The sequence below is a fragment of the Aphelocoma coerulescens genome, chromosome 1A (genome assembly GCF_041296385.1).
Source record: "Aphelocoma coerulescens isolate FSJ_1873_10779 chromosome 1A, UR_Acoe_1.0, whole genome shotgun sequence".
Classification (NCBI taxonomy): Eukaryota; Metazoa; Chordata; class Aves; order Passeriformes; family Corvidae; genus Aphelocoma; species Aphelocoma coerulescens.
In genome coordinates, this window is record NC_091014.1 from 1789337 (window position 1) to 1908446 (window position 119110).

Below are 119110 nucleotides of genomic sequence, written 5' to 3' on the forward strand. Positions count from 1 at the left end.
CTTGGCAGGGGCTGCCCAGGGAGGTTTGGAGTGCCCATCCCTGGGGGTGTCCAAGGAATTCCTGGACGTGGCACTGAGGGCTCTGGGCTGGGGACGAGGTGGGGATCGGGCACAGCTTGGATTCGATCATCTTGAAGGTCTTTTCCAACCTCAGTGATGCTGCGATTCTGTGTCCGGCGGCTGAAACACTGAAAATTCACCAAAACGTGAAAAAAGAACCCAACGCCTTCACGGAGTGGGCGTTCAGCCGCCGCCGGCAGCCCCGCGGGGACTACAACTCCCGCCAACCCCCGCGCGGCCCCGCGAGGAGGCGGGGCGCGGTGTCGCGCCGCGGGGGATGACGGGAGCTGTAGTCGCGACGGGGCGGAGCGCGGGCGGGAGGACTGCGTATCCCGGCGTGCAGCGCGGCCGCCAGGGCGGCGGGGCGGGACGGCGCGGGGCGGGGCCGGCGGCCCTGAGGGAACCGGAGCCGGAGCAGTCGGCGGCGATGTCGGTGCAGGTGGCGGTGGCCGCGCCCGCCGTGGAGCTGAAGGAGCTCGGCGGCCCCATGGACAAGGCGGCGGGGCCGCCGTGCGACCCTGTGGGCGCTCACGCGGCAGGGCACAGCGTGGCGGCGGCCGCGGCCGCGGCCGCCTGCCCCGTGCCGGGCGCCGAGCGTGAGGCGGCCCCGGCCCCCTCCGCCGAGCGGCCTCCGGGGAGCGGCTGCCCCGGGCTGTCCTCGGCCGCCGGGCTGTCCTCGGCCGCCGCCAAGGTGCCGCAGGCTTCGGCCATGAAGAGGAGCGACCCGCACCACCCCCAGCACCGGCACCGCGACGGCGGCGAGAGCAGCGGCGCCGCGGCCGAGGCGCTCGTGAGCCCCGACGGCACCGTCACCGAGGCGCCGCGCACCGTCAAGAAGGTAACGGGGCCGACACCGGGAACCCCCCGGCGGGGCGGGGCGGGGCAGCGGCGAGGGGGAGCCGGCCCGGGGCTCGGGGACGCGGCGCTGCCTCCGCCGGGCAGGGGCCGGCCCGCTGTGGGGGTCCCGGTGCGCGGGGGCTGTCGGTGACCCCGAGGTGCTGCCGTGGCCGCGGGGGTGCCCCAGGGCCGTGGCTGCATTTTGGGGGCGCGTTCTGCCGTGTCTGGGGGTCCGTCTGCGCCGTGTCCCCCCCCCGTGTCTGCCCTGTGGGGTGACGCTGGGTGCGTTCACACCCCATTCCCGCAGCCCCAGGTGTGGGGGTGCCTGCGGGAAACGCGGTGCGTGAGCTCCGGGGTGCGTGTGGGTTCACATCGGGTTCGCGCTCCCAGGGTTATCTTGGAAATATGGATAAGCTGCAGATAAAAATGTACCGGGAGCCGCTGGTGACGTTGGCATGCGAGGCACGGCCAGGTGTGTCCATACCTGGATGCGGGATGTCCCTGTGCCTTGGGGTGAGTCGGGGTGGGTTTTGGGGTGCCCCATCCCGGCTGTGAACTTCCAGCTTCACCCCAGGAGCGTGTGGAGCTCCTGGTGAATCCATCATCGTGTGTGCAGCTCCTCAGGTGGATGCAGCCGTGGGCACGGATACTCCCTGGAGTAGGGGGTTGTGTGTGCTTTGCTGTGGGTGCATCCTCCGTGCGTGGATGGAGGGAAATGCACGTTTTCCTGGTTTTTTAGTGCCTGGCATCCTTCCCGTTGGAAAGCTCAGGAGGAGGAGTTGTCCCCCGTGAAACTTTTGAGGGGTGTAGGAAAAGAAGTGTCCCTGTCCTAAGGGAGCCTCCCACCTCATGAAACTTTGGGGTGAAGACTTCACCTCCCTACTCATGGACTTCCACCCCCTTTTGGGGTTGCTCTAATATATCCTCTCCCTTTGGAAGACCCAGGGTGAGGGAATTTGTCTCCATAACCGTGATTTCCTTCTGCGTGGCTTCCCTGAAATTCCAGTTTCTCCTTGGAAGGAGAGCACATCCCTGCAGGGCAAGGTCTGCCCGTGAGGAGAGTCTGGATGAAGGTTTCTTCATCCCCCTAAAATTCCCTGCTGGGGGGTTCAGCTCCTCGATAAAGGACATTTCTCCTCTAAGATGATGACTCCCATCCCCAGTGTCTGGAGCCCTCTCTGTCTGATATCCTAATCCCATCTCTATTTTTAGAGACCCTCAGGGCATCCATATTTCTCCTCAGCTGTGCTCAGTACTTCTCAACTCTTTATCCCATCCCTCTCCCGTTCTTTCCTGGGTTAAACCACAAAAAGGGATTTGTCCTTGCACTTCCCCTCCTGAATTCCATGGCACTGAATTCCCACTAAGCCTGGGAGGGAAGGGTGGGCTGGGATGGGGTCGTTACCAGGAACGGCTTCAAACCTGCGGCGCTCCCTGGGTGCTGGTGCCTCGAAGGAGCAGAGCAGAGGATCCAGGAGAAGGCTGGAATTCCACGTGAGGAGCAGCCCAGCTCCCAGCTGGCTCCGGGGAGGGGTTTCTTTGGAGCTGCCGATCCGTCTGGTTGCTAAAGGCAGCGGGAGGTGCTGCTGGAAGGGGATCTGGGAGCACAAACTGTTCCTTCTCCTCCTTTTCCCAGTGGCTCCAGCGGGTTCCAGCCACTCAAACCAGGCTTTGCATTTACCACATCTACACATCCAGGCTCCTCTCCTCCTCAGGAAGTCGTGGTATTGGAATAAAACCAGATTTGGGAGCCATCAAATTGTCCCCGGGTCTGTGGCTGTAAAATTGGGCACGTGGAGCTGAAGCATCTGGTGAAAGGAGGTTTAGAAACAAAAATAAGCAAAATATTTTTTTTTTTTTACTCAGATCCAACAGAACTTTGCTGAAACAGAGGTAAAAGTCTAATTAAAATGGATGAAATTTGTAGTGAAACTGATTCTAAACAGCGTTTGGAAGAAAAAACATCTCAGTAGCTTTTTATTGACTGGGTTATAGATTGTACAAATGTATTTTTCTTGGGGTTTTTTTCCCTTTCCTTGAAATCTTAACACCCGTCCTTGAAACACCACGCCACTAAATTGGGATTTTGTAGTCCTGAGACAGAACCAGAGTTCCCAGAGAATTCCAGTGACTCTTTTCCTCTGATACCGCTCTCATTTGAAATCTTCTTCTCTGTCAGTTCAGTATTTGATTCATCTGTCTGCTTTTGGATGTTCTGATTTGTATTTTACCTTGGTAGGCTATAAAATAGGAAGTAATAGATGGGGTAAAATTATATTTTTAGGTATATAAATATTTTTATTATTATTATTTTATATTTTTATATATATTTATATGCACACATAGATGGTGCTGAGTTTTTCTCTGCCACCTGCAGAGAACCGATCTTGGGGAAAAGACCCCTGGAATCACGTTGTTGTTCCCTTTGGATTCTTGCTGGAAATGCTGCAATTCCTCATTCCTGAGGTGACAGTGGACTTTTGCAGGTGGCTCTGTGCCCGAGGTGTGGGATAATGGTTCCAAACCTTCTCCTTGCCCTGCTCTCCTTGCCCTGCTCTCCTTGCCCTGCTCTCCTTGCCCTGCTCTCCTTGCCCTGCTCTCCTTGCCCTGCTCTCCTTGCCCTCCTCTCCTTGCCCTCCTCTCCTTGCCCTCCTCTCCTTGCCCTCCTCTCCTTGCCCTCCTCTCCTTGCCCTCCTCCAGCTTTTCCCGTGGCAAACTGGGTGAAATTCCCCCCTGTAGGTTGAGTGAATTTCCTGGTGGATGAATCTCTCCAGCGTGCGGGGTCGAGGAGGAGCTGGGAATGGAGTGGGCGATGGAAAAGCCTCTCCAGGAGCAGCTGGAGGCTGCCCTGGCTCAGCCGTGGGGTGGATTTGGGGTGAGTCAGGGGCGCGTGGGGAGCGCGGCCCCGTTCCCACAGCGAGGTAAAGCCAGGGGCTGAGTAACAGCTTCAGGTGTCCTGGGCTAAACTTATCCGTGGCTGTGAGTCAGGGCCTGAGTCACCTGGGCTGGTTTTGGGGTTTTAGTGGTGTTTTGATGAGGAGCTGATCGCTCATCGGCTCTGGGGGGGTGGTGGATGCTCGTGCTGTGTTAATTCTTGGAGCGTTCCCAGATCCAAGGGCTGAGAGTCACAGAACTTCTGGAAATCTGTTATTAAGTGAGGGGGGAGCTGTAATTAAGACTCCCAAACTGATTAACTGGGCGATCTTAGCCTTGTCATGGCAACTCTGTGTCCCCTTCCTTCAGCTGAGAGAAGAATCGTGGAATCACGGGATGGGATGGGGTGGGGAGGGACCTTAAAGCCCATCCAGTTCCAACCCTCTTCCACAAGAAAAACTTGGATTTAAACAGATTCAGGTCTTGGTTTAATGGTTGTGAAGTGCTTGGCACGTCAGGGAGTGCCTGCACCCCACACTGGGAGGGTTAAACGGCAGCCACTGGGAGGTTTTATATTAAGCAAACACCAACCCACAAAGCAAAAGGTGATTTTTTTGTTCCCCCCCCGTCCCAGCAGAAAGCCCAGCTGCCTGCTCGGATCTCCAGCCGTGTTCTTGTGCTCTTCCCATCGTTGCAGCCGAGGTTTTGGGCTGGGAAGGGATTGATTTGCTGGGGCTGTTGATTCATTTCGTGGGCACGGTTTGCTCTTTGCAGACGCCTCCGCAGCGCCGGGGGCTGTGGGAAGAAGCGATGGCTTTTGTCACCGTGTCACCGTGCACCGGTAACGAGGTGCCACGTCCTCCTGTCGTGTCCCTGCTCCGCTCTAACCCTCCTGAAACTCCTCACTGTGAAATCCCCCGGTGCAGGGATTACATCCCAGAAAATGCCTGCTGCTCACTGGGCTGGCACATCACCTGACTGGGGAGCTGCCACGGGAGGTTTTGTTCTTCTCAGACTATAAATGACTCTCATGTGGCTCCTCTAAACGATGCCTCTGACCTTGGTTCCCAGCAGATTTCGCTGGGATGAGAGCCTCGCTTTTCCCGTGTAAATTCCCACCTTTGGTGGGGCACACGGATGGGGGGGATTTTTTGGCTCCATTAAGGATTTTACATCCATGCTTGCGTTTCTCCTCTCTTTTTCCCTTCTAACCCCGAGCCGTCACTTGTGCCAGGTGATAAATGCTTCTCCCGGGGGCTGACTTCCCAGGAAATGCACGGAAGGAGCGTGGCTGGAATGCTCTTTAGGAAAACCTTCTCGGGGGAGGCCGTGTTCTTTAATTTGGTGCGATAATCGCCGATGGATCCGGGTTAATTTTAGAAGGTGCCTGTGAGGAACCGAGCGCACACGGATCAATCCATCAGCCTTTGGGAAGGGAAGGTGAAGGGAGCTCGGGGAAGAAGGGAGAGGGAAATAATGGCTGTAAAATGAGCTGGTGAGGGAACAGCAGCCGGGGAGAGCTGCAGGGAACCTTGGAACTGGGAATGGCAAAGCTGCCCTTTGCCTGGGGGCCGTGGCACTGGAATCTGTTCCCGTGGCAGGTCAGAATCACTGAAATACATCGAGGTCTTTGTGTTGTGGCTTTCCTGGAGGGACAGAACGCTGGCAGTTGAATTTCCAGGCAGTTAAAAGGCGTAGCTGGAGCTTTGGCCCCGAGTTGGGGTGTGAACAACAAGGCAGGGGAAGGAATTACAGCTCTGGGCGCTGCCTTTGACCATCCAGGCTTTGCTTTTACCTCTGTCTGGTGAATTGTGAAGCAATGGGATTGACTGAAGTGCAGCAAGGAGGAGCTGGAGCTGAAAAGAAAGGAAGGAGCCAGGTAGCTCAGGTGGAACAGGAAGATTGCTCCGTTTTGGTTAAATTAAGGAATGCTGAAAACTGAAGGAATGCAGTTCTCAAGATGTTGAGCTGCCTCGGTGGTAGGCTACGAAACCGAAACATTTTCTTCTCCAGTATTTAGAATAAATGGATATTTAGGGCGAGTTTGGAGATGATCTTGAAGGTCTCCTCCAGCCCAAACCGTTCTGTGATTCAATGATTTATTTTCCATTTCAGTTTTGCTGGTTCAAAGCCAAAGGTCCAAGAGTAGAACCTCAGTCATGGGAGGGGAACCTCCTCCTCCTTGGGGTGGGATGGCTGATGTCCTCTCCTGTGGGGAGGGGAGCTGTGGGTCTCAAAATGGGAGTGATGGGTGGAAGAGAGACAGACAGCCTGAGAAATAAGGTCCAGCCTCGAAATAAAAATCCTGGAGGCTGTTTGTTTGAGTCCCAGCAGAAGTGTTAGACTCCAGGGCTTGGAATGAGCAGCAAACTGACTGGGAGGAAAAGAGGGAGTTAAGGCTAAAATAAGCTTTAAATATTTCTTGTGTGAAATCCTCCGTGCTCAGGTCTGCAGTTAAAGGCACTTCCAGCAAAAAAAAAAAAAAAAAATCCCTCTGAAACGCCTCAATTTCAGCCTGGAGAAGGCATCAATCACTGAATTTCTTCCTTTGGTGTATCCAGAGGCTGCTGGTGTCAGCTCAGGGTGTTTCTTGATGGAAAGTTTGGAAATAGGAGCAGAAGGTGGGGAGCTTTCCAGCCAGGAGCAGCTGACGCAGGTGGCACCGGCACGGGGAGAAAATGGTTCGTATTTTTAGTTGCAGCATCAGCACTGGCAGAATCAGCTGTTCCCAGCAACATTCTCGGGCTTGAGGTGAGATGTTGGGAGGAGGTAAAAAAGGAGGGAAGGTTTTAGGCAGCTCTGTTTGCTCCTTTTGGTCGTGCAGCTGTGAGGGACTCATTTCCAGAGGCAGAGGCGGTTGCAGGACCCAAAATTCAGTGTGTGTGTGTGTCCTGGATTAAGCAGAGGCTTTGTGCAGTTAATCCCAGCTCCGCAGCAGGAGAAGTCAGTGCAGGAGGGAAGGGGCCTGAGGAACGTGGAATTCTTCAGGGAGCTTGGAGGTCAAAGATTTTTAAAGATTAAGGGGTTTTTGGAGAGCTTTTCTCATCTGACGCTGTGTTTAAAGCCTCAAAGCCGTGTTCAATGCCCTTAAGGAGTGTGGATTTCTTGTTTCCAGTTAGATTTGGGAAGGTCAGTGTTCTCAAAGGATGTTGGCTTGGCGTTTTTTTTGCACCCAAAGCCTGTCCAGCTTTTCCCAGAGCAGGAATTCAGCCTGATGGAGCTGCTAAGGAAACTTTCAAACTTCAAATATTCCATAGGTGCAGCTCCTGGCATCAGCGCTCACTCCCAAAATACCTCCTGAATTCCCATAAAATCCTGGAATGCTTTGGGGTGGGAAGGCTCCTTAAAGATCCCCCAGCGCCGCTTGGGTGACACCTTCCACTATCCCAGGTTGTTCCAAGAATGGACCAGAATCTGTCATCCCTCAAAACCACGGGTGCAGCTGATGCAATTGGCGTCTTTGGCAAGGCTTCTTTTTGGATCCGAGCTGTGGCACAGTCTGTGCTGCTGGGAGAACCTCGGGTTGCTTTTTAGTTCTTGGAATGTCTTTTGTTGTCGTTGCTGGGAAATGCACTTGTGTAATTCTGTAGGTACACGTTGAGATGTCTTTTATTTCTGCTACGCTGGAGCCACGCACGGATGTCTTGGCTGGAACGGTTGTCGGAGAGAGCCGAGGGCTCCGTGTGGCTTTCCAGAAGATTCCGGGGCCAACAGAAATGAAAATAAATGGCATTTGCAGGGACTTCCAGAGGATTTGGGGTGACGTCGCCCAGCTCCTGTCCCAGGTGAAAGGAAATGTGACTTTGGAGCACTCTGGGATAAGCAAGGATGGGGCAGAGCCTGGAATTAACATTCCAAAAAGTGCTGGGACGCTCTGTGTTCTCCAGCTTTTCCAGGGTTCTCCATCTCGGGTTTGTAACTGGATTTTCCATCCCTGGCAGTGTCCAAGGCCAGGCTGGACAGGGCTTAGAGCACCCTGGGAGGGTGCAAACTGAACCTGTTCCATCCACTGATGGCTACAGCTTCTTCCCAAAGCTCTGAGTGTTTATTAATTCTGGGGGGTTTTATTTCTCCGCAGTTCCCAGCTTTAATATTCCCCTAATTTCCAGCTTTATCCTAAGAGTTGGAATGCTGCAGGGCTGGGACTGTTGGAACTCCAGGTATTTATATATATATTATTTTTTTTAATTTTTTTTCCCTTGTCCTGACAGAGCCTTAAATAGGCAGCCAGTTGCATTTTTCATGAGAAGCAGAAAGAAGAGATAAAATCAGCTCAAAAATTAGGTACTTGCAAAAAAATTGCTGAACCACCCCGTGGCAGATTAGATCCCAAAGGCAAGTATTTAAAAAACAGGAGGAGTGAGGAAGTTCTGCTCCTTATTTACCCCCCCCAGAGGTGAACCTGATGGATGTTTCATCCTGGGAAAAGCCAGGGAATGGATCATTCCCATAAAAATGACTCAAGGACCAGTCTGGGCAAACAGCTCCCTGCAGTTCCTGCTGCTGTCTGTTCCCAGGGATGTTCCCAAAGCCGCTGACTCAGACCTGGAGTTCTCCAGGACTTTCTGGAGCTGGGGAATTCAGCCTGGATCCTTTTCAGTCTGGCCCGAGGTGGTTTTTGTTGTTTGCAGGATGCACTGATGTGTTTGATGTGGCATTTTTTGGTTAAGAACAAGGCAACAACCCCAACCTTGGCCGTTCTGGGCTGTAATTTCCAGCATTTCACATCGAGTTTGGTGTTAATTGAAGTGGTTTTCTGTAAAATAAACTGCAGGTTTTCTACTCTCCACTGGCATTGAATCCCTCTCCAGTCTTTCTGCTGTTGCTGGGAGGTTTCAAAAGCTGATAACAAAATCCTTTTTGTCTTCAGCTAACTCAGAAAATCGTGGGTTCTCCCGAGGGTTTGATTCAGGTGCAGGAGGTGTTATTGCTTGTCTGTGCTTTTAGCAAGTCCACTGAGGCCGAGACTCGGCTTCCCCTGCCGAAAATGAAAATATTTCTGTGCTCCCTGCGTTTGTTCAGCTTCCCTCGGCTGCTTTGGAGGCCAGGGTGGGTTGTAGAGGTGCTGAACCGGGGCAAAGACCAGAAAACATTATTATTTTTGTTTCGTTCTTTATTTTTGGGCTCTGCTAAGCCAAGTTGAGGCCCCGGGAAGCCACAGGTGGATCAGTGAAGTCCCTTTATTTCATGCTGAGGAGGTGACAAGTGACAGCACCCAGGGACATCGGCTGTACCTGCCGGGACAATGACTCCTCTGCTGCATCCTCTGGGGAATCAGAATGTGCAGAGGTGACAGTGTTAGCACAGCAGGAAACGGCCCCAGGTTGTGCCAGGGGAGGTTCGGGTTGGAGATGGGGAAAAGTTCCTTCACGGGAAGGCTTGTCCAGCCCTGGGCGGGGGTGGAACCCCCATTCCCGGAGGGGTTTCCAAGGCGTGCGCTTGTGGCCCTCGGGGACAGGGGCAGCGCTGGCCTGGCCAGGGCTGAGGGTGCTCGGACTCCCTGGGCTCCGAGGTGACTTCCAACCTCAGCGATTCCATGATTTGGTGGAAATGTAAGGCCTTGGCTTGGACAGGAGCAGCGTGGCGATGGAATTGATGTCCCGGCCCGGCCGGAGTGGAGGATTTGGTGGGAGGATGAGCCGTGCCGGCTGTTGGGTCAGCACGCAGCTCCCAGGGGCTGGAATGTCACCTCATTCCCGATTTCCTCTGGCAGCTTTTATGGAGCTCTTTCCCTCAGGCAGCATCGCTGCTCGCTGGGCTGCTGGGAAGGTCAGGCAGGCAGCCCTTGTGCTCTGGTGGATTTTAGACTGAGCTCTAAAATCTTATTTCACAGAAGACTCAGGGCGTGGGTTTATTCCCACCTTGCTGTAATCCCAATTTCCCAACATCAGCATCCACTGTAGCTGGTGGGGAAAAAAAACAACCTCTGGAGAGGAGAATGACCAAGGAACAAAATAAACAGTGCTGAATCCCAGACTCTCTGATTTTTAATGCCTTTAAACAATGCCAGGATGAGCACGAAACAAGCAGAACAAATTGGGCTTCAGCGAAGGATTGAAGGAGGGGAAGTGATTAAAGTCTTGTTGTATCTCCTGTGGAACCTCCCTGCTGCTCCTGGTATTCCCAGTAAATTAATGGGGACAATCAATTTCTTCTTCTGGAAATGGTTTTGAATTTCTTCCTGGAGGTTTGCTGACTGAAATCTTGATGTTGCACCCATGGTTTTTCACCTCAGCCCTTCGTTTATCAAACCCTGAGGGTGTTTTTCTCAGTCCTCTTTGCAGTTTTGGATCTGTGGGATTCATCCCTAGCCCTGGATTTAGAGGATGTGGTAGAAAATGGGAAGAAAGCTTTTTGAAAGCCTTTGTTGTGCAGGAAATATAAAATCTTCGATGGTTTCCCAGAGTTAGGAATGGAGCCTCACCCTGTGGTACCCAGGAGTGTCCACAGGAACATTGGAACTGAAAGTCCAGGTGAAATTCCAGACAGCAGAGGGCAGGAAGGAGAAAATAATTGAGTGAAGCTTAAAATAATTCGTATTTTAATAGGGAGAAAAATGATATTTGGCTTTACTGTCCTAATAATTGACCACTGGGTGGATGCCTGTGGAAAACTTTGGGCTCGAGGAGTTTTGCTTTCAGAATTCCTGGAGAGAGGATTCAGCTTGGGGAAGAGCCCATCTCATTCCAACCCCCCAAAAAAAAGCCTGGAATCGATGTCAGGGAGTTTTTGTCTTGATTAGTGTCAGCTCTGCTCATTCCTGCTGTGCTGGAATTACAGGAATATTTTCCAAGCAGCTTTGCCAGCCACACTATGGGCAGAGAAGAAACTTGGAAATCTCTTCCTCACAGACCAATTTTCCATGTTTCGTTCTCCCAGGAGCAATTCTTCCAGCACCTTTGACTTGATAGGATGTCATATTTTTCCTTGATAAGAAAATTGAGGAGACCACGTTTGACTAAGCAAAATGAATATTTAATTGTGCTTGTGCTCAGCCTCATCCAGCACTTCCACGTGGATAAAAACGGGAGAGTTTCCCAGAGACAGACACAGTCTGGGGGGTTTTCCCCCCCTTTTCTCGAAATTTTGGCTCACCATCCTTTGGGCTTTAAATTGGTTTAAATGGGGTTCTCCAGTGCTAATGTTCTGCCAGATTCCTGATCTGTGGTGTGGAGTCGGGGTTTGGGACACTCCTGGTGCAGCTGATGGAATTAAAGTCACCGTGGCAACCACTCTGATTAACATGGGCTTCCCTGGGAATCTTCCTTGGGGTTAACATGGGCTTCCCTGGGAATCTTCCTTGGGGTTAAAATGGGCTTCCCTGGGAATCTTCCTTGGGGTTAAAATGGGCTTCCCTGGGAATCTTCCTTGGGGTTAAAATGGGCTTCCCTGGGAATCTTCCTTGGGGTTAAAATGGGCTTCCTTGGGAATCTTCCTCGGGGTTAACATGGGTTTCCCTGGGAATCTTCCTCGGGATTAACATGGGCTTCCCTGGGAATCTTCCTCGGGATTAACATGGGCTTCCCTGGGAATCTTCCTTGGGATTAACATGGGCTTCCCTGGGAATCTTCCTCGGGATTAACATGGGCTTCCCTGGGAGTCTTCCTCAGGAATCTTCCTCGGGAATCTTCCTTGGGAATCCAGGCTCTGTGTGTGTGTCCTGTGTGCTCCTGGCTGCATCCATCCCCTCCCTCCTGCCCTGGGAGTGGGAAGGGGTGGCAGTGCCACTCTCTGAGTGCATCCTTTGGGAGCCGTTCCCACCCTGCTGCTTTTTCCTGGGAAAGCAACAGCCCTGGGCTGGCTCCAGGTCAGCCTGGGGTGTTTCCTCCCTGCTGTGACATTCCAGAGTCTCCAGGTGCTGCTGGAGTGACGTGGTGGGGACAGTGTCACACAGCCACCTCTGGGCTGGTTCATGGTACCGATCCCGGGAATTCCAGCTCATTTTCCTAACTTCTGGCTCTTGGGAAAACTCCAGAGGAGCGGTGTGGCTCGGGGTTGTTATCCTGGGGAGTTTGGCAGTGGCTGCTTTGGAAGTCTGTGTGGCTGGAGAGCAGAGGGGGCACACAGAATCCCAGAATCCTAGAATTAATGAGGTTGGAAAAGCCTCCAAGGTCACCGAGTCCAACCTGTGACCTTGGCACTGAGTGCCACCTTCAGGAATTCCTTGGATACCTCCCGGGATGGGCGCTCCAAACCTCCCTGGGCAGCCCCTTCCGAGGCCTGAGCACCTTTTCCATGGGGAAATTCCTGCTGATTCCAGCCTGAGGCCGTTCCCTCTTGTCCTGTGCTACAAAGCCCTATAAAGACAAACTGACAGAGCTTTAATGTCCCTTTCAACCCAAAGCATTCCCTGATTCTGTAACGATTCCGTGATTCACAGAGGAATAATGGGGGAGAAATCCTTAAATGTCACAGCTGGGTGGAAAAATTTGTCATATGAATTTTCAGGGAAAACCTTGGAAGTATCAAAGCTGCTGTCACGCGTTGGGGCACTTTCAAAACCCAAAGCTTTTTGCTATATATATATGTTGGTTTTTTTTTAAATTTAACCTGTTATTTATGTGCATCTTGTGTTAGTTTTGAGTGAAAAAAGATCAGATTTCATGCATTCAGCAGTTCTGTGTTCAGTTGCTCATTCTTCCTTTCTCTTCTGACCGATATTCCCGGCAGCAGGTGCATTTTGAGATGCCCTCCCGTGCGTGGGACAGCTGCTTTGCAGATGATTTTCGAACATCCCAAACAAGATCAGTTGTTTTGGTCAACATCTGGAGGAAAGGAAAAAGGGGAGAGACAAAAGAGAGGAGGGAGAAAGGTTTGGGGTTTGTGTTTTTTTTTTTTTCTAATTGTCAAATAGGATGGGAATATTTTGGAGATGTCTCTCCTGGTTTCAGAGGAGTTGTTGCAGGCCTCATGGAATCATGGAATATTTTGGGTTGGAAGGGGCTTTAAGGATCTCATTCCACCCTCTGCCATGGGCAGGGACACCTTCCATGATCCCAGGCTGCTCCAAGCTCCATCCAGCCTGGCCTTGGTCACTCCCAGGTGTCCAGGGGCAGCCACAGCTGCTCTGGGAATTCCATTCCAGCCAGGAGTTCCTTCCCAACACCCAATCCAAATCCATCCTCTGTCAGTTTAAAAAGGTTGTTTACTGGGGCCCTGCCGTGTCCAGGTCCGTGTGTTTCTCTTGGAGTTTCTGTTCCCCACGGACATAAGGAATCCATAAGGACACGGTAACAAAACCTCCAGCTCTGGGAAAGGCTTCACACCCTTTGTTTTGTAAATACCTTTCCTGCAGACTGGAGCCCAGAATGTTTAAGCTGAACCTGGTCCAAATTGCTGCAGAGTGGGAGGGAAAAGAAAAGGAGAGGGGAAAAAAAAAATTGAAACCAGTTTCAAGTCTGGTTTGAAATTCTCACGTTGGGTCTCCACAAGAGGTAGAGGAGAAGTCCAGGGAAGCCATCTGGGAAGGGGAAGCTGTTCCCAGAGTGGTGTTGGGGTTGTGTGATGAGGAAGAGGGATGGGGCTGGGCCCCTGGGGAGCCCTCAGCAGCGAGAAGGGTTTGGAACAGAGCACAGGAGGAGTGAGGGATGTGTTTGTTTTATACAATCAAGGGATGGTTTGGGCTGGAAGGGACCTGAAGATCTCCAGTTCCCGCCCCTGCTGCGGGCAGGGATGCCAGCCACGGTGCCAGGCTGCCAGAAGAGCTCGGTTCCGGGGGGGTTGGATTAGAGCAGAATTCTCCATTCGATCATTCGTGGCATTTCCCATGGCAGGTGCCGCAACCTTCCCCTTCCACCTTTGCTCCCGTGGCACCCCAGTGGCCTCCGGCGACAGATGCTGCTGGAACACAGCGTGAGGTTGTGTCTGAGGGGCAGGAATCCCTCAGCAGGGAGCTGGGACAGCACTTCCCTCGGAGCAGGGCTGTGGAAGGAGCCCAGGAGAAGGATGTGGAGGGGTGAGCACGTCCCTCACCTGCAGCACCCCCAGAGAGGAGCTAAAAGGCTCCTTGGAAAGGCAGACAGATCCCGGAGCTTCAAAGGGTGGAGTGTCTGCTCCCAGGTTTGGGGAGCTGCTCCTCGAACAGGAGCCGACAAAGGCAGGGCAGGAAGGGAGCCTGGAGGGCTCTGGTGCTGAGCCTGGGGACAAGGCCTGGCTGCAGATCCGGGCTTGCACGAGCGCTCGGGTTTGGAGAGCTCCAGGTGCCTTCAGATGGGCAGATAGGGAGGCGCTGGGAGCTGGGGGTGGCTGCTGATCCCAGGAAAAGGAGCAAACCTTTGGTGGCTGTGGGAAGGGAGCGGCTTCCAGGGAGTCGCTCGGGATGGTTCGTTCTTCATCAGCAGCAGGGACAGAAGGGCTGAGTGTCAGCTCCTGGCAGAAGGAGGGTTTGGGGAAAAACCACTTCAGTTTCTGCTTTCCTGCCTCATTGCTGGGCCTCAAACACAGCACTGAAGGGTTTTTGTTGCTGTTTGATGGGCTCGTGGGGAGCTGGAGCTGTGAGCTGAGCTTCACCATGGGTGTGCCAGCCCAGATCTCACCCGAATGGCAGAGGGAGAATCCCAGAGATCCCAACTCTCGTTGTTCGGGGAGGGTCTGGAGTCCGCTCCTCAGGAGGGAAACCTCCCTCTGGTTGGGTTGCCCAGAGAGGTTCTGGACTCTCCATCCCTGGCAGTGCCCAAGGCCAGGTTGGGCGGGACTTGGAGCACCCTGGGACAGTGGGAGGTGTCCCTGCCCATTGCTGGGTGGCACTGGAGGGGCTCTGAGGTCCCTTCCAGCCCAGGGATCCACTCAGCTGTGGGGCAGGAAGAGGCGTTGAGGAACAGGGAAGTGAGGAAGAGAAAATGCTCCCGTGACTGGACGTGGCTGCGGGTGGTTTTCAGATGACCTCGGGCAAATCCCCCCGGCGCTGTCTGGGCCTTCCTCTTGTTGCCAAGCCGAGGCCGTGTTTGTGCTGTGCTGTTTGAAGATCATTTGCAATTACAAGAGAGATGAAATCACCATCCACTCGATGTTCCAGGAGAGCTTTTCGTCTGGCATCTCACTCTGAGCTCCTGAAACGCTCCCTGCTGAATTATTCCCTGCTCCAGATTGTTTCCTGCCTGCTTTCTGAGCCAGCCATTCCCACACCCAAACTCTTCCGGCATCCCCTACAAACCCTGGTCCAGTGCGATCCTAAGGATTCGTTTCCGGACATCTGAAGAGTTCAGGGGAAGGGGGAATGGATCCTGAGAGGATGGGAAGAGGTTGGGTGTGGAGAGAGTTTTGCTCCCAGCTGTGCTCACGCTGTTCCAGGATATCTTTTGAGCTTTTCAAAGGGAACAGCCCCCAGATGAAAAAAGGGTTTGGAGTTAGTTCTGAACCAGTTACTTTTTAAAATCTAAAATAAAATCGCTGATGACTCAAACACCCATAAAAGTGTCTGGCAGAACCCTCCAGCTCTGAAGTTCTGCAGTGCACTGCTTGTAAATGTCATTTTTGTGGGAGTCTCTTCGAGTGGAGCCGGGCTCTTTGAGACAGGGCACAGCCTCTGAGATCCCCTTTGCAGCACTGACTGAAGAATTATTTTGGGTTTCCTGCCCTTGGACGATTCCAGGAAGGCTTGGGTTATCTGGTCACCACAGCAAAGGAGCTGTTGGGTAACTCCGAGTGCCAAGAACTTGCTGTGCTTTGCTTTTCATTCTTCTCCGACTTTTTTTTTTTTTTTTTTTTAAATTTTATTTTTAATACAAATAAGCTGAAACATTTTCTGGTTTCTCTGCAGCAGGATGACCACAGATGAGTCACGGGGCTGCCCGAACATGTGAAGCATTTTCAGTGTTCTTTGCGATGCCGCTTCCATGATGCATCTTCGGGTGTCTGCTCCGCCTCTGGACACAAGGGAGCTGCTAAGACACCCATTCCAGAGCGTGAGGAAGCTGCTGCTTGGGTCAGCCCTGTGAAAAGCCCCACTAAATCCTGGCTGGGAGCTGGAGATTGGATTGTGATGCTCTGGCTGATTCATCAAGTGATTTTTGGGTGGGATTTTTAGATTCTCTTGCTTGGGTTACTTAAGGAAAGCTGAGTAGGTGTGTGCAGACCTGCGGAGCTTCCTGGCCAAAACCCAGCCCAGACAAAGCTGCCGTTGTTCTTCGGGGCCTCTGAGCTGCTTTTTCTCTTGTTTATTTGTTCTTTGTTTCCTGCTCTCTGTTGTTGGTGTGCAGCAGCAGGGAATTAGCGCTGCTGGCCGTGGTTAAGGGGATGCTCTGCTCCCGGGGCCGGGCTGCGGGGAGGCAGCTCTGCCCCAGCCTGCAGGGTGGGCAGCTCAGCTGCTCCCCAGCAAGGTCAAAACTCCAGGACCCTTGGAAACATCGGGAAATGTGGCCTTCATCCAGCAGGTGAAAGGTGTCAGGGATGATCTCAATCAGGCAATCGTGGAATGACCTCAAAGCCCATCCAGTGCCATGGGCAGGGACACCTCCCACTGTCCCAGGGTGCTCCCAGCTCCAATGTCCAGCCTGGCCTTGGGCATTCCAGGGATCCAGAGGCAGCCACAGCTGCTCTGGGAATTCTATTCCAGGGCCTCCTCACCCTCACAGGGAAGAATTTCTGCCCAAAATATCATAAATAACCTAATCTTTGGGATCAGATGAATTCAGCTCTCTTGGTGATTTCTCTGGACTTCCTTAACTGGGTTTGGGAGGAAGTTGGGGATTTTTGAAGTTTACTTTCAAAATCTTTTAGATTTTAGTATTATTTTAGTAGATTTTAGTATTATTTTTATTTAGATTTTAGTATTATTTATTTTTAAGTTTTCATAGGCATGACAACAGCTCAGCCCCCATTCTCTGTTAGAGAAGTTTTCCCTTTCTTCCTTCCCCCCCTTCCCTTTTCCCCCCCTTCCCTTTTCCCCCCCTTCCCTTTTCCCCCCCTTCCCTTTTCCCCCCCTTCCCTTTTCCCCCCCTTTCCTTCCCTCCCTCTGCCCCTTGGGCAAGAGCCTGGAGTCGTCCCTGGGAGCTCTCAGTGGTCCTTGTGTGGTTCCACACCCTCCCTCCTTACGGGATCCCACAACTAATGAGGTTTGGGAAAGCCCTCCCAGCCCGTTGTGCCCAATCCCACCGGAGCTCTGAGTGCCACCTCCAGGAATTCCTGGGGCACCTCCAGGGATGGGCACTCCAAACCTCCCTTCCCACCTTTAGCAACCCTTTCCATGAGGGAATTCCTGCTGCTCTCCAGCCTGAGCCTCCCCTGGCACAGCTGGAGGCCGTGGCCTTGTTGCTCCTTGATTTTCCTGGGTATCCTTGGGAAAGAAAAGCCTTGGAGGCTTGGTGTGGGGATGGTGCAAGTTCTGGGATCTGCTGGGTGCAGAGCTACGAAATTCCTTTTCCTCCTCTTCCCCTGACCTTTCCCTTCTTCTGGTGCCACACAACTGCCAGATTGGCTCGAGCAGCCCCACAGCTTCATCCACGCTCTGGGTTTGCTGCTGTCCCTGGCACTGGTTGACGCCAACCCTCGTGGTTTCCTCGTCAGGACTGTCAGTGAATTAAAAACCCAACTCTCTGTGAAATCAGGATGGCAGATCCTGGACAAATCTGGCTTTGGGCTGTGTCAGCAGCAGAAAAACCTCGTGGCCAAGGTCAGTTCTGCAGCACCTTCGCTTTGTCAAGTTCAGCCTTGCCTCAGTTCTGAGATGGTTTTTAGTCCACAAAGTTCTTGCTCTGTCAGACTTCACTGTCTTCGTTCGGTCCCTGAGGAATTTCAGAGCAGAGGAAAAGAAATGGGATGGAATCGATTCCAGAGCCAAATAAAGCAGAGAGAACACGAGCAAACCCCACCTTTAAGGGGTGAAATGCCTTGGGAGGGAGTTACAGCAGGGCCCAGGGGGACTCCCTCGGTCACTGAGGGTTCTGACCCCGTTCCTCTTGAACTTCCCCTGCCTTCATCCCTTTTCCCCCTGTGAAACGTGTTCAGATTGTCCGATACCCCCCTCTGCCACACCCGCCCCGTGCCCAGCAGAGCTGCCCCATCCTGCTCTGGCAGCCAGGAAAATTCCAAAGTTGAGCTTGTTTTAGTGCCACGAAGCTTTGCCTCCTCGGTTCCCAGCGCTTGCATTCAACCATTTCTTGTGTGGAGAACACTTCAGAGCTGCCCCCGTGGGTCTGGTGCTTGGGGTTTACAGTCATTCCCAGCTGATTTAAGGCAGTGACTTGAATTTCCCTGAGGTTTTTGGCAATTTAGGGCTGGGTGTGCAGAGCTTTGGCTGCTCTGGGGCCCTGACTTTGCTGGGAACGTGGAAGAACGGGGTCGAGGTGTCCAAAGCCAAAGGTCTGGGTTGTTTTCCCTGATTTTCATGGGAATGTTTCAGTGAGCTGCTGCTGCTGCTGCAGCACAGATAATAAGCTTTATCTTTAATTATTTATCTTTATTTATTTATCTTTATTTATTTACCTTTATTTGGACTCCTGAGTTGGAGTCCATTTCTCTCATGTTTATGAGACACCTCCCACTGTGCCAGGCTGCTCCAGCCCCAATGTCCAGCCTTTCCTTGGGCACTGCCAGGGATCCAGGGGCAGCCACAGCTGCTCTGGGAATTCCATTCCAGCCCCTCCCCACCCTCCCAGCCAGCAATTCCTTCCCAAGATCCCCCCCAAATCCCTTTTCCTCTCTGAAGCCATTCCCTGTGTCCTATCCCTCCATGCCTTGTCCAAAATCCCTCTCCAGCTCTCCTGGAATTTTTTGGATCCAGTGTAGCTCTCCTGCTGCCTTGAGCGATTTGGCTTGGCTTTAATTTCAACTTAATTAAAAAATCTGCTCAACTTTTGGGTTTATTTGGAGCAAAAGGCTTCCCGAGTGTGTCTGTGGGATGGGGCTGCAGCAGCTGGATAGAGAATTCCTTAATAACTGACTTAAAGGTGATATTTTTGTCTTGTTCCTGTTTATTCCATCCCAAATTTCCACTATTTTTTAGGGCACTAGTGGAGCCCTAAGGAAAACATGGATGGAATTTTGGGATCCCAGACTCTGAATCCTCCTGCTCCCCTCAGCCTCCATTCCCCACCCTTGGTTTTGTTGGTTTTTTTTTTTTTTTTTTATTATTATTAACTCTCCACATCAAAATTCCGCAAGAAATCTCATTCCTTGCTCAGTAATTTGTGTGGGGTTGGGTTTTCTTTTCTTCCCGTTTTTTGATTCTTGGCCAATTCATGGCAAATATCAACCAAATCATTCTCCAGCAAATTAATCATCCTCGTCAGGCGTGTCCTTGTTTTCCCTCGGTGAGCACGGAGCAGCACAAGAGTTGGTTTTGCTTTTTAATTACTTTTTCTTTCCCCCCTGGCCTCTTTAGTTTTGGCCTTGTCAGGAAGGGCCACAGAAGTGGAGTTTTGGGGGTGGAAGGTGGAATTTTGGGGGTGGAAGGTGGAATTTTGGGGTGGAAGGTGGAGTTTTGGGGGTGGAAGGTGGAGTTTTGGGGGTGGAAGGTAGAATTTTGGGGGTGGAAGGTGGAGTTTTGGGGGTGGAAGGTGGAGTTTTGGGGATGGAAGGTAGAATTTTGGGGATGGAAGGTAGAATTTTGGGGTGGAAGGTAGAATTTTGGGGATGGAAGGTAGAATTTTGGGGGTGGAAGGTAGAATTTTGGGGGTGGAAGGTGGAGTTTTGGGGTGGAAGGTGGAATTTTGGGGTGGAAGATGGAGTTTTGGGGGTGGAAGGTAGAATTTTGGGATGGAAGGTAGAATTTTGGGGTGGAAGGTAGAATTTTGGGGATGGAAGGTAGAATTTTGGGGTGGAAGGTAGAATTTCGGGGGTGGAAGGCGGAGTTTTGGGGGTGGAAGGCGGAGTTTTGGGGGTGGAAGGTGGAATTTTGGGGGTGGAAGATGGAGTTTTGGGGTGGAAGGTAGAATTTTGGGGGTGGAAGGTGGAGTTTTGGGGGTGGAAGGTGGAGTTTTGGGGATGGAAGGTAGAATTTTGGGATGGAAGGTGGAGTTTTGGGGGTGGAAGGTGGAGTTTTGGGGGTGGAAGGTGGAATTTTGGGGTGGAAGGTGGAATTTTGGGGTGGAAGGTGGAATTTTGGGGTGGAAGGTGGAGTTTTGGGGGTGGAAGGTGGAATTTTGGGGGTGGAAGGTGGAGTTTTGGGGGTGGAAGGTGGAGTTTTGGGGGTGGAAGGTGGAGTTTTGGGGGTGGAAGGTAGAATTTTGGGGTGGAAGGTAGAATTTTGGGGTGGAAGGTGGAGTTTTGGGGTGGAAGGTAGAATTTTGGGGTGGAAGGTAGAATTTTGGGGTGGAAGGTGGAGTTTTGGGGTGGAAGGTGGAGTTTTGGGGGTGGAAGGTGGAGTTTTGGGGGTGGAAGGTGGAGTTTTGGGATGGAAGGTAGAATTTTGGGATGGAAGGTGGAATTTGGGGGTGGAAGGTGGAGTTTTGGGGGTGGAAGGTGGAGTTTTGGGGTGGAAGGTGGAGTTTTGGGGGTGGAAGGTGGAGTTTTGGGGGTGGAAGGTGGAGTTTTGGGGATGGAAGGTAGAATTTTGGGGTGGAAGGTGGAGTTTTGGGGATGGAAGGTGGAGTTTTGGGGATGGAAGGTAGAATTTTGGGGTGGAAGGTAGAATTTTGGGGTGGAAGGTGGAATTTTGGGGTGGAAGGTGGAGTTTTGGGGGTGGAAGGTGGAGTTTTGGGGGTGGAAGGTGGAGTTTTGGGGTGGAAGGTAGAATTTTGGGATGGAAGGTGGAATTTTGGGGGTGGAAGGTGGAGTTTTGGGGGTGGAAGATAGAATTTTGGGATGGAAGGTGGAATTTTGGGGTGGAAGGTGGAATTTTGGGGTGGAAGGTAGAATTTTGGGGTGGAAGGTGGAGTTTTGGGGGTGGAAGGTGGAATTTTGGGGTGGAAAATGGAATTTTGCACAACTCCCTCATCCAGAGGCTCCAAATGAAAATTGCCACCAAGCCAGGCTCGAAACAAAATTATGATTTAAATACCGAAAGCGCCGAAAATTCCCCATTTTCTGCGATCCCACCCCTCCTTCCCCACCTCATTTTATTCGCCCGCTGGATCCCCACAGCTCCTGCTCGGACTCATTTGCAAATCTGGGTTCTGGTCATCAACTGCTCCTGGATTTTGGCAGCGTGGAGAGGCAGGAATGCCGTTCCTTGCCCTTGGAGGTGACTGCAACCCGCACATAAATAATTTTCCCATGAGGAAAGGAGCCTGGCCCTGTGTCCCATGGGATTTGCCGGGCTCAGAAACGCTCCTGCTGCTCCACACTTTGAAGATCATAAACCATAAAAACGTGGCTGCCAAAGGATTTTGCCGGATTGGATGTTTTTAGCCTTAAAAAAACCCATGGTGAGGCAGCAGCCCTGGTGTGGTGTTGTGGTAATTGAAGCCTCCGGGGTAATTAAGATTTTATTAAAGAAACGAGGAGGAGGAAGGGGAATATTTTATTTGGAGTTTTCAGGATGCTGCAGGAGGCGTGGAGATTGCACAAACTGTGCTTCCTCCTTGATTTATTGTGTTTATCCCAACTTGGAGTGGCAAATCCTGGGAATTGCCATCCCTGTGCAAAGCAGAGGGAGTCTGGAAATAACCACGTTTCCCAAAAAAATCCCGCCTCAGCTGTGGTTTGTGCTCCTCAGGAAAGGGAAATGGATTTTCCAGAGCCAACTTCAGGCTGGAATCAGCGAGGGGATGGAGGGAATGGTTGGTGTTAGAGATGGACACGGAGGAGATGGGGTTTGGGAAGGAATTCCTGGCTGGCCTGGAATTCCCAGAGAAGCTGTGGCTGCTCCTGGATCCCTGGGAATGTCCAAGGATGAGCTGGAAAAGGCTTGGAGCAGCCTGGGACAGTGGAAGGTGTCCCTGCCCAGGGCAGGGCTGGCACTGGGTGGCCTCGGAGGTCATTCCCACCCAAACCATTCCATGATTTTCCCTCTTCCCTGAGCCTTCACACAGATGTTGGGAACAGCCACCTAAAACAGCCGTTGTCCCCCCAAAATCTCCCATCCCAAGCTGGCAGTGAGGAAACCATGAAATCCATGGAGAATTCCCTCCCAGCAGCCCGGATCCGATGAGAAAAGCAGGATTTCCCCAGAACTGCCCTGCTGCTCTTGCATTTTTAGGTGATGAGATCCAAGCAGAGCAAAGCCGTGCCCTGGATTTCACATCCTGGAGCCTGGAAATTGCTTTTCTTTTCCTCTTTCACCCTCCCAGCTGATGACTTGGCAAAATCCTGAAATGTTCGACCCGAGGGGAAAGCAGGGAGGGGAAAAACCCCTCCAGCCTCTGCTCTCAGCAGCTTTCTGTGCTCATGCACACCTGGAGGGAAGCAGATCTTCCCTGTAGCTACCTCAGCCTCATCTTTTTGGCAGAAAAAACCCGATTTTTGTGAGGTTTGCAGCTTCGTTAGAGCGGCAGCTGCTGCCTCCATCAGCATTTCCAACGTGCCCCGCACCTTGAGCGTGCCAGGAGCGTTCTCCCGGTGCCGAGGAGCCGTTTTTAGGCTGGGCAATTACGCAGCTCTCCTCCAAGGTTTCTATTCAAGCAGCAGTTGCTATTTACACGCTGAATTTCTGCGTTATTAGAGCTGAAACCCTCCTTAAACTCAGCTTTACGAAAGCCGGTGCGTCAGCAGGTGCCTGCGGCGGGGGCAGGAACCCAAAAGCGCCTCCGGTTCGTGTTCCCCTCAGCAACAAGAAAACTTTTAAACCAAAGCATCCCCTCAGAAAGAGCCTGGAAAGGTTTTGTGGGATTCAGAAAGTGGCGGGGGGAAGGTGTGGTTTGGGCTGGGCAGCTGGGGCCCAGCACCAGCGGAGTGAAACACTGAAACTCAGCAAAGATACAGCACAAACCTCGGGTTAATTAGGCAGGAATCCCTTTTTTTAATGGGTTTTGCCCTTTTCTTTACCTTTTTTCCTCGAAAGCCTCGAAAGCCAAAACCTTTGGTTGCCCAAGGGAGTGAGAAGTCAACGTGGGGAGAGGGTGGGGATGAGACAGGAAGGTCAGCGTGGACTTTGAGTTTATCTTTTTGCTTTTTTCTGCACTTTAACTCTCTAAGTCCATCTCATGTGAAGCTCTGGGTGCTTCTCAGACGTTCTTTTCTCTTCCCTGTATTTCCAGGAACCTCTTTACCCGGAGAAGTTGTGGATTCTCCATCCCTGGCACTGTCCAAGGCCAGGCTTGGAGCACCCTGGGATGGTGGGAAATGTCCCTGCCCATGGCAGGAGTGGACAAAAATCAATTTCCAGGTCCCTTCCCACCAAAACCATTCCGTGATTCTCTGATGGGACAAAAAGTTTGTCTTGGAACGGGGAAAATTCAGAAAAGGACAGAAACTTGTTGGTCTGTACAAGAGGAATTACTGAACCCGCCTGCTCTGAGAGCTCTCAGCCCTACGATGGAAGTGGTCATGGTGTGAGGGTGTTGCTGCAAGGGTTGGAATTGTCCAAGGAATGTCCAAGTTTTGCTTGGAAAAGCTCGGGAACGGGATCATTTCCGTTCCACAGCACCTGTATTTAGGTTGGAGAAATCAGGGGAGGAGAGGCTTAAGCTGTGCTTTTGTATTGTGAGAAAAGCTCCCGCTTGGAATCCTTTAAATAAACCAAATAATCCCTAAACACACACTGGCACCGTGGCCAGGGCTCAGCCAGGCAGGAAATCCTGGGAAGATTCGGCGTCACCGTGAGCCGTGCCCCTGCAGCTGGGGGTACAGCACGGGAGTGAGAAACCTTCAAGAATCATTTTGATTTTGATAATTTTGGGGTATTTTGAGATGTTTTCTGTGTGTTTTAAAGGCTGTAATTCCACATTTTCAAAGGCAGCGTGCACGAGGGCTGCTGTGGGCAGGGGAGAGAGGTGAGGCTGCTTCAGGAGAGCAGGGAGGAGGTTGGAAAATATTCCCGAGGTTTGGTGGTGAAGGAAATGTCCTCAGGGAGGCTGGGAAAGAGCCAGGGGTGGGATGGAGACTCGGAGACCTTCAGCAGGTGACAGCAGAGTCTTCTTAAAATCATGGAATCACTGAAGTTGGAAAAACCCTCGGAGCCCAGGGAGCCCAACCATTCCCAGCACTGCCAAGGCCACCACTGCCCCACGTCCCCAGGTGCCACATCCACAGGGATTTGAAATCCAAACAGGGATGGGGACTCCACCCCTGCCCATTCCAATGTTTACAACCCTTTCCATGAAGGAATTATCCCAAATCTCGCCCTGCCCCTCCCCCGGCGCAGCCCGAGGCCGTTCCCTCTTTTCCCGGGCTCATTCCCACAGCAGATCCCGATCCCCGCTGCCTCCGGGCAGGAGCTGTGCGGAGCCACGAGGCCATTCCCGATCCCTGCCCGGCTCCCAGCAAAGCTCCCCCGGCCCCGATCCCGGGGCAGATCCCGCTTTTCCCGGGCTCTCCCTGCACGGATCCCTGGCAGCCCCTGCCCAGCCCGGGGGGGCTCGCGGGCCCTTCCCGAGGCACTGCCAGCATTCCGTGGGCAAGGATTCCCGAATTCCAGGATCCCGGGGTGCTGTGGCTGGGAAGGACCTCAAAGCCCATCCCGAAGGTGCCCCCGGAGCCTCCTTTGCTCCAGGCTGAGCCCCTTCCCGGCCCCCCCAGGAGTTTTCCAGGACTTTTCCAGCCCCTTCCCGGCCCCCCCAGGAGTTTTCCAGCCCTTTCCCAGCTCCGCTCCCTTCCCTGGCCACATTCCAGCCCCTCCAGGGCTCTCCAGAGCTGCCCCCAGCATTCCAGGGGGTCCCTCAGCAGGGCCAGCACAGGGATGGGCACTGCCGGATGCTGTCCCTGGCACGAGCCAGGGTGTGACGGTGGCACCTTGGGTGGGTCCTCTCCAACCTCATCCTCTCTTCCCACGGGAATTTGCCCTCCTTGTTTATCCCTATAGAACACCCCAATGCAGGGATCAGAGGTGATTTTCCAGCTCTGTCCCATGCACATCCCGTGGGAATTGGCATTTCCTTACCATTTCTTGGACTTTTTATTAGGAGATCAGGGCGTGTTCCTGTTCAGCGGCACGTTCCGTGTGGGATCCATGTGCCCTGGAATTTGAGAGGGAGGATGAGCTGTGATGGTGTAGAATTACTTCCTTTCTATCACCATTCACATTTCTGTAAATCTTTGACCTTTTGCTGGCTTGAAAATGGGAGAAAAATCCTCATTTTTGGTGCACTGAGCAAATGGAATCTGCTGGAGCACTTGGAGCAGTCAGGAATAGGAGCACAGAATCTCCCAGCGCTAGCTGAGCTCGACAGCAGCGTTGGGTTTCCCTGAACTCCGTCAGCTCTGGTTTCATCCTCTTCCCAAGGATGGGAATTTCGCCTTTGGCACCAGGGCTGCCTCCCAGAGTGGGTCTGGGATTGTGGAGTGTGGGAGCAGGGCTGCGACAGCGACAGCACGAAGCCCAACGACGGTGTCCCCATCCTGCTGGATTCAACAGGAGAGTTCAGGATCATTCAGCCACGTTGGCCTTGGAGGAAAGGACCAAGATCTCTGCTCAGTGCTCTGCTGATCTTGGCTGCTCAGAGCCTGGCTCCAGGATATTCCCAAATTTTGGAAGGTCCAAGGTGCAGGGAATGGTGCAGGGAGCAGCCCTTGGGTTGGGTTGGATTGGGTTGGATTGGGTTGAGTTGTTTTGGTTTGGATTGGGGTGGGTCAAGTTGGGTTGAGTTGAGTTGGGTTGAGTTGGATTAGGTCGGGTTCGATTGGATTGGGTTGAGTTGGGTTGGGTTGAGTTGGGTTGGGTTGAGTTGAGTTGGGTTGAGGTGGATTAGGTTGGATTCAATTGGATTGGGGTGATTTGGGTTGGGTTGGGTTGAGGTGGATTAGGTTGGATTCAATTGGATTGGGGTGATTTGGGTTGGGTTGGGTTGAGGTGGATTAGGTTGGATTCAATTGGATTGGGTTGAGTTGGGTTGAGTTGAGTTGGGTTGAGTTGGATTAGGTTGGGTTTGATTGGATTGGGTTGAGTTGGGTTGGGTTGGATTAGGTTGGGTTGGGTTGAGTTGGGTTGGGTTGGGTTGGATTAGGTTGGGTTGGGTTGGATTAGGTTGGGTTGGGTTGGGTTGAGTTGGGTTGGGTTGAGTTGGGTTGGGTTGAGTTGGATTAGGTTGGGTTTGATTGGATTGGGTTGAGTTGGGTTGGGTTGGATTAGGTTGGGTTGGGTTGAGTTGGGTTGGGTTGGGTTGGATTAGGTTGGGTTGGGTTGGGTTGAGTTGGGTTGGGTTGGCCTTCCAGCCTGGTTTTCCTCTATTCCCACTCTATCCATCCATGACTTTATTCTTAGAACCCTTTCCTGCCCAAGCAGTCAGGAGGGCGAATTTTGGGATGCTTCCCTCACGGCATTCCCTGTTTCCTGTGGCATTCCCTGATTTCTGTGTCATTCCCTGTTTCCTGTGTCATTCCCTGATTTCTGTGTCATTCCCTGATTTCTGTGTCACTCGAGGGACATTTTGTGAAATCCTCTTCAGTTCAATATCTGCACAACCCCTGTTGCACCAGTAAAACCCACCTTCTTTCTCTAAAACCAGGTCGGTTTTAACTTCAATATCAACTTTATTAAACTCACACCAGCGGCTGAACAATTTCAGCTGCCACCACCAAGCCCATGGAGCCCTTCCCAGATCTCACTGGGATTGCTGCTGGCACAGGAAGGGAGCAGGAATGAGCCTGCTCTAATCTCATTAACTGGAATATTTCCTGACCCACCAGTGACTCTCAGGGCAGGAGGAAAACAAAAGTCGAAGCCTTGGATGGCTGGGAACGAAAAAATTGCCATTAATGGGATTTCAGTGCCTTGACCTTTCTCTCTTCCCCCAGATTAGTTTGGGAACGTGGATGCAGAGCCAACGCTGTGCTTTAAAACCAGCTCCCACTTTTTGCCAGGAGAAGAGTGAGGAATGAACTTTTTCCTTTGCTCCCTTGCCTTTGGCAGAGGCTTTGTTGGAATTTTAGATGGATTTATTTAGGCTGGTGCTCGTGCGTCGTGTAGGGATGGCTTGGAGCGAGTCCCCAGGGAAATGGGAACTGTTCCCCAGCTCCCCCTCTGGAATTCTGAACAGCTTGGGCAGGAATTCCAGAGGGAGGATACGGATTAAAGCAATCCAGGCTTGCTTGGCAGCTCTTGGATTAAAATGGATACAATTCCACCTCAGTGCTCCAAGGTGTGGAGTCTCCCCGATAAATCCAATTCCAGGCATGGCCGAGCAGCCCATGGATGCCTGATCCATAAAAACTGCCCTTTGCTCCGAAATTCCTCCAGGTTTTAGTGGTGTTTGGGGCATTTTCAATGTGGCACCGAAGAGAATCTTCAAAGGGTTGATGGAGCTGAGAGCAGCACGGCGAGATCGTTATCCAGAGGATCATTAAATGGAATTAGGGAGTTATGGAATTATTATGGAATTATGGAATGGAATTTTTTCCTTGCTCATTGGTTTTCCAGTCTGCTCATACTCCTTCCTGCTTTTCCAAAACCACCAGCCTTGGGAGGTTGGACTTGTTCTGCTGCACTTTGCCCCAAATTCAGCTAAAATTAACAAAAAAAAAATCAAAAATCCATAAATTTGATTTTTTTTTTTTTTTTTTTAATATCTGGTAGAGCAAACATCTGTGAGAGAGAGACAGAGAGGGGGATATTAATTTAATGGGATATTGGGAAGGGATTCCTGGCTGGGAGGGTGGGGAGGGGCTGGAATGGAATTCCCAGAGCAGCTGTGGCTGCCCCTGGATCCCTGGCAGTGGCCAAGGCCAGGCTGGACATTGGGGCTGGAGCAGCCTGGGACAGTGGGAGGTGTCCCTGCCATGGCAGGGCTGGCACTGGAGGGGCTCTCAGGTCCCTTCCAACCCAAACCATCCTGGAATCCTGGGATCCAAAATTTCAAGTGGTGTTGGTACAACTTTTGTGAAACCTTTCCGAGCTTTTTCTTTGTCTGAAGGACCCGCCGAGGCATCCAAACAAGAAATAAAAAGGAGTTTCTTGGTGAAGACTTTAAGGAATCGTTCAGGTTCTGGAAAGATGAGGCAGCTGCTAAATGCAGTGGTTTGGCAAAAAAAAAGGGTTTGTATCAAAAAAAACCAGGCTCGGGGGGATCTTCTGGCTCTGCTCCCAGGGAACAGGGACAGGAGAGAGGGAACGGCCTCAGGCTGGGCCAGGGGAGGGGCAGGGTGGATTTTAGGGAAAATTCCTGCATGGAAAGGGTGGTCAGGCACTGGCAGAGCTGCCCAGGGCAGGGCTGGAGTCCCCATCCCTGCAGGGATTTCAAATCCCTGTGGATGTGGCACCTGGGGATGTGGGCAGTGGTGGCCTTGGCAGTGCTGGGAACGGTTGGGCTCAGTGGTCTCCAAGGGCTTTTCCATCCTCAGCATTCCCAAGATTCCCTGAAGTGTGTGAAACCATTGGATATTTTGGTTCCAAAAGTGCATTATTGGGGCTGATGCTGCCCCGTCCCTGTCAGTGAGCGGTGCCTCAGGTCAGCATTCCCAGACTTTCACTGCTTCTCCTGTTCTTTTTCCAGCCAAACCATTCCAGCTGTGATCCAGGGTAACGGGGATTTCCCTGCTGTCCCAGCAGCTCTGGGGAAATGCTGATGAGCAGAAAAGCCCTAAAAGGTGTAACCAATAGAGACAGCAAGGAGCTTTTCTTTCCTTGGAATGAATGTGGGATTTTTGAGCTTTTGTGGAGCTTTGGAATAACGGAGAGGAGAGGAAAACACTTGGGCATTTCCTTTAATTTCCATTTTCAGAAAGCACTTGAGACAATGGTCCTCATGAGGAGAGATTGGGAAGGAGCATTTGGGTGAAGGAGTCATTTTTTAATCACTCTGGCACAGCTGCTTTGTTTCTGGGAGCCTTTTTAATGATGCACTCAGAAAATCTTCACTGAGAATTGATATTTGTGTCCATCCCCGTGGCAACGCGTGGGGTTGGGCTCTGTCCTGGCTCTCCCATCGCTGTGATGTGCCCAAAATAAAAGGGTTTCGTGCCTCAGGAAAGGGATTAAAATCAATATCTGACCAAGGTTTGGAGCAGAGTTGAATTTCTCTGCCGTCCCATCATCAGCCAGGCCGTTCCCTCACAAACATCCCCCGTGCAGGTGGTGTTGGATGCAGACAGTGGTGGGAAGCTCCACGAACCAAAGCTGGGATCCTGAACGGGGGAGCAGCAGCTCTGGAATGTTCCCAACCCTTTGGAGCAGCTGAAGGATTCACCCAACAGGCTCAGAAATCTGGGAATGGTTCAGGGTCTGATTTGGGGTGACTCAGTGCTGATGGCTTCGATCAGAGCTCGGCTCCAGGTGTTCAGCCCGGGGGCAGGGAGGGCACTGAGCTCTGGGATTGGGGAATCCTGCAATGGGTTGGGTGGGAATGACCTCCAAGCCCATCCAGTGCCATGGGCCACTGTCCCAGGCTGCTCCCAGCCCCAGTGTGCAGCCTGGCCTTGGGCACTGCCAGGGATCCAGGGGCAGCCACAGCTGCTCTGGGAATTCCATCCCAGCCCCTCCCCACCCTCCCAGCCAGCAATTCCCAATTCCCAATCTCCCATCCAGCCCTGCCCTCTGGCACTGGGAAGCCATTCCCTGGCTCCTGGCCCTCCAGCCCTTGGCCCCAGTCCCTCTGCAGCTCTCCTGGAGCCCCTTTAGGCCCTGCAAGGGGCTCTCAGCTCTCCCTGGATCCTTCCCTTCTCCAGGGGAACATTCCCAGCTCTCCCAGCCAGAGGACACTCTTTGTTTTTTACTCATTGCTGCAAACCACCGAAATTGGGTGGATTGGTTTCGTTTTGTTGCTTTTTGACGTGCCCGGAGTTGGTTTCTCCCTCTGCCTGCAGCACACGAGCTCCACCCCAGGGGAAGCTCCCCAAACCCGGCGGCTTTTGTGCGAAGCTCACCCGAAATAGCTGCGGGCGGGCAGAGCCGCGCCGCGCCCCCGGCACAACGAGGCCGTCCCTGCCGGCCCCGCGCCCGGGCTGCCACACAAAGCCCAGCTCCCATTCCCCTCCTCCAGCAGAGCCCTGACTTCATCCAACCTCTGCCGTGGAGGTGCCGTCTCTGCGGGGCCCGGGGGAGCCGTGTCTCCGTTCCTGTTGATGGCATCTCCTCCTGGGGTGTCACCGCCCCAGGAGCTGCGCCTTCGGTGGTGTCTCTGTGCCCGCAGTTAAATTTAGCTCCCAAATCCTATGGTTGGAACCTCTCTCGCCTTGGGGCTGGTGCTGCCCCAGGTGATTTTCTCCGGGTGCTCGCAGAGAGCTCTGCTGGGATCTCGGCTGAGCTCGAAACTCTCATTTTACCCTTCTTGGCAGAAATCTCCCAGCTCCTGGTGCCGCTCCCAGTGCACAGCTGAGCCCCTGAGAGCATCGTGCCGGGGTGGGATGGAGGATCCCTGTGCCGAGAGCTTCCTGCTGGAGGTAGAACAACGTGCAGGGAGCCACGAGCTGTGTTTAAGCCAGATTTCATCTGATATAAAACATAAAAGTGTCCCAGGCCAGGTTGGACGGGGCTGGGAGCAACCTGGGATGGTGGGAATTGTCCCTGTGTGTGGCAGAGGGGTGGGACTGGATCCCTTTAAGGTCCCTTCCAACCCAAACCCGTCCGTGCTTCCACGAAAATGGGTTTGTGGCGCTGTTATTTGTGTGTCTTACAAATCCTTCTCCCCCTTTTCACACTCGAACACCCTCATCCAGCCTGCAGGTCTTTATCTCGAACGCAAACATCACTCAGCTGAATAAATACCAGCAATTTTCTCTTCCAGCTGGAAAATTATGCTGTGCTCCCACCTGCTTCAGCCTTTTCCCTTCCTGTGCAGAGGCAGCCCTGATTGCCTCCCTTCCCACACCCTCCATCAGCCCGGGCTTTCCACCAGGCTTTCCCTTCTTCGCAAAGCCCACACACGTTTGATTTTTCAGCCTTTTGCTGCCATTATCTCCGTGGGTTTCGTTGAAATGCGAGGACGTTCTTTATTAGATCTGCTGTTCCTTACAAATGTGGGGCTCTCAAATTGCTCCTTTCAATTGCTGCTCCTGCCGTACTCATTAAATCCCATTTTCCCAGCTCTTGGGAATGCTGCTGAGGACGGTCCCGGCTCTGCAGGGAGAGGAGCTGCAGCACAACCTCTTGTGAAGGGCTCGGATTCTCCTGCAAATTCCAAAGGCTCCAGCTTTTCACTTCCTTGGGAATTATTATTTTATTGCCACTACATGGGGAAGCTGGAATGAGGAGAACCGAGTGACTCTGGCAGGGACCTGGGGGAAGTGATGCTGATGTCCTGGGAGCCAAAAAACCCTCAAATCCTGGATTTATTTGGGTTAGAAGGACCTTTACGATCATCCAATTCCACCCCATTTCAAGGGCAGGGACACCTCCCATTGTCCCAGGCTGCTCCCAGCCCTAATGTCCAGCCTGGCCTTGGGCACTGCCAGGGATCCAGGGGCAGCCAAAGCTGCTCTGGCAATTCCAGCCCAGCCCCTCCCCACCCTCCCAGCCAGCAATTCCTTCCCAATACCCCAATGGTGGAACCCATTTGGATTCCTGAAGGAAAAACCATTAGCATTTTAAAAGGAAAACTCTGAAACTGCCACAAGCACTGGAATGAAAACGAACTCGGCTGGGAGGGAGGATTCTGTGCAAACCCGGTGAAGTCAGGGGCAAATCCTGCACCTGGCTCGGGCAATTCCAGCCACAAATCCAGGTTGGGGGATGAAGGGATGCAGAGCAGCCCTGGGAGAAGGATTTGGGGTCTTGGGGGGTGAGAGCTGGACCTGCCCCAGCCCAGAACCCCCCCAGTCCTGGGCTGGTCCCAGCAGGGGAGGGGGGATCCTGCCCCTGTGCCCCTCAGGTGAGACCCCACCTGCAGAGCTGCCCCAGCCCTGGGGACACAGCAGCAGGACCTGGAGCTGCTGGAGAGAGTCCAGAGAGGCCCTGGAGCTGCTCCAGGGCTGGAACCCCTCTGGAGCCAGGCTGGGAGAGCTGGGGGTGCTCACCTGGAGAGGAGAAGCTCCAGGGAGAGCTGAGAGCCCCTTGCAGGGCCTAAAGGGGCTCCAGGAGAGCTGCAGAGGGACTGGGGCCAAGGCATGGAGGGCCAGGAGCCAGGGAATGGCTTCCCAGTGCCAGAGGGCAGGGCTGGATGGGAGATTGGGAATTGGGAATTGCTGGCTGGGAGGGTGGGCAGGCCCTGGCACAGGGTGCCCAGAGCAGCTGGGGCTGCCCCTGGATCCCTGGCAGTGCCCAAGGAAAGGCTGGACATTGGGGCTGGAGCAGCCTGGCACAGTGGGAGGTGTGGAATGAGATGATCCTTGAGATCCCTTCCCTCCCAAACCATTCCATGTTCCCTCCCCCTGTGAAATATCCCCATTTATCACAAGCAGATCCTTTGAATTATTCCACGAATCCTGAGTCACCCATTTAATGGATGACAAATCCCTGACTTCTGAAAGCCTTCAAATAATGCAGGTTTGGGAAACGTGTGAGTCCATGAAACACTTCTATTTTTAAAGACAAGAACCCAGACGCTTCTGTCCGGATGAAACAGGAGCTGTGTAGGATTTTTCCAAGATATTCCAGCTATCAGCCCCTTCTCCAGCAGAACGTGACTAATGCTGCGTTAATTAGTGCGTGTTAATTATCCGTGTTCATGTGTGCTGTTCCCAATCCTGGCTCTTTATAAACCCTGCCCATTCCAATGGGGGCTGAGGTTGTCTCCCAGAACTTGTCAGGGATCTCGGGATTTCTTCTGCCCCTGCTGAGACGTTCAGGACCAGCCTGGTCACCAATAACCCACCCTGGAAATCCATCTAGGTGAATTTTAACTAAATCAGGTTGGGAAACACCCAAAAATTCTTCACTGGAGGAGCTGGGAACTTTCCCTGGAGAACTTGGAGTGCTTCGAGGCGGTGGCATCAGCACTCCTGGCTGTTTGCATCCCCAAATCTGCCCCAAACCGTAAGGAAAAGGAAAATCTTCCATAAATCCACGGAAATCGTGCATGAGTCCAGTGCGTTGCGGTGAAAAGAAAAGGGCTGAGTTTAGCTCTGAGCAGGAATTTCTCGGTGCAGAGCTGAACGTGGAGCACCTGCTGGGTTTTCAGAGCGGGTTTTTTCCCCCTCATTATCTCTGTATTAGTGCACAAAGGGGGGGATGGGTTCCCAGAGCAGATGGGAGGAAACCAGATTGGAGGGGGACCGCGGGATCCGGCAAAGCTGGGAAAGGGACACGGAGTACTGCAGAGCCTTTCCTATTTATCCCTGGAACTCCTGCTCCTGGCTCGCAGCGGGCAGCAAAGCTGGGAACGGTTTCTGCCTGAAAGAATTCCAAATGCTCCACGTGCTGCTGTTTAATCCTTGCATTTTGCCCGTTCCCAGGTGTGGGAGCAGCTCCCCAGCACAGAACCCGGGGCTGGGCACACCAGGGATGGTCCCTGGAGCCTGCGGCCGGTCCCACAACATTCCTGGTTCTGTGGAGCTTTGAGGGAATTATCTCCAAGGACTGGAAGGGATCTGGGGGTGTTTCCAGGGCTGTAATTGGGAAAATTCCCAAAGTGTTGGCGTGGGAATGGATCCCCCGGGTCGTGGAGCCACGTGGACGTTGTGAGGTGTTCAGAGAGCTCAGTGCTGATGTTCTGGGAGCCAAAAATCCCTCAAATCCTGGAATTACTGGGGTTGGAAGGACCTCAAAGATCATCCCGTTCCACCCCATTCCAAGGGCAAGGACACCTTCCACTGTGCCAGGCTGCTCCAGCCTGGCCTTGGGCACTGCCAGGGATCCAGGGGCAGCCACAGCTGCTCTGGGAATTCCAGCCCAGCCACAAATTCCCAATTCCCAATCTCCCATCCATCCCTGCCCTCTGGCACTGGGAAGCCATTCCCTGGCTCCTGTCCCTACTCCAAAGCCTGTCCCACTTTTCCTGTCAGCCTCCATCAAGGATCAGAAGTGCCCTGCAGGGCTTTTCCCACTTCCTCAGATTGAGCAAATGGGGAAAAAGGATCAAAACCACGAAAAACTGGGAGGTGGCTGCCAAAGGTCTCCGTGTGGGGATGGTGGGGTGAGAATGATCCACGGCAGAGCGTCCTCATCCAGTGCTTTCCATTGGAATCTTGGCTGGAATTTCGTGCACTGGCCTAAAAATGGGGGAATTCCCCAGGATCCCTGGCAGTGCCCAAGGCCAGGCTGGCCACTGGGGCTGGGAGCAGCCTGGCACAGTGGGAGGTGTCCAGGGGATGGCACTGGGTGACCTTTATGGTCCCTCCCAGCACTCCGTGATTCCGAGGGATGCCGAAGGATCGGGAATCACAGCCTCTCTCTGGGATTAGCTTTTCCCAGTGATTAATCCGCCCGTGTAACCCATTCAGGGAAATATTCACTTGTCAAACCCCAGTGCTCGCCTCCTCGCCTTGGCAGCAGCAATTTTCCATGAAAAACCCGGAGCAATCCCATCCCATGGCACCAGCCCTGCCTTGGAGGCAGGGAATGTTGGGTTGGGGAATTCCCAATTCCAGAATGCTCCCTGTTCCCCCTGGGAAGCAGCAGCTCCGATGGCATTTATTGGGAAAACCTCGGCAGACACAGCCGTGGTTTTCCTGCTGGGAAAAGCTTTTCCTGATGCCGGAATCCGGGAGGTTGTGTGGGATGGAGGGAAGGTGGGGATCGCTGCTCTGCTCTGCTCCTTGCAGCACCAGGGCTTTGCCTGGATAACAGTGGAGATGGGAGAGCAGAGGGAGGGAATCCATCCCAGTTTTCCTGGCAATGCAAGCTCTGGTTTTCCTTAGGTGTGCAGTGCTGCTGGTCCGTGTTTTTAACCAGAATCCACGGAATCCTGGAATGGTTTGGGTTGGAAAGGACCTCAAAGCCCATCCAGGGACACCTCCCAGTATCCCAGGGTGTTCCAGCCCCAATGTCCAGCCTGGCCTTGGGCACTGCCAGGGATCCAGGGGCAGCCCCAGCTGCTCTGGGAATTCCATCCCAGCCCCTCCCCACCCTCCCAGCCAGCAATTCCCAATTCCCAATCTCCCATCCAGCCCTGCCCTCTGGCACTGGGAAGCCATTCCCTGGCTCCTGGCCCTCCAGCCCTTGGCCCCAGTCCCTCTGCAGCTCTCCTGGAGCCCCTTTAGGCCCTGCAAGGGGCTCTCAGCTCTCCCTGGAGCCTTCCCTTCTCCAGGGGAACATTCCCAGCTCTCCCAGCCAGTCCTGATCCTTGCTTTATTTCCAGATGAAAACCATTGGAGGCAGAGCTCGGACAGAGCCACAACTCCTGGAATTACAACTTCCACGCCTCCTTTGCCATGGCAGGGCTGGGGCCGGATGGGATTTCACGTCCCTTCCCACCCAAAGCATTGCGGAATCCCGGGATTCTCCAGCAGGGAATTCCTGGCTCTGGGGTCACGCTGGGCCAGGGCCCTCGTGCTGGGGCAGCCGAAGTTTCCTGCTGCACTCACAGGATTCCTCTGGGCCCCAGCGTTCATTCTGTGAAAAACGAGGTTCCCTCTCCTGTGAGAATTTAAAGGGTTTAATATAAAGACAATAAGAGACACATCAAATAAAGCAAAGGGATAATGGCCGGGTGCCTTGGCGCTCTGCCAAGAGCACACCTGATGCCAGAGGTGAGTCCTTTTTATACCATTTTTACTGTCTGTTCTTTATTCAAATTAAAACTTTTCCAGGAGCTGTTGTGCATGGCCACTCCTTGGTTCCGCCTTTTTAGAGCATGTGTACTCTTCTGCCTTGTGGTTTCATTTCTCCTGATTCTTGGGGTTGGGCCCGCTAGGCAAGAGTCGATGGTAGGGTGGATCTCTTAATTCTCCAGACAGTCAGGGCTGATGGCAGCTTTGGGCCTCTTCGTCTCTCCGGGCAGAGCGGCGATAGCGGCTCTGGGCTCTCCTGGCCGCCCGTTCTCCGGCGGAGCAGCCCTTGGGCCCTGTTGTTCCCTGGACAGTGGAGCAGCTCTTGGGCCCTGTTGTTCCCTGGACAGTGGAGCAGCTCTTGGGCCCTGTTGTTCTCTGGACAGTGGAGCAGCCCTTGGGCCCTGTTGTTCCCTGGACAGCGGAGCAGCCTTTGGGCCCTGTTGTTCTCTGGACAGCAGAGCAGCCCTTGGGCCCTGTTGTTCTCTGGACAGCAGAGCAGCCCTTGGGCCCTGTTGTTCCCTGGACAGTGGAGCAGCCTTTGGGCCCTGTTGTTCCCTGGACAGTGGAGCAGCCCTTGGGCCCTGTTGTTCTCTGGACAGCAGAGCAGCCCTTGGGCCCTGTTGTTCTCTGGACAGTGGAGCAGCCCTTGGGCCCTGTTGTTCCCTGGACAGTGGAGCAGCCCTTGGGCCCTGTTGTTCCCTGGACAGCGGAGCAGCCTTTGGGCCCTGTTGTTCCCTGGACAGTGGAGCAGCCCTTGGGCCCTGTTGTTCCCTGGACAGTGGAGCAGCCCTTGGGCCCTGTTGTTCCCTGGACAGCGGAGCAGCCTTTGGGCCCTGTTGTTCCCTGGACAGCGGAGCAGCCCTTGGGCCCTGTTGTTCCCTGGACAGCAGAGCAGCCCTTGGGCCCTGTTGTTCTTTGGACAGCGGAGCAGCCCTTGGGCCCTGTTGTTCCCTGGACAGCAGAGCAGCTCTTGGGCCCTGTTGTTCTCTGGACAAAGTGTTGATCAGCAGCTCCTCGGGCCTCATCCTCTGTTCCATTGGAGGTTATCTTACCTGCTCACCCTTGCTAACATTCTTGCTAAAAGAGAGAAAACTCCCCCCCCACAGCAAAAGCATTTCTACCGTTCTATAGTACGTACCTTAGCTTTGCCAGACGCCGGTGTCCCCCGTTTGTAGCAGTTCCCAGGCAGAAGCGGCAGGAGGCGCTGCGGCAGCGAGGGACCAGCGAGGGCCCGGCTGCCGCCCGGAGCCGCCCGGAGCCTCCCGGAGCCTCCCGGAGCCGCCCGGAGCCTCCCGGAGCCGCCCGGAGCCTCCCGGAGCCTCCCGGAGCCGCCCGGAGCCTCCCGGAGCCTCCCGGAGCCGCCCGGAGCCTCCCGGAGCCGCCCGGAGCCGCCCGGAGCCTCCCGGAGCCTCCCGTCCGCTGCGATCCGCTCCCGAATTCCCCGGGACGGGTTCGCTCCCCGCAGCCACCCCGGCCTGGAGCTGAGGCGGTTCCTGCAGGAATTGTCTTCTCTGCGGGTCTGCAGAAAGCAAATCCGGCCCGGGTCAGGGCAGAGGTCCCTGCTCGTGGCTGATTCATCTTCGTCTTGGATTGGATTTTGGTTTGGTTCGTTTCATTTCATTTCATTTCATTTCATTTCATTTCATTTCATTTCATTTCAATTCTTTTTTAAAATTTAATTTAATTTAATTTAATTTTATTTCATTTTATTTCATTTTATTTCATTTTATTTTATTTTTTATTCTTTTATTTTATTTCTTTTCTTTTTTCTTTCATTTCATTTTTTATTTTATTTTTAACTTTTTTTATTCCATTTTATTTTTTTGTTAGTGTATTTTACTTAATTTAATTTAATTTTTTTTCTTTTTTTCTTTCATTTCATTTCATTTTTTATTATTTTATTTTATTTTTTTATTTTTATTTTATTTTATTTTTATTTCATTTCATTTCATTTCATTTCATTTTTTATTCTTTTATTTCTTTTCTTTTTTCTTTCATTTCATTTTTTATTTTACTATTTTATTTTTATTTTATTTTATTTTTAACTATTTTATTTTATTTTATTGTATTTTACTTTATTTCATTTAATTTAATTTTTTTCTTTTTCATTTCATTTCATTTCATTTCATTTCATTTTTATTATTTTATTTTTTTATTTTTATTATTTTACTTTATTTTATTTTATTTTATTTTTCATTATTGTATTTTATTTTATTTCATTTCATTTTTTATCATTTTATTTTATTTTATTTTTTATTATTTTATTTTATTTCATTTGATTTTATTTACTTTTTTATTATTTTATTTCGTTTGTTTTCTTTTCTCCTTCATTTCATTTCATTTCATTTCATTTCATTTTTTATTTTATTTTATTTTATTTTGTTTTATTTTATTCCACTTAATTTCATTTCCTTTTGTTTTTTGTTATTTTATTTCATTTCATTTTTAAAATTTTATTTGACTTTTAATTGTTTCTATTTTATTTTGCTTTACTTTATTTTATTTTATTTTATTTTATTTTATTTTATTTTATTTTATTTTATTTTATTTTATTTTATTTTATTTTATTCCGTTCCATTCCGTTCTGTTCCGTTCCGTTCTGTTCTATTCCATTCCATTCCATTCCATTTTCTTTTATTTAATTTCATTTTCTTTTATTTCACTTTTTTTCCTCTTATTTTCCTTTTTTATTTTATTTTAATTTATTATAGAGGATGATCCCCAAGCTTCATCCCATCCCAAACCGATCCCATGAGGCTGTGAAAAATCCCCAGATAGAAAAACCAATTTCTCCTTCTCCAGCCACCAGTGAAGGATGCCTTTTCCTTGGATTCAGTGCCTCTCTTGGAATTCTCAGCCCATCAGCAGCAGATTCCAGGTGTTCCACACTCCCATCCCCTCCCGGGTCCATTCCCGTGGGAGGGAATAACGAAGCTGCCGGAGCCTTGCAGAGGGAGGGCTCGTTAGTAACCCCTCGTTAGTCCCATTTGAAGGCTCTCCCGTGGATCTTGATGCTCGCCTCCATCTCTTCCCACCCATGCAAGAGCCTTGATTGCTTTCCCTGCTGCCCCCGTTCCTCCCGGCCTCCTCAGGCTGGGGCTGTGGATCCCCTCGGAGCTCCCCGGAGCCCTCGTTGGCTTCCGGAGGCCTCCAGCGCTCCTGGAGGGGCGCGGCCCCGCCAGTGCAGGAGCTTGGGCTGGGATGGACGGTCGGGATGGGTGGAGAGGAGAGATCTCGGAGGTCAGATCTGGGAACTCGCGGTTCATTGCAAAGGGCCTGGGTACAGGGCACTGCTTGGCACTGCCAGCTGCAGCTCGGAGCAGGCCCGAGGTGAGAGCGGGGTAAGGGAGAGGGAGAGGGAGAGGGAGAGGGCAAGAGTAAAAAGAGCAAGAGTAAAAAGAGCAAGAGTAAAAAGAGCAAGAGCAAGAGTAAAAAGAGCAAGAGTAAAAAGAGTAAGAGTAAAAAGAGCAAGAGTAAAAAGAGCAAGAGTAAAAAGAGTAAGAGTAAAAAGAGCAAGAGTAAAAAGAGTAAGAGTAAAAAGAGTAAGAGTAAAAAGAATAAGAGTAAAAAGAGTAAGAGTAAAAAGAGCAAGAGTAAGAGTAAAAAGAGCAAGAGCAAGAGTAAAAAGAGCAAGAGTAAAAAGAGCAAGAGTAAAAAAGAGCAAGAGCAAGAGTCCGAAGTCCTCGTTACAATACAATCAATCCTCTTCTGTACTGAATATTCTAATTCTCACTAGCCAATCTAATACAAGGTACAAATCCTGTAGCATTTACATACAGCCTATAAGAGTTCTTACATTACCATAGAGTGTTACATTTTAACTTCTAAAAACTACTCCTTGGACCCCTTCTGCTGAGCTGGTAGGGTCTGCTCTGACCCTTGGACCTGTCTGCAAGCAGAGGGGATTGTTCAATCAAGAGGGGATTACCTTCAGCCGGCTATACCATTGTTTTCCAGTTGTTCAGTAACTAAGACTTGTAATCTCAAAGGTGGCTTTCATTTCGATGTCGCTCACAGTTTTCATATTCCCAAAATCCTTTGTCAGGCAATCAGATTTATAAGGCTTTCCTGTTTCATCTTCCCCAACAGCCAGGACAGCTCCTGGCTAATTCAGGGATCAGTTCCTCGGGGTTCACTCTGTCCCTGCCTCGGTGTGGGTTGCTCCGTGTTTTCCTGGCTGGGCAGGAGAGGGGGTTGGAATGGAGACAAATCCCGGCTGTGGTTGTATCCCAGACTTCGCTGCCGCCGCTGGGAAAGGGAACAAGGAGAGGGAACAGAAGCGGGATGGGAAATCCCTGTAAATCCCGATAAATTTATGGCCCTGTGCTGTGGGGTTTGTGTCCCAGAGCAATCCAGCTGTCTCAAAAAGAAGAGAGGTCGTGGATTTTCCATCCCTGGAAGTGTCCAAGGTCAGGCTGGAATGGGTTTGGAGCACCCTGGGATGGGGGAAGTTCCCTGCCCACAGCAGGGGTGCGATGGGATGAGCTTTGGTCCCTTCCCACCCCAACCACTCTGGGATTTGCTGATCAAAATGGGAAAATCGCTCTAAATTGGGGTGAAACCTGGGCCAGATCTGTCCTCCAGAGCAATCCAGCTGTTTGCAAAAGACGAGGAGAAATCAAATAATTCCCTTTTTCCGGGTAAACTCATGAGGATCTGTAAAACCCCGCTGGGGGCTCCTGGTGCTGATTCCCATGCTGGAATATTTTCTCCAGCCAGCCTGGGTTGGGTTTGAGCTTTGCTGCAGCACAGGAAGGGTGAGATAATTCGAATTATTTGAGGTAATTTGAATTATTTGAGGTAATTTGACTGATTTGAGGTAATTTGATTTCCACAAGAACCCAGTGATGGCCCCGTTGGGATCTTAAAAAGCGGGATTTGTGTAAGTCACAAACGACGGGGAAGGATCCAAGCCTGGTTTAAATTTGTGTAAAATACAAAAATAAACTTTAAAACAGTGCATAAATTTCAGAGCAGTCCTGATGACACGGGCCTGGAGGGACAGGACACAGGGAACGGGATTTGGGAAGGAATTCCTGGCTGGGAGGGTGGGGCGGGGCTGGGCTGGAATTCCCAGAGCAGCTGGGGCTGCCCCTGGATCTCTGGCAGTGCTGGAGCACCCTGGGATCGTGGGCTCCATGTCAGGGGGATGAAACTTCTGAAATTTGGGGTTGAAGACCCAAAATAATTGGGGATGGTGGAGTCACTCACGGAGGATCAGAAGGGTTGAGATGGTTCCCGTTCAGAGCTTCGGCCCTGGGAAAGCGACGACCTCACGTCCCTCAGCTGGGAGCATCCATGGAAATCTCCGGCATTCGGGAACTCCTTTAAGGGCTGGGGAAGCCTCTGGAGCTGGGGTGGGGGCTGGAGGTCCAGTGGAGTAAAACTGGTGAGGAATTCTTCCGGGATTTGCCTGGAAAAAGTTGCTCGGAGACCTCCGGGATCGGCAGGGGCTGAGCGAGGGCAGCGGGATAAACCCTTGGGATTTGTGGTGGGTTTGTTTTTATCTTCCATGCACTGGAATTAAACCTGGCTTAGCAAGACCCGGCCTTATGCAGATTTATGAGCACTATTAACAAGGGAATGAGTTTCTTCTCTGTATTCCAGCTGTTCTGATCCTCTCCCTGGATCTTCTCTGCTCCAGTTGTTTCCTGAATGGTGCCAAACCCGGGGAGAAGGCTGGATTTGCGTCCCCAATCCTTAATCTCGGATTTGCAGGGTTTTTCTTTCCCCTCAGAGACCCCATAACTTCATTCCCATGGGAAAGAGGTGGCTCAGGGAGCCCCGGGCTGTCATTCCCTGTTCCAGGGGCGCTCATTACACGGAGCTCCGCTGATTAAAGCTTTGCTCATTAACTTCATCTGCCCGTCCCCGCTGACAGCCCTGGCATGGCCGGGCAGTGGGATTGCCCGGGAATGCTGGAAGCAGGATCCAACCCGTTCCGTCTGGCTGTGGGGAGCGAGCTGCTCAGGGAGAGGTTTTGATTCCCCTGGAAAACGGGAATTAATGGGAGCTCTTCGGGAAGCTTTTCCATCCCACACACCCAGTTCCGGGTTGGTGTTGGAGCAGGGCGAGGTTTTCCCATCAGCTTTTAGGTTTTTCCCACTTGGAGAACTTGGGGTTTAGAGAGGTTCCCCAGGATTGGAACTGTGGAGTCATGGAATGGTTTGGGTGGGAAGGGACCTTAAAGCCCGTCCCATTCCAGTTCCTGCTGACGCCTTCCAGCTTCCAAACCCCGTCCAGCCTGGCCTTGCCATGGCAGGGGTGGCACTGGATGGACTTTAAGGTCCTTTCCCACCCAAACCATTCCAGGATTCTGTGGGCTTCCACCAGAAATTCCACCTCCCACCCAAAATTCCATCTCCCACCAGGAATTCCATTTCCCACCAGAAATTCTACCTCCCACCAGGAATTCCATCTCCCACCAAAATTCCATCTCCCACCAGGAATTCCATCTCCCACCCAAAATTCCACCTCCCACCAGGAGTTCCACCTCCCACCAGGAATTCCACCTTCCACTAGGAATTCCATCTCCCACCCAAAATTCCGTCTCCCACCCAAAATTCCACCTCCCACTGGGAATTCCACCTCCCACAGAAATTCCACCTCCCACCCGAAATTCCACCTCCCACCAGCCCAGGCCGCTCAGCTGCACTTGGTGAGCTCTGTGTGTCCAGTATTTTTTCCAGGAATTCACCATTCCTGGCCACGGTCTCCAGCTCAACTCCTTCTCCTTTTCCAAGGATGCTCAACCCAAAGGTCTCGATTTAGAACTGAATTTCATTTCTTCTTTCTTCTCTTCCCACCACACATCAAAGCCTGGAGAAAACTCCCAGCTCTCTCCCAAACTTCCATCTCTGGCTCTTGTCCCCGTGATACAATTCCATGGCTCTCTCCGAAGTTCTCCAGACCCTTCTCCTGGTGCTCCAGCCTTGTTCTCAGCCCCAGACACGCTCTAGGCCCACCAGGTCTTGTGAGGGCCCCAGAACTGCCCCCAGGATTTGAGATGGGGCCTCACCAGTGCTGCATCTGCTGGAATTCCAAGCCAAGGGGAGAGCTGGAGATGGGATGAGCTGTTCCAGAAGCACTTTTGGGGACGGCAGCAGCTGGGGAGCACCCGGGAACCTCAGGGGGACAACTCCCTTCACCTTCCATCCCGGGAAAAGCTCTGAGTCCCTTCCCGACCCGCTTTCATTGCCTGTTTGCATTGGAAGAAGTCCCTACAAACGCCTGACGGTGGAGCTGGATGCTCCTCAAAACCTCTCCGGTTTTTGCCGTTTTCCTCCGCGGATGGAAACGTTGGGATTTTTCCGCAGGCTCTCGCTCCCCCTCGTGCATGCACGGGGCTCTTGCAGCCTCTCGGCTGGAATTCATCCCATTCCCTCTTTCTTCCAAGAGCCCAGCTTTGGTCCCATCCTTCTGCTGCTGAATCGTGCCTGGCTTTTCAGCAGGAATGGCAATCCCTGGATTTTTGGGGATGTGGACAATAATTCCTAATTCTTGCTCTCCGCTCAGGCCTTCGGTTATGGAAGTTTCATGTTCACTGAGGGTTGAGCTGTTCTTGGCTCTGAAACTCATCCCTAAGTGATTTATTAATCAAAGCAGCCTTTAAAAGCTTTTCCTAATTGTTATCCCTTTTCCTGGAGCCAGGACTTGGAGCAGCTTTCCGAGCCCATCACTGCTGGTATTGCCTGGACTTTTTAATTCTAAACCTTGGTTTGAGTCAGGGATGTTGGAAACCACCACCCACAGGTCAGGGAGCATCTGGGAGGTTTTGTTCCGGTGTTTCCACCTCTGACACGGAGGGGTTGTGGGAGGGAAGGAGGAAAACCCTGATTTCCTCATTCTGACCTAAAGCTGGACCTCTAAAACTTAAAAAATAACTTCAATATTTTTTTAGTTTGTTTTTTTCCCTAAATTAAGGCTGTCGGGCCCAGATGGGAAGTGATGGGAACTCGCCTCTTGTGCTGAAACTCCTGATCCCAGAGATGATCCCAGACTTGAAAGGTTTGCCGTGGCAAATGGAAACAACTCAGGGTTTAATAGTTTGGAATGTTTGGTTGGATCAAACTTCCCAGGAGGGTCTCAGGGGATCAAGTCCAGCAGGGCCACCTGGAGCAGGTTGGCCAGGAGCAGATCCCTCCTCAGGTGCTGGGTTTCTCCAAGGACGGAGCCTCCACGGTGTCGCTGTCCCAGAGCAGCGTCACCCTCCCAGGAAAACAGGGAATTTTTTAGTGGTGCACTGGAATTCCTCCTGTTCCTGTTAGTCCCTGGTGGCTCCTGCCCACTCAGGGGTCACCACGGAGGAGATCCTGACTTTGTCCTCTCCTCCCCTCAGGTGTTGGCACTGTCCAGGTCCTCTTGTGCCGAGATCTCCTGGCTCCAGGCTGAGCATTCCCAGCTCTTGGCGTCTCCAAGGGACGCTCCCCTCCCGTGCCCATCACCCTGCTCCTGCCCTGGGCTCGCTCCGGGGTGTTCCTCTCCTGTCCCGCGATGCCCAGCACTGGACACAGCGGTGGGGACGGGGAGAGGGGACAGGGGGGCTTCTGTGAGAACCTTCCAGAAGCTCCATGTTGGACCCACCACTGGCCAGAGCTGGACCCATCAGGGATGGTTGGGAGCACCGTGGGATAAAACGTTGCACAAGGGAAAACAAAACCAACAGCAGGGGAGAGAGGATGGGAAGATGTGGGAGGAGCAGCTCCCCAGCGATGGAGGAGGGGCAGGAGCTGCTCCAGGTGCTGGAGCAGAGATTCCCACATTCCCAGCCTGTGGAGAGGCAGCAGAGCCCTGGAGCCCAGGGAGCTCCGTGGTGGAGCAGAGATCCACCTGCAGCCCCTGGAGGAGCCCACAGTGGAGCAGGGAATGCCTGAGGGAAGCTGTGATCCCGTGGGAATCCCTGCTGGAGCAGGGTCCTGGCAGGAGCTGGGGATCCATGGAGAGAGGAGGGATCCAGGCTGGAGCCGATTCCTGGTGGGATCTGTGACCCCACAGGGACCCCAGGCTGGAGCATTCCTGAGGAACTGAGCCCATGGCAAAGGGATCCAGGCTGGAGCAGTTCCTGAGGAACTGAGCCCATGGCAAAGGGATCCAGGCTGGAGCAGTTCCTGAGGGACTGAGCCCATGGCAAAGGGATCCAGGCTGGAGCATTCCTGAAGGACTGAGCCCATGGCAAAGGGATCCAGGCTGGAGCAGTTCCTGAGGGACTGAGCCCATGGCAAAGGGATCCAGGCTGGAGCAGTTCCTGAAGGACTGAGCCCATGGCAAAGGGATTCAGGCTGGAGCATTCCTGAGGGACTGAGCCCATGGCAAAGGGATCCAGGCTGGAGCATTCCTGAAGGACTGAGCCCATGGCAAAGGGATCCAGGCTGGAGCAGTTCCTGAAGGACTGAGCCCATGGCAAAGGGATCCAGGCTGGAGCAGTTCCTGAGGAACTGAGCCCATGGCAAAGGGATCCAGGCTGGAGCAGTTCCTGAGGGACTGAGCCCATGGCAAAGGGATCCAGGCTGGAGCATTCCTGAGGGACTGAGCCCATGGCAAAGGGATCCAGGCTGGAGCAGTTCCTGAAGGACTGAGCCCATGGCAAAGGGATCCAGGCTGGAGCAGTTCCTGAGGGACTGAGCCCATGGCAAAGGGATCCAGGCTGGAGCATTCCTGAAGGACTGAGCCCATGGGAGAGACCCCACAGGGGAGGAGCGTGCGGAGGAAGGAGCAGCAGAGGCCGCGTGTGATGAGGTGACCACAGGTCCCATTCCCTGTCCCCATGTGCTGATCTGGAGGTAAAGGAAACAGGCTCCTGTCGTGCCAGGGAGGGCTCAGGTTGGATATTGGGAGAATTCCTTCCTGGAAAAGGTTGTCCAGCCCTGGCACAGGGGTGGAGTGCCCATCCCTGCCGGGGTTGCCAAGCCGTGTGGATGTGGCACCTGGGGACGTGGGCAGCGCTGGCCTGGGCAGTGCTGGGAATGGTTGGAACTCCGTGGGCTCCGGGGGCTTTTCCAACCTCAATGATTCCATGTTTTCCATGGAAGAGGGAATGCCCCGTGTGCAGGACAGCGAGCGCTCTGGGAAGCCCTTCAGCTCCCTGGGAATATCGGTGCTGTGCAAATCCCACACTCCGGCTTTTTCCTGGCCCCAGCTTAATGTTCTTGGAGACGGGAATGGGATGGGCTCAAGGCAGCAGCGACCGGAAGCTTCTTTCAGTCAGGAAGGGGGAATTTGCCACCAGTGGGAAAACATCGCCCCAGATACAGCCAACTCCAGGACATTCCCTGCAGAGAACGGGAATTCCAAGGGAGGAAAAGAAGGTGGATGCTCCCAGCCCCACCTGCACCCCGGCGCTGATGGCATTCCAAAGAGGGCTCCAAAAGCTCATGGAAGCGTGGAATTTTGAGCGGAGCAGCGAGTTTCGGTTAAACTGAAGCCACAACTGAATTCTCGTCTCTGCGAAGGGTCAGGATTGTGTTCGGATCCCAGTCTGGATGTGGGATTGTGCCGCTGCAGGAGCGGGAGATCCCTTTCCAAATGTTCCTTCTGCTCAGCAGAGGGAGCTGCAGCCCTTCCAGCGGCTCCATGCCCGCTCTTCCCGGGATTGCGCTGAACGCCGGTCCTTTAAAAGCATCCACCTTGGAATGTGGAGCTCATTTGGAACCGGATCGAGTTGGAGCTGAGCTTCGGTCAGGATTTGAGGCGTCCCTGCGCTCTTCGAGTTGAGGTTGCAGGAACTTTTGGTGGTGCCAAGTGAAATCCTTGTTGCTGGACACATCCAGGTCTAAATCCAGGTGGGACATCGCTGCCGGATCCGTGGGGATATCAGAATTCTGGGGACGGGACCATCGGCAGGTGATGGATGGACGCATCCTCCACGCCGCGGCCAGGTTGGTCCTGACTCAAACCCTGAGCAGAGCTGAGGTCAGTGGGAAATCAGGGCTGTGAAACTGGGCTGGATCTGAGCCCTTCCCTGGTGCGGGACTCGGAGCAGGAATGAGGAACCCATCGCTGCCCCGAGCGCGAGGCCGGATCCTGAGGGACGCCTCCGCTGGGGGATCTGTCCCTGGAGGTTCTGTGAGCTGGGGGGCTGGGCTGGTGCATCCCACGGCATTCCCAGGTGTGAGCAAGGAGGGATCCACACTGGGGCATCCCTGTGCATCCCACAGCATCCCACGGCATTCCCAGGTGTGAGCATGGAGGGATCCACACTGGGGCATCCCTGTGCATCCCACAGCATCCCACAGCATTCCCAGGTGTGAGCATGGAGGGATCCACACTGGGGCATCCCTGTGCATCCCACAGCATTCCCAGGTGTGAGCATGGAGGGATCCACACTGGGGCATCCCTGTGCATCCCATGGCATTCCCAGGTGTGAGTCTGGAAGGATTTGTACTGGGACATCCCTGTGCATCCCTGTGCATCCCACAGCATTCCCAGATGTGAGCGTGGAGGGATCCACACTGGTGCATCCCTGTGCATTCCACAGCATTCCCAGGTGTGAGTCTGGAAGGACTTGTACTGGGGCATCCCTGTGCATCCCTGTGCATCCCACGGCATTCCCAGGTGTGAGTCTGGAAGGATTTGTACTGGGGCATCCCTGTGCATCCCTGTGCATCCCACAGCATTCCCAGGTTTGAGCCTGGAAGGATTTGTACTGGTGCATCCCTGTGCATCCCTGTGCATCCCACGGCATTCCCAGGTGTGAGCCTGGAAAGATTTGTACTGGTGCATCCCTGTGCATCCCTGTGCATTCCCAGGTGTGAGCCTGGAACAATTCACCGGCAGAGATGTGGGACGGCGGCGCCGGCGCCTTCCAGCTGCCCGAGTGGATGGTGAGTTACCGACCTGCTCCTTTTAGCCAGCTGAATTCCTGGAGGGAACTTCAGGACACGGAGGCATTTAGCTGGAACGAGGCTCGTTAAGGTGGGGAATTAACGAGCCCCGTCCTTTGGCAGCACTTCTTGCCTCGTAATTAACAACCAAGGCACGGGGGATGATTTGGTCACCCCAAATCCGTGGTATTAGCAACTAATTTTTATAGGAATTTGGGACTGGCGGGGAGGAGAGTTGGGGCAGAATCCACAGCGTGTTCCTGGAGATTGGGAATTTCATCTCAGATCCATCTTTTCACCGTAACTTTTACCATCAGTTTACATTGGGAATTTCATCTCAGATCCATCTTTTCACCGTAACTTTTACCATCAGTTTACATTGGGAATTTCATCTCAGATCCATCTTTTCACCGTAATTTTTACCGTCAATTTACATTCTGTTGTCGGAATAAAACCTCTACAACTTCGAGCAGCGAGCGCTCCTCACTGGGGTGGTTAAAGAGTTTAGAATGGATACCAGGTACTAAAATATGTTTTTCTCTGCTTCTCCGGCGGGAAGAATTCCCAAAGCAGCTGAAAATAAAATGACATTGCTCCAAAAACCTGGCAGGGCTCGGGAGGCAGAAGGTTCCGTGCCTGGGATTGGCTCCGCGTGTCCCCCGGGGCTTTGTCGGTGTCGTGTGGCCCGAAAATGGACCAATATTTGTTATTTCTTCCTGTATTCCTGCTCACATCTCCAGTTCCTGGATTTGAAGTTGTCCTTCCTGGGAGTTCTAAAAATACTTGGATCGATGCATGATAAAAAGTTGGGATTCTGGTGCTCCTACAAAAGGATTCGATATTTGTTTACAGATAATATCCGTGCACTGCATTCAGGTATCATTATTCCAGCTTTATGTTCCCTGCTATCCCTTTCTTAATTCTTCGGATTTTACTGTAAAATTCTGGTTTATTCTGCCTCTCGCTCGTTTTTTTTTGTTTGCAGCACGATTCTTTCAGCCTTCCCCAAAATTGTATCACATTTACACATCAACAACCAGGGAAGGAGCTTTGCATTTAAGGGTTTGTCCGTGACAAACTCAGCATCGCTCACAGCTTCTTGTACTGCTTCAACAATTCCGCCCGTTTATTCATTTCTAATGTGGATTTTTCCTTGGGAAAAGCCCGGAGTTCGTGGAGTTCTCCTTGAAAACAAAACCTCTCCCTGTGCCTCTATCCCCTCCTCTGATTTTCCCGTGATGGATTCGGTGCCGCTGGGATCAGGGTCAGGTGGCAAAAACTTGATTTAAATAGACTTTGTTTTTTTTTTTACCTTACGGCCTCAGTAATTTCCTTTTCCAGCGTGGTTTTATGATTTTATGGATGCTTTAAAGCTGCTGTGGCATGGAATTCATCTCCAGAGGGCTCGGGGTCGTGTCCTGCAGCGATGTTTTTAATCAGGATTTTAACTCGGCTCGTTCACATTTTATGTGGCTCCTCGGGTCAGCGTGGGAGGGAGCAGCCACATTGCAAGAAATAATTAGCCTGAGCTCTAAATTGCTCATTATCTTTAAGGTCATTATTCCAAACAGTCTTTTAGGTCTTCATGTTCTTGCCGAGTCCCTGCTTTTACCTCAGCCCACCTCTTATGATTAACCAAATATTGGAAAATCATATTAGCAACGAATAATAATAATAATAATAATAATAATAATAGTAATGATAATAATAGTAATAATAATAATTCCTTTGGATTGCTTCTTGGGAAAATGGGTTAAAATGTGGGTTCTTCCACGTTTTGGGACTCTGATGGAATCACAGAATCCCAGAGGTTGGAAAATCCCTCGGAGCCCGTGGGGTCCCAGCACTGCCAAGGCCACCACTGCTTCGTGTCCCCCAGGTGCCCCATCCATGTGGATTTGAAATCCCTCCAGGGATGTGGACTCCAAACCTCCCTGGGCAGCCCCTTCCAGGGCTGGATAACCTTTTCCATGAAGGAATTTTCCCTAAAATCCCACCTGGACCTCCTGAACACCCTCAGCAGTCATGGAAGGATTTCCTGTGTGTGCGGCTGTGGGATCCCAGGGGATGCTGCCTTGGGATGGGGGCTGCAGCAGATGCCCTGGCAGGTGGTGGCTCCACAGGGGTTTTCCAGCTCCAGCTGCTGAGATCCCACATTTTTTAACTGATGAACCACCCGTGACCTGTTCATCACAAGTCAAGGCAGTGTGGAAATATCCATTTCCTCTTTTTCCTGCTTTTTGTGGGATGGTGACCAGCAGAGCTGGGATGGCCCAGGGGACCCATTCCGCTGCTGAGGGAGGAGGTTTCCCTATTCCTTGGCCTTCCTGTTGTCCCCACTGGAAGTGCCTGGCTTAGGGGTTTGTTCTTTTCTTCTTTGAAGGATTTCTCCTCCCTGCTCCCACTGATTCCGAGGGATTCTCTGGGAGATGGCCCATCCCTGGCAGGCTGGACATTGGGGCTGGAGCAGCCTGGCACAGTGGGAGGTGTCCCTGCCATGGCAGGGCTGGCACTGGAGGGGCTCTGAGGTCCCTTCCCACCCAACCGTTCCATCATTCCATGATCCAGCCCTGGGGTGATGCCTTCAAGCATCGATGGTTGGAATGTCCATCCCCCTTGGAAACCTCTTCACCCCTCTCCTCATTCTTCCACGTTTTGGGACTCTGATGGAATCACAGAATCCCGGAGGTTGGAAAATCCCTCGGAGCCCGTGGAATCCAACCATTCCCCACGGCTGCCCCTGTCCCCAGGTGCCACCTCCACACGGCTCTGAAACCCCTGCTGGGATGGGCACTCCAAACCTCCCTGGACAGCTGTGCCTGGGCTGGACAACCTTCCTTTCCCAAATCCTGTGGCTAAAACCAGCTTGGACCTGCACATTCCCGGAGTGCTTTCCCAGAAGGAAGATGCCAAAGGGTTAAGCCTGTTCGTTAATCCTGGAGCCGAGCTCCGTGTGACCTCTGGAGAAGCAGAATTGGAAACGCTTTGAGCTCTGGTGAAATTCCCAGCTCAGCCAGGATCCCACATCGATTTAACCCATGTGAAACTCTGGAATGAGCGGGTTTGGACAGTCCCTTTCTTGGAATGATATGATCGGTGAGTGGATGAGGAGAGCAGAGCTGAGGGCTGGAGCTCCTTCCCAGCACGGAGAGGGTCCGGCATCACCGGTGCCGCGGGAGGAGCCGGGCTCCTGCCCACACCCGCTGCCCCCAGCGCCTCTCAGGTGTCACGGGGAGAAGGGAGCAGGAGGTGAAGGATCCGCCTTGGCAGCTCCAGTGCTGCGGGAAGCAAACTTTTCCTTCATGAATAGGGATGGGAGGGAAGCGGGAGGAGGTTTGGAGCGGGAGCCAGGCTCTGGTGGGACATCAGGACAGGGACTTTGGTCCCCTCAGTGCTGGTCCCACAAAATCGCTTCTCCTCCAGCCTTCGCCTTTCTCCATCCAAAAAAAGGTAAATTGATTTTATCTCTTTGCATCATCACTGGATGAGGCGTTTTTCCACTGGGAAAAGACTTCCCAGGATGTTTGTCACCGAGCGGTGGCACTTCTCCAAGGCCACCACCTCATCCTGCTGTTCCATCCACAAAACACTGGGTTTTCACTCACTCCATGCGGAAATTTACCTTCCCAAGTTCTTTGCAGGTGGATTTGGAAGTTGATAGCAATGCTGGTGCCACTTAATCCCACAAAAAAAATCATTGCTTTCTCCCTTTGTTCCCTAGAAAAAAATAAATATCTGTGGCCAGGGATCAATTAAAGACGTTCTCACTACAGAACAATTCACTGGGATGGAGCGTCGTTCTCCCTGGTTTTATCTGACTGACCCACGATTTACAGAAGATTCCTGAGCTCTGGGGTGGAGATGAAGCAAAAAACTCTGATTTTGGCATTTTTGTGGAATATTGGTTCTTCATTTTAGTGTGTCAGACTCGACCTTCGCTGAGGGAAAAACAAAGGCTTAATTTTTCCCCAGGAAAAGCCTTTGGGTTTAGGTATCTTGATGTGAAAACCTGCTGGAAAAGGAGTCTGTGCTTTGGTGTTCCCATAAAATGGGGTTTTTCCCCCCTTTGAAGGCTTTGAGTTGATTTACACTGAGCTGAAGTCGTGTCTCCTGGAGGATTTTGCAGGAAAAGGTTCACGGATAATGTGGAAAATGAAAAATCCTCCTGGAAAACACAACTTTGGCCGTGGTGTCAATTGAGAAAAATAGTGCTGATCCCAGATTCTTATTCCCTGACATATTTCCACATTGGAAATACTCCATATTTCCATTTCCCAGTTGTTCTACAACTCTGGAATTCTGGGGAGGTTTTTCCCTCCTTTTTTTTTTTCCTCCCATCCATTCCTCCAGGAGTTGCTTTCATTTAGCTCAGGAATTCGTACTCTTTTAGTGGATTCCTTGAAATTTTCCCTGGAGATGGAAAACACCATCGAGGGCTGTGTCTGGCAGGAAAATTGGAAGGAATTTTCCCTGGCAGCGTTTTCCATCCTCGGGACGAGTGTTGGGGAGCAGGATCCGATCCGATCCGTGGTGAATCCGGGCTAAATCAGGTGTAAATCAGGTGTACAAAATCAGGGCTTGGGGAGCTTTTTGTTCCATATTTAGTCAGAAATGGTGCTGAGGACAATTGTGGTGCCCTGTTGCTTCCCAGATCCCTTTTCTTTGGAATCACAGAATGGAATCACGGGATGGGGGGGGGTTGGAGGAGACCACAGCAACCTCTGCCAGAGCCTCACCACCCTCGTTTTCCCCATTATTTCTTCCCTGGATCATCTCTTCCCACCTGAAAGGCTGTGGAATGAGCAGACCCCGTGCAGGGCGATCATTTTAATTCTCATTTAGCAGCTGCCGTTGTTACCCAAGGAGTTTTATCCCTGGCCCTGTATCACCCGGGATAATTCCCATAAAAACCCCTCAGCATCCTGCCCGGAGCAGCTGTGGCTGCTCCATCCCTGGAAGTGTCTGAAGCCAGGTTGGATCACCCTGGGACAGTGGAAAGCATCCCGTGGGGGTGGAACTGGATGGGATTTAAGGACCCTTCCAACCCAACCCATTCCGTGATTGCATAATTCCAAAGGGATGAATGTCCGAGTCCGGACCCTTCCAAGGACAAACTCTGCCCTGGCTGCCCTGGGGGACACGGCCAGGGCCGGGATAATTAAAAACCACTTTGCCGTCCGACAACCGCCTCCGCTGTTTTAGTTGCTCATTAGTTAATTTCCTTCTAATGAGGCTCCTGAACACAATCATCTGACATTGGGGGGAAAGAGGGAGTGGGGAGGGGAGGAACCCGAGTTAAAAGAGCTTAATTAGCAAGTTAATTACAGCGAGCAGGGGAGCTTGTTCTGGTTACATAAATAAGCCATTGTTATGCACACACAAGCCGGGCCACGTTCAAAACTGCCGCGAAGCGTCCGAGGTCAGGGAACGCTGTAATTCCACACGAAACACAGGCAGGAATTGTTTGTCGGGACGCCTCATTAAGTCCTGGGGTCCTTCCCTGCCAAAAAGGAGAAAAAAAAAAAAATAAGAGTCCGAAAATCCAACTGGTTCCCTCTCCTTCCCTCCCTCCCTGCCTGCCTGCCTCCGCCTCCGGTGAAACCAGAGCGGGCAGGAGCGGCGGGCAGGAGCGGGATGGGGCTGGCGGCTATAAATGGGGGGGCATTCCCTGCTCCAGAGGGAGCGGCGCCCAGGGGCAGCCGGCGAGGCCGTCATGCCCAACAAGAAGAAGTACAACGTCAACGGGGACTCGGGGATGAAAGCCCAGGTGAGGGCACTCTGTAGGACCATAATCATCGTTTTTCTCCTCAAAAACGCGTTCGTTTCTGTCTTATCTCTATTTTCTTCCTCTTTTCCTTGCTGTTTCCACCCAATCACTTTTTCCTGGAGGCCCCCAGCTGGAGAAATTCCCGGAAGAAGCTCCGGAGAGCTTCTCTTCGTTTTCTCTCGGGAGTGACGAAGGCTGAGCCAAGCACGTTGCTCCGGGGTTGTTCTTCAGAGCACAGCGACGGAGGAGTCGCTGGGGTCGGTGCGGGGAGGTTTTCCAGGAAAACCTCGGATAACGGGACCTTTTCTGCATGGAGAAGTAGCTCAAGGTGGCTCTTGGTGATAGAAAGCCCAGGCCAGAGAGAGCCGAGGCTCATTTGGAATGTAACGAGCGCACACCTGCATGTAGCACTCATTAACCCCTTGTGCCCCTGCAGGGGAGGTTTTCCAGCTGGAATCGGTGGTTCCTGCTGGGAGTTGAAGGCAGCAGCTCTTGTGTCACCCCAGAGCGGGTCGGGCACCTAAATCCGAGGAATCCAAGGCTCCACAGCTTCTCCTTGGAGCGTTACCCCGTGCAGGGTTGGCCGTTGCCTTCAGAGGTGTTTTGGTGGGAGCTGAACGAGCTCAGCCTGGAGCCAAATCTCTGTTTCCACCCCCATCTTGAACGTCCCCACCTTCCCAGTGGGGCTGGAACGCGGCTGGCGTGCGTTTGGCAGGGATTGGAGCACCCTGGGATAGGGGAAGCTGTCCCGTGGCAGGGGGTGGGATGGGATGATCTTTAAGGTCCCTTCCAACCCAAACCGTTCCGGGGTTCCGTGAAATTCCCTTTTTGGCCGCTCTCTCTCTTCCCCAAAGGATTGAGCCAAAGGACGTTGCTCAACGCAAGCCAAAAGCAGATCTGAGCCTTGACCTGGCCCTTTCCCAAAATTTCCCTTTCCTGGTGCTTCCCTCCACCTCTTGGCAGTCTCCGCTAAAGCTGGACCCGGCTTGTGGTGGCCTTAAAAAGGTTTAAACCTTCAAAAGGTTGAGGGTAGGGTTTATTTTAAAGGCTGGGCCTAATTCTGCCTGATTCGCTCCAGGACTTCTTTTGCTTCGTCATTTATGTGGTTTTGGATGTGGGAGGGCTCCGAGAGCTCTGGATTATCCGTATCGCTGTGTCCCGTGAGGTGGTTGTGTTCCATGTCCTTGAGGAGGTGATGTGGGGAGGGAAAATGGGAATAGAGCACAAATGATTCCCCTTTGTTACAATTCCTGCCTGTCTCCAGCTCCGCTTCACACCAATAACTGCTCCTCTGATGGAGCCGCTCAGCCGTGCAGGGATTTGTTTTAAATTAAGGGAAGAAAAAGGGAAAAAAAAGGGAAGTTATTTCAGGCCAGCAGCTTAGAGGAGGAACAGAAACCCCGGTGTGTGCAAAGCCCCCGTCCCGCCGGGATCAGGGCGTTAATCCCAGCGCGGCCCTGGCTCTAACACGAGTTCGCTGTGGATTTTCCCCTCCCGCGGGTGCTCCTGATCCAGCGTTCTGTTGTTTGGGTTAAGATTAGCAGGGAAAAACCTCCCAGGTGCAGCTGCAAATCCTCTCCCAGGTCCTTCCCTCCTCTCCTGGGTCTTGTTCTCCTCTCCCACGTCCTTCCCTCCTCTCCCAGATCTTTCCCTCCTTTCCCAGGTCCTTCCCTCCTCTCCCAGGTCCTTCTTTCCTCTCCCAGATCTTTCCCTCCTTTCCCACGTCCTTCCCTCCTCTCTCAGGTCCTTCTTTCCTCTCCCAAGTCCTTCCCTCCTCTCCCAGGTCCCTCCCTCCTCTCCTGGGTCTTGTTCTCCTCTCCCATGTCCTTCCCTCCTCTCCCACGTCCTTCCCTCCTCTCCCAGATCTTTCTCTCCTTTCCCAGATCTTTCCCTCCTCTCCCAGGTCTTTCCCTCCTTTCCCAGATCTTTCCCTCCTCTCCCAGATCTTTCCCTCCTTTCTCAGGTCCTTCCTTCCTCTCCCAGATCTTTCCCTCCTTTCCCACATCCTTCCTTCCTCTCCCAGATCTTTCCCTCCTCTCCCAGGTCCTTCCCTCCTCCCTGGCACTGTGGCCTGGCCATCCCCCATCCCAACACAAACTTGGGCTCACAGGGGACTCTGAATTGTCCCTTTTCCTTCACTTTCTGGCCCAAAACACAGGGCTGCACCTCTGTAGCATCACCCACCCATCTCAGCGGCACCCCTTAAACCACTGGGCTCGAATCTGAATTCCCAGAACGGGATCCGTCTCTTCCTGGTTAAATCTTCCTGAAAAAACACCGAACTTCTCTGAATACCCCCGGGGGTTCATTAACAACCTCAATTAATGGCTCTGAGTATTTTGGAGATGTCAGTATTTAACCCCGTTGTCCCAGAGTGAGTCAGGGTACGCTCAGAGTCCAAGCAATTGGAATTGTGATTCCGATTTCCCTCAGATTTGAGAGGAATCGTGAACACAACGGGAACATCGAGGGTTGGCTCGATGAGCACTGGGAGCTGAAATATTTCCTGGAACTGTAATTCTGTCCTCCTGAATTCTTAAATACGGCCCAGTAGCCTCGTAAAGAGAATTGAAAAAATGTGGGTTTAGGTTGGGTCTGGGGAAGGAATTCCTGACTGGGAGGGTGGGGAGGGGCTGGGATGGAATTCCCAGAGAAGCTGTGGCTGCCCCTGGATCCCTGGCAGTGCCCAAGACCAGGCTGGACATTGGGGTTTGGAGCAGCCTGGGATAGTGGAAGGTGTTGGGGTTGGAACAGGAGGGATGAACTTCTGTGAAACCCGAATTTAGGGAGTAAGAAAATTCTGATTCTTTGTTCCTCTTGCTGTTGACAACCAACGGCAGGAGTACAGCGATGCTTAGAGAAAGATTCCTCCTCCATTACCAACTTTAAATGTCATTTTCCTGGTAAAAATGGAAAAATTTGCTTATCCCTTCTTGCATGCTTTGGAGCAGATCGGCTTCGTTGGCCGAAATCTCTCTCAGCTTGGCCGTGGCACAGGCGGGGCTGAGCCTGGTGCTGCTCAGGGCCGTGGGGGAGTCTGAAATCTCCATTCCTTGCTGATGGGATGGGAACGGCCTTGGGGCTCTTCATGCCCCAAAATATTGGTGTTCCACCCACTGCTGCAGCGTTACTGGGAAATGCAGTCTCTCCCACCGGGATTCTCGCTTTGGGTTAATGGCTTATCCTTCATTTCTGGATTTGTTGGATAGAACTGTGTGCTCTTAAAAACTTGTGTTCTCCAGCCATCCGTGCTCCCAAAATCCAGCAGCCTGCGCTGACATCTCTTCATCTGCCGGCGGGTCTGAAATGGAACAAAATCCGCCGTTAAAAAACGGGAATTGTGCTCCAGCCCATAACGGAGCCGGTGCCGGTGTCTGCGCAAGGCTTTGAGTTCTGGGGATTGATCTGCTGGGTGTTCTACAGAAAATCCCCGATTTCTTTCTGCAGATCCAGTTCGCTGACCAAAAGCAGGAGTTCAACAAGCGCCCGACCAAGATCGGCCGCCGGTCGCTGTCCCGCTCCATCTCGCAGTCCTCGACGGACAGCTACAGCTCAGGTGAGTCCGGGGTCTCCCGGATCTGCTCTGGCCTTGTCGAGAAGTCATGCAACGAGGGCTGTTGCTTTTTTTCCCCGTTGTCTTGTATAGTTGGATCTAAAATTAAATTTTTCTGGTGCTCTTCACACTTCTGCTCTCTCCTCATAACTCTGGTGGGCAGCTGCTGCTGCCTTTCCTTCCAATCCCTCTTCTCCTCCCCTTCCCGTTCCTCCCACGCTCAGGGAAATGGTTTTTCTGCATTGTGTCCGTGCTTGAGCATCACCTTCCCTCCTGCTCCTGAACAAATCCACGGGGATCCCACTGCAGGTTTGTTGCACGTGAGGTTGGAGTCTTTGGGGACCTTCGAAGGGCTCCTGGAAGGGGTTTCTCCTGCTGGAATCTGGCTGGATGTATTTTTTGGATACTTGGCAGCTCATGGTGTATTTGAGGAGAATCTGGGTGGTTTCAGGGACCTTAAAGCTCATCTCACTCCACCCCCTGCTGTGGTCAAGGACATCCTCCACAAGTCCAAGTTGCTCCGAGCCTCGTCCAGCGCAGCCTGAGAGGTTCAAAGCTCTGACTCAGCTCTGTGGAGTGTGGAAAACCTCCGGGAGCTCCGGCTCCAGCTGCTCCTGATGGTTCATGGTGCTGGCTGCACACAGACCTGGCTGGTGGCCAGAAGTCCTCCAAACTGGGGACCTTCCTTGGTGTTTCTCCACTCATTCCTGCGATTCCGAGGATGTCGGAGATGAGCTGGGACAGGGCCGGGCTGGGAGGAGCTCTTGGCGTTTCCCGGCAGATTTGGAAGAGCAGAGGTGGCAGAGCCGTGGTCATCTGGTCACTCAGCTCCCGGCAGAGGTGCTCCTCTCCAGAAGATGCAGCTGCTGGAGGTCCTGATCTGATCCTGGGCACCACAGTCCAGTGGCTTCATCCCGGTTTTGGTGGAAAAGTCGACTGTTCCTCGTCTCCTTTCCCAGCTCCCGGGTTGCTGCTTCCTTTGTGCTGCCCTGCAGGCTTGGAGGGACCTCCAAAGCCTTTTCCAGAGGCTGGGAGGAGCCCCCCAAAGGTTGGGGACAGCCTGGGTGACCCACGCTGCTGGCACTGACTGCGTTGCCATGGAAAAGGCTTTCAGGAGAAATTGAGGAATGCTCGTGCCATGTTCTCCCCAGAGGGACATCAGCCCCAGTTCAGCTTGGAATCTGTAATTCCATCCAATCCCTGAGCACCTGGGAATATTTTGGGACTGTTTTTGCAGACTCTGAGTCCGCTCAGCCTGGCTGATGTCACCGTGTTCGCTCCCGAGTCACAGCTGGAAGAACTTGGAGCACCTTTGGGGAATTCTCCTCCTCTCCTTGCACCAAACATCTCCTGAAGCATCAGCAAATCCAGTTCATGATCTCATGGAAGTGTGACATTCCCTGCTAATGAAAGGAGCCAGGCTGGCAGTCCTGATGGAAGAGTTCAGCTCCCACAACAGCAGCTGGATGGATGGATGGATGGATGGATGGATGGATGGATGGATGGATGGATGGATGGATGGATGGATGGATGGAGGGATGGATGGATGGAGGGAGGGATGGATGGATGGATGGGTGGATGGATGGATGGAGGGATGGAGGGATGGATGGAGGGATGGATGGATGAAGGGAGGGATGGATGGGTGGATGGATGGATGGATGGGTGGATGGATGGATGGATGGATGGAGGGATGGATGGATGGATGGATGGATGGATGGATGGATGGATGGATGGATGGATGGATGGAGGGATGGAGGGAGGGATGGATGGATGGATGGAGGGAGGGATGGATGGGTGGATGGATGGATGGATGGATGGATGGATGGATGGATGGATGGATGGATGGAGGGATGGATGGATGATGGATGGATGGATGGATGGATGGATGGATGGATGGATGGATGGATGGATGGAGGGATGGATGGATGGATGGATGGATGGATGGATGGATGGATGGATGGAGGGGTGGAGGGATGGAGGGGTCGGTGGATGGATGGATGGATGGATGGATGGATGGATGGATGGAGGGATGGAGGGATGGATGGATGGATGATGGATGGATGGAGGGAGGGAGGGATGGATGGATGGATGGGTGGATGGGTGGATGGATGGATGGATGGATGGATGGATGGATGGAGGGATGGAGGGATGGATGGATGGATGATGGATGGATGGAGGGAGGGATGGATGGATGGATGGATGGGTGGATGGGTGGATGGATGGATGGATGGATGGATGGATGGAGGGATGGATGGATGGATGGAGGGATGGAGAGATGGATGGATGGATGATGGATGGATGGATGGATGGATGGATGGATGGATGGATGGATGGATGGATGGAGGGGTGGAGGGATGGAGGGGTCGGTGGATGGATGGATGGATGGATGGATGGATGGATGGATGGATGGATGGATGGATGGATAAATGCCATGAGGACATCCTCGAGGGGATCTTTGTCATTCTCCTCCCCAGACTGAGCAGCAGCACAGTCTAAACAGCCCATTAGAGCCTTCCTGGGATGGGAAAAGGCTGGAAAAGAGGAAGTGTGAGGAGCAGAGAGATGGCAGTGGCGGGGAGGAATCACAGAATCACTGAGGTTGGAAAAGCCCTCGGAGCCCAACCATTCCCAGTCACAGAACTGGGAGCTCCCTTCGGAATCGAGGCGGTGTTTGACTCGATTTTAACTTAAATTTCACCGACTTCCCTTTCTGCAAATCTCAGATCATTGTTTTCTGCTCCAGGAAAGATTCCTGGGGATCAGCTGGGCATTTTGGGGGATCTTTTAGGTCAGCCCAGCCTGGATGACCCAAGTGCTCAGTGCTGTGCGTTACCCACCACGGGCACGTTCTGTGGGTGGGATGAGGACAGGAAGAGCTGGAATTCAAGGAACACCTGGAATTCATCCTCGTGCGGTTTTGGAAGGTTTCACAGGGAGCAAACCAGGTTTGTCCTTCCCTGGGGCGTGTGACAGGGTCAGGCTGCCCTTTCTTGCCCTTAGCAATGCCAGTTTCGGCAGCCAGGAGTGGATCCTCACCTCAGGCATCAGCAAAGCCAAACTTGGCTGAGTTTAGGCTCCGACCTGGGCTTTGCTGGGTTTGGGCGTGGGCGGAGGTCACCTGAGAGCCGCTGCTGCTTTTGTGTCGTTCTCTTGGAAACCACGGGATTGTGGAATACCCTGAGGTGGGAAGAACCCACGTGGATCGTGGAGTCCAACAATCTGCAAATAATGCATCAGTAATGGAAATGGTGGATTCAGGGAATCCTGGAATGGTTTGGGGGGAAGGGACCTCAGAGCCCCTCCAGTGCCAGCCCTGCCATGGCAGGGACACCTCCCACTGTGCCAGGTTCTTCCAAGCCTTGTCCATCCTTGGATACTTCCAGGGATGTGGAATCCTCGACCTCTCTGGACGGAGACACAAACTCGTAACGCAAATAATCCCATTTGTGCTCAAATTTTCCACACATCACAGAATGCCAAGCCCGGGGAGGAAGTTTTCATTAATCAACTTTGGAGAATATTTTTAGGAAGCTGTCCCATCAATTAATGACTGGAATCCTTTCCTTTCGCTCCTTGTTTTTCATTTTACAGAAAAGCGAAGGCAAAATGGACTTTTAGAGATTTATTTTGCTGTTAACTTCACTAACAGCGTTGCTTTAATTGCCAGAATTCTATAAACAGAATTCTATATCAGGTTTGCTTTTATATTCTATTCTTTTATATTATCTTACATTCTATTTCTTAATTTATATAAAATAAATATCATACAAAATAATATTTTACACTGGTTCCTATTATATTTATTTCAGATGTATTTTACATTAAAGAACCTCCTGCTTATGAAAATCTGGCTACTCCAGGCAGGATTCTTTTTGAGGGGGGAGTGTTTTTAAAAATTGCTTTTAGCCCCCAGAACCAAAACTTGCTGGTTTTAAAGCAACCTCTGCACAGATTAACCGTCTTCAAGGACTAATCCTCCTCCAGCTAATTAATCCTTCCCCCTGGAGCCCTTGGCACGCCGAGTTTGGTGTGATACAAGGTGCCCTTTGTGGTTAATGCGGCCTCGCCGTGCCTCGGGAGCCGCCGTGGGATCGGGAACAGCAGCGGGAGCCCCGCGGCCCTCAGGGGCTGTTGGCAGGGTGGGATTTGCCCCTCACACCCTGCTGAGGATGGGGAGAGATTCCGGCAGTGCCTAATTCCTTCCTGATTGCCTCGGATCAGGAGCCGGGTGGCTCTGGGGGAGCCTGGCACACCCGCGGCGCCCGGGCTGAGCTTTGGTTCCTTGGAGTCGTGGAAACCCTTCCCGTGAGCCAGGAGGGAAAGTGGGGAGCCTGCGGGAAACACACACCCGTGGCCAGGTTGGGGTGGGGGTTGAACTCCTTTTTGGGGCTTTTTTGGGGTGGAAGTGTCACTGGAGCCGATCAGGGCAGAAGATGGTTTGATTGAATAAATGAAGGAGCTGTTGGAATCCGTCCTCGCTCGAGGCCTGGATGCCTCTGGAATGCTGCAGCTCTCCGGGAGCGCTGGTGGGTGGTGATGGGATCAGCCCTGGAAGAACCTCCCACCCTTGTGCTGCCTCATTCCCCTGGCGCAGGTTTGGGGTGGAAACTGGGAATCTTGACCGTTGGCTGGAGCAGCTCCCGTGGGATCCGGAGCTTTCCCTGTGGGAGCTGGGCCTGTGGGGGTGTGGAAGGCGGAGAGCTCTTCGTCACATCCGTCATTCCCAGCGATCCATGATATCGGCCAGCTCATGGACGGAGCTGTTCCAGCACGGAATTCCTCTGGGCTGGAACACACCGCTGGGTGCCAGGCCCAGGATGGTTTTGCAAGCACCACGTGAGCTGGAGAGGAAGGACTTGGAGCAGAACAGTTCCGTGAGGAACGAGGGAATGGCCAGCTGGGTCCTGGAAGGGTCATCTGGAGAGGAAAGAGGAGCCGTGAGCTGGAGCTGATTGCGTTGCTCTGGCTGCTGGTGCCAGTCCTGAAAGATGGAAGAGGTTTGGTTTCCCTCTGTGGGGGCAGATTCCAGAGGAAAACGTGGCACGAGGGATTCCTTTGGCTGATCCGCAGTGGGAGCGGTGGTTAGTCCAGCGTGACTGGGATCAAAAATGGATGCGATTCTATTGAAACACGGGTGATTTTAGGAACCAGAATGAGTGGGAAAGGGGATTTGTGACTCCATGAAGGCTCTCCCATGTGTCTGCCACGGTCAGTTCCGTAACCCAAAGTCTGGAGGACGCTGAGAGGAAAGGAAGACAGTTATTGACAGCTCCTGGAATTCACTCAGCACATCCACACCCCCTCCTAGGGCAGAGGCTTCATCTGATCCCGTGGGGCTCAGGAAAGGATCCGGTGATCCCCAGCTCTCCAAACAATTCCTGAAGTCCCCCGAGGACAGGGAGCCAGCAGCTCCCTGGAGCATCCATGCCAGGCTTGTGTTATCCTCCCCATGGAGAAGCTCCTTCCAAGCATCCGTTCAGAGCCTCCCAAGCAGCAACTCCTCGGCAGTGGAGCAGATCCAAGGATTGGGAATCCCACGGTGTCCGGATAATCATCAGCTCACGCCCTGCACCGCGGCTGTCGGGGGTGAAACGGGGTCCTCTGTGAGTCCCGCCTGAAGCCACAGCTCCTGGTGGGTCTGGAGTGCTCTGAACATTGACAGGCCTTTTGTGGGGTGTCTGGGAGCTGCACTCGGGAATTCTGGGAAGAGAGGGGGGAGAACTTCGGGAAGAGAGGTGGGAAAACTTCTGGGAAGAGAGGTGGGAGAATTTTGGGAAGAGAGGCGGGAGAACTGGGAAGAGAGATGGGAAAACTTTGGGAAGAGAGGTGGGAGAACTTTGGGAAGAGTGGTGGGAAAACTTCTGGGAAGAGAGATGTGAAAACTTCTGGGAAGAGAGGTGGGAGAACTTTGGGAAGAGAGGTGGGTGAATTTTGGGAAGAGAGGTGGGAAAACTTCGGGAAGAGAGGTGGGAGAACTTTGGGAAGAGAGGTGGGAAAACTTCGGGAAGAGAGGTGGGAGAACTTTGGGAAGAGAGGTGGGAAAACTTCGGGAAGAGAGGTGGGAGAACTTTGGGAAGAGAGGTGGGAAAACTTCGGGAAGAGAGGTGGGAGAACTTTGGGAAGAGAGGTGGGAAAACTTTGGGAAGAGAGGTGGGTGAATTTTGGGAAGAGAGATGGGAGAACTTCTGGGAAGAGAGATGGGAGAATTCTGGGAAGAGATCTGGGAGAACTTTGGGAAGGAGGTGGGAGAATTTTGGGAAGAGAGCTGGGAGAATTTTGGGAAGAGAGGTGAGAGAATTTTGGGAAGAGAGCTGGGAGAATTTTGGGAAGAGAGCTGGGAGAAGGCCATGGAGATGAGCCCGTGTGGGAACCCAGCAGTGCTCAAGCTGATCACCTCTGGTGTGGTGCTGAAGCAGAGGGAGATGAGAATTAAAAACTCATCCCAGGTAAATCCAGCGGGGAAAACAGTCCCTGTGAGGAGAAGGAGAGATCCCAGCTGAGGCGGGAAGAGCTGGGATGGAGGGACACACCCAGGCCCCTCCCCTGCGGGCCGTGGGGCTTTAGGGGATGTTCCCTCCCGGTGCTGAGCTCCGCTCCTCCCGCAGCCGCCTCCTACACGGACAGCTCCGACGACGAGACCTCGCCGCGGGACAAGCAGCAGAAGAACTCCAAGGGCAGCAGCGATTTCTGCGTGAAGAACATCAAACAGGCCGAGTTCGGGCGCCGCGAGATCGAGATCGCCGAGCAGGGTAAGCGGGGCGCCCGAACCCAGCTCCGGCGCGCTTCCTCCTCCTCCCCAGTCCTCCTCTGCTGGGAGTGCCGGGGACTTCTTCACCCCCTTCCTGTCGGGATGGGAAAGCTCCTGCGGGGTTGTGTGGGCTTAGAGGTGCTCTGCAGTCAAAGCTGTTCCGCTGGATCAGCAGAACAGATGAAATCACCGCGTGAACTGGACAGTTTTCGTTTGGCTTGATTACCTCCAGAAGGTAAATAACAAAGGCCAGGCAGGGCTTGGGTGTTGGAGGGATGTTGGAGTGGAGCAGCAAATCCCAAATCCTCACTCCGAAGCAGATTTTCCTCCAGCCTCACCTGGAGGAGGCAGAAATTTGAACGTAGCAGGGAAAAATCCAGAGGGATTTGGGGTCGTTTTGACTCCTTCGGGGTTTGCTCTCGAGGCTTTGGCTGTTTCGAAGCTGCCACAGCCGTGCAAGTTCGTGGGAGCGCCGGGCAGGGGCTGGGAAGAGCTGCTGCCTCTTCCTCCTGCGCTCATCCCTCTTCCCATCCCATCCATGGCCTCCTTTTCCCTTTTTCCTTCCAGAAATGCCGGCGCTCATGGCTTTGAGGAAGAGAGCTCAGGGGGAGAAGCCTCTGGCGGGGGCCAAGATCGTGGGCTGCACACACATCACGGCACAGACGGCTGTAAGAGCCCCACAACCCCGACGGGGATTTCCCGCTGCTCGGGCCCCAAAACGGAGCCCAGACAGAGCGAGGAGGGGCTGCCCTTCTCCCCAGAACACGGCTCAGGAGGGATTTCTCCTGCCAGCCTTGGGATTTTGCCGAGTTCTTGGTTTGCCATCCGTTTAAAGGGTTGCAAAGATGCTTCCATTCCAAAATCGCTTCCTGTGCCCTTTCCTGATGACCCCGATGCTGCCTGAAAAGAGATTCAGAGGCCCCTGGGCCTGGGAATGATCCAGTCCTGGAATGGTTTGGGTTGGAAAAGGCCTGAAAAATACCCAGTTCCAACGGGCAGGGACACCTTCTGCTAGACCAGGTCGCTCCAACCTGACTCTGAAGCTTAAACCCAACTTAAGAGACCCTCCAGAAGCTTAAACCAAATTTCATAGACTCCCCCCCAGAAGCTTAAAACAACTTCAGAATCTTAAAACAAATTTCAGAGACCCTTCAGAAACTTAAACCCAACCTAAGAGACCCTTCCAGAAGCTTAAACCAAATTTCATAGACCCTTTAGAAGCTTAAACCCAACTTAAGAGACCCCCCAGAAGCTTAAACCCAACTTAAGAGGCCCTTCAGAAACTTAAACCCAAGTTAAGAGACCCCCCAGAAGCTTAAACCAAATTTTATAGACTCCTTCAGAATCTTAAAACAAATTTCAGAGACCCCCCAGCAGCTTAAACCCAACTTAAGAGACCCTTCAGAAGGCTAAACCAAGTTTCAGAGACCCTTTAGAAGCTTAAACCCAACTTCAGAGACCCCCAGAAGCCTAAACCAAGTTTCAGAGACCACCCAGAAACTTAAACCCAACTTAAGAGACCCTCCAGAAGCTTAAACCAAATTTCATAGACCCTTTAGAAGCTTAAACCCAACTTCAGAGACCCTTCAGAAGCTTATACCCAACTTCAGAGACCTTTCAGAAACTTAAACCCAACTTGAGGCCCCTCCAGAAGCTTAAACCAAATTTCATAGACCCTTTAGAAGCTTAAACCTGACTTCAGAGACCCCTCCAGAAGCCTAAACCAAGTTTCAGAGACCCCCCAGAAGCTCAAACCCAACTTCAGAGACCCCCTCAGGGTTTAACCCAACCTCAGAGCCGCGCCTTTCTCACAAGCAGCACCCCAAATCCCCGCGTTTGTGCCGCTCCCTGAGGGGGTTTTTCCCGTTTTTTTGGGGGTGCAGGTGCTGATGGAGACCCTGGGAGCGCTGGGAGCTCAGTGCCGATGGGCTGCCTGCAACATCTACTCCACCCTCAACGAAGTGGCTGCTGCCCTGGCTGAGAGCGGTAGGGAACGACTTCTCCCTCTTTGCTCCTCCGGGGTTTTCCAGGGAATTTTTGCTGCTCCATCAGTTTCAGCTCATTTTTCACCTCTTTGGGGTTTTTCTTCCCCTGCGTTCGCTTTGGAATAAACCCAAAGCACGAAATCGATCCTTTCCGGTGCTCTGGAACTCTTGGAATGGGGTTTTTTTTCCCCATTCCCCTGGAGTATAAAGGGATGTGGTGAAGGTGGTGTGTGATGAGCTGAGGCTGGAAGTTGTTTTGCTCAGGGAAACGGAGAGAAACTGGATTGAAATGCCACAATTTGGGGCAGAACTTGGGTGGAAGAGAGAATTTGGGGGGAAGAAGGTAATTCACAGCCCAGGAATTGAGCGTGTGGCTGCTCACCTGGGAAATCCTGGGTACGCCCAGGGGTTCTACCTGGGTAAATCCAGGGATTTTCCCTAAAAACAGGGATTTTATCTGGGTAAATCCAGGGGTTCTACCTGGATAAGGCCAGGGGTTTGCCCTACAAACAGGGATTTTACCTGGCTAAATCCAGGTATTTTACCTGGATAAGGCCAGGGATTTTCCCTAAAAACAGGGATTTTACCTGGGTAAATCCAGGGGTTCTACCTCGATAAGGCCAGGGGTTTGCCCTACAAACAGGGATTTTACCTGGCTAAATCCAGGGATTTTCCCTGGATAAAACCAGGGATTTTACCTTGGCAAATTTAGGAGCTTTACCTGGGTGAGGCCAGAGGTTTTACCTGGATAAAGTCAGGGATTTGCCCTAAAACCAGGGGTTTTACCTGAGTAAGGCCAAGGATTTAACCTGGATAAGACATGGGATTTTACCTGAGTCAATCCAAGGATTTTATCTGGGTAAGACCAGGGATTTCACCTGGATAAGTCCAGGGGTTTTACCTGGGTGAATCCAGGGATTGTACCTGGGTGAATCCAGGGAGTTCACCTGGCTGAGGCCACAGCTTTGACCACGAGCTCTTGGAGAGCCAGAAGAAGCCAAACGCACGGCGTTGCTCGTGGGTCCTGCTCACCAAAGCTGAGTAACAGCTGCTCATGATCAGAATGCATTCAAATCAATTAACACATCAATTAATAAATTGGGGTCCAGCCCACCCGACAATCCGATCTGCAGGGAAATCCTGATTTGGCAAATCAATCTGGTATTGCTGAGAGCCTGGGGCCTCTTTCCTGGGCGAGAGGAAGAGGTGAGGGAGGTTCAAAGCCAACTCCCCGTGCGTGCTTTCCACGAGTATCCCCCCAGAGCCGATTCCCAAGGGATTTGCCTGGGCTAACACCCTCTCCCTCCGTGCCCAGGGTTCCCTGTGTTTGCCTGGAAGGGCGAATCCGAGGACGATTTCTGGTGGTGCATCGACCGCTGCGTCAACGTCGAGGGTTGGCAGCCCAACATGGTGAGTTGGGAAGCACCTGGGAAGCACCTGGGAAGCTCCCAGCTGGAGAGGAGCAGCAGGGAAGGGCACTTAAAGTCTCCTGGGTCTTGCCAAGCAAGGCTTTGTTTCACCACCTCACTGCGGGTTTTTGGGAGTTGCCGTTGATTTCTGAGTGTCGTGCTGCAGTTCCAGCTCAGTTTAACCCCCCTGCTAAAAACGGCCCCAAATCTGTGTTTTTCGAGAAGAGATTCCAATTCCATCCTTTTCACCCTTCAGTTCTCACCTTTGGCTGATGGGATTTCTCAGAACAAAGCCCAGATTTTTTCCGTGATTCCCACACTTTAAACCCCCCCAAACCTCAGGTAACCCAACCCCTCCTGCGCCGCTCCATCCCGCCCTTGTTTCCAGGGAAAACAGAGAACCTGGAACTGGGTGAGCAGAATAATTTTCAGCTGTCAGCTGTGCTGTCTCCATCACATTTCCCCAAAGCCTTCGAGCCCTGATCTAAATGAGATGAGGAGCAGTCAAAGGTGGGAGATAAACGTGGATCTCAGCTGGGTTTTTGCCAATCTTGGCTTGTTTGAGGTGGGATTTTGTCCCTTCCAGTCGCTGTCACCTTTAAAAAGAACCAGGAATGTCACAAAATTCCACCCCCGAGGTACCAGACTGAGTCTAGACACGAGAGCAGCTTTTTTCCTGCTCTTTGAGGAATAATTTCCCATCCCAAATGTCACTGTTGGAACAAGCCAGCGTTCCAGAAAATGCGGATTTTGCTTTCCCGGGATCTCTTCAGACCTCTTCGTTCTGGGATTGATTTTCACACCTGCTCCTGGAGCACAGAAATCATTGGGGAGAGCACCAGGATCTCTGTTCCCAGAGATTTTGCTGGATTTTGGAGATCCGTGTTTTTAGAGATGAGAAATGGGACGCTGGGTTAAGGGCAGGTGTGAGAAGGATCTTAAAATCATGGAATCATGGAATGGTTTGGGTTGGAAGGGACCTTAAAGGCCATCCCATTCCACACAGACACCTTCCACCATCCCAGGGAATGTCCAACCTGGCCTTGGGCACTTCCAGGGATCCAGGGGCAGCCACAGCTCCTCTGGGAATTCCATTCCAGCCCCTCCCCATCTTCATTTTTCCCATAATTGCTCCTTGTTCCTTGGAAATGGGGCCAGTTCATGGCCATTCCCATTCTGGGAATCCTTCATGGGAGGGTTCTGGGAATTCTGACCTTCAGGGGAGGGCTCTGCCTGGGCAGGGATGGATCAGAAAGGGGTTTTTTTCTGAAAAAGATGGAATCTGAGAGGTTTCCTTCATGGAAGAGCCTCTCCAGGGATTTTCTCCTGGAGAAAAGATGACTCGGAAGGGCTGAGGGAGAGAGGAGGGAGTTGGTGACCTGGAGAGAAGCTCACGCCTGAAACAGCTGCTTTTCTCTAGGAAAAATGATTTCCAGCTCAAATAAGGCGGTTTTTCCCAAAAAAAACAGCAAAAAAAAAAACCCCACCAAAACTAGCTGGAAGAACAGGAATGAGCCCAAAGAGCCTGCACGAAGCTGGGAAAGCTGCAGGAATGTGGGACAGGCTGTGCCCTTGGATGTCTGGAGCTGCCACACCAAGGTGACCTCCCCACAAAACCCGGCCCTGCAGGGCTCTGCTCAGGGGGTTCCATCCCCTGCTCTCCCAGGAAAGGGGAAGCTGCCAGGGGCCGGGATTCTCTCTGGGGAGGAGGATGAAGTGCTCCATTAAACGGGGATTAATGGAATGAAGGCGTCCTGGGAGCCAGGCAGGCGGATTCCAAATTCCTCCTCCCTGGCTGGCCCAGGAGAGCTCCCAGTCCCACTTAACCCTTCCCTGCCTGGGCTTCCCAGCCCGTGGATGGGATGTGGAGCTGGGAATGGATTCCCTGGAGCCTCCAGGGCCGGCTGCTGAGCTCTGGCAGGACAGCCTGTGCTTCCCAGGCGTTGGGGAGGAGCAGCTGCTCCCTGGCGTCGGCAGCAGCGGAACATCCGGCAGTTCCGAGAGGAGGAGGTGGGAGTGGAACACGGCGTTTCCAAGGAGCTCTGTGCCCGTGGATGGCTCCACAAAGGCCCAGGCAGAGCTCGGGAATGTCACCTGTGCCAGGAGTGGGAGTGGTCCCTTCTCCTGGGAAAGCTCCAGAGGGTCCCTGCCGAGCTCCGCCCACGGCAAATGAACGGAGACGCTTCTGCCCAGGGTTGGGATTTTGGGACACCCAAAATTCCCAGAAGCCCTGTGAGCCACGTCCTTAAACTCTTGGCTGCTGTGGGATGGGGATAATGTGGGAGACGCTTCAGGGCAGGGCCCCTTTGTGGGCCTTAGCACAGAGCTGTGGCTGCAGGGAATCCCTGAACCCTCCCCAGCACCCCCTCGGGAAGGGATCGCGGCTGAACGGCTCTGGCCGGGGATGAGGGGGATGAGGGGATGATGGAGGGAGGAGTCCTTGACCTCGGTGTGTGGGATATGGAAAGAGGAGGAGGAGGAGGAGGAGGAAGAGGAAGAGGAGGAGGAGGAGAAGGAGGAAGAGGAAAAAGAAGAGGAGGGGGAGAAGGAGGAAAAGGAGGAGGAAGCAGTGAGAAGTCTTTGGTGTAGGGAACATGGAAGGAGTGGAATGATGAGGATGAGGATGAGGATGAGGATGAGGATGAGGATGAGGATGAGGATGAGGATGAGGATGATGCAGTGAGAAGTCTTCGATGTCAGTGTATGGAATATGCAAGGATGAGGGGGATGGTGGTGGTGACTCTGAGGATGATGATGATGGTGGGGAAGAAGATGATGATGATGATGATGGTGACTCTGAGGATGATGATGATGATGGTGATGATGATGGTGACTGAGGATGATGATGATGATGGTGATGATGGGGAGGATGGTGACTCTGAGGATGATGGTGGCCATTGTGCTCTCACCCTGTGCAGGCCCTGGGCTCCTCCCCTGCCCTGGGTGACATCTGCTCCCTGTTTTCTCTGGATTCCATCGGGGTTCCCACACTTCCCGCCCTGCCCAGGCCCTCCTGAGGGCAGGAGCACTTGGCAAAACCCACGTTTGGGCTTCTCCCTTTCCTTCTGTCTTGTCTCCTTCAGGGGCTCCCTCTGAGCCCAGCCCCTTCCTTGGGTGCCATTCCAGGTGTTCCCATACACATAAGGCTGGACAAGCTCTTGGACACCTCTTTTCCCTGGAATTTGGAGGTTTCTGGGCTGTTTTCCTGCCTGCCCTTCCCAGGGCCGTTTTCCAGAGGGCCTCTCCTTGCTCACCCCCAAGGTTTTTATTCCAGCAGTGGCTCCGTGGCTTCCTGCCCGGCCCTGGGTGACTCCGTGGTGGTTTTCATTGCAGATCCTGGATGATGGGGGAGATCTCACCCACTGGATCTACAAGAAATACCCCAACATGTTCAAGAAGATCAAGGGGATTGTGGAGGAGAGTGTCACCGGGGTCCACAGGTAACGGGGCAGGCTGCAGGAATTTGGGACAAAAGCTGGGTCCCCACAGCTCAGCCCAGTGTTGGACCTCCAGCACCTCATTTTCCCCATGGAAACTGCTTTAAATCCTGAGCAGGAGACCTGGAGCTGCTGCTCGGAGCTCCCAGTGAGGAGCAGGAGCCCCTCCCGAGCGTTCTGTGGGTGGGAGGGTGCTCCAGGTGTTGTTCTGCCCCTGTGGGGTGGGAGGAGAGGCTCTCACCTCGTGTGGGAGATGGAAGAGGAAGGGCTGAGGAGGGGAGGGCTGTGGAGGAAGCCGAGAGCACAGCCCTGACCAAAATCCGTGGGAAGAAGTGAGATTTGGGAAGAGGAACTGAGTCACTTTCTGGGGAAGGGAGAACCTGAGAGATGAGTGAGTGAAATCCCTCGGGCCCTGGCAGGAGCAGCGCTGGGACGGGAGCGGCGGCGCTGAGGGTTGGGAGGTGTCGGAGGTGCTTTTCCATGGAATGAATCCTGTCCCAGGTGCCAGAAAACGGGGAACTGAGGAGAGCAGCAGCTCTTTGCTGTGTTTTTGTGGGGGGAAAGAGCTGGATGAGAGCGTGGCCAGAGGCTCAGGCAGCTCCTGAAACAGGGAAATGAAAGATTTGAAACAGGGAAGTGGCTCCAGGTCTGCAGCCGCTGGGGTCGGGAGAAGGACTGGTGATATTTTTAGGATCTGAAATCCCAGTGTGGGCAGAAGGGATTTCTAAAAGCGGCTTCTCCTTCCCAAGGACTCGAGCAGGGACAGGATTTTCAGACTCTCACAGCCGCAGTGGGGTGTTTAAATTCCTTTTCTGTGGTTTTCCTGCTGTGGGGAGCTGAGTCCATGCCCAGGAGCTGAGAGCAGGGGGATGTTGGAGAGCTGGAGAGGAGAAGCTCCAGGGAGAGCTGAGAGCCCCTTGCAGGGCCTAAAGGGGCTCCAGGAGAGCTGCAGAGGGACTGGGGCCAAGGGCTGGAGGGACAGGAGCCAGGGAATGGCTTCCCAGTGCCAGAGGGCAGGGCTGGATGGGAGATTGGGAATTGGGAATTTGTGGGCTGGAGTTCCCAGAGCAGCTGTGGCTGCCCCTGGATCCCTGGCAGTGCCCAAGGCCAGGCTGGACACTGGGACAGTGGGAGGTGTCCCTGCCCACGGCCAGGATGATCTTTAAGGCCCTTTCCAGCCCAAACCCTGCAGCCGAGTGCAGGGAAACATTCCCCATGGATCACCTGCTTGTTCCACGCCCGTGCCAGGCTGTACCAGCTGTCCAAGGCGGGGAAGCTCTGCGTGCCAGCCATGAACGTGAACGACTCCGTGACCAAGCAGAAGTTTGACAACCTCTACTGCTGCCGGGAGTCCATCCTGGACGGGTGCGTGCGGGGAAGGGGGGAGGAATTCCCGCAGGGATCAGCATCCAGGGCTCTGCTCTGCTGCCACCAGGATCATTTCGGCTCAGTTTGGGTCAGAGGAGAACAAATCCCTGTCCTGTCCCTGTCCCCTCTGTGGCGCCGGGACAGAAGCCGCCTGTGTCCGTGGTGTGGCTCAAGAGCTGCTCCAGCACAGCATTCCTGCCCTGTCTCCTTCCCCGTCGGATCCCCAGCGCTCCTCCCTTGGCTCTCTCCAGCTCTTCATTCCCTTTATTTGGCTGGAATTGGGGTCGGTGTCCGTGTCCTTCCGCCCCCAAACCCCGTCAGGGCCGAGTGAGGCTGGGACAGGTTCTGTCCCTGTTGTGACACGATCCATGACAATCCATGAATTTGGGATGGGCGGCAGCATCTTCCGAGGAACGGGGAGCAACGATGGGAGTAAAGAGGGGGGTGGAACATGGGAACAGAATTCCCAGAGAAGCCCTGGCTGCTCCATCCCTGGAAGTGTCCAAGGCCAGGCTGGAGCAGCCTGGGATAGTGGAAGGTGTCCCTGCCCATGGATGGGATGGGATGGGATGGGATGGGATGGGATGGGATGGGATGGGATGGGATGGGACGGGATGGGATGGGGTGGGATGGGGTGGGATGGGATGGGATGGGATGGGATGGGATGGGATGGGATGGGATGGGATGGGATGGGATGGGGTGGGGTGGGGTGGGATGGGATGGGATGGGATGGGATGGGATGGGATGGGATGGGATGGGATGGGGATGGGATGGGATGGGATGGGATGGGATGGGATGGGATGGGATGGGATGGGATGGGATGGGATGGGATGGGATGGGATGGGATCCATGGGATGGGATCCATGGGATGGGATCCATGGGATGGGATGGGATGGGGTGGGATGGGATGGGATGGCATTCAAGGCCCTTTCCAACCCAAACCATCCTGGGATTCCGTGGAAACGCCTTGGGGGTAAATTGGGATTCAGGTTCAGTCTGGCCCAGGAATTGAGAACGGGGTCGAGGGAGATGAGAGCAGAGGTGCCTTCAACCTGCCGTGGGTTGGAGCTGAATTCCTTGGAAAAGTGTGGGAATTTCACCTTCCCTGCACTGCTAACCTATTTACTCCAGAGCTAAAAATAGCCTGGAATGTAGGACAGTCTGAGGGAGAGAGCAGAAGGAAACCCAGAGGAAGGGGGAGCTTCATTTGGGGGAAGCTCTGGGATTCTGGCAAGGAATTCCCACTGCCCTGCTGCCCCCGGGGCTCCTCCTTGGGGGCATCTGGAGCTGACAACAAAAATCCAGATAAAAGCAATTTTGGAGAGGTTTTTCAATATTTTGGGAGTGTCAAAACAAAAGTAAATGAATAAAAATCAACAAAAAAAGAAGGCTCCAAACCCAAATTCCACCCTTTTTGTTGGAAGGACAAAAGAACCCCCACCCTTCCAAAAAGAAAAGGGAAATTTTTAGGAGCTTTTTGGGTTTTCTCTCCCCCTGGAATTTCTGTGTGTGCTCAGGGGTGCAGGATCCAGCTGTGGATCCATCCTTGGAGCAGCTCTTGGTGCTGGGCTTTAATTCTGGGTGTTAATTGTGGATTTTTTCCTTTTTCTCAGCCTCAAGAGGACCACGGACATGATGTTCGGGGGGAAGCAGGTGGTGGTGTGTGGCTATGGGGAGGTAAGGGGCCCAATTTGCCCAATTTTCCCACTTTTCCCATTGGGAATTCCTTGGCACAGCTTCATCCACCCTCAGGCCTTTGCTCTCCACCTGCAGGAGCTTCCAGACCTCAGGGGTTTGCCAAAAACTGGAAGTTTTCTTCATTTTCGGGCTATTTCTTTATTATTAAAGAGATGCCAAAGCTGAATCTTTTAAAAAAACCTGCATTAAATATTCTGAGCATCTCGAATATTTGGGTATTGGCGTGCCCAGATACTGATACAACACCGATTTGTGTCCTTTTAATGCCATATTTAATCTGACATCACTGAAATCAGAGGTTCTGCAGAAGTTCTGGGCATTGCAGTGAGGTCAAGAGAGAATTAATCCGGGTTCCTCCCTTCACCCACCCTCTCTCCACACGAGAATATTCCCAGTTCCCAGTTTTTCTCACACCAGTTGCAGTGGGCTGCGCTGTGGGTGCTCTGCTGGGATTGTTTTAATGTCCAAACAGCTGGAATGGGTCCGTTTTTCCTGCTGTAATCCCATTTTTGGGAACTTTTGCTCATGTAACCTGGGTCCTCTGCACTGCCCGTGCCAGGCAAAGGTTAAAGCTCGTTAACCCTCCGCAGTTAATTACCCTTAAAGCTTCCTGAGTGGAGCAAAGGTTACACGAGTCTGAAACTTTCCCTGGGATTATTGGAATCTCTTGTGGTGGTGCATTCCAGACCCAGGGGTGCTTTGGAGGAAAAATAATCCCTGGGACCAAAACCATTGGGAGTTTTAGTGCCTCTCTTCCCTAAACCAGGCCTGAGTCTCAGATGGCTCCAAATCCAGGAATTCCACGCACAGAAGTGGAGTTTAATCGCCCCCAGAGGGCTCCCGGGGCTGGGAGGAGTCTCCTGGAGCTGGGAGGAGTCTCCCGGAGCTGGGAGGAGTCTCCCGGAGCTGGGAGGAGTCTCCTGGAGCTGGGAGGAGTCTCCCGGAGCTGGGAGGAGTCTCCTGGAGCTGGGAGGAGTCTCCCGGGGCTGGGAGGGGTCTCCCGGGGCTGGGAGGAGTCTCCCGGGGCTGGGAGGAGTCTCCTGGACCTGGGAGGAGTCTCCCGGGGCTGGGAGGAGTCTCCCGGAGCTGGGAGGAGTCTCCTGGAGCTGGGAGGAGTCTCCCGGGGCTGGGAGGAGTCTCCCGGCGCTGGGAGGAGTCTCCCGGGGCTGGGAGGAGTCTCCCGGGGCTGGGAGGAGTCTCCCGGAGCTGGGAGGAGTCTCCTGGAGCTGGGAGGAGTCTCCCGGGGCTGGGAGGAGTCTCCCGGGGCTGGGAGGAGTCTCCCGGGGCTGGGAGGAGTCTCCTGGAGCTGGGAGGAGTCTCCCGGGGCTGGGAGGAGTCTCCCGGAGCTGGGAGGGGTCTCCCGGGGCTGGGAGGAGTCTCCCGGGGCTGGGAGGAGTCTCCCGGGGCTGGGAGGAGTCTCCTGGAGCTGGGAGGAGTCTCCTGGAGCTGGGAGGAGTCTCCTGGAGCTGGGAGGAGTCTCCTGGAGCTGGGAGGGGTCTCCCGGGGCTGGGAGGAGTCTCCTGGAGCTGGGAGGAGTCTCCCGGGGCTGGGAGGAGTCTCCCGGAGCTGGGAGGAGTCTCCCGGAGCTGGGAGGAGTCTCCCGGCGCTGGGAGGAGTCTCCCGGGGCTGGGAGGAGTCTCCCGGCGCTGTGCATCCCTCGGGAGCTCCGAGGCCGGCCGTGTCTCCTGCTGGGCTTTCCCCTTGCAGGTTGGGAAGGGCTGCTGTGCCGCCCTCAAGGCCATGGGCTCCATCGTCTACGTGACCGAGATCGACCCCATCTGCGCCCTCCAGGCCTGGTAAGGGCTCACCCAGCGCCCAATTCTCCTGTTTCCTGGGAAAGCCACGGCCAGAACCCGCTCGGTTCCCAAAGGGATTCCCTGCACCCGCTGCTCTGTCCTTAGGCCAGCAAAGGGGCCCTGCCCTGAAGCATTTCCCAGATGACCCCATCCCACGGCGGCCGGGATTTTGGGAAGGAGCTGCTCCCTTGGAGTCGGAGCCGGCTCTCCCAGGGCTGTGCCCACACCTCACCCCTCGCAGAGCCCTCCCTGGCGCCCGGGCCCCGCAGGCTGAGCCCCCCCTCACAAACCCTCCAGGCACAGCCGGCTTTGGATGCTGCTTCTGCATCCCAAGGGGATCCCAAAACCTCCCAGAGCCTCCCTAAACCCTCAGCCTGCTCCTCCCCAGCTCCTTCAAAGGTTATTGTGGTGAGAGGACTAACGAGCCCTGTTCAATTAGCAGAGCTGATGAACTTTTGGGGTTGCTCTGTGACCTTCATCCATCCTTATCTGGGAATTTGGTGCTTTCCAGCACCAGATCCCTCCCCTGACTCTGCACGAGGCAGCAGCACGTGGCCCCTCTCAGAAGGAGTTTGCAGTGGGGAAAAAGCTCAGGAAATGGGGACATGCAGCAGGAAAAAAAAAAAAAAAAGACTTTTTTTTATAGTAACTCCGATTTTGCAGCTTGTGAGAGCCACGGGAAGGAGCTCTGGGGAGGATTGACAACAAATCCCAAAAAAACACACCCTGCCCTTGTTATCCCTGAGCTCACCTCGCTGGGGAAGGCAGGGCTGAGTGCTCAGCACCTCTTAGGGCTCTGCAGGTGCCTAAATATGGATGTCGGGGTTGATGAGAGGCATCTGCAGCTTTGGGGTGTTTTTTAGGATGCTCTAAATCCATCCCAACCTGGATTCCACAGCTCCTGGAGGTTCCTTACAGCAGGAACAGCTCTAAAAACCCCTCTGGGTTGAGAATTGGAGATTGCAGATGAGAAGGCCTTGACAGGACACGGGAAACCCCCAAAACCCCTTTTCACTTCTCCTCACAACAGTCCCAGACCCTCCAGGTTGACCCCAGACTCTCCCAGGGCTCGGTGACCCTTCAGGAAGTTAAAATTGGGGTCTGGGGATCACTTTTTCCCCATTTTTCCTCCAGCATGGACGGATTCCGGCTGGTGAAGCTCAACGAAGTCATCAGACAGGTCGACATCGTCATCACCTGCACGGGTACGGGGCAGCAGGGTGGGAAATGGGGGTTCCCACCCCAAAATGGGCCCCATCCCCAGCCTTGTCCTGAGGGAAAGCCCCAAAGGTGGGAGGGGGGTGTTCATTGGGGATTTTGGTGCCGGCAGGGAACAAGAACGTGGTGACCAGGGAACATCTGGACAGGATGAAGAACAGCTGCATCGTCTGCAACATGGGGCACTCCAACACCGAGATCGATGTGGTGAGCACGGGGAGCGGGGTTTGGGGTGATGGGTTTGGGGTGATGGGGTTTGGGGTGACGGGGTTTGGGGTGACGGGGTTTGGGGTGACAGGGTTCGGGGTCATGGGGTTTGGGGTGACGGGGTTTGGGGTGATGGGGTTTGGGGTGATGGGTTTGGGGTGACGGGGTTTGGGGTGATGGGGTTTGGGGTGATGGGTTTGGGGTGACGGGGTTTGGGGTGACAGTGTTTGAAGTGACGGGGTTTGGGGTAATCCTGTTTTGAGGTGATGGTGCTTTGGGGTTACAGTGTTTGGGATGATGGTGCTTTGGAGCAGCTCTTGTAGGGTCGCAGTGATTTGGGATAATGGTGCTTTGGGCTTTGGGGCAATGGTGTTTGGGGTGATGGTGCTTTGGGGTGACCATTCTGGGGGTGATGGTGCTTTGAGTGACAATGTTTGAGGTGATGGGGTTTTGGGGTGCTGCTGTTTTGGGGTGATGCTGCTCTGTCTGTCCTGAGGAAGCCCCTGGAGGAGATAAAATCCACCACTCCCCATGGCTTAGATGTGTTCCAGTCCCTTGTTGATCCCAAGGGATCCGAGGAGTGGGATGGGCTGGTCCAGCATCCCGAGTAGGGCCTGCTGCCCCCAGCCTCAGCCTTCCCTCGGGAGCTGGGAATCCCTCTCCAGCCCAGTTTGGTGTCACTGCACCGTCAGGCCCAGCCAGGAGTCCCAAAAGCTGAGCAGAAATCCAGGAGAGCCTTGCCTGGAGAATTCCAGAGAATTCCCATGGGTTTGAAGGCATTTTCTGGGCTGGAAGGAGTTGCTGCAGCCCTGCAGGGTTCAGCTGGTGGCCATGAATCCTCCCCACCAGATCCTGAACAATCATTTCTGGGGCTTTGATGTGTTGCGGTCACAAAACCAGTCCAGGTTATGATTATTCACAAAGGTCTCCCTGGTCTGGGATTGGGATGGGAACCAGGGGAGACGACAATCCCAGGACACTGGCAGGGTTGGTGCCTCCTTTCCTCCCCTTTCTGTGGTTCTGGGGTGGGTCTGGTGCTGCTGTAAGGTTTTGACCCCATTTCCAGGCCAGCCTGCGCACGCCCGAGCTCACCTGGGAGCGGGTGAGGTCCCAGGTGGATCACGTCATCTGGCCCGACGGGAAGAGAATCGTGCTGCTGGCAGAGGTGAGCGGCTGGAGCAGCAGGAACTGCAGCTCAGGGGTCCCTCTGGCTGGAATTTGGCTCCTGGAATGATGGAATCACAGAATTGTTGAGGTTGGAAAAGGACTCTTGAGTCCATGGAGTCCAACCGTTCCCAGCACTGCCAAGGCCACCACTGCCCATGTCCCCAAGTGCCACATCCACACCTTTTAAATCCCTCCAGGGATGGGCACTCCAAACCTCCCTGGGCAGCTGTGCCAATGCCTGAGCACCCTTTCCATGAAGGAATTTTCCCAATGCCCACCCTGCCCCTCCCCTGGCCCAGCCTGAGGCCGTTCCCTCTCTCCTGTCCCTGTTCCCTGGGAGCAGAGCCCGACCCCCCCGGCTGCCCCCTCCTGTCAGGGACTTGTGCAGAGCCACAAGGTCCCCGCTGAGTTCCTGGGACAAAGAAAAGCTCCCATTTTTAGTTTATCCCACTCCAGGGTATCTCCCACAGGGAGATTTCCACTTCCTAAGGGCGGCCACACCTTGGGGCTCAGTGCAGGTGACAAACAGCTGGGACACGTTCCTGTCCCTCCTGTGGGGTCACAGACTGGGTGTGGTGCCGTGTTAACAACCAGCTCTTGCTTCCCAGGGCCGCCTGCTGAACCTGAGCTGCTCCACCGTCCCCACCTTCGTCCTGTCCATCACGGCCACCACACAGGTGAGGAGGCCTTGGGCTGGGCCGGAGCAGGACCTGCTCTGAGGGACAGCAGTGACTGACCGAGTGTCCTCTCCCCAGGCCTTGGCTCTGATAGAGCTGTACAACGCTCCCGAGGGCCGCTACAAGCAGGACGTGTACTTGCTGCCTAAGAAAATGGGTAACGACCTTCCCGCTGTGGGTTTGGGGATGGAACAGCTGGGAGGTGGCACTGGGCCAGGCTGTGGCACTGTCACAGCTGGGAGGTGGCACTGGGCCAGGCTGTGGCACTGTCACAGCTGGGAGGTGGCACTGGGCCGAGCTCAGGGGCTTCCAGCAGCTCCTTCCCGCTGGCTCTGGGCTCGCCGCTGCTTTCCTGTCCCACCTGTGGGAAGCGGGGATGCCTCCCAGTGCAGGGGGCTTCCCATGGGGCTGCTGGTGCCTCAGCCCCGGCCAGCAGCTCCCCCAGCAGAGCCCCCTCCTGAGGGCACAGCCACACTGAGCACGCTTTGGCTGCAGAATGGGCTCTTTGGTGGCAGTGGGGTTTCTTGAGGCGGGGGTGGCTTGTCCTGATCTCAGGGGCGAGGTGTCACCTGCCAGAGATGTCAGGTGGGGTCTGCCTCAGCCCGGGGGACTCGCTGTTGTGGCCTCCCCCGTTGTGACGAGGTCTGGACTCCTTTCCCACCCCAGACGAGTACGTGGCCAGCCTGCACCTGCCGACGTTCGACGCGCACCTGACGGAGCTGACGGACGAGCAGGCCAAGTACCTGGGGCTCAACAAGAACGGACCCTTCAAACCCAACTACTACAGGTGCCTGCCCAGCCCTCTGCTCGTCCTGGTGCCCTCCCAGCCCTCTGCTCGTCCTGGTGCTCTCCCAGCCCTCTGCTCGTCCTGGTGCCCTCCCAGCCCTCTGCTCGTCCTGGTGCTCTCCCAGCCCTCTGCTCATCCTGGTGCCCTCCCAGCCCTCTGCTCGTCCTGGTGCTCTCCCAGCCCTCTGCTCGTCCTGGTGCTCTCCCAGCCCTCTGCTCGTCCTGGTGCCCTCCCAGCCCTCTGCTCCTGCCCCGACCTGGGGGACACCTGTGGCAGCAGAGGGGACAGAGTTTAACCCCGCCGGTGCCCTGAGAAGATTCCAGGGGCTCTGCTCAGTCCCACTGCAGACAGCAGGAAGGGGATGGTGCAGTTGGAGCCGTGACAGGAGCGTTTGGCAGGACAGGAGCCCTTTGTGCGTGGCAGCAGCTGTCACCCAGACGTGGCAGATGCCAGCGCGATGCCACCGGCTCAGCAGCAGCTTTATTTTTAAAGTTTGGCGGAGGATGAGGTGGCACAGAGCGGCCTCAGCCCCGGGGCTGCTCCCACAGGCTCAGCTCTGCGGCTCCTTCCTGAGCACGGGCTGGGCAGATCCCCAAAAATAGTTGCAAGCTTCAGTAGGAGCCCCAGGATCCCTTCCCTTCCCACATTTTTAGCCAGCACTGCCATGAATTTACAGCGTGAAAATGAAATGGTTTTGCACAAACGTGGATCAGCCTGGGAGGGTGAAGCCCAGATCGTTTTCCTGCAGGAAGAGGGATTTTCTTGGCAGGCAGAGAGAGCAGCGCTGCACCAGAACACTCCCAGTTTAGGGATTACTGGGTTTCCCCAGATCCTGAGCTTTCTTCCCTGCACAATCCTGGTGCTTCCCCATGGCCATGGAGGAATTCCCTCTGGTTCAGTTCTCTCTGCCTGGTTTTGGGGTCTGGCGTGGCCCAGCCTTGTGGGGAGCGAGGTTTGTCCCATGCACGGAGAGGTCGGGATCCGTTGAGGGTCACAGGGAATTCCCTGCACTGAGGGGCAGCCACGACCCCTCAGACTTCCCGTGGGCACCTCAGAGGCGACGAGGACCGAGTCCCTTCCTCAGCCAGTTCTGTCCTTGGCATCTCCCCCTCCCAAAATCCTCCGTGGTGATGCCGGGGCAGCTTCTCATCCCTTCCCCAGCCACGCACCAAACCCCATTTTTCCTTCTTCTCCCAGATACTGAGTTCTTGCCGCTGCATCCCGGAGAATCGCGAGGAACAGCAACAACCACCCGAGTCTTTCTCAACTACTGTACAGGATGAAACCGCGCAAGCTTCCCACGCTAGAGCCGGGCTTGCTGCCATAGTCGACAGTGTGTTTTAGGTTATTTATTTATTAAATTAGAATACTGTTCATGTGGCCTCTGCCACTGGTGTTCGTCCTGCCGCGGGACTGGGAGACGCTGGATTTTCTTTCCGTTTCTTTCATTTTTCTCTTTGGGTTCGTTCCTTTTCGGGGCTGGGAGGACGGGAGGCGAGGAGGAAGCTGCTGGAATCGAGCTGTGGAATAGTCCCTTATCCCTGCTCACCCGCCACGCACGGCGGGAGCCGCGGGCCCCGGCCTGGCAGTCCTTGGTTTCCTCCACACCCCAGCGCTTCTCCGGCGGTGCAGGATGCCGGCACCGGGGGAATCGCTCCGGCTGTTTGACAGCGAAGCCAAAATCCTCGTTGGCTCCAGGCGCTGCCGCCCAGCTGGGAGCCGCCACGGGAATCTGGCTGGAGAAGCCTCTCCGTGTGCCATGGAAGTGCCCAGGGCCGTGCCCAGCCGAGGAACCTCGCCTTAGCACTGCCCGGAGCTGTGCCCAAGGGTCCGGCGCTGGCCGGGGAGAGCCCCGAGCGCGCAGAGGAGCCGGGCCCGGCGCCGCTCCGTTGGCCGCAGCCCCGCGGTGTTTTCCTGCTGCTTTTGTTCCGAGTGCCAACCTCTATGGATCAACCAAAGGTCGTGTTCCCGGTGGGGCCGGGGCAGCCCCGCCCGCCCGCGCTGCTGGAAGGGCCTCGCCCGCTGATGCTGCTCACGCGCCCGGCAGCTCTTCCCGCGCCAAGCAGAGCTCGCCGGCCGTCGCGGCTGGGAGGACCCAGGTTCACGCCAGGTCCTTCTCCAGCTGAATTTCAGTCCTCTTTGGAAATGTTTGGAGTTTTATTTTCTGGTCATATTTGTATGAATCCGGAAATCCCCTTTGGAATGTATGAGACGTCCGCCGGAGTGACCCCCACGGATTCTGTGCGAGGGAAGAGTTCAGCGTCACTACAACCCTTTGGTCACCTCGAATCTTGATGTGTCAGAGCTGATGAAGAACAAATTTGCCAGAGTTTTATTCCAGGATGTCCCACCTGAGCCCAGGACAGCGTGACCCTTACCAAGGTGACTTCCCGAGTCCCGGTGTCTCACCGGAGTCGCTTCTATCCCTCATGTGGAGAACGTGATCCTTCTACAATAAAACTGCCCAGCCCCGAGAGCACAGAAGCCTTTGTCCTCCCTGTGTGGTTCTCAAGTCTCTCATGGGCTGCAGATCCGTGTTTTGTCCTCCTGGGCTTCTTTGCCATCATGAAGAACTTTTTTGTGGCAGCTCGTTCACGCACAAGGAAGGGAGAACGGAGGAATTACGGCCTCAAGTCCTTCCCACGGCTCTTGGGAGATTTGGAGTCAGGTTGACCACAAGCCGCTCGTCTCCAGAACAAACGTTCCCGTGTGCTGCCTTATTCCAAGTTTCTCTTTGAAATCTCTCAAAACCTGGAAGGAAAACCTTGAGAAGACCTCAAGGAACCCTCAAGGAAGCCTTGAGGAGACCTTGGGAAGGCGTCAGAGCTTTGAGAAGGCTTTGAGGAGACCTTCAGGCTTTGAGAAGCTTCCGCGCAGACTGATCACTAACCACAGACTTGAAATGATCTCTGCTCATTGATTTTACCAGATCCTCAGAATTTTTGGCAAGAGTCCCCTGAGCTATTTGAAATGTCACGTTCAGGTCTTTCTCCCCGAGCTGGATCCTGGTCCGTGTCAGCCCCCGTTGTTCTCTGGAGAGCGTGGGAGCTGCTCCTGGCCCGGGTGAGACGCGGCTGTGGGGTCAGTGGGGCAGAGCAGCTCTGGGAAGAACGGGAATCCCAACCCAACCCAACCCAACCCAACCCAACCCAACCCCAGCCGCTTCCACCCTGGGAAAGCCCCGCTCAGCCCCGACCCCGGTGCAGCCCCGGAGCCGCGTCCCGCCCCGTGCCTGTCGCTCGTGCCGCACACGGCGCTGCTCTGCCCAGCCCCGGATCCCTTCGTGCCCAGTTTTCATCCCGTTTTATCTTCCAGGTAGATTGGAAGGGAAAAAAAAAAAAATATATATTAATAGTAAAATCCCAACCGGCTTTTCCCACCTCGATTTTTAAAGCTCTTCTCCATGTTCTGCTTCTCCTGTAAAAGCTTTTTGGCTCGCTTGGCTTTTTTTCCTAATCAACCTGGAATCATATCCTATGATCATCTCTAAATTAAACGTGTAATGGGGTTTGGTTTCTTTCTCTTTTTTCTTTTTTTTTTTTTTAAATGTAACACATTTTTCAAGACTTAGGAAAAAGGAGATTTTAGGTAACACCAGCAAAATCGTATAAAGGAAATTAATTCTGTTCTGAACTTTAGAGATAATGAGACAAAACCCGTCATCAGCAGTGAGGAAACGAAAACGTCGCAACCGTAACATTTCAAAAGGATGTTTTAAATATTAATGTCTGAGTGATTGTATTAGATCAGCAATAAAGACTCTGTAATCTCAAAACACAAATAAAACATTGGAAAACTCAGCTTCTCCCGAGCATCCTTAGGGTCAGGCGGGGGCAGACCGGGATTTTGGGCAGGGGGGGACAGGGAGGGGTCAGGGATGGTGGTGGGATGGGGGGAGGTTGTCCCCAAAGCCGTGGCCTCGAGCCCCCACCATGTCCAGATAATTCCAGCTGGGGAAGCGGCTCCGGGGCCGCGTCCTTGGGGCAGCCGGAGCTGTTTGGGCTCTGGGCTGGTGCATCCTTGGGAAGCGGTGCCGGCACAATCCCGGTATCTCCTCTGGAACAATCCCGGTATCTCCTCTGGAACAATCCCGGTATCTCCTTTGCTGGGGCGGCCAAGGGAAATCCTGACCCAAACCCTTGGGGTTTCCAGCTTTCCAGAGGCTGTGAGGGGATGTGGGACCCAAGCGGCACCGAGATGGGGCACCCGGTACCTCCCCAGCCACAATCCTGCACAGTCACCCCCAGAAACAACCGCCCCCCCATACTGGGTGTGGGAATGGGAATCCTGCTCTCCCGCTCCTGCTCCGGGGCCCCGGGAGCTGCTTGGGAACAAGATGGGGATAACGGGGTTCGGGCAACGCGACTCACTGGGTGACTCTGGGGGTGCCTTGGGGACGGGGACCCCCGGCGCTGCATGTACTGGGGCAGCTGCAGCCCCACTGGTGCCCCCTTGCTACCCCATGGGCACCTGTGACACCACCAGCTCCCGCCCTGCTGCCCCCGTTCAGCGCTCCAGGGACACCCCTGGTGCTGGCGGCCCAGGGACACCCCATAACCTCCCCATCCCAGCACGCCATACCCCCAGCACCCCAGGAACACCCCACAAACCCTCCCTCCTCAGCATTCTGTACTCCCGGCACCCCAGGGACACCCCATAACCCCTCCTTCCCCAGCATTCCGTACTCCCAGCACCCCAGGGACACCCCACAAACCCTCCCTCCTCAGCATTCTGTACTCCCGGCACCCCAGGGACACCCCCTATCCCCTCCTTCCCCAGCATTCCGTGCTCCCAGCACCCCAGGGACACCCCATAACCCCTCCTTCCCCAGCATTCCGTGCTCCCAGCACCCCAGGGACACCCCATAACCCCCCACCCCAGCATTCCGTGCTCCCAGCACCCCAGGGACACCCCATAACCCTTCCTTCCCCAGCATTCCGTGCTCCCAGCACCCCAGGGACACCCCATAACCCCCCACCCCAGCATTCCGTGCTCCCAGCACCCCAGGGACACCCCATAACCCCCCTCCCCAGCATTCCGTGCTCCCAGCACCCCAGGGACACCCCATAACCCCTCCTTCCCCAGCATTCCGTGCTCCCAGCACCCCAGGGACACCCCATAACCCCCCACCCCAGCATTCCGTGCTCCCAGCACCCCAGGGACACCCCATAACCCCTCCTTCCCCAGCATTCCGTGCTCCCAGCACCCCAGGGACACCCCATAACCCCCCACCCCAGCATTCCGTGCTCCCAGCACCCCAGGGACACCCCATAACCCCCCACCCCAGCATTCCGTGCTCCCAGCACCCCAGGGACACCCCATAACCCCTCCTTCCCCAGCATTCCGTGCTCCCAGCACCCCAGGGACACCCCATAACCCCTCCTTCCCCAGCATTCCATGCTCCCAGCACCCCAGGGACACCCCCTATCCCCCCTCAAGCCCGTCCCCTCCGTGTGTCCCCAGCCCCCGTTCCCAGCCCCGCCATCCCAAGGGACCCCCGGGTTCCCCCGGACCCCCCGAGCCCCGCCCCGTCCCCGCTCCGGACCAATTGGAGAAGGGGGTGTGCGCTGAGGCCCCGCCCCCTCTCCCGGCGGACCAATGGGAGCGCGCGGGGCGGGGCCCGGCCCGGCCCCCACGTGCTCGGCGGCGGCCGCGGGGCCGCGGGATGGAGGCGGCGGGAGGCGGCGGAACCCCGGCCCCGGGCAGGGCCCGGCCGGGACAGCCCCAGCCACAGCCACAGCCACAGCCCCCGCCACAGCCACAGCCACAGTCACAGTCACAGCCACAGCCACAACCCAAGGGCCGGGAGCTCTTCAGGAGCCAGCGGAAGGAGTCCGAGGTAAGAGCGCGGAGCTCGGTGCCGGCACCCCCCGGGCCCTGACGGAACCTCCTGTGGGGTGGGGGGACCCTGGCCTGGGGTTGGGGTTCCTGCGGAAGGAGCCTTATCCAGGGTTGGGCGAGCTCCTGGTCTTAGGGGTGCTGCCTACCCCAAACTGGAGGCTTTAGGGGTCCTGCGGGGGTGGCTTTAGGGGTCCTGCCATGCCCAGCCCGGAGTGGGGAGTCCCCGGGGCGCTCCCCGGCACTGGCATCTCCCTGCTCCGCTCCCAGACCCAGCTGCAGAGTTCTGGGGCGCTGGCTAAGCCTCAGCACTGGCACCTCCTTGCCCCACACCCGGAGCCCCCAGCAGGGTTTTGGGCGCCCACCTGGGCCCTGGGCTCCCCCCCGCTCTGCAGGCTCCCGCTTACCCAACCCTCACCAAGGTCCGAGTGCCGCAGTCCCCTGCACCCCTCCTGCCCCAATAACCCCGGGACACGGCGGAACCACCAAACCCCGCTGGGCCGCTCTGCCCCTGCTGCGCCCGCGCGGCTTAGTGGGTGCCGGGCTGGGGAAGCCGGACTGGGATCAGGGCACCAGGATCCCACCGGGATCTGATGTCCCCGGCCACCGTAAAGCCACCGCGGGACCCCCGTGAGCAAAGGCCGGGAAGGCTTCGCTTCCCCACCAAGGAGCTGCGGGTTGAGTGGCCCCCTGACCCCAAAAGGGTCGCTGGGGATGGTTTCTAAGACGTGCCCCGAACTCGTGAATTTGGGGGTTGCTTTGCTCCCCTGGCTCGGCCTCTCAAAGCGGATTAGAGCTGCACGCGCTTCGCCGAATTCCTCACAGGCTTTAACTCCCCGAGCCGCCCCGCTGGCTCGGCTGCAGAAATTGGGTGAGAACCCAGCGTTTCTGAGCGAGTCGGGGTCAGCCCGGAGCCGCGCATCCTCCCGGATCATCAATATTCATCGCGACGATGCGCATCAGTTCCAGCCCGGCTGCCGAGCAGGGATGCTGAGACTCGGAATGGGAAATTATGTTAATTTCGTTGATTATCCATTCATGTGTTCCCTTTCCCGGGGCAGCGCGGCGCGGTGCCGGCGTTGGGTCGCCGGGCTGCGGCTGCCCGCTCGCTGCCCCGCCGGAATCCTCCGGCGAAGTTTCATGCTCCAGTTCCTCATCCGCAGGGGAGGAGGGGGAGATCCACGCCACGGGCTTCGAAAAGGCAAAGCCCGGCCCCGAAAGCTCTCAGATCTGCGATGCCGAGAACGGAGCTCAGGGATCCGCAGCATCCTCGCGGGGGTTTTTCCTTTGAACCAGCCCCGGGGTTTGTTTTTAGGGCGTGCGGGACTCTGAAATGCATCAAATATTCACCGGCATTTTGCGTCCTGCCTTTGCGTTCCCTGGGATTTGAGAAATGCTGTTTTCACACACGGCTTCCACATTTCCACTGTATTTGGAGTGGCCTCGCACGGACTCCCCGCTCCAGCCCACCCGTGCGAGTCGCTGCTCCGGCGGCTGGAGGAGCTTTGGCGCAAAGGCTGCGAGTGCTGGCAGCCGTCCCACATCCCAAAATATCCCCAGGGATGTGCCAGCCCCCTCCTAACCCCATCCCGCTCTCCGCAGGGCTCCGTGGATTGTCCCAACCTGGAATTTGAGTACGGCGATGCCGACGGCCACGGCGCCGAGTTGGCAGGTGAAGCAGGTTTTGGGTGCTGCATTGTTATTTATAGGTGCCCGGCAGGCAGGGAAAATAAAAATCCCGGCGGGATGGGGGATGGATATTGAGTGGTGTCATCCCTGCAGTAATAGAGCAAGCGGGGTTTATTATTAGAGAGCCACTCACTCCCTGGGGACGAGCAAAGGGGACGCGTGGGGACACGGGGGTTACCCCGCGCTCCGAATTACCCGGGGCGCAGCGCCGGGGGGGCAGGAGGGCGGAGTGTCCGGTGACACGGCCCAGGCTGGAGGTGCCACCCGTTATCAGACGGGTCGTGTCCTTGTCCCCTATCATCTGCTGTGCAGTGGCTCCAGCTGCTTCTGCTCCCTAACCCGGCGGTGCCGAGCGTGTCCGGAGAAAAAGGGGTTATTTTTAGCTCTGTGTATCTCAGCTGCACGAGCTGGCCCGGCAAAAGCACATTTCCTCTGCAAGGGATCCTTCCTCCTTCCCTGCAGGATCCTTTCGGTCCTCCGTGGTGCTGCTCAGCACTGTAGGACTATGGGAATTCTATAGGAACAGGTAGGAATTACGAAGAACAGGTGCAACATCGTGTCCCTCCAAGTCCAGCCCCTATTTGCAGGACCCAAAATGTCCGAGCTGCCTCGTGTGGGATCGGTGCAGGTCCTGCCTGGGTGTTCCTGCATTCCCTTCATTCCCAAACTGCTTAAGTGAGACTTAAAATGAACCCCCCCCAAAAAAAAACCCCAATGAAATTGCAACCGCAGCTGGAGCAGGAGCGTGGGAACAGCCCAGCCAGGACACGGCGATGAAGGTGATGAATTTGGTGATGTTGGGTGGCCCCAAAATGCCCCTTGGAGCTGCAGGAGAGCTCAGGGATCAGTTCAGGTCTCTGTCCCGTGTCTCCCCGGGTGCACAGGGATGCTTCCCAAGGAATCTGGGAATGAGGAGGAGGGTGAAGCCCCTCCATGTCCCTGCTGATCCCTGTCCCCATCAGAGCTGTACAGCTACACCGAGGAGCCCGAGCTGAGCCACAACAGGAGATGCTTCGAGGAGGATTTTCACACTCAAGGTACCAGCTCTGAGCTCATCACCCCGGGGCTTGGGGCAGGAGTGGGACCCCTGGGGAAGCACCCAGCTGGACATCGTGTCCCTTCTCCAGTGCCAGGCAGGAGGTGGCTGGAGCTGGACGCGGCTCAGCAGAAGGCCTATGTCATGCGCCTGCTGGATGGGCTGGAGGTGGTCAACAGGGACAAGAGGCTCAGAGTAGCACGGGCCATCCTGTACCTGGCACAGGGTAAGGACCACGTCCCCCATGTCCGGATGTGGATCCACTGCCATGGGGGCTTGGGAGAAGCTTTTCCTGGGCTTGTGCCAGGCTGGTGCAGTGAAGCTCCTTCCTGGGGTGGTCCTGTGGACTCCAAGGTTCAAAGGCAGATCCTCCCTCACCAGAGTTTCTCTGTGGGGTCTCTCCAGGTGTCTTTGGGGACTGTGATAATGAAGGTGATGTCTTGCACTGGTCTCGGCACAACAGCTTCCTCTTGTACCAGCTGGGAACCTTCTCCGCCTTCCTGGAGCTCCTCAACATGGAGATTGAGTGAGAGGACTGCACTGCCCTCGCCCACCTCTCCCTCCTTGTCCTCTTCTTCACCTCATTCTTTCTCCTCACCCTCCCCTTCTTGGACTCGATGACCTTGGAGGTCTTTTCCAACCTAAATGATTCTGTGATTCTACAATCTACTTTCTCCCCTTCTTCTCTTCTTCCATTCAATTTGCTCTCCTCCTCTTTATCTTCCTCCCCACTTTCCTCACCTTCTTCTTCCATCCTCCACCTTTCTCTTCTACCTCCCCTTTCTCCTCACCCTCTCACCTTCCTCCTTTTCATCTTCTTTCTCCTCATCCTCCTCCTCCTTCTCCTCTTCATCTTCCTCCACATCCTCCTCACCCTCCTCCTTTTCATCTTCCTTCTCCCTATCTTCCTCACCCTTTTGTCCTCATCCTCGTCACCCTCCTGCTCTTCAGCTTCTTTCACCCCATCCTTCTCACCCTCTTCTTCCATCCTCCTCACCCTCTTCTTCTTCATCTTCTTTCTCCCCATCTTCCTTGCCCTCATCTTTCTTCTCCCTCCTCCTCCTCGGGAGGTGTCCCAGCCATGTCACATCCCTGGTGTGGCATTCCCAGCGCTGCAGATGTTGGCTGGGGGTGGGGATGAGGGGGCTGGTGCTGAGCTCATCCCCCTCCCTGCAGGAACAGCCAGGCCTGCAGCAGCGCCCTGCGGAAGCCGGCCATCTCCCTGGCCGACAGCACGGAGCTCAGGTACCCCCTTGGCGCTGGAGCGGGTGTGGGACAACCTCTGGGGACAGAGTGGCCTGACCACCTGCCTGCCCTGCTGTCCCGGCAGGGTCCTGCTCAGTGTCATGTACCTGATGGTGGAGAACATCCGTGTGGAGCAGGAGACGGATCCCCCCGAGTGGAAAACCTGCCGGGAGACCTTCAGGATGGAGCTGAGTGAGCCCCGAAGTTCATTGTGACCTATTGATGTCCCTTTGTCATGCTGGACCAGCGGGGAGAGCTCAGGGATGGGAGATCGGCTCTGACCCCGGTCCTGGTCCCTTCTCTGCCAGGTTTCCCTGTGCACACTGAGGAGCCGTTTGCTCTGCTGCTCTTCACCATGGTGACCAAGTTCTGCAGCGGCCACGCTCCACACTTCCCCATGAAGAAGGTCCTGCTCCTGCTCTGGAAGGTGCTCCTGGTGAGTGCAAACCCTTCCTTTCTCCAGAAACTTTTATTCTGTAACGGCGCTGCCGCAGCCTGGATGTTCCCCACCATTCAACCCAACCACAACAACGTTATTAAACACAAGGCAAACGGTTCCTTCTGGGATGAGGGTGGGCCGAGGATGTGGGATGGGGGAGAAATATGGAGAATTAACAACTGCCGTGGTGTCTTCACCCTCAACACTTCACTGTGATGGCCTCCAGCTGCTGCTCCCCTGAGAGCTGCCCCGCAGGGCCGTGTGCTCCGTGCTCTCCCTTCTCTCTCTGTCCTAGTTCACGCTGGGCGGGTTCGAGGCGCTGCAGGCCATGAAGGTGCGGCAGCGGGAGGAGCTGGGGCTGCCGCCCCTGCCCGAGGACAGCATCCAGGTGGTGCGGGGGATGCGCGCGGCCTCCCCGCCCACCTACGCCATCGAGCTGATGGAGCAGCAGCAGCAGCAGCAGCAGCAGAAGCGGGGCCACCGCAGCCGCAGGGTGAGAGCCTCCTCCTGGGCCGGGGTGGTTTTCCAACAGGCACCGTCCCAAGGAGCCAGGGATGCTCATGGTTATGGTTCCCTTTTCCCCGTAAGTGCTCCTGTGTTTGCCAGTTTTAGGCTCACTGAATGGTTTGGGTTAGAAGGGACCTTAAATGACATCTGGTTCCAAATGACACCTTCCACTAGATCAGGTTTCTCAGAGCTCCACCCAACCTGGCCTTGGACACTTCCAGGGATCCAGGGGCAGCCACAGCTGCTCTGGGAATTCCATCCCAACCCCTCCCCACCCTCCCAGCCAGCAATTCCCAATTCCCAATCTCCCATCCAGCCCTGCCCTCTGCCACTGGGAAGCCATTCCCTGGCTCCTGGCCCTCCAGGCCTTGGCCCCAGTCCCTCTGCAGCTCTCCTGGAGCCCCTTTAGGCCCTGCAAGGGGCTCTCAGCTCTCCCTGGACCCTTCTCCTCTCCAGGTGAGCACCCCCAGCTCTCCCAGCCTGGCTCCAGAGCAGAGGGGCTCCAGCCCTGGAGCAGCTCCGGGGCCTCTCTGGACTCTCTCCAGCAGCTCCAGGTCCTGCTGCTGTGTCCCCAGGGCTGGGGCAGCTCTGCAGGTGGGGTCTCACCTGAGGGGCACAGGGGCAGGATCCCCCCTCCCCTGCTGGGATCAGCCCAGGACTGGGGGGTTTTTGGGCTCTCATTATACGTGGTCAGAACATGCCCAGTTTTTCATCCACCCATTTCAGTTACAGCAGATCAGCCCCATGGGGTGTTTGATCCAGAGGAAGCCAGAGGACATCCTGACCTTATGGCAAAGGCCTGATAAGCACCAGGGAACAAACTGCTCACAACAAGTTCTTTTTTTAGCTCCGCTGTTGGAGTTGCTGTGTTATGGTCTGAGCATGAAAATGCCTTTTGCTAAGGAGGAGATGTTGGATGGAAGCCCCAAAAGTTAAGGTGGAAAATGGGGTCACACCTCCTAGGGCAGCAAGGTTAGAGGTACAGAAGGAGTTACTCTTGTGCAGGCTTTGGTGGCAACAGCTAGGAGGGAAATCCTTACCTGAGGAACATCTGAGAGCTTGATCCTTTCAGGATGGAGAGATCTGGTGCCAGCACCTGGGAGGGAAATAAAATCCTTGAAGTGACTTGAATTTTCCATCCCCTTCTGCTGCAGCCCCTGATGAAGCAAGACAGTTTGGACATCTACAACGAGAGAGATCCCTTCAAGAACGATGAAGGAGGAGTTGATGAAGAGGAGAACGATGATGTGGACAGCGGGATCGAGGGGGAGCTGGACCTGATGGAGCGGGACGCGATCATCCCCGCGATGCCAGCTCAGCGCCTGCCCATCGAGAGGGTGTCCTTCCCCAAGGGGCTCCCCTGGGCCCCCAAAGTCAGGTAAAGCCACCTGCTGTCACTGCCATCCTCCCCAGCCCTACCTGTCCTGGAGTTCACTGCAGTTTTTTGGGAAGCATTGGGAAGTTTTTTGGCCTCTGGCAGGTTGAACTGAAGTGACTCCACTTCTCTTTTTGTCAGGGTTGGTCCTTTCTGGATTGGCCACTTGCCATGTTTGGTGTGTAAATCCTGGGGAAGAGCTCAGCTAAACTCAGTCCAAGCCAATAAACTGGCAATCCAAATTACAGGCCCATAAGTGGCAATCCAGTTTAGGGTATCCCAGCTCGTACTGGGAAGGAGGCTGTGCTGGGGTGCTGCGGGAGCAGGGTCAGCTTTCCCAGCCAGACCCCAGTGGATCTTGGTAGCACAAAATGCGTGACTAATCATCTGGGGAGCTGGTTAATGACATCTTGTTTGGTGAGCAGGACCCCTGTGCTGCCAGGGGAAGCCTTCTTGAGTGGTGGAAAGAAACATCTAATGGTAAAGGAGCTGGTGCCTTTCCTTCCTAGGACCAGTTATCTACACGTGATATGAGGGAATGATTAGGATTAGAGGGTGAAAAGCTCTGCCCCTTTCCCTCTGATCCATGTGAGGGTTTTTGCTGTTTATCCCAAGCCTGGATTCGTTCCAGCATCTTTCAAACAAATCAAGCAAATAGATCTTTTTGAGGTAGGAGCAGTGACAGGGTTAATTCGGTCTGTCCAGAGCATTCCTGGCAGGGACACGGCAGGAATTGGTTTCCCACACGGATCTCCACGTGTGGTGCTCCACGTCGCTTAGCACTCTCAGCTTCAAAATCAAATGTTGTTACTTTCCTTGGCTGCTGGCTGGAAATCCAGCTGGATTTCTTTCTGTCCCGGAGAGCCTTGGCTCACAGCTCGTGTCCTGCTCGTAGTGCAGAGATCCCGAGCAGTTCCCATGAAAGATGCCCAACGTGGACAAGATGTCAGCTTGCTCTCGGAGCAGCATGTGCTCTGACAGACCGTGGAGACGACATTTGTTCTCTCAGAGTGAGCAGATGCTCCTCGGAGAGGCGTGTGAGGAGCACAGGAGGTGGATACAAAGGTGCTGGTTGTAGAAAACCTCTCTCCGTCTACTCGCACGTTCCCGTGGAGTTGCACAGCAAATAGAAATGGGTTTGGTTCACATTGCTGCCAGCCAGTGAGGGCAAAGGTGGCTTTTGCCCACTGCTGCTGCGATCTCTAGAAATCAGTCCGAGGCTGTGGTCTTGTACGTGGCTGTTTTCCAACCTTCTCCTTGTTTTTGTCCCGCGGCTCCATCAGACAGAAAGACATCGAGCATTTCCTGGAAGCAAGCAGGAACAAATTCATTGGATTCACGCTGGGACAGTGAGTGTTTTATCCACAAAATCTGCCCCGTTGCTTCCATCAGTGGGGTTTAAGTGGTGGGAGGTGTCCACAAAGCTCAGGTTTTTCCAGCTCAAGGCATGCTCAGGATGATGCAGTGCTGGGTTTGCTGGGGCCGCAGCAACTAAAGCAGCGCTAGAAAAACATGTTCCTGGAGGCACTGGTCCCCAGGGACCTCTTTCTATTAAAAATCAGACCTAGCCCAGAATAAGTGACCCCTGGCCCAAGACAGGAACTGGTTTGGTGCGAGAGGCAGCTGAGACAGTTTGGTATCCACAGCAAATTACTCCATTTGTGAATAAATCAAGCTGTGGGTGCAGAGTCATCCTGGGACAGGCCCAGCAGGGTACATTCATTTTTAGGTGCAGCGCTGGGCTCAGACTGGCTCCACCCCAATTCTGATTTCATCTAATTTCACCCCAGTTCCAATTCAGTCTGATTTCACCCCAATTCTTCACCCTGATGTCTCTCCTCTCTCGTGCAGGCATTATGGGAAGGAGGTGGGAGGGCAGCAGCTCACGCCAACACCTCTCCCAATTCCTGACCCATCTTGGATGCATTCAGCAGACTCCAGGCTCCCTCACCTGTTATGACATGGGAATGTTTGAACATGGATGTCCTTCCCAGTACTGACCTTCCTTCCTCTTCCCCAGGGACACTGAAACCCTGATAGGGCTCCCGCGGCCGATCCATGAAAGCGTGAAGACCCTGAAGCAGGTGAGATGGTGGCTCCATGCATGGGATATGCACCACATGGATCCTCCTGCCAACCTCATTGAAACACAGTTACTGGAGGGAGTTAGAAATTTGTTGGCGGTCACAGGAGAAGTTTTTGGAGCTTCTTGCAGGAATTGGGGCAAAAAATTCAAAACGGAGTCCTCAAGTAGCTTCTCCAGCATTTTTACTTTCCCTTTATCCAAGTGTTTGCCATGTGTTTTGAAGGTGACAGACTATCAGAGCTGGGTTTGGACACACATTCCCAAACCAGTGCTGTTCCCAGGGGGGAGCATGGCCAGCCTTGGCTCCTGCAGTGCTCCACGGGGAATGAGACACCTCCAGAGGCCAAGTGGCCCTATTGAAGGTCTGGGTTGTCTTTTGGAGGCGAGTGTCCCTCTCTAATTACTTACAGAGAGCTCCCAGAAGGAGTAGGTGGAAGTAGCCAAAGGCAGGAGGTGTGAGGGGCTTCAGGGACAGAGGGATACACCACACAGAGATGAGTTCCCCGTGGATCTGCACCCCTCACCCGGATATCGCTGGAATCAGCGGCTGGGACCATCACTGGCTGTGTTTCCTCCTCCAGCTGTGACATTGCTCTGTCTGACTCTGTGTTTTACCAGCACAAGTACGTTTCCATCTCGGATGTCCAGATCAAGAATGAGGAGGAGCTGGAGAAGTGCCCCATGTCTCTGGTAGGAAGGAAGTTTCTTCACCCCATCACCAGAGAGAAGATGGGAGGTTTCCAGTGTGTTGTGTCAATCTGTGCATTCTTATTTTTACCTCATTTTCCCTTGTTTCTAACGCTTCTCTGCTCTAGGGGGAGGAGGAAGTCCAAGAAACCCCTTGTGAGGTCTTGTATCGAGCAATGTTGTACAACCTCCCCCAGTACATGGTAAGCCCGCGTTTCTTAAAGGAAGGAAGAGCTTTTGAGTAGGGAATGGTGCTGGTCTGGGAGCTGCAGAGCTCAGCACAGGATGGCAGGGGTGTGTTCAGGACCTGGATGGTGAGGTTTTGGTGGGAATCCACACCAAAGTCGGGAGGAAAGTACAGTCCAAGAGAAGGGATTCAGAGGATTCCAAGATGCTGATTGGGTCACATGGGCTCTGTCTGTAGGGAGAGACAAACAGATCTAAGTGAATTCCGACTCGAGGTGTCCCTTGTGTTGTTTTATCCACACTACCAGAGCTCAGGCACGTGTGATGCCTTAAGTTAAGAGCTGCCAAGCACCCCGCACTTGTCCTGTCTGTCAGGGGATAAAAGGAGAGGCTGGGTGGGGTCTGGTGAAACCCTGTAGGGTTGGCTTGGTGTTGTCCAGTTTCAGCAAGTGAAGGAGAAGGAAGGAATTCCCTTTCCTGGGACCATCCCCCCCACCTGCCCTCTCCTGCAGATCGCTTTGCTGAAGATCCTCCTGGCTGCTGCACCCACCTCCAAGGCCAAGACCGACTCCATCAACATCCTGGCAGATGTGTTGCCCGAAGAGATGCCGTAAGTCCCTTACCAGGTGGCCACTGGCCATCCCAGCCTTGCCATGACGTCTTGGACCAAGCAGGAGAGCTGATAGGTTTGGGGGTTTCCAGGTTTGGGATATCTGTTTGGGTAGGTGTAAATTGCTGTTGCCACCAGGGCAGAGCTGTCAAAGCCAAGGAAGTGATGCTGCTTTTTCAGGAGTGCGATGATTTGAGTGCAGTGGGCAGCCACTCCAAGCTAAGTGACACCAATGATAAAATCCTGCTGATTGACCCAAATCATAAAGATAAGTCCGCATATGGGAGGTGTCCTTCCTACCGCTCTGCCAGGATTCCTGGTGGAGAGCAATCCACATTTTTTTCCTGCTTTTTTAATGCATTTTGGCATCACCAGGTAGGATGGATGGAAATGGGAGTCCTGGGGGGAGTGAAGGTCCTTGATTTCATAGAGCTCATCCAGATGAGCAGGAGCTCCACAGTCCCTTTGACCCCCCTGCTCGGTGCTGTTTCTCCCTCCATCGCAGCATCACCGTTCTGCAGAGCATGAAACTGGGCATCGACGTCAACAGACACAAAGAGATCATCGTGAAGAGCATCTCGGCTCTGCTGCTGCTGCTCCTCAAGCACTTCAAGCTGAACCACATCTACCAGGTGGGCCTAGAGGAGGGGATGGCCATTGCCAAGCTGGCCTTGAAGGTGGTGTGTCCTGATAAAGACTTCCAGGAAGAGTTTCCATGAGGAGCTGTAGTCACATTTCCATAGCTGCAGGATTTGTACAGGGTCACTCAGGTTGGGATAACCCTGCTGTGCTTTGACAACATCATTTCTACTCACACAGTAGGAGCTTTTAGACTTCTGGGAATATCCATTCAGGTTAAATTTAGGAGATAGCACGAGCCTCCCTGGCAGAAGGGGGAAGATGCTGGGGGTTAGGCAAGACTCTCTTTTGCTCTCTGTCATCTCCAATGCCCAGAAATAGTGCTGGGAAGGACCTCACGAGGTAACCTAATCTGGTTTTGGCAGGATCGGGTTCCTGGGGCTCCAGTTTCTACAGAGGCAGGAGATCTGGGTCATAGTTGCAATCTGATTTTTGTTCCCAATGTGATTTTTGTTCCATCTGCATGGCACCAATCAAACTGCACCCACTCCAGGGCTTTCCTTGGTTAAAAAAAAAACAAGGAACTAATATGAGCTGTGGCCCAATTCTCCATTCGTTCTGCAAGTCAAACAATTAGTGTTTTCTAATTTTTTCTATTAAAGCTTTCAGCGTGCTACAAATCCCTCTGTGTTACAAAACCCACTGATATTTAACTGAGGATAAATATAAATCCACATATTGGATTGGATAAAATGAAACCACCTCCCACATTTTTACAATCCTACATATGTTCTGGGTCCTCCCCACATCCCTTCATTAATTTTTCTCACTTCAAAGTGGCTCCTCTCCTTTCTTCCCCCCAGACAGAAGGGCCATTGCAGCCTGGTGCTAAGCCTGGAGAAAGCTGTGGGGCTTTGTGCCCCTGATTCTGCCTTTGTGTGTCTGATTTGGGTGATTTTGTTCTTTCGGTGACAAAGATGGTCTCAGGGAAACTGAGAAAGCTCCAGCAGGTCTGAAATGAAGGAATCACTGAATCACGGAATGGTTTGGGTTGGAAGGGTCGATTACTCAGCGGCTCATCCCGGCGGTGCTGTGTCATCCGTGGTGGTGTTGTGTCATCTGTGGTGTGCCAATGTCGACAGCTGGCACCAGGCTGAGATGAGAACAAACTGTTCCTTCCCTCTCAAATTGGAGATGTTGACGGAGAGGCATGGCAGGGCAGCATGGGGCAGGAATGGGTTTTGCTGCAGTTAGTATCTTTAGAGAACAGGAGAGATTTGGTGCATTATTGAACTGTAGAATGGTTTGGGTTGGAAGGGGCCTTGAAGACCATTTAATGCTTTGAGGGAGAGAGAAATTAAAAGCAAGTAGGAAAATAAGGATACTATTTCAGTCAAAATTTCAAAGGGAACTGGGATTAGTGTGTGAGAGCAATAGGAATTATTGTGTTTTCTCATGTACCTCTTCCCCATACACTGCTTTGCCACAGATTTAATTTTGAAAAGCCACGCTGCAGCCATGAGGTGCAGCTATTCCTAAGGCACTGCCGTGAAGTTTGCGTGTCCTCTCTATGGCAAACAGAATTTTCCAGCTGCTGTGTACGACACAAACCTTCCACAGCAAACTTCTGCAGGGAGAAAATGGTCTGTGAGGCGTCTGGGGCAAACCACCACGAGTGCTTTGCTTTAGGCTGGAAACAGGTTTCCATTCCCAGGTGGTGCTCCCAGCTGTCCCAGCTAATGCTGACCCATTTCCCTTCTCTTCCCCAGTTTGAGTACGTGTCCCAACACCTGGTGTTTGCCAACTGCATCCCGCTGATCCTCAAGTTCTTCAACCAAAACATCATGTCTTACATCACTGCCAAAAACAGGTACAGCCACTTCTGGGGGAGAGAAAGGTGATGGGGCAGGGAGGCTGCGCATGAGGGACCGATGTCCTGGGGGGGCCCAGGTGACCTCACACAGCTTTGGGGTGTCCTCTCCACTACAGGAATATGCTGGAGGGAGCACATCCCTCTGGCATGATCAGGATGACTGGATGCTGTGTTTCTGACTGGGTTGCTAAAATAGTACTGAAATAAAAGAGTCTTCATCTTTAAAATAAAATAGTTTTCATCTTCACATGCACTCCTGGAGAGAAATCCAGTGCTACAGGGCATCTCTGGGCCACAGCTTCAACAAGGCCAGATGGGGTAGGATCTTCCAGGTCTTTCCCACATTTTATAGCTGTAATTCAGCTTTCCTGACTCCTTCAGGTTTTCCATAGTTGTCACTGCCTTTTACTGCTGATCTGAGAGAGGCACCAGCCTGGTTTTGAGTAGGGGACTGGCTGGACCACCATGGATCAAAGAACTGAGAGAGCACAACACTTCCACAGCTCACCAGGGCAGGATTTCCCTGTTTGGAGAGGAGTTCCACAGGGATGTTGGAATGCTAAAAAGATACTTTTTTTTTTTCCTTTTTGATGCTCTTTTTGTTGTTCTTCATCTGCGAGTGTAGGCTGGTCTGTCTCCTGCACGGCATGGTTGTGTCTGTGTGAGGAGGCACGCATGGAAAAATAGGAAGTAAAATGTTGATTCTTATGCTATAAATATTTCCACTTTTGGTCCTGTGCTTTAAGTGAGGAGGAAATGTATCCCAGAAGCACTCAGCTCCCTCCTCTGCTCTAGGATGGATGTTTCACAGGCAGGATATGCACCTGTGAGTGAGGTGGGATGTGCAGCTGGATGCTCTGAGCCAGGGAGGTGTAAATTGCAGTTTTGGGGAGTTTTAACTAATTGCTTTTACCAAGTCCATAGGCCTGGAGGCCTTTGAAAGACCGGATACTCTGAGTTTTCACTCACTATGAATTTTCTTGCTGGCAATCAGATGCCTCCCTTTGAACCTCAGATCTATTTTGTTTACTTTTTTCCCCTTTTAAAATATGCATATGAATAACTCATCTGTCCTGTCTTAATGGATCCAAATCCTTCGAGTCCTTATTAATGCACTCAGGATGTGCTTTTGGAGGCAAGAGGCATCGATGTGCTCCATTAAGCTGAGGGGTGAGGCAGTGCTGAGGCTGGGATCCCATTTGGATGCTGTCTGTGCCGTCGGCAATGCTGGAGGGAGACCCGTCAGCACGGCTGCTTCACGTGCTGGAGTTGGGATCACTCCCCACCCAAATTACTTGTTGCATTTTCAGGCACAGGGCAGGAAAAAGTGGCAGATTCCTGGGCATGATCACATAGATCATCTTTAAAAATTGCTCTCATGTTAATTGGTTGCTGACGAGCCCCTTCTTGCCCGTTTTCCGCAGCATCTCCGTCCTGGATTATCCGCATTGCACAGTCTGTGACTTGCCCGAGCTCACTGCAGAAAGCCTGGTAAGCAGCACAGAAAGGGTTTTTGTGGCCAGTATTGCTCTATATGACAGGGTGAGGAAGGATTTGGGTTTTCTGTTATCTGCCTTCTTTTTCTCTAACTCCCAGCCTTTCCAAAATTAGACTTTTCTTTCCCTCCCAGACTTGAAAGTTCCTCCCAACACTATTCTGAGTCACTGTCAGCTGTGGGGAAGAGGCGCTGCTGGCGTTGGGCACCCCATAAAAATAGTTGGGTTTAGGGTTTTCCCTTTCACAGAATAGAATCCCAGGGTCGTTGAGGTTGGAAAAGACCTCCAGTCATGACCTTCTGATCATCAGGATGATCAGAAAAGATCATCCAGTCCAGTCTTTGATTAAACACCACCTTGTTCCCAGCCCAGAGCCCTGAGTGCCACATCCAGGAATTCCTCGGACACCCCCAGGGATGGGCACTCCAAACCTCCCTGGGCAGCCCCTGCCAAGGCCTGAGCGCTCTTTCCATGGGGAAATTCCTGCTGGTGTCCAACCTGAGCCTCCCCTGGCACAGTTTGAGGCCATTTCCTTTTGTTTTGTCAAGACAAGATTCTCCTGCTTTGAAAGAGGATTTACCCAGAGGCTGTTGCCTCCCAGGTTTAAACTGCTCTGAGCACTCCTGTTTTATGAGATTAAGGAATGAACCAAATTCCCTATGGAGAGGAGCCTTAAGTATTCCGGAGACTGCCAGCAGGATGGGCTGGGTAAATATACAGACTGCAGATGGGATATTAATGCTGGCAGGTTCATAACTGCAATAATTCAAGTGCAGAAGAGGTTGGGCCCAGGCCAGGGAAAACCTTTGGGGTTAATAAGGAATAATGGACAGGAAATGGAGACCCTAAATCATTAAGAAGGAGCCCGAGCAAACCCAGTCCAGGCAGGGATGATCTCAGGGTGCCTGGCTGCTGCAGTCTTAGGCCTGTGCTGTTTTCCTTAGGTTTATAAAGGTTAAAATCATCAAAGAGAAAGATTCTCCCCAGGTCCATGGGCTGCTGAAGGCTGGGTGTCCCCGTCCAGCCCTGCCAGGCTCCATCGACCATATCCTGGACCAATGGGGACATCTAGTGACACATCACGGAGGGCTCTGTGGCTCGTGTTAATCCTCACAATCAGCTTTAAGGCTGTAGGAGAAAACAGAACGTTTTTAGGGAAAATATTCCCAGTAGGGTCTTGAGAGTCGGCAAGCTGTCGTTGCACCTTTCGCTTTCCTCCAGCTGACATGGATGTTATCCTCAAGGGAGAGCAATTTAATTAGAAAATATGCAGAAACCAACTTGAATCTTACCACAAGGGTTCATCTTCAGGAGGATACCCAGGGAAGCAAGGATTTAATAGGAATTAGACACACCCTGGTACTCGAGGCCTATGTTTGTGCACATATTTATATTTCTTCAGCCAGCATTTTGTGTGTTGTTTTAGGGGGTTTTTTTACCACTGTGATGAGTGATTTTAACAGCCCAGCGTAACACATTCCTTGGAGGATGTGACAGATGATTCTGCTCTCAGCGGGTTGAGCACAGTGATGTGTGTTTGGGTTATTCCAAGGAGAACCAGGACGAGTCCAGCGCTGCTGTCTCCCAAGGATGGGCCTGTGGGGTAACTGCTGTCCCCACCTGGTGTAAATCAGAAGCGGCTGAGGTGGTGGGGGATTCCCCCATCCTGTTGTAGGAAAGGCTCTTCAAATCCTGCCCAGTCGCCATCTCTCCTCCCCTGTCACTCCAGAGGGGTCTGTAAAGGGCTCAATCAGCCCCTTAAAGGGGGTATTAAAGTCTGTTCAGCCTGTTCACTCTTTCCATAGCTCTGATGGAAAGACCCTCCCCTACTTGCAGCTGTAGAGACAACATCGGATTGGTGACAAATAAATCCATCTGCCTAAGAAGTAGATATTGGTTTATTCCACTGGGGCCTTTTGGGAAAATTACTTGGTGCAGAGGGCACAGGTGAAGCCTGGACATGCCGTGACACTGCAGGGGCACTGCACTTTGGGACCCCCAAAGCACCATGCAGCATCCACCACCCTCAGTGACATCCTGCTGCCATTCTGGTGACATCCCACCTCTGGATGCCTCTCGGGCCTTGGCAGGGGCTGCCCGGGGAGGTTTGGAGTGCCCATCCCTGCAGGTGTCCAAGGAAGGCCTGGAGGTGGCACTCAGAGCTCTGGACTGGGGACAAGGTGGGGATGCGGCACAGCTGGGACTCGGTGGTCTGGGAGGGCTTTTCCAGCCTCAGGGATTCCTTGATTCTGTTTGACACTTGCCTGTAAAAGCAAAGGGGTTGTGCTGGTGCGATTTCAAAGCTGGATTGGACCCTCTGACAGAAGGGGCTCTCCCAAACTCCTCCCAAGGATGCCCAGATCCTGGAATGGGTTGGGTTTTTGCCCTGAGTTGAGAAGGCTGTAGCTGGCTGTGAGTGGTTTATAAATTCAGCAGTCCTTGTTTTGCACTAATCCCCAAATAGGTTTTTTGTGGGACATTTCTCCTGCGCTTGGAGCTGTTCAAACACGGGGCAAGTCACTGCAGTGGTGGAATTACAGCTGAAACGTGCCAGGGGCAATATTACACAAGCTGTAGCTGGGGGTGTTTACAGTTACCTAATATTTAAAACAATGTCTCAGCAGCACTTAAGCTGGAGGGGATTTTTGTTACAGAGAAGTCTCATCCTCTTGATACAAATGTTGCTATTTGTCATCCTGTGTGGATTTGTGATTTCTTTTTACTGGTCTGTAACATGTGCTCTAAGCATGAATTAATTTACATAGTTAACAAAAGCAGTGGCGGTCACCAGGCTGCAATTTGGTCTCTGGCTGTGAACAAGGAATACAAATCTACCACAAAACGTATTTCCCATGATGGAATAATGTGACTTATCCCATTATTAGCTCTCACTCTAAACTAAAAGCAAGTTAAAATCAGAGTGTTTCAGAATGGTTTTCCCCAGAATCAGCTGATGATAACCCAAGTGAGGAGGCAGCTCTGCTGCTCGTCCTCCCTCAGAAACAAGACTTGTGCAGAAAACAAAAATAAAGATTTCTGCCCAAGGACATCTCTGTGGCGGTGCTGATGAACACTGTGGTCAGGGTTACACTTGTCCTTCTCCCCTTGCAGGAAGCTGGAGACAACAACCAGTTCTGCTGGAGGAATTTGTTCTCCTGCATTAACTTGCTGAGGATCCTCAACAAGCTGACCAAGTGGAAACACTCGAGGACAATGGTGAGGGGATGTCCCTGTCCCCTCCCTCCCAGACCTGCCAGCGTTTCACCTGGAGCACGTCCCTGGCTCTACACAGCGGGTTCAGCCCGGCCTTGTGCTCAGCGTTTCTTGTGGAGCTGCTGGCGCTTCTGCTCTTCATCATCTTCCCTTTTCTCTTGCACAGACTGAGCCTTAAATGCAGAAATACTTCTCCTTCTGCAAATGACGTTATTTCTACGACCCTCAAGCCCCGTGCAGAGGGTGTTGGTTGTGTTGAACGCTCCTGATCTCCCTTCTGGGGGCTTGTGGCACGTGTTGCCCAGGTGCTGGTGCCCAAAGCAGCACAGACAGTGTTTGTGTGGCTGCCCTGAGCACTCTGCATTAATTGGTGTTGATTCCCTGGCAGATGCTGGTCGTGTTTAAGTCAGCCCCGATCCTGAAGCGTGCTCTGAAGGTGAAGCAGGCCATGATGCAGCTCTACGTGCTCAAGCTGTTGAAAATCCAGACCAAGTACCTGGGGCGCCAGTGGAGGAAGAGCAACATGAAGACCATGTCTGCCATCTACCAGAAGGTGCGGCACCGCATGAACGACGACTGGGCCTACGGCAACGGTGAGTCCTGCCCGGGGACCATCGCTCTGCCCGTGGCTTTGGCATCAGCGTGGCTTGGTTTGGCCTCAGACCTCTCAAATTGTTGGCAGTTGGGGGTTTTTTCACAAGTTTTTAGGCACTGTTCTGCGCCATCAGATTTAGAGCTTGTGAAAGCCAACTTTGAAAATACTGGGGAAAATACCTTTCTTCGTGTGTTTATATAGTATGACATAATGTCATGGTTAGTGCAGCTTTTCAATTTTGATCAGAGCTACATATGTCCAAATTTTAACAATTTTGGGAATTAGGAGCTTATGATAAGCTCATCAGTTTTAAAAAGTTTTAAATCTTGATCTCTGCTTCAGTTGTCTGGAGATTTTCAGTAAAAGTGGTGGGGTCTTTGTGAAAAATGCAGGGGCTGGGTAATTATAGACAGTCCTTAAAGCAGGAATAATTACATTTCTATTGGGTATCTTAAATTAAAATGCACACATAATGGGATTTGGTTAGGAATGATAATAATTAGGAGTGACTCTGGTTAATTCATGTGAAACCTTCAGCCTTCCTTTTGCTCAAACCTTATCAGATGTTTTCCACAATATCTGTGTGTTGCTTGTCCTTCCCTGCAGATATTGATGCAAGGCCGTGGGATTTCCAGGCTGAGGAATGCACCCTGAGGGCCAACATCGAAGCCTTCAACAGCCGCAGGTACGACAAGCCCCAGGACTCGGAGTTCGCCCCGGTGGACAACTGCCTGCAGAGCGTGCTGGGCCAGCGCCTGGAGCTCCCCGAGGACTTCCACTACTCCTACGAGCTCTGGCTGGAGCGGGAGGTGTTTTCCCAGCCCATTCGTTGGGAGGAGCTGCTGCACTGCCAGTGACAGCCACACCTCCACCTGCCCCACCTCCGTAAGGGCTGGCGGTGCCACAGGCTGAGAGAGGAAAATCGGTTTGGATCTGGGCGGGTTTTAAGCACAGCTGGGAAAAAAAATTAAATCTTTCCAAAGAGACCAAGTCTCTCCGTGCCTACCAGACACCTCGTTTTGGAGGTCATCCCTTTCCTGTGACTTCTTGGAGACCGTAAAGTATCAGCAGAGGCCACGGAGCAGCTTCCAGAGCGAGCTCAGAGATAAGGTCTGTCTTGTAGCTTGGTTCACGCATGGTGTAAGGATTCCCAGCTGGGAATTCCATCCCTCCCGAACACCCCACGCTGTGCCTCGTTTGTTTTGATATATTCAGTTCTGGCTGGCTGCTGATGTGCTTCAAACACCACCCTGCCACCCCCCAGCAGCCCTAGGAAGGTGCCCACCAGAAATACACATTGGCTTGGCCACTGGAGACAAGATTCCCTGTTGTCCCTGGGCTGGCATTGCTGCTGCTGGGGTGACACAGCCCATCTCACAGAGCCCTGGTGCCACCAGGGACAGGTTTTGCATGTTCCCCTGGTCACCAATCCGTTACCTTTTCTCCTCTCCGCTTTCCTCCACCTTCACTCACCACGTTCCTTAGAGTGAAACGATCCCTGTGCTGTGCAGTGCTCAGAGCTGTAGAGGTTGGATGTCCCCTTTCTCTCCCCCTGAGTGTCATTAGAACTCTGGATCCTCTTTGGCCCTTCCAGCCCTGAGGAGACAGTAAATACCACATTAAATAACCTGATTTTTACACAGATCTTTGGGTGTTGGGGAGAGTGCTTGTGCTGGGTCTTAGAGTGGGGAGGGAAAGTGCTTTGATTAAGAATTTATGAGGAAAAGAGTGGACTCTGTGGTCCATAACTTCCAGAATGAACAGGATATTGAGCTGTAAACTTTCTATAAATTTATTAACTCAATATTTCAATTTAATAATAAACACTACTCTTGAGTAAAGCTGTGTTGCATGAGGATGGCATTTGTCAAAGCATCGTGTGTTCATATAGGGCAGGGAAGCCCTGAGTATCCACAAGTGTTTGTTATGGCAGGATTTGTGCTTATGGCTTAAAGCATTAATTAGCCCTGGAATGTTTCCTTCATGGGGTTTGTCCAAGGCCTTATTCATGCAAATGGCATTAAACCCTTTAAAACCTTTTTAAATATGTTTTTGTTCAAAATAAACCAACTTTTAAAGGTCATGTCTTTATTTAAGTTTTTTCTTCCCATGTCTTAATTTAAAAGCTTCTCTTTTATTGTTTTTTAAGGATGAAAGCATCCCCCAAACTCAGCTCTCACCCCTGCCCATCTCCACTCTCCCTCTGCTGCAGAAAGGCCTCAGTCTGACACACTCCGGACGTCGCATTCCTAAGAATCCGTAGAACTCTAAAAAAAATAAAACCAGCATTATGTGCTGTGTTTGTGCTTGTTAAAAATTAAAAAGTTATTTAAAAATCAGTGGAGCCTCTGCAAGCACTAAGGCATGAAATCCAGACTGGTGCTGTCCTTCAGGGATCCCAGACCTGCGACAGCTCCTCGTTTAATTCCCTTTCTAAAACACAGCACCAGGCACTTCCCTGTGCTCCCCAGAGCCCCCGGGGAGCAATTAGACTAAAGATTAAATAAACACAAATAAAACAACAAACCCCAGCCAAAGATGGCAGATGATAAAGGCTCTGTTAAATATTTTAGTAGTAGAAACAGAGTATAAATAAAATTATTTTCAGCACGTGCTGGTGTCCAGAGCCCAGAAGCAGCTGGAAAATCAAGGATTTTCTGTCTGATATTTCATCTTGTATTTTCCTATCAAATTCACACCTTTTAGTTTAATAAACTAAGGTCCTGAAGGTGTTGATCTTCAAGGGGAAAATTGGATGAATTACTAAAGAAACTTAGAAAAGCCTTTGGGATTTGGCTCAAACCCTTTTTCCCCCTAAAAATGTCTTTTCTCCCCACAAAATGTTGGGAAAAAATAACCAGTACATACCCAAAGTGCATTTCTCTATATTTTGTATTTAAATTGTGCTTTTCAGTGCCTGTTATTTTTACTGAGAGATATTAGAAATACAAATTCTAACCTGAATATCTCTGAGCTGGAGGATGGTGCAAACCTATCTTGGAAGACAATTTATTCACAGCACCACCACCACATTTTCTGCTTCCCAGAGAGAGATCCCTACAGAAAACCTGAACCTCTGCATAAAAGAGTGACTTAGGGAAAGGTTACACCTTTATTTGAAATATTTATGCCCCTCCATGGCAAGCAAGCAGCAGTTTCAAACTTTTTTGCTTCACAAGGAGGATTTTCTCCTCCTTGAAAATTCTCAAAAGAGCTGGGGGACAGCAATTAAGGAATAATCATTTTATATGTTCAGCAAGGCAGTTTCAGAACAAAGTTTTGGGTGGTTTCTGCACAGCTGCAGGAACATCTGTTATCTCACCCCAACAGGACTGTTGCTTCCAGGAACCCTCCAGTGTTCCCAGTTTCTGTTGTAAGTGGTGCATAAAGAACTTTTTTTTTGTTTTCACCCTACAGGTGGTTGCTGAAAGTTTTGCTGTGGGCAAGTCCTTTTCTTCAGCACCTCAGCACAGATTCTTCTGTTTCCATGTCGATTCCTCCCGTTTCCTAGGGATATAAAGCACACGCATTTAAGTTATTAATTTCTCAGTCTTCTCTAAGCAACTTTCGAGCTGGTTGGTGAATTTAATGCAAATTTCAGTGAGGGACAAAAGGCTGCAAAGATACAAAGTTCCTTTCAGAAATTGTGAAAGGAGACAGTGATCCTATGGACACCACAGCTGAGGCCAAAAAAACCGGGGGTTTAGCCTTTATCCATTCAGTTTGGCAGCATTAAAAAAAAAAAAAAATCCCTCCTTTTTATTCTGTGAATATTTCCATAAAAATAACAACACCGAGATGTCTTGGCTGACTCTGTATTTATCCACTTGTAGCTACAGCAGTGACTGTATCAGGTCAAGCTCATTCTACTCTGGAGTTTGAGAAGCTTCCCTTAATTATTTATCAAAGCCTTGCATGTGTAAACAGCAGCTTGTTCTGCAGCCAGGTCCCAGCACTGCCACAAAGCACAACATTTGACTGCACAGGCTGATTTTGGTCTCCTTGAGTGAATATTTCAGTGCTTGTGCCTTCACTGCTGTGCCTTCCTTTTAGCCTCGATAATGATAATGTGGTCTCCTGACAGTTGTCGTTGCTAAAAGCAGATAATTAGTGTAATTATGATTGTTTCTTTCATGCCATGTGGTTTGTTAATACAAATGACATAAAATTTCCCTGAACACAGCGGAAATAATTTTTTTTTCTTTTTTTCTTTCATTATCCAAAGCATATTCAAGAGAATTTTACTCCCAAATCCGCAGACCTTTTTCCTGAGCTACACTACCAAGTCTTTTGCTATTAAGTTTCCTCTGAAAATTTTTATTGTGAGGGTGGTGAGGCACAGTTTGCTCAGAACAGCTGTGGATTCCCCATCCCTGGAAATGTCCCAGGCCAGGCTGGATGGGCTTGGAGCAACCCGGGATAGTGGAAGGTGTCCCTGCCCATGGCAGGGCGTGGCACTGGATATTGAAGGTCCCTTCCAACCTAAAAGGTTTGGGGTTTCTATGATTTAAAACAGGACTAAATGTATCCCACGGGCTTATGCACACATTTAGAGAGGTTAAGGTCAAAGGTAAAAATAAACCCATGATCTAGGCAGACTCACTGATGTGTTTGTTGGAGTTTGGTAATTCTGCAATTACGAGCTATTTTTTTTTCTGTGAGGGAATTCAGCTCCTACTGCTATTTTTCACTTGTGCCTTTTGATTATTTTTTTTTTTTAGTGCTTTGCAAGTGAAAATCTGGTGCTGAGTGATGCAGGAGAGATTCCTCTCTCCCATATTTCTTCCCAAATTTAAAAATCACCCGGCCTTTAGAAGCATTACAACCCTTGGATAAAATTGTTTTGTCTAAAAAAGGTGCAGGGAAGAAAATGAACCCTTCGGGTCCCTGTCCCTCCCTCAGACCCCTCTGCCTCCATCGCTTTCCTTTATCTCAGGCCTCAGTTTATGGGGATTTATTGGAAACATCCAACCTCTATTACACATCATTTTCAGGGCCTGCTGTCCGGAGCTGTGGCTCTCAAAGGAGGCAAAGCAGAGGTTGCTTTAAATATTTATGTGGTGAAGGAGGCTGAGTCAGGTGTTTAAACAGGGATTCCCCCGTGTCACACAGCAATAACGCGAATATTCCACTAACAGTCCACCAAACACCAATCTTTGCAAGACCTTCGGAAAGCACGGTTTTCTCCTCTCCTCCTCTCAGCTCCAAGTTGTGGTGAGGGGGATTTTTCGCGCCCTTGTGCCGCTTCCCTCGGACTTTTGGCTGTGGGTGGGACAGGGACAAGGGCGGGGATGGCGGCGGCCTCGCCCCTCATCCCCCTCAAAGCTTTTCCCGCCCTTTTCCCGGTGACGACGGCAGCGGCGGGAAGCGCGCGCGGGCACCGCCCCCCGGCAGCCGATTGGGCGAGGAGCGGGCGCGTCAGCAGCGGATTGGACGGGGGCCTGTCAGTCAGCGCCAGGCCACGCCCCGGCGTCGCTATGACAACGCGACGCTGAGGGGAAGGAGGAGAGGTCATGGCGGCCCTGCGGGGGAAGAGGGGCCGCTTCAGAGCCGTGGGGATGTGGGGACAGGAAGGTGAGATTCTGCCGTTTCTGCACGTGGCGGTGAGGGAGGGAAGTGGGGCTGGGGCAGCCGGGGGAGAAAAAGAAGTTAAGGAGGGGCCTTCTCACTCGCTACAACTCCCTGAAAGGAGGGGGCAGCCAAGTAGGGGTCGGACTCTGCTCCCAGGGAACAAGGGACGGAACAAAAGGAAACAGGCTCAAGTTGTGCCAGAGGTTTAGACTGGATATCGGGAAAATTCCTTCCCTAAAAGGGTTGCCCAGCCGTGGCACAGCTGCCCGGGGCAGGGGTGGAGTCCCCATCCCTGGAGGGCGCCTGGGGACGCAGCTCAGGGGTGGCCTTGGCAGCGCTGGGGAACAGTTGGGCTTGGAGGTCTTTTACAAGATTCTGTGATTGTAAATCTCAAGGGCTTTGCTGAAAAGCCCAGAGTCCTGGAATTTGACAATTAGCAGCTGATTTCACAGTTGGGTATCAGCTTTTAGGGATCACCCACCTCGACCTGGTTTTGCAGGAGACTAACTATTTTTTCCCTTTTTTGCTTTAAAGTTTAATGGGGACTGATACAGATACAGGTGCTTAACACCTCATGTGTAACTCACCATGAGATTTTGTGTTGCAGGGTCCATCTCCGGGGCTTGATGTGGAGTCCTGGCCGCTCAGTAAAAAGACTCAGCCATGGTAAAACACCTTTGATCCTTCTGAAGTGTTGATACCACTTTTTTGAGGAAAAGGGTTAATATCCAGAAGGTTCCTTCCCATAGCTGCAAGACAGAACAGACCTGCCCAAATTCATTTTGTGTGCAAGTATAAACCTAATTCTGGTTTTTAGCTTTTTTTTGTTCTTGGCTGCAGGCCGTAAAATTTTGTACGTATTGTATGAAGCCTGTAAGCATCTTTTATATTTGGAAAGATCAGCTACAGGCTGAATTCCTACCAGGAACCTACAAGTGCTCACAAAATCCACCAGTGACCCTTGGCAAACAAGGAGTGGGACTCAGGTGACTGACTGGCTGCAAAATCTGACATGAGCATATTCCCATGAAGGGGGCACATTCCAGCATGTGAAGTATTCCCCAAATTCTGTCCAACTAAGGTCTGTGAAGGAGGCTTGTACTCATCTCAAACATCTGTCTGAGGTCAGGTAGTTTCAGTTTGCAAATAATCTGCCATCAGCTGCATCTTACACTCTTATTTTCTCTTTTTTGCTTCCATTATAGGATTTGTGTCTTTTATAGAGAAAATTTGATTTTTTAAAAAAATCTTACTTTACCTGTCTGTATTTTTTCACACCATAGTCCCAGGTGATCCTGAGGATTGTGCCCTTTATTCTATTCTCACAACTCAGAGCACAAATGTTTGTCTCTTTTGCACCGAGTAGTGCTGAGCTGTGAAAGGACTTTTCAGAAGTTATAACACAGAAAATACACTGCATACATGGGTTTGGATTTGGGTAACCACCAGTGGTAGGAGAGCAGCTCCATCCCAGAGCCATGAAAGCTGTAGGAGGGAGTCCTGCTTTCCTGGTGTAAGATCCAGAGTCACAAACAGGCACACGGGAGTGGATGGACACAGGCCAAGTTACTTCAGGATTGCACCCTCATGCATTAATTAAAAAAAAAAATCAGTGGAAAAGGATGTTTGACTTCCATTGTGCACAAACCTTTTTTAGCCAGATAGAAGCACAGGGGGACACTGATTAGCTCAGTCTGATGGCCTTAGAGGTTCTCAGAGCCTTCAGAGCAAACAGGGGTGGGGTGAAAGTTGTATTAATGCTTGTGAGGCCTTCTACAAAACCACCACAAAGTCCTGCGGTCTGGCTGAGGGGCTCCGAGCTAATGCTGCGAGCCAGGACTAAGATGGAACAAAACAGCTGCTCTGGGATGTCTTGGGATCATGGAATGGTTTGGGCTGGAAGGACCTTAAAGCTCATCTTGTTCCAGCCACATTCCAGGGTGCTCCAAGCCCACTCCAGCTTGGCCTTGGATACTGCCAGGGATCCAGGGGCAGCCCCAGCTGCTCTGGGCACCCTGTGCCAGGGCCTGCCCACCCTCCCAGCCAGCAATTCCCAATTCCCAATCTCCCATCCAGCCCTGCCCTCTGGCACTGGGAAGCCATTCCCTGGCTCCTGGCCCTCCAGCCCTTGTCCCCAGCCCCTCTGCAGCTCTCCTGGAGCCCCTTTAGGCCCTGCAAGGGGCTCTCAGCTCTCCCTGGATCCTTCCCTTCTCCAGGTGAGCACCTCCAGCTCTCTCAGTCTCTCAGCCTGGGATCCTCTACCCAGAAGTGAGACAACAAAGACTCAGAACTGAGTGGGTTTGTGCTCATTTTCTCTCTGCAGGCAGGCAAAAGCAAAAAACCCAAGGGTGGCAAAGGCAAAAAGTCTCAAAAGGGTGGGAAGAAGGATGTGAAAGAAGTGGATCTCCTCAGCCCAGCTGCCATGCTCAACGCTTACTACATCTCTCACAACGCCTCTGCCTTCCTGGAATTCCGGGGCTATCCCTGGCCTGGCTCTCTCAAAAAGAAGGGGAAGAAAAAGAAGTGAAAACCAAATTCCCCAGTGAAGACTCCTCTGTGATTAAACCCGCCCTGACCTCTGCAGTGGTCAGCTCAAATATTTTCCTTGGTCACTGCTGTGTCTGTACAAAGACACTTTTATTACAGCTCAAGCCCAGAGTGACAAATGGCAGGGGACACTGTGCCATTGTCATTTCAGCTGTGGCCCTTCACCCCCCGGGTCTGTGTGGAATGGAGTGTTGTGCCTCGGCAGGGCTGTGCTGGCGCTGGATTTACCCACACTGCTGCCATTCCTTATGCATGGGACGAGTCCCTGAGTCCTCCTTGAGCTCAGGAAGTGGAGCCCATGGCAGGATTGAGTGTCAGTCATGTGAGGGGAGGATGGGGGAGCTGGGAAAGGGGCTCAGGCTGGAGCAAAGGAGGCTCAGGGGGGACCTTGTGGCTCTGCACAAGTCCCTGACAGGAGGGGACAGCCGGGGGGGTCGGGCTCTGCTCCCAGGGAACAGGGACAGGAGAGAGGGAACGGCCTCAGGCTGGGCCAGGGGAGGGGCAGGGTGGGCAGCAGCAGGAATTTCCCCATGGAAAGGGTGCTCAGGCCTTGGCAGGGGCTGCCCAGGGAGGTTTGGAGTGCCCATCCCTGGGGGTGTCCAAGGAATTCCTGGACATGGCACTCAGGGCTCTGGGCTGGGAACAAGGTGGGGTCAGTCACAGGTTGGACTGGATGATCCTGGAGGTCTTTTCCATCCCAGATGATTCTGGGAACCTGACTTAGGTTTGTCAGTGATTCTGTTACACCCAGCAGAGGTGGTGATGAACCCCCATGCCCAGGCTGCCACTTACTGTGATCATTGTTAGCCTGAACATCCTGGCTGGAGACCACAAGCTCAGAGCCCTTTTGCTGCATTTCCTCCTCGGGTGTTCAACACAGCCCTGGGTAAATCATGAAGCACCACGCTGAGGGAAGCTGTGCCTCTCTCCCAAGTCCTTCCACCCCTCCAACTTCCAGGTACCTTTCTGTTACAGGTAACAGTCAATTCTAACATCATCAACCCAAGCCAATAAAGGCCTGGAAATCCTGGTGCTGTTTCTCCAGCCTAAAATGTTCCTTCTACGAGGAGGTTTTGACCAGGGAAAATTATAATTGGTGGCATTGCTCGTCAGCCAGCTGCTGTCATTTGTAGCTTACTGCAAACTCCACTGGGTTTGTTTCATCTTCATGTGGTACAACCCACCCTAGAAAGCCAAGGGTAAAATTGGTGTTTGGAAATATAGATATATAGATATAGATACAGATATATATATATATATATCTCTATATATATGTATATGTAGAAATTTTAGAGCAATTTGGTTGCACAGGAAAACAGCCATGTACCCATTTGGGCTGTTATTATCTACAGTAATAGGACAATATGACAGCATAAAAAATATCACTTAAGAAAATAGATAAGGAAAATAAAGAGGGAAAGGATATGAGGACAAGGATCTCACCACCCACAGGCCTCGTGATGAGACTTGGTTTTTGCTATCTCCGTGTCTGTTGGTCGAAGTGAGTGGATCCACCGGGTGATGAGGGGAAATCCCGAGGAGGGGGTCGGGGAAATGCAGGGAACACAAAATCTATTGGGTTTATATTCACTCAGGTTCAGGTGGGAACACCCAGGCATCTCCCCTGAAGCGGGGAGTTTCACACTGGACGATGGAATGTTGTGAGTCATGGGACACTTCGGGACTCTTTGACACCTTCTAGGATGATACAGCTGCCTTTTATATCAGCGGGTTCAGTCCACTATGGCCCATTATGGCCCATCAGCAGAGGTGAACACCTTTGGGCTACCTGTGAATGTCCCGATATTCCCCGGGCAGGGGAGTTATCCCAGCTGAGTTCCTTTGAGTAAGGACAAAGGCAGTGCCCGGTTCACAGGGGTCCCCGATCAGTTTGTAGCCTGAGCTGGGCTGTGCTCGCCCTCTCCAGCTGGGCGGGTCGATTTGCACATCGGCAACTTCCCCCTGAATGTTTGAGCCGTCAGCATGACAGTCTCTCTTCCAATACCCTTGTGGATCCATTCTTCTTCCCACACCTGGGGTAACTGGACAGAAGTACCACCTTTGTCTTATCCCAGGTTCAAGATCCAACATCCCAGTTAGTAGGGGTACCTGGGGAGGGGTGGTCACAGGTGGACAGCAGTTTCTTTCCAGTTTGCTACAGTGGGCAAAAGCCCTTTGATGATTTTAACAATATCTAAGCCATGAACCACTTCAATCTCTCACAACATGTCAAGAAAATAATCACAGGATCGTTAGGGATGGAAAAGCTCCAAGCTGGAAAAGATCACCAGCTCCAGCCATCAACCCGGTGCCAGCACTGTGTTCACCAGTCACCCGTGTCCCCAGGATGGACACCCAGGCCGGTGGATTTCCTGTTTCCCTGCAGCTGGCCTGCTCTGATGACTCAGGGATGTGGTTTGCAGCACCAGTTTGTTCTGAGCTGGGCACCTACAGCTCCTCCTGAGCGTTCACTCGCGTTCTCGCTTCCCCACCACCCACCAGGAAGTCTCTGGTCACAGCAACTCGCAGCTATTTCCTCCAAGTATCAGCCTTCTAAAGCCAGAGATCTCTTGCAACCTCTGTGTTCACCATCTTGAGCTAAGAAATTAATTAAAACCCAAAAAATTAGATTTTTGTATGGTATATTTACCACACAGAGCTTTTAGGGACAGATGTTTCCGAGCACTGAAGTAGGAACTGCTTAACATGGTTAAGGATGGTTCAAAGTGAGCAAGGCCATTTTTACATCTGTGGTAAGCTGGAGCTACAAACATTTCAAGACTCCAAAGCTCCAGTATCCAAAATTTACTGGAACAAAGAGTGAAATATTATTACATGTTCTCTCTTTAACAAAAAATTCTGATTTCAGCATGATGCAGCTGAACACTCCAGATGGTGACCAGTGAAGTGCAAAGGACAAAGACTCTGCTTTCTAGTGGATCTGAAAAGTTGAAAAGTTACCATTCACTTCTTTGACAACAGATGAAAAAACCCTCCCAACCATCCCAAACTGAGAAATGAAACACTTTTTTTCCCCCCCTCCTTTTCCTTTTTACCTCTCAGCTGAATTTTGTATGTAATTCCGGCTCCCTGGTGGTTCGTAAAGACCAAGAGACATCTCTAAAGAAAAGTTTGGACTTCAAATGGCTCAATTTGCTTAAAAGTGCTGCAGGCTGTGCCATGACTTCTGAGGGAGAGCCTCTGGCTCCCGTGGATGTGACTTCACCGGGAGTCCCCCCAGCTGCAGGGTGACAGTTGCAGCCATTTCTGCTTTATCCCAACCTGTAAGTCTTTGGTTCTCAGATGGGCTTTTCTGCCTGCTGGGGCGCAGGATTTAAGCTGAGTTTATGATGAATAAATCACAAAGAGTTTTGTGAGGGGAATCTGCAAGCTGCAGATGCACTTTGTTTTCTGGCACAGGGAACTTGGTGGTGTTACGTGTGTCGGGTCTTGCAGGGAGTTAAACTTTTGTAGTGTTGGGGCTTCCTGTGCTCTGCTGCCACTGTTGGTTCACGTTTCCTGCGGGAAGTTGTGTACCAAAGCCCCGCTGTTATAAATACAGGAGATGTTGATGTGTGTGTTTGTGGGTGGGGAGAGTTCCAGGACTGTTCTGTGACGGGAGTGGTGGAGATATATATAAATATGAAAGGTTTGATAAAAGAGATTATTCACCACATTTGGAACGAGGGTGTTTCAAGCCATATGTGAGCAGCTGCCTGTCCTTTCCCTTCCCTTCAGGCAGTGTTTCTGCACTGCCAGGTTTCTCCTTCCACATTATTTCAGCCGAGGAAAAACACCGTGGATCTTTGGATGTGTAAGAAAGGCTTGAGAAGGGGCAGCGATCCTTTTGTCCCGGTTCTTATTTGAAGAGCTGCCCTGGCTGTTACTTCCCAGCTCCATGGGAGGATGGATAGCTGAGGACTCTTTTCCTCATAAAAGGTATCTCCATAACAAAGAGGCTCCTACGGAGAATTTTTAAAGAAAAACTGCCTTGCAAGAGGCTTTTTAAATGTTGGCACTAAATAGTGTCAGCAGAAGGAAATAAAACAGAGTTTCCAGTGGGTTAACTCCTCTCTTATTTGCTCATTTTTCACTGTATTGCTGCCCTGGTGCCATTTCAAGAACAAAAAAATCCCTATTTTACTGGCTTTTTATAAGGCTTTCTCTTGCATACTTTCTATAGATATATTTTTTTTAATGACATAAGTTGGGTTTTTCTCTCTTTTGCTTTTGTAATTGTCATAAAGAGGAGAAAAAGGAATGAAATATTAGAACTCATAGATGCGGCTGCTGTGCAGGTAGCAGGACACCTGCAGGTACCAAAGTCTCCCAGGTCAAACACTGGGATGGGTTTGTTACATCCTGGTGTGTTACCCACTGCATAATTATCCAGTAGTTTTCTGGGGGTGTTCAGGGAATTCAGGAGTCCTGATATTTAATTATTTTAAAATGAAATAGAGGCCTTTAAAATTGCTGTGTTCCTTTTAGGTTATCGCCACGTGATTTCAGGAGAAACAATCCAAAGGAATTTTTAAATTTACTGTTAAAGTCTTATATATTCACAACTAAGCTAAAGTAAACCAAGTGTGAAATCTTCTTTATGCAAAAGCCTGGCTTAGTGTCAGCATTTGTCTTTGAGCTGTAACCGGCACTAAAAGAGAGAAACGGGTAAGAAAAATGAGGAAAATATTTAATGCCACACATGGCTGCAGCAGATTCCCTGGAATGGCCACAATCATGTGCCGTGCAGGGAGCAGTTTGCTCTTTGGTGGAAATTCATGACCTAAACGTTTAAAAGTTCACCTGCATTTACTGCTGAATACTGGAGTATTTTTAACAGCTGGAATTGCCAGGACAGGCCAAGCGCTCCTACAATCCTACAGGAAATGTCAGCAGGGAGACAGGAGCACATGGATTATTGAAGAAAGCAAAAACACTTAAAGCTGTTTAGTACAAGCTGAAAATTACGTTTAACTTCAGAATTTAATTTTTTTTTCTCTCTCTCAGGATGATTCAAGTAGGTCATGCAACTCTTGGGGGCACTTCTCCCACATAATTTAAAAGGAAGTGCCTGTTCTGTGATGTACGGAGATAATCAGCCTGGAATAAGACTTTCCTGTGCAGACTGAGATGTTAGATGTTTGAGTTAAAGTTGTATCAGTGAAGCAATTAAATTACAGTTACTGCAGCTGGGGTTTCCTGGAGGTTTCTCAGTGGTGATATGGCCTGAACACACCTGAAAGAGGCTTTAAATGTGGATTATCTCACCCTGCTTTGCACGTTTGTAGCACAGCTGTGGGTGCTGAGCTGTTCGTGCTGGTATCTCCCAGGGATAAAAGGAGATGGGAAACGGGCACATGAATTATGGCCACTTACAGACAAAAAACTCTGATGTTTCTTTGTCATGTTTATGGCAAAATGCTCATTCTTTAAATTACATCATTCCCGAAAAAATTAATTTCCTTTTTAAGACTTTTTTTTATTTGTTTCAATCTGAAAAAAAGGTTTGCAGAATAAATCTGCCCCCACATGCTCATGTGATCGGAGGGATTGCTCCCAGAGTGGCACACACTGGGTGTAGAAGGCACGGTGACAACGACTTGGATTGCCCAGGGCACAGCAGGAATGATCTGGCTCCTTTGGTTTTTACACAAAGCCTGGTCTGGGACGGTTCCTACGGGCTTCTCTTTATGGCAAAAATGGTTTCTCTTTATGTTCAAAACGTTACAGACCCAGAGCGACCTCCCTGAAACTGTAACATCTTCCTGTCTGGGGGGAATCTCTGCTCTGTGACATTTGCCTGTGGTGGTGCTGCGAGTTTCCCATCCTGGGTTTAAGGTATCCCTCACTAGAGGTGGCTGGGGAGGAGCAACCGGCAGCACTTTGCTTGTACCAAATGGAATTATTTCCACCAGACAAGGGCAGGGGCTCGTTGAGGACGATGATTTCCTGTCTGCGAGGTTTGATTGGGTTGGCAGCAGATTTTATCAAGCCACTAAGGCAGTGAGCACCCAGCAAAACAGGTGTCTTCTGCTGGGGTGTTCTGGAGCTTCCAAAGCACCAGGCTCTTGGTCTTAGTCCAGTCGGAACCATCGAGCTTGGCATGGGCTCCAACTCCTCTCAAATGACACGGCCTGAGATGGGGTCCTTGAAAGCTTCTGTCACCTGTTGTTTTGGCTCCTGAGATACTTTATCCAGGAAGAACTTCCTGAAATTAGATACAATATTTGAGGGAGTACCTGATAATTACAGCTTGCCCTTCGGGAACTGTCCCAGGAGTAGCTCTGTTTCCTTGGAAATCCACACACTTTTATCAATTCCTCGTCCTTTCCATTGTCTTATTCGTGTGCCTTGCACAGTTTCTGTTCCCATCACCAGAAAAGCAGGCAACAGAGTAGGAAACACTTCCAGCTCTTAGATTGGCAGCTGATATTTTGCTTTTCTCCCCTAGAACCACAGCTGGGGTCTCTCAGAATGCTTCAGTAGGTCTTAAAAGTTCTCCCCAGCCTGGCACTGCAAGATTCCTCAGGAGAGGAGATCAGAGGAGATGTTTGTGGGATTCACACTGGTGACCTCCTGGGGTGCCTCTGGTGAGCTCCTCGGTGTCCCTTGGCATGTCCCAGGGTCCTTCACCTCTCAGGTGGCTCCAGGACTGTTCCTATTCCTGCACATGGCAGAGCTGTGCTGCTAATCCTGAGCTCACCTGAACCCAACGCTGCCTTTACACTGATCTTCCATGAAGTGAGTGTTGTTATGTCCCTGTTCCCTTAAAATCCCTTCCTTTCAGCTCTTTAGGGTAACAAAGTGCACTCCTTCCACCCTTTAATATTGTGACATATTTTAAACCTGTTATTCTTGTTGCTTTCCTCCCTTCTCCACACTGCTGCCCTTTCATCAGCACAAGGTGACAATTAACACCTCCAACCTGCGGTTTTCCTTCTCACGTATTGCTAAACTGGGATTCACAGGATTGATCTTCCCTAAATCTAAATGTCTGCATCAATGCCGGGACTAGTTATCTAGATGAATACAGCCAGAGCAGCTCAGGATGGGATTCCTCTGATTAAATGTGTGCAGGGGCTTAGAGCAGCCCTGGGTGTCTTGTTTAGGTACAGGAACATTGGTGAGATAAATCTCTGATACACAAGGTTTTGCTGAGAAAGCAAATTAAAACTTAGCGTGGCTACAGAAATGTAAATTCCTCACATGGGAAATCAGCATGGCCACGGCTTAGTCCTGAGGAATTTGGGCTAAAGGCCATAGAAAGGGGTGTGAGAAAACTGGAAAAACTCTGTGACTTTGGTGTGTTGGATGATGAGGGTAAAATTGTGTGGTATACTCTCTTTGTCTGAAAGGAAACCACCCAGCCTGTGCCTTTCGGGCGCCACAGAGGACAAAACCCCCTCCTGCCTCCAGCCCGGCGGTGCCTGCAAGGCGGGGGAGTGGAGCAGAGCTGGGGAGTTCTTCGGGGAGGAAGCGCGGCCGTCTGGAGCTTATCGCTCTGCCCAGCGCGGAGCTCAGCCTGCCCGCTCCTCCGACAAAAACCCGGGCATGGTGAGCGGACACCCGCGCAGCCACGGGGACATCGCAGCAAAAACACATCCTAAACATCCCGCTCGGGCTAATCGGTGTTCAGGGCCTGCTCTGGGCATTTATTTCCTTCAGGAAAGCAGTCTGGACATGAAGCTGGATCTCACAGTGAGCGGACCGGCAGCTCTGTAGGAAGTCACTGCAGCAGCACGTTTTTGGGAGCTCTGTGTGCTGCATCTGTGTGAGGATGACGGCAGCTGGGCTGAGGAGGTGTCACCCTGGGGCTCCCTGGAGCTCTGCCAGCTCTGTCCCACACTCCAGGACTGGGATTATCAGGTGCTCCAGCAGCCACTGGCATGGAAATGAGTCAGGACACGCCTGTCCTAAAAACCGATTAAAAAAAAAAGCTGGTTTGAAAACCAGCTTCAGGCAACACGTGGGGAGGGGACGGCACGGCCTTCCTGCCAACAAACTCCCGCCTCATCTCCTCCTTCTTCAGTCTGATCTTTGTCTCCCCATTAATTCTACATGGCAGCGGGTGGAATGAGATGCTTTAAGTTCCCTTCCCGCCCAAACCATTCTGTGGTGAACTTGTCCAAACTATATCTACATTTATTTATATCCTATATTTGAAAATAAGAAGTGAAAATAAGCTGAAAGTATCTGAGGAGTGTCTGCAAAGGGGGAGAACTATGTGGAGAGAGGGAATACTCAGATGTAAGACCAGAAAAGTGCATTTGCAGAGCCCTGACAGGCGCTGGGAGATGCTGCAGGAATCCAAAATCCCCCCAGCAGCAGCTCTCCAGAACGATTACAGATTTTGGGGACTACAGTCTTTAACAGAGCTTTTCACTACAGGAATCATCCCCAAACTCAGCCTTGGTCAGCCCCAGAGAAGCCGTGGAGGGCAGAGCCTGGCCAGGGCCACTTCAAACAAACTCACTGCACCAGCAAAATTCTCCCTGGAGTAGGGAAAACCATCCTGGCTCTTTATGAGCCGTGCGAAGGCGGCTCAGTGCACATTCCTGAACAACCCCTGCTGCAAGGACA

The 119110-nt window shown here is 52.8% G+C and overlaps 3 protein-coding genes across 4 annotated transcripts; all 3 read left to right on the top strand.

Annotated features, from left to right (window-relative positions):
- Window positions 1-464: 464 nt before the first annotated feature.
- On the top strand, window positions 465-82758 carry AHCYL2 (adenosylhomocysteinase like 2). Of its 2 annotated transcripts, none has more exons than XM_069033663.1 (17): window positions 465-898; window positions 56356-56464; window positions 63067-63210; window positions 63777-63877; window positions 65093-65195; window positions 66510-66604; window positions 69937-70043; window positions 71289-71405; window positions 73022-73085; window positions 74814-74902; window positions 76037-76107; window positions 76233-76327; window positions 77394-77492; window positions 78103-78171; window positions 78250-78328; window positions 78838-78958; window positions 80156-82758. In XM_069033663.1, the coding sequence occupies exons 1-17, from the start codon at window positions 488-490 to the stop codon at window positions 80160-80162; spliced, it is 1881 nt and encodes a 626-aa protein (XP_068889764.1). In that variant the 5' UTR covers window positions 465-487; the 3' UTR covers window positions 80163-82758. The 2 variants fall into 2 exon arrangements, with proteins under 2 accessions (XP_068889764.1, XP_068889774.1); XM_069033673.1 differs by lacking the exon at window positions 465-898 and adding an exon at window positions 52828-52908.
- A 1838-nt stretch (window positions 82759-84596) lies between these two features.
- On the top strand, window positions 84597-103278 carry STRIP2 (striatin interacting protein 2). Its single transcript, XM_069033686.1, has 21 exons — window positions 84597-84797; window positions 86399-86468; window positions 87448-87522; window positions 87613-87747; window positions 87927-88047; window positions 88698-88766; window positions 88852-88958; window positions 89075-89202; window positions 89501-89698; window positions 90867-91090; window positions 92371-92436; window positions 93108-93171; window positions 93792-93863; window positions 93989-94063; window positions 94559-94656; window positions 95162-95288; window positions 97005-97105; window positions 98533-98599; window positions 101716-101820; window positions 102206-102410; window positions 103019-103278. The coding sequence occupies exons 1-21, from the start codon at window positions 84624-84626 to the stop codon at window positions 103267-103269; spliced, it is 2532 nt and encodes an 843-aa protein (XP_068889787.1). The 5' UTR covers window positions 84597-84623; the 3' UTR covers window positions 103270-103278.
- Window positions 103279-107957: 4679 nt separating this feature from the next.
- Window positions 107958-110584, top strand: SMKR1 (small lysine rich protein 1). Its single transcript, XM_069033698.1, has 3 exons — window positions 107958-107986; window positions 108591-108649; window positions 110307-110584. The coding sequence occupies exons 2-3, from the start codon at window positions 108647-108649 to the stop codon at window positions 110508-110510; spliced, it is 207 nt and encodes a 68-aa protein (XP_068889799.1). The 5' UTR covers window positions 107958-107986; window positions 108591-108646; the 3' UTR covers window positions 110511-110584.
- The last annotated feature ends 8526 nt before the right edge of the window (window positions 110585-119110 follow it).

Coding starts and splice junctions, on each gene's coding strand:
- AHCYL2 (XM_069033663.1), top strand. CDS start 488: ATGTCGGTGCAGGTGGCGGTGGCCGCGCCCGCCGTGGAGCTGAAGGAG. Junction 899..56,355: donor CGCCGCGCACCGTCAAGAAG/GTAACGGGGCCG, acceptor TTCTTTCTGCAG/ATCCAGTTCGCTGACCAAAA. Junction 63,211..63,776: donor GATCGAGATCGCCGAGCAGG/GTAAGCGGGGCG, acceptor TTTTCCTTCCAG/AAATGCCGGCGCTCATGGCT.
- STRIP2 (XM_069033686.1), top strand. CDS start 84,624: ATGGAGGCGGCGGGAGGCGGCGGAACCCCGGCCCCGGGCAGGGCCCGG. Junction 87,748..87,926: donor CATCCTGTACCTGGCACAGG/GTAAGGACCACG, acceptor GGGTCTCTCCAG/GTGTCTTTGGGGACTGTGAT. Junction 93,172..93,791: donor GCGTGAAGACCCTGAAGCAG/GTGAGATGGTGG, acceptor GTGTTTTACCAG/CACAAGTACGTTTCCATCTC.